The sequence below is a fragment of the Primulina tabacum genome, chromosome 6, assembly GCF_025594145.1.
Source record: "Primulina tabacum isolate GXHZ01 chromosome 6, ASM2559414v2, whole genome shotgun sequence".
Lineage (NCBI taxonomy): Eukaryota > Viridiplantae > Streptophyta > Magnoliopsida > Lamiales > Gesneriaceae > Primulina > Primulina tabacum.
Window position 1 is genome coordinate 1,786,222 of NC_134555.1, and position 117,621 is coordinate 1,903,842.

Sequence of the window (117,621 nt, forward strand, 5' to 3'; positions counted from 1 at the left end):
ATGAACCAGGAGAGTATACTGAAAATGATGATGTTGTAACCAATGAAGATATTGATATTCCCAGTAAGATTTAGAAAAATCATCCATCATCTCAGATCATTGGAGAAGCATTTGGAGGAATGCAAACTAGAAGAAAGAAGAAGGTAGATTATCGGAAAATGATGGGTCTAGTATGCATGACTTCCAGTATACTCTCAAGTAAGCCATTCTTGTTTTGTTTCACTCATTAAACCCAAAAATATAAATGAAGCCTTAAAAGATGAATTTTGGGTTGATGCGATGCATGAGGAACTTGAACAATTTGTTAGGAATGATGTGTGGGATTTGGTTTCCAGACCTGATAATGTGAATGTTATTGGAACCAAATGAATTTTTAAAAACAAAACTGATGAATCTGGGATTGTTGTGAGAAATAAAGCTAGGTTAGTTGCTCAAGGGTATAGTCAAATTGAAGGAATTGATTTTGATGAGACATTTGCCCCTGTTGCCCTGATTGAGTCAGTCCGACTTGCTATCGCTTGTCACATGGACATAAAACTATATCAAATGGATGTGAAAAGTGCCTTTTTGAGCGGCATTTTGAATGAAGAAGCTTATGTAAGCCAATCTAAAGGGTTCGAAGATCCAAACCATCCTAACCATGTCTACAAGTTGAAGAAGGCACTTTATGGACTTAAACAAGCTCCACGAGCATGATATGGTAGGCTTACTGAATATCTGCTTGACTTAGACTTCAAACGAGGTGAGGTTGATAAAACTCTTTTTATTCAAAAATCGAAGCATGATATTCTTGTGTGTCAAATTTATGTGGATGACATCATTTTTTGTGCTTCTTCTCAAAAGCATGTTGATGAATTTGTTAAATGCATGTCTACCACATTTGAAATGAGCATGGTAGGAGAATTAAGTTTCTTTCTTGGATTGCAAATTAAACAAATGCATGATGGTATCTTTCTGTGTCAATCCAAGTATGCCAAGAATTTGGTGAAGAAATTTATTACCGAGAACACTAAACACATGAAAACACCAATGGGGTCGACTGAAAAATTGTCCAAAGACGATGTTGCTGCAGGTGTTGACAACACCCAATATCGCAGCATCATAGGCAGTCTTCTTTACTTAAGTGCAAGTCGTCCCGACATCATGTTTAGTGTATGTTTGTGCACCAGGTATCAGGCTGATCCTAAAGTCACTCATTTAAAAGCTGTCAAAAGAATTTTGAGATATATAGCCGAGACAGTTAACTTAGGTTTGTGGTATACCAAAGAAACAAACACAAATCTAGTGGGGTTTAGTGATGGTGACTGGGCTGTAAATCTAGATGATAGGAAGAGTACCACTGGAGGATGTTTTTATCTAGGTAACAATTTGGTGTCATGGTATAGTAAATAGAAAAATTGTGTATCTCTGTCCACTGCTGAATCTGAATATGTTGCAGCTGCTAGCTGTTGTTCACAACTTTTGTGGATGAATCAAATGATTAAAGACTATGGTTTCAACAGTGACACCTTAATTGTATACTGTGACAATTCAAGTGTAATTGATATTTCAAAAAATCCAGTACAACACTCTCGAACGAAACACATAGACATTAGACATCATTTTATTCGAGATTTGGTTGATAAGGGTACAATTCGAATGTAGTTTGTTAGAACTGAGAACCAACTGGCTGATATTTTTACAAAACCATTGGATTTTGAGAGATTTTCCAATCTTAGGAAGTCTCTCAGCTTGTGTGCACAATGATCACTCACGGATGTTGTCCTCGGTGTTACAACACCTGTGGACAACACTCAGCATGCATGTGCATTTTATTTTTAGGATGCTAGACATATTGCATACATCCTATTTTGTGTGAAGCCTGTACAAGTGAATGATACTAAATGGTGTGCTCTCAGTTGTGATTCAAACTTTCTATCAAAATTTTCTAAAGTATGGAGTGTGCTCAATCTAAGTCATTAAGCTAAGAGGATGTTCGTGTACCACATGATCTTGTCCAATGTAGAAAATGACTTAGAAAATTCTTGAGCAATAAGGTAAAAAAAAAAAAAATTTGTTTAGAAGAAAATAGAAAAAGCTACCTAGAGGAGTCCAATGAAGACCGTTCTTCCAGTGTGGGAGCTACCACTTCTAATTCAAAATACAGATGGAAAAAGCTACCCAGAGGAGTCCTATGAAGACCGTTCTTCTAGAGTGGGAGCTACCATATCTGAATTAAAAATGTTCAAGAAAGTTTGAGTCCAACTTGTGAGTGTTGCCAAGAGGTGTTGCCAACACATAAGTACAGACTGATCACAGTTTGATCACATGCGTGTGCATTTCATTTTTGATCATATTTTAGGCATAAATTTAAGTCATTCATACTGATGTTATGTGAATTCATCATGACCAGTGGACTATCAGTTTTTAATTCATGAAATACGAAGAAAACCCTAACCGACTTAATTTTGAAATTTCTTGATTTCTAACTGTTTGTGGGGTTAATTCGACGTGGTGTTTTATCCTGCCTGATTTCTTGAAATAATGATGGTACTGTTTCAGAAAGTTACCGTTGGGTGAGAGTAAAAATTGAGTTGAAAAAGTGCTGAAGTTGCGGCTCAACAGAATGTTACCGTTGGAGAGTTGTGCTTAAATAATTAGGAATGGACGAAGAATAACTTTACTGTTTAGTATTTTCCCTCACATTCTAAAATTTCTCCTGCCCTCACTATTCATTGTTTTTGCTTAAAATATCTCTGTTTTTCGCGATTTTCTGTGTCCTTCGAACCGATCTACTTCTTTTGTTCTTGATTTCGCAGATGGCTGGCTTCGATCCTCACGACATTAGGAGTGAAATGGCTTCGAGCATGGGTGGAAAATCACCTGACACAACACCCACAGCCGAAACCAATGTTGAGGGGATGGAAATTGTGGGCGTGTCAGAAGAACCAACTCCGCTGGAAATGATCGCTCCTGGTGAACCTGGGAACGAGATCAATGTCGAGAATCCACCGGACTTTGAAGTCTTGAATAAAGCTTTTCCCACTGCTCCTATGCGCCGAAGGTCAAAGAGACAAGCAGGGTTCGATCCTGACTTTGTTTCAACCAAGAAACCACGGGCATCTACCTCCTCAAATCTTCTGGACCCTGATTTCTCATCTGGAGACGACTCCAATGATGATGATTTTGAGTTGGTGGCTCGCCCCAAACCAACTGTTGCTGCAAAGGAACCTGGTTCTACTTCTGGTATTCAAAAACAGAACCCCATCACAGATACTCAAAATGTTGCAGAAAAAAGAGTTCCTGATGAGCATGTAGAAGATGAACAATCTCTGGCCGAGTTTCTTGCTCACCTTAAGGAAGAAAAGGCTGCCAAGAAACAAATTTCTAAGGATGATGAACCTGATTCAGAAATGATGAAGGAGTTTGAGCAAAACCGACCTGGAGCTTCTTCCTCTTCATCGTCTGTATCTGACTTTGAATCTGAGGAACAGGGTGATGCTGAATCTGAGGATATTGGCTCTGAAGCTAGTGAGTCTTCTGATGATGTTGCTGCTACTGCTGCCGGTGTTGAGGTGGATGTTGACAACACCGAGCACCACATTGACTCGGCTGACTATGATTTAAGTAAGTCTTTTTCCCCCAAATTTTATTCTAAGGATGCCTTGGCATTATGGCCGCTGTTTGTTCAGAGAGAGCTGATTGAGGAGAAAAATATTGATGTTAATGCATATGAGAAATACAATTTGATTGAGTTTCTCAAGAACCGAAGGTTGCTATCCACAGTCACTACTGTTATGCCCTACTGTCGTCGTGTAGTGTTAGAATTCTACTGCAATCTCCTGGGCAGTGTTGGAGATGAGGAATCGGTGAAGTATGTGAGAGTGTTTGTTCGTGATCGTATCTACAAGTTCTCACCTTCTGTGATCAATGCATTCTACAACACTCCGGATATTGAGGAAGTTGAAGAGGATCTGGACATAAATGTTGTAACCTCTGTGCTCACTGGAGGCCTGATCAAAGTATTTCCTGATTATCCCAAGAAGTTGAGTGCTTCTAATCTCACTTCTTTTTTCTCCGTGCTGCACAAGACATCAATCTGAAATTGGACACCGTCAACCAATTCTACTACTGTGACTAGATCTCAGGCCCTGGTGTTGTTTGCTATTGGTACTGGAAGGGCCTTTAATTTTGAAAATCTGGTGTTCAGGACAGCATTGCAATATGCTGAAGGAGACTTCAAGAAAACAAAGATGCTCTACCTTTCATTGATTTATGGAATCTTGGAATCTCAAGGTTTCATTAGAGATATTGATGAAGATCATTGCCCTGTCAGAGATCCTCTGAAGATTTCTCCTGCTTATTTCAAAGGCAACAGAAAGATCGATCTACCTTGGCTGCATTCAAATGTTGCTCCTGGATGTTGGCAACACTGATGATACAACATCTGAACATATGCCTGAGACAGCTGAACAGCCACCTACATATGTTCCTCGTACTGGTTATGTCACACTGTCTATCTCCTACATTCAAGCTCAGATTGCCTATGGTCGAAAACTAGATTGAAAATGCCAAGAAAACCATTGAACATTATGAAAATCAAGTGGCTGACTATGAGCTTCTGCTGGGTGAAAGTGTCCATTCTGGACAAAAAGAGGGAGTAGATACAGATATAGCTGGAACCAGTGGAGCAAAAATGGCTGATGATGATGATGGCAGTAAGGAAGGATAATGGGATTTTGAGTTTTTTTTCTCTCTTGATGGTTTTGGTCTCTCTTGATGGTTCTAGTACTTCTTACTTTAGTTGTCCTTTTATTCTCTCTAATCTTTGTCCCTCCTGATTAATGAACTATTTCGGTGTTATGATCTGAATGTTGCAACATCTAACATACAACACCTGTGTGAACTGTATTTTTCATCAGGGGAAGGCTTAACGGTAGAATTCAGGGGGAGTCAACTAAAGTTGGCTGAGTCACTGATTTGCTAACTCAGGGGGAGCTGAGCTGTATAACCATTTTTGGGTTTTTTTGTCCAGAAAGGCAAAAAGGGGGAGATTGAAAGGAATTTTATTCCTTGATATATTTTCCTTTTTTTATCTTTAATATTTTGCCTTTCTAGATATGAGAATAATCTCGAAATTGACAATATGATCTCATGTAAATCTAATATTTGATATGAGACTACATTTGATATGACTCATAATATCCTTAAGATGTGATATCATAATATCTTTGAGATATGATATCACAATATCTTTAAGATACTATCCTTGTTTTAAAGAGAGTTTGTTTTCCTAATGAAATTGCTTTTTGTCTATGTTAAATAGGACTAAAAGGAGAAAGAAAAGATGGACGATATAGAGCATAAAACTTTCGGAGAGACAGAGACGCATTCGTACGAAGAAAAGGTTTTCTGATTGAAGCAATCTCGCGTCGTTGATAAAATGTTGCTGTGAAGTGCTGACAACATCTGAAAACAACACCTAATCACTGTTTTGATTAGTGCGCTGATTTTTGAAGACTTTTTCACTTCTCAGTTGATGCATCCTATGTATTTTGGTTATACGGTTTGTTAGAGGTTTAGGATGCAATTTGTTACTCGCCTTAGTAAGGGAGTTGTTTTATTCTTTCACTAGTATTGGTTTTTGTAAACTTACAAGTTTTTCTAGTGAATTATTTTGCCCTGAGGCACCGCACAAGTATTTTATGCATAGTGTGCATAATTTATCTCTCGTATCTCGTATTGTTATCATTCAAGTTGCGTGTTAGTGTGTTAAACTATAGTTTCCGCTGCATGTTGTCGTGGGTGTTACAACACCTACGCACAACACATACATTCTGATACACACAACACTCACCCTCGTCACATTCACTCTGTGGAAACGGAACTTTCAATTGGTATCAGAGCCTCCACTTGACGCTACTAATATGTAAATGAGTAATGTATGGATTTAAGATTTTATATTTTTATCGGGTAGGTCTCTTGTGAGACGGTCTCACGAATCTTTATCTGTGAGACGGGTCAACCCTACCGATATTCATAATAAAAAGTAATATTCTTAGCATAAAAGTAATATTTTTTCATGGATGACCCAAATAAGATATCTGTCTCACAAAATACGACCTATGAGACCGTCTCACACAATTTTTTGTTATTTTTATATATTGTTTCATTGTTAACGATAGAATTATAACCTAAATTCATGAATTTTAGATTGATGTATCCAGATAGTTTTTTTCGTTTTAGACTTAAACTCGCTGTCATTATCTTTTGATGCGTGCTGAGTAAACTTTCAAACTCATGTAATAGCTTACAAATCACGTTAATCGGTAAATCATAATAGATAAGTCCATGTGACAAGTTTGTTCGAAAAAAACCATTAGTCAAACGTTAATCTAATTCAAACCATTAGCTAATGGTTTGATCGAGCAAAAAAACCATTACTCAAACGTTAATCAAAGAATTATACTTGGTGCCACCAGTAAATTGAAATATATTCCAACTTTTGGTCAAACAGAATAAATTCTTTCGCTCCACGTACAAATCCTGTATGGTCGTTTGGTTTGAAAAGACAAATGCGATTTCCTTAGTGGGTCAAAATGGTGCACTTACGTACCTTTATAGGGAATGGGCATTCAAATAAATTCCTCTCAAATGTCAATTTTTCACTACACAATAGGATACGATTTCATAGTACAGAATAAAGTGTTTGCTTTCTAAAATTCTTGAATTCGTTTGCCAAAGTGTTTTTCTGCCCAATGTCCATTGTTGAGGAACGGTTTCTGATTTTTTTGGGCACACTTTATTAAAAGAAAGAATGATATTATTCCTGAAAGATATGGATGCTATTTTGACGGTTTGTTTTTTATGAGAGTTGATCATGATCAAACTATCTTGTAAGAATGAGAATCCTAAGTTCAAAATACTAATGAAGCAAATAAAATAATAATAATAATAACACAATATAATAGAACATTTTATTAGTGTGACTTGATTATAATGAATATTATGAACATTTTATACTTTTCTAATGAAATCGAGATTTACCCTCGTTCATCTCCACATGGTTCTTTTACCAGAATCTTTTCTTGAAAAAAATAATCGTTACTAGCAAATATTGTAATAATATTAGAGGAAAAAATCTAATGGAAACTAATTTGTCTCTAAAATGCATATTTTCCCCCCAAGAATAGTGTATACTGATATAATAAGTCTTTTGTGAGATGGTACGACGAATCTATATAAGTGAGAATGGTCAATATGATTCATAACTACCATGAGTTGAGTCGGATCGAAAATCAATATCACAAAAAGTTTTTTTTTTTTTTTTTTTTTTTCATTTTGATATGCTCCCACTATTTAAAATTAAAACAAGAAAGGATCACTCGAAAATTAACAGTTTATATAAAAATAAATTATTCATATAACTATAGTTTATATTATATCAATACCTATTTATGTGTAGTAAGTACACATAGATTTAACTAAGGTTACGTCTTCAGGGATGTAAACGATCCAAACCAAACCAAACAGTATCAAGCTTGAGCTTGGCTCGTTTAAGATTGTTTGAGCTCGAGCTCGATTCGAGCTTTTAATATCAGGCTCGAGCTCGGTTTGTCTTGAAATTACCAAGCTCGGGAAAAGCTCGAGCTCGGATCGTTAAAAGCTCGTTTAGCATGTTAATCAAGTCGGGCTCGAGCTTGATTCATTAATAGCTCGTTTAGCATGTTTAACAAGCCTGGCTTGTGCTCGGCTCATTTTCGAGCTCGTAAAGCATAGAATTGAGCTCGAGTTTGAGCTTGATTCGAGCTTGTTAAAAATTAAATATATTTATAAACTAATTTCAAATCAGACATAAATTCATTCATAAATAACCAAAACGACACAAATAAGAGCTAAAAAACATAAATCAATATATTATTAAACATTCCAAAATAATACATCTAGAATATTCATCAGTACACTGATATCACCATATAAATAACAATGAAATAATTTCACATCTTTAATACTTCAACTAAGTCTGGTGAGAAAGTAAGGAGGACGTTAGATAATCCATTAAAATCAGAAATTACAAAATCATCTCCAATAACAACTAGTCAACTACGCTGCAAAGTCCATAATAACATTAATACTAATATTTTTATTTGTCTTGTGTTCAATTCTTTCCATTGACATTAGTACTAATATTTTTATTTGTCAACTCAACAAATGAGTCAAGCTCAAGTTTACAAGCCACATAAACAAGTCGAGCCAGAGCCCGAGCTTACGAGCCACCTAAACAAGCCGAGCTCGAGCTCGCGAGCCTATTATCAAACATGTTTGCGAGCTCACGAGCCGAATATCTTTAGGCTTGAGCTTGGTTTGATTAAATTTTCGAGCTCAAAATTGAGCTTGATCTTAGCTTGATGTGCTTAACAAACGAACTCAAATGAACTTTTTATCGAACCGAGCTTCGAATAGCTCGCAAAGGGTTTGATTCATTTACATCCGTACGTCTTCTCTAGCCTGAAATAGAATATATATACATCATAGCCCAACTAAAACAAAATCACGTAGTCGTCAGTGTCTCTGGGTAGGCTGCAAATCCGTTGCCATTCTTGTGTAACACGACTTTTGGTGTTTAAAGTGCTCCACGGACTTACTCCAAGTTCGGATGCTATTCTCCTTTTGTGAATGTTTTTTTTTAAAAAAAACTTTCTGACCAAACTCTCTCAAATATAAGAATCATCCGTGGCCAATTCAGATTCTCCGTGATTAAACATTATCCATGGATTCCGATGCTGTAACGGCGGTCGATGCGGCGATCCATCTTTAATCTCATGCGATGGTAGATGATATTCACAATCCTTGCCCTCAACTGTGGTGTTTTTTGTTTCACTGCTGTCGTCGGTCTACAAATCAGGTTGCCCATTTGCTAGCTTCTATGGCATTAATCATAGTGGGATCGATTTTGATGCTCAAGTTGTTTGACATTATTCCCTTATAGTCTTTGTACAAAAATGCTCAAGTTAACAGGGATTCCCACTCACCAATCTCCATATATTTCTGTCTTCTATTGTATATATCAAATTTTTTTTTTTTTGTAAAATTGGCCAACTATACACAAAAACCCATATGAAATTGTATCACAGATCAATTTTTTTAAACGGAAATTCAATCTGACCTGATTTCTCAATAAATATTATTTTGTATGTCAGAAATATTAGGCCATCTAAAAGAAACTCTTGATATTATTAATGAAAACGAATCGTAAAATTCGATAATATAAGTGGTCACACACAACAAACATTAAAATCAAAAGAAAAAAGAAAATTACACGGTAAAATGCAAATTTCTTATATGGTAATGACAAACTGTGGGCTAACATATCTTTAACCTTTTGATGCAAACTCTCTTTACCCTAACCAGAGCCAAGTAAAAAAAGCTGCAGGGTACAATACAAACTATATATTATATAATTACTTTAAGATTCACCCGCAAACTTCAATATTTTTCCCGGTAAAAATGAGAAAAATACAAGGCGGGAATATTCAATTTAATATTATATATAATATCATTCCCCTAAAAATATAAACTATAATTTGGATTAATTTTTCCACCTCAAACCCTAAAATTTTTGCCTGTGAAGGTCTGGCCGAACTGCCAATCAGCCGGTGCCACGTTGTAGGAGGTCGACGTTCGGCGGTCGGAAGCCGTGACTTGGAAAGACAAGGCCTGACCCGCTAGAACGACATTGGATTGCCAGTTTTGGCCCCAATTGCGGCTCAAGGGTATCCACTGGGTGTTAGTACCTTTAACGCCGACCCGCACGATGTCCCCTGCACCGGCGACATTGGTCACCAGAACCAGATTGAAGTAGCGGAAGCCGTTTATTGTGAATCTAATTCCTCCTTGCTTTATGCACGGCATCCTGCATTTAATTGAATGAATGGTTAAAATCCTAGGTCCGGTGGCGTCGTTTTAAAAACCCGGATTTATGTACACCAGCACGTGAAGTATGCCCAATTACCTTTTACCCACGATTGTTTACCTAATTCACGGAATCCCTGTAATGCTAGAAGTGGGCCAAATCTACCTTTTTCAACTAACAAATTTTCACTAAATTTAAATAACAATAACGCAGCACAGGTACAACAAGCGCGTGTTATGTATGGGCTTGGATTACCAGTAGTGTTGGGGATAGAATATCTCATTACCGTCGGAAGTTGACGGGGACGATTCCTGCGCGGTACTCGGCGATTTTCAGGAACATTGGCATAGCGAGGTCGAAGTGGGTCCGAGGAGGATTGCACCAGCCGCCGTTATCGTTGGGTAGAGCGAAGTTTGGGGGGCAAAAATTAGTAGCAGTGATTAGAATGGAAGGGCTGCCAGGATGGCACCATTTGGGGTCCTGGGCCGCGTCGCACTTGATCTCGAAGCACGATCCGCAGCTTAGGCCATTGTTGAAGAGTGCTGTGCTTAGTGCTGCTGTGTTCACCCCGTAGCCTTGGCTGTACAGATTCCCATACCCACAAGCACCACCTGAGAACACCGTCAAGTCGTTGGATTTAACACCGAGTATATATATTATGTATGAGTATGACGATATAATATATATTGTTTTTCTGGATTTGAACTCTTTGGTTTTACGTGAAACAGAACGTTACAGCTGGAGGGAGTAGGGTAAAGACAAAGGATGAGTGTAGTGTGTGCGTGAGCGCGACGAAAGGGAAACCCTGTGAGATCCCAAAACCCACACGCACGAGCAACCTGTGAAGAAACAGTTGCAAAAGGCGAGGTGCGTTCGTTGGGAGACGAAAAATCGTCGTTTGGTTTTGAAAGGAAACCTAGATTTCAGAAATCCATTTTTGTAATTCTACAAAAAAACATACAGGATTCAAGCTTAACGAGTTAGGAACGCAAGTAATTAATATAGAGCATGAAAAAGAGGCAACATAAACAGAGCAATATAGTGAGCACAAAAACTATCAACTGTTGGGTAAAACAATAAAAGCGCACGAAAAAGAAAACGAAATGAGTTGGTACCCATTGTGCCGGAAGCGTCGCTACCACCATAAAAGGTGGCGTGAGCCGTCTGCCATGGACCTCCGCCGTAAACGCCTGGGATTCTCCCGCGAGCATTAGTCAGAAAACAGAATAATAAAGTGAAAATGCAGAGCAGCAAACGCATTTTAGCTGCCATTCTTCTATCCATCAACTGTAAATATGCTACTAGAGAGAGAAAGTGTGAATTTCAGAGGGAGAAAGGAAATGGTGCGCTTGGAGGCGAATGGAAAGCGGGAATGAGATGAATGGGCTATTTAAGGAGGGGGGGAGGTTTTCCGCATAGCTCCAAAGGGCAAAAGGCCACAAATTAAAGTTAATGGTATTTCTACCGATAAAGTATTCTCTATATGCGAAATGGGATAATTTGATATATATTTAGACCTAGAAGTAATAATCTTTAACATATAAAATAATAATTTTTTTATTAGTTTCATAGGTACGATATTTATCTCACAAATTTGATTTGTGAGACGGTTTTATAAGAATTTTCGTGCTTTTTTAAAACATTAATGAGATGCTACCATGACAATATTATGTTGTGGTGTTATGGTCGGATATTTATCAATATACGTGAAAATTATTAATTTTTTATTGGATTTATGTTATACATATTGAGTAATGTCGTGACAAAAAAAATTTTATGAGACGATTTTATTAGTCAATTTTTAGACACGCTGATCTCTTATTTGGGTTACATATGAAAAATTATTACTTTTTATTCTAAAAATATTATTTATTATTGTAAATACGAGAAATGTTAATTGATTTCAAACGTTAAACCCCCTCACAAAATATCCAATACTCTGAAATTTCATGTAAAAAAAACATTATGCAACTTATATTTTATTATTATTTATTTAGACATACATACATACATACATAAATATATACATACATACATATATATATATAATAAATTCCTGACATGGTACTATATTGTCACATTTTGGCTGGAGAATTTTCCATATTTGAACAATGCTTTGGTGGAAGAATATAATTTGTGCACAGTAATATTGGATGTTGTAATCAATAAGACTAGACTGTTAACAAGTAATTATCAATTTTTTTTTTTATCAAAAACGATTGAAACATAAAGATCAAACTATAATATGATTAAACTAACTCAAGTTTATAATTAACATGAATAGATCTCTTGTGAGACGGTCTCACGAATCTTAATCAGTGAGACGGATCAACCCTATTGATATTCACAATAAAAAGTAATACTCTTAGCATAAAAAGTAATACTTTTTCATGGATGACCCAAATAAGATATTCGTCTCACACAAATTTTTGGCTAACATTAATTACATATTTTATCACGTAGTCTGAGCTTAAAATGCTACAGTAAATTCATAACAATCATACCGGGTAAAATGGAACTTGAGATTTAATATTTTCGGAAAAATAATTTTAGAAGCCTTTAATTTTTTTAGGAAAAAAAAAAACTCTATAACCATTCCCGAAAAATATTTCAAGTACGTTTTACTAAAAAAAATTATATTCAAAGAGTAAAGCAAATAGAAGGAGTCCATCTCCGACCTAAATCAACCAGTTCGTCAATTGGCCTTTCAACTAAATAATAAAGCTTTTGTCAGGGGAATTAAGTATACACAAATACTTCTGATTAGTAGAATAAAGTGAAAAATTGGTAAATAAAATTATCAATATTACTTAAAATTTCATCTTATTTTTAGGAGATTGCCTCAACAATATAATTAGCGGTTAGTATTTATCAATACATACGTGGTCGACTGAATAATCAATGAACCTCACAATGGTATACGAGTCCACCAAACTTACGTAATTTGAATTATTTTTAGCAGAAAATAATAATGTTGGAATTGGAGGAAAAAATGGTTTGGTAAATAAAAACTCCAACCATTCCACATGTGAACTAACTTAATGATTTCATCTTTATCTTTGGCCCTTGCATGTTTCGTTCCCATAGTGTATTTTCATTAATTAATTGATGTGAGTTGCCTAACAAAAAAAAGTATGTGCATTAAATATTCATTTACGAGAATTACTATATTATTGTGAGAATTTCATTTAGAAACGATAAATTTAATTTTTGTAGATGTGTTTTAAAAAATATTATTCCACTTATATGTATGTATGGCAAAAATTTGTTTGAGACGGTCTCACGGGTCGTATTTTGTGAGACGGATCTCTTATTTGGATGTCCATGAAAAAGTATTATTTTTTATGCTAAGAATATTAGTTTTTATTGTGAATATCGGTAGGTTGACCGGTTTCACAGATAAAGATTCGTGAGACCGTCTCACAAGAGACCTGCTCATATATGTATACATTGATAAAACAACACAACATATTATTCTTATAAGTCAGATTTCTATTTTTATTGTCCATGTGTTAAACACAAAAATTTTTGTGAGACGGTTTCACGAGTAATTTAGTGAGACAGATATGTTATTTAAATCATTCATAAAAAAAATTATTTTTTTAATTTTTGTTGTGAGACAGATCTTCTATTACAATTTTTTCCCCTCGTATCTCATCGATCATATATACCACAACTTTAATCAAGTCGTCCGTTAATTACTTTTACTTTCTGTTAAAAACAGTGTTGTGTCGAAACTTACGATTATAATTATTTTAAAAAATGTATATTTATTTATTTTTCTCTAAAAAAATTCTGAAATGTGAAGTGAAAATCAGCTTTAGATAGACGAAATATTAAATAATTGGAGGATTGTAAACATTGGCACGTTGACATTAACAAGTTGGACTTAGCTACTAGAGCTTAAACTATATATTCTTCGCTTCAACTTTACATGTAAATCAGATTTTTCAAACCATTGTTTAGGGGCTCGATTAAATTTAAAAATTTGGATCCCAAGACAATAAAATGTGTTTTTTTCCCCTTTTGATTAAAGGGATAGAGTTTTTTAACACTAAACTTATATAATGAACAAAGTAGAATGAATTTTAAATGTCTATATCAGTGAGTAAACTTGAAATTCATCATCGTTAACCTGAAACATTATATAAACATGTAAAGAGCGAATTTGGAGTTTATGGTCTTACTTCTCTAAAACTACAAAAAAATACATTTGAAATCTTTAGATTTGAAATCCATAAATCCAAATATTGTATTGTTTATCCGAATATACATATTAATATATATATTATTTAACGAATCTACACTTGCAACAAACTTTAAATGAATATAATGTTAATCACATTAATTATAAATTATTACTATTAATCTCATACATTATGTGAAATGAGGTATTATAAAACTCAATTAAAGCACACTCTACAAACTTGTTTTCGATTGAAACATTACAACATATTGCAATGTCATATATGAAAATCAATGCAAATCAAAACTATGTTATATATGATTTTTTTACCTCAATCCAACCTACTTCTTGAATCTATACAACAAATTTCTAAGTTCTAAAGAAAATGATTATGAAATATATTTTGGTACTAAAGAAAATTAGTAGTTTATTTACATCTAATAATTTATGGATCACCGTCAACCCCTAAACAGATACATGGCGGTTGACTTTTATGAAGCACATTAATCCCAAAATATTTCAAGTTTATATAGCCCAAAAAGGTTGACTTTTATCAAAACGAGAATGAAAGTTCAAAAATATAATTAATTACAAAGATCTTGCTTCCGAATTCCGGATCGTATGGTTAATTTTTTGCAAATTGTACTTTATCTAATGCACGTAACTATATCATATTCCTTAGCCATAACTAATTTTCGTTCTGTCGAGCCAAATTACATGCTCGAAACATTTGATCAACATTTGGATCGATGAATTTCAAATCGAGAAAGTTCATGATCCATATTATTTGCTTATGTATGTTTGGATATTTTCGGATTTACTGAGGTCAAAGTGAAGGATTATGAAACCTCGTAGATTAGAGACATCTGAAATCTGAATCATAATCCCTCTCTTCAAACCCAAACAATTCACTCCAAACACAACCTTATTGTATTAAGATAGAGATATTATCAGATTCATATTCGTTGAAGTAAAGAAGCATAAATTTCCAGTACTAGTGTAGGACTTGCGTACCGAACTGTTGTCATAAGCAAAATCTATCAAAAGATCACACACATAAACTGATGGTTGAGTTACTTAGACCAAAGAATGCAGGATACAACTGCAGCGAAGGTCGATGTTTCGTGAAAACAGAGAAGCACTTGAACACAGTATACGATCACAGTGTTTCTCAAATCTCAAATTTTAAAATTAAGATTACCACAAGTTACGAGACAGAAGACGGCTAGCATTCAATTGATAGGCTCCATATACGCTGAATCAGAAACGAGCAGTGACTTGGGAAAATAGAGCCTTAAAATCCTTCGTCGGTGGGCTCCTTCCCTCAAGTTTTGAAGCCAAGTCAAATGCTTTAAATTTCAGCTCCTCAAAGTTCAGTGCCTGTCCATTCACAAGTTTATGCTATCAAGAAACGGTATGGCGAAGCTGGAAATGCATTGAGAAAACAAACCAATTGTGTTAGCCACCTGAATGCAAACTTCCGCAAGATCAGCTCTTGAAAGTGTCTTTGTTTCAGTTTGAAGAAGCTCATCATCCTTTCCAACGAGTAGCTCTCTTAGTCCACCTTCTTTATCTTGCAAGCCTCCAGCTCTAACCAATAAAAGAGGCATTCAGAAAGCGGCCCAATTTAGGAGCAATGGTCATTATGGATAGTATTCATTCCTCTACATCGTATTTGTGGTATTTGTACAGTTTTTTGGGGGCGAAGAGGAGAGAATTTGGGAATACCTGATAATGGTATACGGAATTCCTGACTCGGACAAATATTGCTCTGCTTTTCTCTTCCAGATCTGTGTTGAAGATACAGGAAGTTACTTCCAGTAATCGTTTTGATGATAAGTAAGTAATCCTACCCAATATAATATCATGTTTTAACTTGACTAGCAGGGTTGAAATGCATTAGGCTCCATCGGATATTCAAAGATGCAAAACGCCAAGTGACTCTCGATATATTTCTAAAACATGTTTAGCAATGATGTCTTTGAAGACACCTTTTTTGTGTGTCTCTAAATGATTTTTCAACTCCTTTATACAACTCTAATAACTGAAAGCACTCCCTTTAGCCCAGTAAAGGAGGTGTCATGGCGAAAAATACAAACCAATATATTCCCATTTGCAATGCTATTCAACTGATGATTTGGATTTGTTCCTCCCATTGAACCAACCAATATGATATACTTCACTCCAGCAGTAATGGCTGTCGAACATGAACATTTTATAGTTCTTTAATATTACATGAAACAAAAAATTAAAAAAACAGAACTCAATGCACACCCATACCAGTATCTATTTGGTTCTTTTGTCCAATCCAGTCCACCTGGAAACAAATAAAAAGATGAAGAAACGCAAGAGCCTCAAATTAAAAGCAGTCTGATAATAGGCCAAAATACTAACCTGTTCAGGGAATTCTCCATCGTCAAAATAAAATTCAGGCATTCCCCCTTTTGGAGGGTCAAACCCTGGTTTCATTTTCGGTACAGCACTTGTTAGTATTATAAGAACATCTACACCTTGAAATACTGGAATAAGGCTCTCGGCATTCCTTATATCTGCAACATAAATATCATCCGCTCCCCCAATTTGTTCCTTCCTCTCCTCGGTTTTTACCAAACCTCTAGTAACATACTCATCAGATTTCTCCTTCAATTTCTGATAAACAATTCGTCCTGCAACGCTCAAGCAAGTAAGCACAAAATTGAAACCAAGAAACTTCATGCAGTCATAAAACTCCTGTGCTAGATCTCAAGCTGCTAAAAGTAACCCATACCAAGATTCTAGTGCTCTTCTTCATTCAGATTCGAATTGAAGAAATTTAACTTGTCGATAGTGGATTTTACATAAGAAATGGAGTAATATGGAGTAAAAAAAGGCAGGAAAGTAAACAAATATGAAAATAACATATACAATTTTCTCTCTTCTCTTTTACTTTTCTTTCTCCAACACTTGAAACACGGTTTTTAAAAGACAAAATGTGCATCTAGACTAAAGATGCAGTGTCCTGTTGAGTATAATAGAGCTTAAGTATAATTGAGCATAGTAGAAAACGTGTTTGCTGTCTTAGAGCTTCTTCCATTTATAGTGCTCTATAAATAGTGGTTGAATAGTAAACCAATGTAACTCTCTTTTCTAATTCAATAAAACGGATCTTCATATTTTGGCTCCAAGCACAGCTTCAACATGGTATCAGAGCTGCGGAATTTAATCTGGGGATTCTGGCAAGCTTTGCGTGACTGGTGATTACCATAGATCGCATTTTTTTTAGCTGTGATTTGAAGATCTAATTCGATTTCTCCACTCCTGCGAACATGGCGAATGCAAACAATTTCAATGATCCGATGACCATTCATGCTTTGGACACTCCAGGTTTGAATCTAATTACTGAGCAGTTAACTGGAGTTGAAAACTACGGGATTTGGAGTAGAGCGATGCTAATTGCGTTGCGTGCAAAGAACAAAGTTGCGTTCCTGGATGGCACATGTAGGCGACCAGCTGCAGGCAATATGATGTTACAACAATGGGAACGGTGCAATGCTTTGGTGTTATCGTGGATTATGAACTCTGTATCGAATGAGATTTTTGGAGGAATAGTGTATTCCACAGACGCTTCGGTTGTGTGGACAGATCTAAAGGAACAATTTGATAAGGTAAACAGTTCCAGAATCTTTTCTCTTCATCGTGATATAGGTCGCTTAGTTCAAGGCAATAACACCATCTCAAGTTATTGCTGTAAATTGAAGCAGTTATGGGATGAGTATTCTTCATTAGTAACACTACCTTCATGTGAGTGTGCTACGGCCAGAAAATACGTGGAACATGATCAACAACAGTGTCTACTTCAGTTCTTAATGGGGTTAAATGAGAGCTACGTGAACATTAGGAGTCAGATCCTCATGATGAATCCTCTGCCCACTGTTGGTCAGGCATTCTCCATGCTCTCACAAGAATAATCGCATCGATCACTTTCTTCGATTGAAGTTCCAACTTCAGTGTTTTACTCTACTCAAAATAAGGATAAGAGTACAGATCAAAAGAGAGAGATGAAGTGTGATCATTGTCACTGGACTGGACATACAATAGATTACTGCTTTCGACTTCATGGTTATCCACCGCGGCATAAAATGTATAAACCATCACAAGGAAAAGCTTACAATAAGAAATTTGGCAAGGAGTTTCAGAAGAACAAAAAGGTTCAGCGAGAAGTCAATTTAGTGGATGATGGGTCTGTTGAACAAACAACCACAGCTCCGATAGTGAATATGGCAGGTAACAATTCACATTGTGCTTCGCGTGCATGGATTGTAGACACCGGGGCGAATGAGCACATGGTTGGAGGACCCATCCTTGCTGAAAAGTTCGAAGTCTATAGCAGATTCCACTAAATCTGTGAGGATGCCGAATGGTAGTAAAACATATATAAGCAAGATAGGGACGGTACCTATAACAAAAGCTATTACACTCGAGAATGTGCTATATATTCCCAATTTTCGATTCAATCTCTTATCCATTTCCAAATTCACCAAGAGTCACCACTGCTTCGTCACTTTTTATCCACTCTTTTGTTTGTTTCAGGACCTCAAGACTGGGAAGATAATGGGGATTGGTAGAGAAGAGGGTGGTCTCTATCACTTTGCTCCAAATGATTTTTCAACATTGCAACCAAATTCCTGTTTTTTTGAAACAAGATGTAATACTTTGACAGTAGACAAACCTTTTGTTTCTCATTCCTCTATCAGCTTTTATGAATGGCATAAACGTTTGGGTCATATGTCTTTTTCGAGAATGAAATTGCTCCCATTTGTGTCCAATATTGATACGTTTCCACATTGTTCTGTTTGCCCTGTGTCAAAACAGCCTAGGTTGAGTCTACCTTTTGAAATTCACACTAGGACTTCTCGGGTGTTTGAGTTAGTACATATGGATATATGGGGTCCATTCAACACTCCTACGTACAATGGAGAAAAGTACTTCTTGACCATTGTAGATGAGTTTTCTCGAGGTACATGGGTGTTCCTTATGCATTCCAAGCTGGATACACTTGGTATGATTCGGATTTTTCTTGCCATGGTTGATTATCAGTTTTCAACCAAAGTCAAAGTAATCAGAACAGACAATGCAACAGATTTCTTCAATTCTGGTTGCAACACTCTCTTTCAATCCATTGGCATAATCCATCAAAGTTCTTGTCCATACACTCCCCAACAAAACGGACTGGTTGAAAGAAAACATAGACACATACTTAATGTACCAACATCATTAAGATTTCAGTCCTCTGTCCCATTAAGATATTGGGGTGATTGTGTGTTGACAACAGCGTATTTGATTAATAGAACTCCTACATCTGTTTTGGGAAATAAGACTCCTTTTGAGGTACTTTTCCATAAAACCCCTGTTTTTTATCATCTTCGAACATTTGGTTGTTTGTGTTATACTTCCATTTTACTAGTTGAGCACAAATTTTCTCCCAGAGCTGCTCGTTGTGCATTCTTGGGATATTCTACAGTCCAAAGGGGTACAAGGTCTTAGACTTGCATTCCAAACAGGTGTTTGTTTCTAAAGATTTAACCTTCATGAGAGCATATTTCCTTTTGTAACTGAACCTTGTCAAGTTTCTGATAACATTCCATGTACCACTCCTTCTATGGAAAATGCTTCTCCATTCATTAACATTGAAGCTGTTGAGTCACCCCCCTTCACTCATTCTGAAGCTTCAGTGAATCCACCGCTGCGAAGATCTTCTAGAACCATTGTTCCTCCTATTTGGTTAAAGGATTTCTCTTGTTCTAATCCATCTAAAACCAATTCGGCCACTTGTTCTTACCCTATATCTAAGTACCTAACATATTCGAGTTTTTCTTCATCATACCAAGACTATCTTGCTGCTATGTCTTCAGTAACAGAGCCAAGTTCTTACCATGAGGCTCTCACATATTCTAGGTGGCAGGATGCTATGAACTTGAAATTGGCAGCATTGGAGAGTAATCATACTTGGGATGTGGTTGAGTTACCACCAGCTGTCAAGCCTATTGGATGTCGAAGGGTTTACAAGATTAAACTTAAATCTGATGGGACAGTGGATCGATTCAAGGCGAGACTCGTGGCTAAGGGTTATACACAGCAGCCAGGAATCGACTTTCATGATACTTTTTCCCCAACGGCGAAGATTGTGACTATTAGGTGTCTATTGAAAGTTGCAGCTGTCAATCGTTGGCCATTGTTGCAAATGGATGTCACTAATGCTTTCTTGCAAGGAGATTTAGATGAGGATATATATATGAGTCTCCCAGAGGGCTATAAGTTACAAGGGGAGCATAAAGTTTGCAAGTTAAGGAAGTCCTTGTACGGTTTGCGTCAAGCTTCACGCCAATGGAACAATAAGTTTGCTGCTTTTATGATTGAGGCAGGCTTTCGTCAATCTCAACATGATTACTCATTGTTTGTCAAGCATGAATCAGATTCTGTTACTCTCCTTGTTGTTTACGTGGATGATATTGTTGTCACAGGAAGTAGTTCGAAATGTATTCAGAAACTTCAGAGTTTTTTGCACTCTAAGTTGCAGATTAAAGACCTTGGGAGTCTAAGATATTTTTTAGGGATTGAAGTTGCGAGATCTAAAGAGGGAATTTACTTGAATCAGCGTAAGTATCTGGAATTGATTGCAGAGACTGGCGTAGCGGGAGCTCGGCCATTTGACACACCAATGGAACAGAATAAGAAGTTCACAACCCATGAACTGGATGTTATCATGCATAAGTCTGATCATAGTGGCTCTGAAGATGATTTGTTGAAAGATGCGAGTGCATATAAACGATTAGTGGGCCGTTTGTTGTATTTGACAATTATACGACCAGACATATGTTATGCGGTGCAACACTTGACCCAATTTATGCATTCACCAAAGCAGTCGCATATGGATGCAGCCATTCGTGTAGTTCGATACCTCAAGGGATCACCTGGTTTGGGTATCATGCTATCTGTGAACAAATGTTCTTCTCTTTCTGCCTATTGTGACTCGGATTGGGCTTTATGCCCAATGACTCGTCGTTCCCTCACAGGATATTGTGTTAAATTAGGAGACTCCCCGTTGTCTTGGAAAACCAAGAAACAACACACTGTTTCCAGGTCCTCCGCAGAAGCCGAGTATCGTGCGATGGCTTCCACAACCTGTGAAATAGTATGGATCTCTGGTTTACTGGCAGACATGGGTCTCAAGTTGACAGCTCCAACGACTTTGTTTTGTGACAACACTACTGCTAAACTTATTGCAGCTAATCCCATGTATCATGAACGCACGAAACATATTGAAATCGATTGTCATTTAGTGCGTGAGCGAGTTAAGGATGGAACTATAACTACTGCGCATATTCCCACCGCTGAACAGTTGGGTGATATCTTTACTAAAGCTTTAGGGAGTTCTAAACATTCTTATCTGCTCTCCAAAGTTGGTGTTCGTGATTTACATCAACCTTGTCGCAACCGTTAATGTGCTTTCTGTGTTTTATTTTCTTCCAAGGTTGCTATGTTGTTTCGGGTTGCAACCTTGAAGGGGGAGTGTTGAGTATAATAAAGCTTAAGTATAATTGAGCATAACAGAAAACGTGTTTGCTGTCTTAGCGCTTCTTCCATTTATAGTGCTCTATAAATAATGGTTGAATAGTAAACCAATGTAACTCTCTTTTCTAATTCAATAAAACGGATCTTCATATTTTGGCTCCAAGCACATGTCCTTCAAAGGCTTAGGACACTTTTTAGGCGTGTGTCAATCAGAGATGGTAAATCCAACGTAAAATGCAAAATATAATAATTCATTTCTCTCATAAAAATTACTATTCTTCTTATAGTCATTTAATGGTTTGAAAAGTTATTCGATCATACATGATGAAATTTCTCAAAATAATTTGGATTTAGCAGATCATCCACGTGTTTAACAAAACCTGCATTTTTCCTTGTGCCTTGCACCTAAGCTTTACGACACCTATGCATCTTAGTGTTGCTTGCACTTCTAATAACTATGTCTTCAAGTCTTACCTTCTACACTGTTCAACATTGATATCTCAAAAGCACAACAATAAACTATAGAAAGAAATATAGAACTAGGGATCTGGTAAAACATGCGGACTTACAATATTTTATATCAAAGGCTCATAGCTCACATCTTTATATTAAAATTAGGCTTTGTTTGGATGGACAGATTCAACTTGGGTGAAAGAATTTTCAAGAACAAGATTTAAAACTTTAATTTCAAAAAACATCAATTTATTTTCATTGGAATCCATGGTGATTACTTAACAAGACTTTAAATTGAGAGTGGTGAAACTTAAATTCCTCTTGGCTGTGTTTGGAGGAACATAATTGGATATGAAAGAAGATTTAAAATCAAGAAAATCCAATCAGTTGAAATGATTAGTAGTTGGTGGTCATTTCAAACCCTTTAGAAATATATACAAATATATATTGGGATTAAATGAGTAATTTAAAACACCTAACTAAATTCTTCACCCAAATAATCAAAATGGATTTGAGTTGAGCATTTTGAATCCACTCATTTCAAATCCAATAGTCGAAATGCAACTGTCAATCATATTCATCCAAACTCGATCCAGATGCACCCTGAAGAATCTGAAACTCATTCAACATTCTCACGGGGGAAAATCATGCAAGGTGTGAAGAAACTATAGTATTATTCCAGACATTACAGCAATGAAAAGTTGGATCTTTTCTTACATACCTACGATTTCTGCATCATGGAGACACTGAATCAACAACTCAATTCACATTTCATCTACAATAATTAGCACCAAAATTCCAAAATAACTCCATCAAACCATTCGACACAAACAATTGGAAGAATCCCAGCAGCAAAAGTTGCCATCCACCAAAAAAAGATCAACCCCACGTGATTTCAAACAGCAGATCAAAATGGATCGAATGCATACACATGCCCGTTATAAATAAAGCAATTTTCCTACCGGGAATATAAAGAACAGACAGGGAAAAAAAATTAAGATGAAAACAAGAGGTGGGCTGCGAGGAATACTTTACCTGTTCTACCAGCAGCACCCGTAACAAGAACAGTCCTTTTGTCAAAATTCGACATCGCAAACACTGAAATTCTTCTAGAATTCCCTTCTTTCGTTAGATTTTATGTAACTGATTGGTGTAAAAATGGGAGAGCTTTCAGTTTCAGCTAAATGGACTTGTGCTGGCGACTAAAATCGATCAATATTTATGGTGTGCAGATGACCAACAAGATTGAATTTATGGCAAATAAATTTCTATACTTCGTTGTTAATGCCCTGCATATGTTTAATGTCAAAATTTGTTTCAGACGATTTTCCCGCTAATTGTATTTTGTGACACGATATCTCTTATTTGGATCATTCTAAGAAAAATATTACTTTTTATGTTAAAATTATTATTTTTTATTGTGAATATCGGTAGGATTTCGTGAGACCGTCTCACAAAAGACCTGCTCTTAATTTAATTTATTATTATCAATAACTTTTATTTAAAATATAACCATGCTAGAGTAATTTTTAACAATAATTTATGTATGATTTTTTTAATTATTTTTTCCTTAAAAATATAATGATGGAATTACTATTTCTTAAAACAAAGCACCCAAAATGTCATAATTTTCTTAAATAAATTAATTTGGGAGATATTAAATGGACAGTTGGGAGAGAAATAATAATATTCATTATGTTTGTACCCGTGACACCTTCATTTCTATTATTTCTAGGTAGGCAGTTGAATAATTGATTGCATTCTTTTATTTATTTCTAATTATAAATTTGGTTGAGTATTTTATTTTATTTTTGAAAACGGTTGAGTACTCTATTTACTTACATTTATTAATTGCATGGTTCATTAAAAGTTCACTACCCCATTCATCAAATATACAATTGATGACAATTGTGTGAGTTATAAATTAGAGTCTTTAAAATAAAAATAATATTTATTTGTAAGGGTGTCAATTCAGGTTAGTTGAGTGGGTTGGGTCGGTTTGAGCAATAATACTATCAAAAAATTGTTCAACCCGAATCTGAGCCAATCCGAAAACTTTCAACATGAACCCGAATCAACAGATTAACTCGATTTTGAATTTTTTTAAAAAAATTAAATAAAATTCAAAAAATAATAAAAATAAAAATTTAATTTAAACACATAATAACAAAATCTCTCTCATATGTATGATTTAAATTTGAAAGTCTAATCGTAGAAAAATAAAATATATTTACTAAATCAAATTAACAATTTTAAAAAAATAAAAAATGTTCAAAATAAATATTAAATTATGAAAATTTATAATATAAATATAGAATAAATATTTTTTCAGGACATACAATATATAAAAATGTAGATAATATTTATTAATTTTATTTTTTTAAAAAAATTTAAAATTTTCAGGTCAAATCGGATCAACCCGTGCCCCAATCCAACCCGATCATTTTTTTCGGGTCAGCTATCGGGTCAACCCGATTTGACTAGAACCCGAAAACATCAAACCCGAATCTGATTTTTTTCATGTTGAACCATGTCGAGTTGGTAGATCATGTCTGATTTTGACACAATTATCAAATATTTTTGTGAAAAAGATTGTGTTGAAATTCAGAATTTTTTTTTTTTACCGGGGATAGTTTTGTATAAAATCAAATTCATTAACACAAAATTTTATTCACTAGATTTTTAAAATGAGAAAGATTTCAATATATTATTTTTTTAATGGAATAATTTAATGCATTTAAATCTGGGAGGAAGACACCTTTGAAATTTACATTATAATATAACCGATTTTACGACTTATGTAGAGGGAAATAATTAAAACATAATGATGTGAAAGGCAAAGATTTTGAGTATCCTGTAAAAAATAAACAAAAGAAAAGTTGGAATGGGTGTTACTGAATTCAACAAGATTCAAATGCCTTGTTGATTAGGTAGTAACATCTATTTCACTTAATTAATTTATTGTATTAGGGACCGACAATACATTCAAAATAATCAAAACGTGACGTTTAGCGAAAATATTTTATTCTTATTGTCATTGGTTTTTATGACTTTTCGTAAAAGTACAAATTCAATTACTATGAATTGCATAAGGTATAATTATTCGAGTGGACTATATAGAGATAACGACAAATGTTCGATCATAAAATGTGATTTACTTATTAAATATTTTCAATTAATATTTAATATTTAGAATACATATAATTCAGAAATTTGTTGGATCAAATTGGTGGCACTTGTCTGTCCGCAGGTGGTTTGATTACAGTCTGGAAGACTTGAAAGAAATGGATGTAACGTACCGTAGCGTGTTAGTAAAACCTGTGGCCATAATCACCAGATTATTGGGAGATTAAACTTTCTATTAATGATAACAGAACATTTACATTACTTAAATTAACTGAAAATTAAAAAAAAATTACATAAATGTAAGAAATATTCCCATGGAACATTGGTTTGATTATCTTACTCGGAAGAAAATGATTGCATAAAATCTAAGCTATAACAGAAGCCTCCAGAGGTACCCCGGAATAGTTAATGGCTTCAGCAAGCTTTTCAGCTTCCCACAGCTCCGGTATTGCTTCCCGAAGATTATGAATACTTTCCAATGCATAATCTGATCCCTTCACTCTCTGGGATTTCCCAACCTGCATCGACAACAAGCCCGAAAATACAGATCACTGCGAGTTGTGATGGAAAGACAGATTTCATGTTGAGTTTAAGCTACATGTACATGTTTTCTAGATATATTTTCTTGAAAATGGAGTTCAAATAAGCGATAAACAAGAACTTGCCAGCACGGTGTCGAGGCCTACTCGTTTCCCGGACTGAATATTGCGAATACTATCCTCAAAAAATAACTGCAATGTGAAAGAATAACGCTTGTAAGCATAACCAAATCCAAGAAAAGGGGGTAAGCTTCAATATTTGGATAAAAATCGGTAAACTCACTGTTCTGTTGGGATCAATGTTAGCAATTTTGAGAGCCCTTTCGATAGCAGATTCTGATGGTTTACAGACAATTGGTGTCTTGGGCAATCCTGATGATACTACTGTATTAGTCTGAGAACAATGTCCAATAATGTCGAAAATTTTTCGAGGGCCATAGGTAAAAGCATCAGAAGATCGATTGGCTCCCAGAAATTCAATCTCGTCCTCATCATCGGACGCCGCGTGTTTGTGCGTAGGATTAAGAGTTTCAAAGCAAATTATCCCTTCAAAACAGTCTTCCACGCCAAGTCTCCTCAGAGCTTTAATAGCATGGACCTTATCAGCATTTGTAAATATCTGTTTATCGAATCAATCGAGTGAATTATACTGTGCTGAATTAGACAAGGCTAACTATGTGAAAGTCACGAAATTTGACAGTCTCTTACAACTTTCCGTTGAGGTAAGCTTAGAAGAAGGCTTCGCAGTACAGGGTCGGGCTTAAGATTTTCGTAAGGTAATCTCCCATGGACAAAACTGCACAATTCAGAGCTTGTGAACTTCTTGAATCTTTGATTAATTACACACAACATACAACATTCTTTACTCAAGAACAAGAAAATAGAGTAATCAAGGCAAGTTTTCCTAAAGTAAATTACCTGTGATATTCATCATAGTCAAAATCATAGCCAATTGCCTGCAAGAAACACTATATCACAAATGGTCTTTCATACAAAATTCATTCTTCAATTTTAAGGAAAATAACCATACCCTAAGACCGGCCATTGTTGTACCATAATTCTTGTAAAGTAGGTTACATAAATCAGGGATTTTGCACTCTTCTATACCCAACTTTTCAATCATATAATCTGAAAAGGGACATAACAAATCACACATCGATGAAAAGATTCAATACTTTACTTGAAAAAGGGACTGCACGTATTTTTTGGGGTGTAAGAAAATTACCTTGAATGTTCTTAAGAACAGCAGTAACAAGACCAGAGCTTAGAGGGTAAAGGGTATCATCAAGATCTAAAGAAGAAAAAAGAATAACAATGTCAATTTTATAAAGCAATTGCAACTTCGAAGCTATTTCTTAATGGTTAAAACTTTTAAAAAAACTCACCAAACAGAAGGCAGTCGTATTTTGGCCTTTGAACCTGTCTATACAGGTCTTCATATTCCATTTTAATCTAACAAGTTGAGTAGAAAAATGAAATTACTAAACATTGACTGCAAGGTTAATGTAAAATTAATCGAATTTGACATGAAAATGCAGTTCATTTCACAAAGCCAGAACAAGCTTAGAGAAGACTAATAACAAAGAGTGGAAATGCAGATATGAAGACACAGACGAAAAAAAAAGGAATTAATAGAGGGGGCAACCTTTTTTAAAATTAATTTTTAATTTTACTTTCTTGACAAGAATCCTTGTTCCTTCCCTGGAAAACCCCTTTTCAATCCCATGAACTAAAAGTCATTTCATCTATAAAAGTTCAAAATTTTCATATTTTAAGCCAAAGTTCCAAAACTTATGATTGTGGGATTCCCTGCCAAAGCCTCGGAAACATGAAAATGAGAAAATGGGAATATCCCAGACAAAAAGCATACCATATTTGAGAAATGAGGATCAAGTTGACAGAATAGAGCTGAGTTTCAGAGGCAGAACCTTTGTTCTAGAGAGAAGGAATGGGAAGGAGAGGGGGGAGGTAATGAGGAGGCATATGCTGGGTTTAAATAGACGAACCGTTGTGCTATTTCATTTTAATTTGGGAAAAAATAATATTGAAAATATATACGTGTGATATTTTTTTCATTAATAATAATAATAATAATATATTTAAATACTTCCGACAGTTGTACTCTGCTGACTCTAGTGGTGTATACCAATTTACGTATATCAATATGATTGCGTATACAATATTATAACATCATATCTATATAGTCATATATATATATATATATATATATATACGAACAGAGTTTTTGTAAAAACAGGAAAGTTATCGTCCAATTACTTACAAAAAAAATAAGACAAAAACTTGTGTGAAACGGTCTTACGGGTCGTATTTTGTGAGAAAGATCTCTATTTGAGATATGCATGAAAAAATATTACTTTTTATGTTAAGAGTATTACTTTTTATTGTGAATATCGGTAGGATTGGCCCGTCTCACAGATAAAGATTCGTGATATCGTCTCATAAGAGACCTGCTCAAAAACAAAAATACAATATTTAATTAGTTTATTTAATTTTTCTTAAGAAAAATTGGTAGAATATTAAAAGTTAAAACTCAAAGAAGGTTTTCCAATGGACATTAAATTATTATTTATTAATCATAAATGTTTAACCTCATATCATTTTGAGATTATCTTAATTTGAAAGAATTAATGCATATTAGTTTTCTTCCAAAACCATACGTATATTGTATCTCTTGGACTATCTTCTTAAAATTCAAATCAGATAACTCAAGAAAATTAAAAGAGATATATTCAAAAAGGTTTCAAATATACATTAAATTATCATCAATAAACATGTCTAATTACTCTCAATAATCAGAAATGTTTGACACCCAAGGCATACAATTCGAGATTTACATAATTTGAAAGAGTTAATGCATGATATAATTTTGTTAAAAGTACCCGCTTTATAATTTTTTTCTCTTGGACTGCCTTATTTGAATTTTAAATTATAAATAATACATTATCGCATATTATATTGGAAACCAATTTTATTCTATTTATCTTACTAAATTTCAGTTTTTTAGGTCGACATTAATACATTAAACACGATAAGAACCATGTCATGCCTTAAACTAATACTATTAATCGACATATATTATATTTAAGAAAATTTTTCAAAATTAGCGAAAAAATAGTTTCTTATTTTTATTTTTTTATTAATATATTATTTTTTTAGAATTTAAATATCTATTATTTTTTATAATAATTAATGTTTAATAAAATCATCCCGCAATATTCTTAAATTTTTATTTAACAATTTTTAATATAATTTGATATTAATACCAACTCTGGATAGCCAAAAGTATAAATTTTAGTACTTAATTCGCCTATAATCTCAAAACAGAATGGAACAGACAATGAGATTCGTCTGCCTCAAAAAAAAGGAGAAAATAGTTTGTGCATAATAAACGATAAAATGGAAATTCGCAAAACCTTCGGAAAAAATCCTTCTATTCAAGATTTAATAGCACAAATTTCCAGGGTGTAATTGACTGCACTGACATCAAAGAATCAAAACCATGCCACTTGCAAGTTCCATTTATCGGTAGAAAAGGTATTTCAACAAAAAATGTGACGGTGGTTTTGTGATTTTGATATGTAATTCACATTTGTGCCCCCTCGTTGGAAAGAGAGTTTGAAACGAAAAATAATTTTTTATTCCATTGTTTCTAAGAACTTTTAATGTCAAAAGACAAAAATCTGTGTAAGACGGTCTTACATGTCGTATTTTGTGAGACATATATCTTATTTTCGAGATTTGTCTTTAATTGTGAATATCAGTAGGGTTGACCCGTCTCAGAGATAAAGATTCGTGAGATCGTTTCACAAGAAACCTACTCATGTCAAAATATATTTGTCTTATTTTCGAGATTTTAAGTATGAGAATCGCTTTCAATATCTCACATTATGCTCTATAAGTTATTTTCATTGCTTAATAGTTAAGTTTATTTGTAAAATCAAATTAAAGATATTTTTATGTTCTGCATTTTAATTATATTCTTCTTATATCCAAATATCGCATTCCATATTTTCATCGTGCGTATTTACATACAACAATAATCTCGAGACCTTCAATCGATTGCATTCATCATTGTGCGGTACCATGGAACACACTTTTGGTGTGTGAAATAAAAAAGTTTCAAAAATCATGTCTGTGAAATATTTCTTAGTCAGACGAGATTGAACTTGTGTCGGCTACAATGACAATACACAGATTTTATCAAAAAGACAGGATTTTTTGGTGTGTGATTTAAGAACAGATAATGGAAATGATTAATGAGATTGCATTTGAAAAGGTTGGTGTCCCCTTTGATTATAATATATACTAATTACTTCGTACACGCGATACGTGTGTATACAATCTTTTTTTATCATTATCGATGAATTAAAGTAAAATTTGATAAATTGTTGAAGAACTAAGTTGATGTTTGAATTGTTGAAATAAAAAAATAAAAATAAAAGTGTGTGTTGAAATTCAAAAAAAACAAAAACAAAAAATAAAAGTGTAATATTAGTATCATATAAGGGTAAAGTTGAAATAAAAATTTGGTGTCCTTCCTAGATGTTTACTATCATGTCATCGACTTTAATAAAATAAAATATATAACATATATGTACACATTCACACACACTTATCGGGTGATATGAATAAAACAACATGCTAAAACTTACTGTTTCAACCTATTCAATCAACTTGGATGAATTAAGTTCCAAATTTTTAAATTTTTAAGAAAAATTACAGCCATCGGATTGTGTAATCTTGTGGTGTAACCTCTTCCGGGATTTTTTTTTTTAAATAAAAAAAATCGTAACATATAAAATAAGTGGGGCGTTTTCGCGAATTATATATACATTTTAAACTACTTGATGATATATTTTCAAACGAGACAAATATCAGAATTCCGTCACGATCAGCAAATAATTGTCATGAGAGATTTCATACCTAAGATATATTGTATCAAAAGCAACATCAAAAATATGAAATCAATCTTGTTGGTCGATTACATATTTTTGTTTAATTATTTCAAATTCATTTCTTAACCTAGTCATTTGGATTTCGAATACTATGTTTTGAAATCTTCTCTTAAACCTAAATACTTCCATCGCACTTGAACGTTTTTCGATTTAATTTTTGATTAAGAAACTGTACAAGCTCAATAATCACAACTGGATAGGCATTGAATATTTATTAAATACATAATGAGTGTACATCATGTGAAGGTCGGGGTCAAAGAGAGCTGGGGTGATCGTGGATACCACGAGATTGTACGGACAACGAGCGGTTCCTGACAGACTTATAGGCGAAGGGAACATGAATGAACAGATCTCACACTGGAAATAGAATGATTCTATAAACTGTTCAGGTACGAAACTGTGCAGTTGATGATTGGTTAAAAGATTTAATATGCACTATTCATATGGTGCATCTTTTTTTTGGTAGCTAATCTCATAATAACTTCAAGGTTAAGCGTACTTGACTTGTGACAATTCTTGGATCGATGATATCTTGGGAAGTTTCTTTGGGTCCGTGTGAACGAAGATATAAGCACGCTTGTAAAGATTTGTCATGATACAGTGATGACAATCGTTGAATCTTAAGGCGTTACACAACATTACCAAAAGTTTGGCTAAATTAGGTTCGATAAACACGGATACGCACAATTGTGTGTCATCTGTTGAATCTTCGTCTTTTCGAAGCGTGATATCCCAACTTTCCAGCTATAAAGTTTTACGGAGTTCCTTAGTTACAAGGTTATCTGTATCATCATTAGATTCAAAAAAAAAAAAAAATTCTCAAATGTTATTAAAAATTATAAGATTTGAGTCTTCACTTTCTTTTTAAATTATAAATTAATTAAAATATTTCATACTGAAACTTAATATAAAATATAATAAGATTATAAATGTAATACAATCAGAAGTAATTCCCAAGAAAATTGTCTCTATATTATATTTCAATTGATACAAACAATTAAAACATCGAAATACATCTAATTTAATTTTAACAAATAAACTATTAATATAGTATCAACGTGCTTAAACAAGTTGTTGGTACCTTTCACCTTTTTCTTTATTTTTTTAAAAAAAGTCAATTTCATTTTACATATGGATTTCTTAAAGTAAAATTTCAATAACTTATTATTTCTATTTTTTGGGTAAAAATCACGCCAAATAAGTACACGTTGGTGACATATAATGCATTGAATCGAGCCACTTCCGTGCCATTTTTTGTTCATGATTTGTCTTCAAGATTTAAAACAAGTAATACGATTGCCTTTTGATGCATGTAATATGAAGTCTTTTTTTAAAAAATTAATAGGTATTTTGTGAGACAGACTCGCGAATCTTTATCTGTGAGACGATTTAACAACGCTCATATTTATAATAATAATTAATATTTTTGACATAAATAATACTATTTTTTCATGGATGACCCAAATAAGATATTTGTCTCACAAAATCGAGTCGTTATTGATTGAATGGAAAATCAAGTGCATCAAAGAAATAATTATTGATTGAATGAACTGATTAGCTGTTATCGAAGAAGAATCGAAATATTATTAAATCCGGCAAGTATACGTACATAGATACATGTATTTATTTACTTAATTTTTCTTTCATCAACATAATTTGATTGATTTTTTATTTTTTATTTTTTGGGTTTAAACGTCGCGAATTCCTTAATAATCACGCCTTTTTATGAATTGGTCCGTCTTATGCTTCAATTATTTTATTTCTAGATTCATTATTTTTTGTCAAATTTCATAAACTTTGGAATTAATTTTGACCCTACTAAGCTATACAAATCGTTACGAAATTGGATAAGATATTATCAACTTATGTATAATTAACATGAAACTGTAATTTTAGTCATATACATATTCATTTATTTGTAATTTTTGTATTTTATATTGTCAATCGATTTTCTTTTGTAATCACACTAACTTTTCATTGGAAGGTCTGATAAGAAAATGTACACACAAGCGTCATATAAGAGCATTGTAGATGTCGCATAGGTGTTAGCATCAATTTTATGTTGGTAAAAGACTAAAATTTCTAAAATAACAATGATAATGGCCGCAAATAAGAACCTTAACGGTGTGCGTTTATTGCACGTTATTATATGTGTGAGCTCTAATAATAGTAACAACGCAACGAATAAAAACATTAACAACGTGTTTTTAATATGAGTCGTTAATGTTATGCTGTAAATATTAATATTTCTTATAGCATGAATATAAAATGTAATAACTAAAATCAGAAAAGGACAAATATCAATGACTAATCTTTACGTTGTGATTTCATTTAATACTTTTTAGTGATTGAAAATATATATGTTTGGGTGCCATTGTCAGAGAGTGAAAACGACAATCGTTGTGAGAGAACCCTATAATTATTTTTTTCAAATCGAGGAAACAATAATTGGACACTTAAGTTAAATTATATGTATAATTAAAGTAGTGAGGACAAAAAAGTAGCCCAAAAATTAGTTTAAAAGTGGAAAGAGAGGGGGGGGGGGGGGGGGGGGGACCTTTAAAACGTTTGTTTAAAAGCCAAAAGAGGAAGAGGATTGCTTAGACTTCGAACTACCCATACTTTATGATAATTAAAACGTTTTTTCCATGAATTTACTGTTAATTAAACTTTTCATTAATTTATTTATTTGGAAAATAATATAAATTAAGATGTTGACCTATTTTCAAAAAACTTAAGAAAAATAAAAAATATATATTATTTTTAATTTTTTTTAATAAAAACAATAATTTCCCACGTTCAAGAATGTAGCCATAAAAGTGTAGGCAAATTCATTCCGTAGAGAACACAATTGTTTTTGCTTCTCAATTATTTGCACTCATGATTGTGACCCACATATATATTATTGTTATATAACAATAATAAATATATATATATATATTATATTTATTATTGTTATATATAAAAATAAATTAATATAATGATAATAAGAAGAATGGTACTAATTTGTAATTATCGAAGTCCTGTGTTTATACATGAAAGCTACGTCTACGGAGATCCTAAACCTTGTTTCAACATCACACCTGCAAAATGGGAATCTAAAATATTGTACAATTGACATTAATTAACGAGTATGTCTCTCGTGAAATGGTTTCACTAATTTTTATCTGTGAGACGGGTCAACCCTACCGATATTCACAATAAAAATTAATACTCATAGCATAAAAAATAATAATTTTTCACGGATTAACCAAATAAGAGATCTGTCTCACAAAATACGACTTGAAGACCGTCTCACACAAGTTTTTTCCTTAATTAATTCATGCCATATCACATATGAGTTGATATTCAATTAGACCATATCAATAATTTTTATATGCGACAGATCGATTTGGTCTATATGTAGAATGAAAATTAATTTTTTTTGAGATAAAAATTAATATTATTTCATTAATCGGATCAAATACGAAGTATATTTTATAAAATTATTCTGCGAGAAAATCTCATAATCCAGAGAGCACTTGCTTCCCTGTGAAAGCAAGATATAAATTTGGAAGGTAACGACCAATAATGAATGCAACTCACAAGATGAACAAAAAATAATATATAATAGTTTGGATTTTTTTAAAAAAAATTATTATTTTAACTTTAGGGTATATATATCTTTACAATTATTTGCAACAAAACACTCTTACTTAGCGAACTCGAATACGAATACCTCCTGGTTGCCTTGGCATTGTAGAATATTACCAATCCACTTGTCGCATACAAAATTAATGCAATCATGAAATACATTTGAGTGAAGATATGATTGCCTACAGTTGACGATTTCATAATTTCTTTAATTAGTAAAATATTATTTGGCAATTAAAAATGTTTAAAATTTTTGAATTACACCCGTTATTACAAGTTAAAAATTTTTTTTTTTTGGGTAAGATGATAATTGTTTATGTCATATTGAATTTGATTTTCAATTATTTGAGAGATGTTTTTTGTAAAGCAATAATCTCGATTAGTAAAAAATCGTAACATAATATTTGAACTGTTATAGGATTTAGGAAGCGGAAGCGGAAAAGTAAATTGAAAGAAATTATATAATGGCGTGCTCCATTCATTTGTTGTATCCTACTTTAAACGAAGGATGAAGACAATAAGGTCTCAGCGTATAGCCTATAGCCCTGTGCTTTTAATGGTTTGGGTAATTGCCTTGCCCTTTCATGACAATTATATATATATATATATATATAGTGTATCGATGTACATGTTACGTATTTGTATAATTTTTTTTATAATTCATTTGATTTATATTTAAATGAGGATCAAAATATAAAAATAAGAAATAGCGAAAAACTACACTGTAATTTTGATATATTCATTACAAAAATAAATAGATAAAAGAAAAAAATAAAAAAATATTCACGTAGGAATTGAACTTACAATTTGATACCTAAGAAACAAACACTCTATCAGCTGAACTACATATAGTTTACGTTAATGTTTTCGTACTTTATCGATATACATAATTATTAAAACAGACCATGACACCAAAAATCAGTTACTTTAAATATCTCAAACTTTGAATTATTAATGCTTTGATTTATTTGTGTGAACTCGAAGGAACGTTATTAAATTCAAAATATTTAGAGGAGAGACAGATGCCCATATTATTAATTTAATCCAACAATTTTTCCAGGAGATTACTTCGACCGGTGGTAAAGCAATTTGTCCTTAAATAATAAAAGAGAGGAGAAAAGGAAGTGTTACTTTTATATTTGAAACTGGTCAATTTTTTGTTAATTCTCGTTGTTATTTAATTTTTAAATTCATGATTTTGAACGTAGGATCGATATTCTTTGATCAGTATAAACAATTAATCGTATAGTATATCCATTAAATATCTCACATTAATTATATTACTGAGATTTATAAGTATAAGCTTAGACAATCATCTTTTAAAATAGTTTTTGAGGTAAATTAGACAAGTCTATAATCTTGACATAGTATCAAAACTCAGACTCATTGTTCGATTGTCTTTATGGACCAAACGTTAATATCTTGTAAACTTCACGCTCAATTTCTCCATTGTTCATTTCTTCACGGCGCGAGAGACGTGCATTAGATGTCTCACGTTGACTGAATTAAGTTATTGAAAGTTGTATGTATAGACTTGGATAATCATTTCTTCTCGAGTTAGCTTTTGAGACGGAGTTTGGCTCCAACCTCGGTCTCAACACGATCACATAATTCTTAAATATTTAGAAAAAATAATGTCATTTTGTCGGAATTAAACACAAAGTAGTGCAAGTCGGTCTTTGTTTTATCTGAACAAATCTCTCGTATTTTCAATTGATGATAACAATATGTTAATTTATTTTAATTCGTTCTTCTTTTCAGATTAGTCATATAAACATTTAATATATAGAACGAAGTTTCCAAGCGATTGAAATAAAAATTAAATAAAGACTTGTATGTTGACATTATGTTGTAATAAAAAAATTGCGAGGAGAGTTACTTCTCTTACCGGATATTTGATGATAAAAAATTTCAAATATAAATATAGCTCTTAAATAAGTAAATTACAGAGCCTTTGATTCGATTAGTTAAACTTTAATTTAGCCCAATGCAATAAGGAAAAGAGACATGCTATGAAATTTTACATAAAAACTTTTGTGCGACGGTCTTACGAGTTAATTTTGTGATATTGATATTCTACTTGAGTCACCCATAAAAAATATTGTTTTTATACCAAAAATATTAGTTATTATTGTCAATATGGTAGGGTTGACACGTCCTACGGATAAAGATCGATGAAACCATCTCACAAGTCTAGAGTGTTTCTTTTATATGATGTAGTAGAATTCTAGTTATCAGATAATCAACATATGATATCAAATTGAGTTAAAGAAAGTTGAGATATTTCATATATTGCGTGGTTGTCATAAGTACTTCTAGCGTAGTCGTGAATAATGTTTGTTTTGTTTCTTCCACGACTCTATGTTTAATCATGTCCTAACCACGATTTTGACTAAGCAAGTTCAAATTCTCCACAACTATACCACGACTTTTAAAATTTTTACGAGGCTTCAAAATTATACAGAGATCAAACTAAATTAATTACTGCGTACTTTTGCGTTAAATGGTGACAAATAATCTTGCTCAATTACGACTTCTCGTGACAAAAATTTGTGTGAGACGGTCTCACGTGTCGTATTTTGTGAAACAAGTATCTTATTTGGGTCATCCATGAAAAAATATTATTTTTTTATGCTAAGATTATTATTTTTTATTGTGAATATCGGTAGAGTTGACCCATCTTACAGATAAAGATTCGTGAGACCGTCTCACAAGAGACCTACTCACTTCTTATTTGTTAAGATACAAGGATCGTCCGAAAATTTCGAATACTTTTGGCATAAAAAGTTACACATTTTAATGAGTCGAGTCAAGTAGAAGATCCGTCTCAAAAAATTAATAAGTAAGACGACCTCATAAATAATTTTTGTGTTTTCAAAATTTATCTGAGTCACTTATTTAAATGTCTCGTATTTTTGTTGTTATGTAGTAAAGTAATAAAACTTAAAGTATACAATAAAAATAAATAAAATCATCACAAAAAAATGTTACATGTCTCGTTGTATAAATCGGAATTTGTATTTAATAGCAAGCTTCATATATATATATATATATATAATTATGAATGTATAAGTTGGTTTTTTTATTATTCAACAAAATTGTATTTTAGTTATGAGATAAATATAAATTACACTTGTCATCATCCCTTACTAATTACACATAAATAATATATTTACCATGAAATTAGGGGCTTAATCTATCTACTTTCTATCTAAATATGTGAATAAATCTATGTATTTCCTTTCATATCTAAATGTGTGAATAAATTACAAGTTTTTCGTTATACTATTCAACATTATTGTCTTTTAATTATGAAAAAATATGTAAATTACAGTTATGATTATGTCCTACTAATTATTCGACAAATAATATAATTATCATTAAAACATGTACTTAATCTATATTTTCTCTCTAAACGTGAATAAATATATTAGTTTAAAATTGTGAATTCTACGTTCTTAGATTAAATTTTTTTAGTGCCTCGTGTAACATTTTTTAAAGTTAAATACTCATTTTTTATTTGATAAAAAATCATACAAAAAAAATATCATTTTAGATCATTATTTCAAGTATATAAACACATAATTTTCTTCTATTCTTCAATATTGATGAGATTTGACGACAGCTGACATAGAATCAAAACTATACACCAAGGAATGAAGCTAATGCAGACAAACATCATTATATTATGTCGAAGCTGTTGCCAACCACATACAATTTGACACAATGGTTGAGGGAATTTTTTTTGGCTAAATTAATGTCTAAATAAACAATAAAATATAGATTATTTTTTTGCTCTTAAAAAAGAAGTCTTTATCTAGAGATGTTACAATAGGCAAAATAATACTTAAAACCAAATAATTTAGTGGCCATTGCCCATGCAAATGTCATCAGCTTTATCCAGGTGAAGTTTCTCGAGGCAGAATCGGCCACTAATTTCTAGTGGCTTCCAATTTGTGTGGCAACTATTCAATTTCAAACGCCATTTTCAAATATATATTGCTTATAAAATATTGTTCATTGTGACACACGATAGATTTATTAATTTACTTATTCAGCCATCCATGAGAGCAACGTCTATATATACAATACTGACGTTTTGTCAAGTAATTGGAAAATTTTTATTTTTTTATTAAATTAAATATTAATTGTTGAAAATGTATTTCAGTTTTCTATGACGCTTTCGATATAAATAGATAAATATTTAAAAAATGGTTTTATACATATATTATATTAGAGTAGGTCTCTTGTGAGACTGGTCAACCCTACCGATATTCACAATAAAAAGTAATACTTTTAGCATAAATGCAATACTTTTTCATGGATGACTCAAATAAGAGATCCATCTCACAAAATACTACCCGTGAGACCGTCTCACACGAGTTTTTGTCATTATATAATATTTTATTCGTTGAAACATGAATTTAACTGATTTGTCACCCAATTTTTGATCATTATACTTATATATCTTTTTTTTAGCAAACCAGGTGTAAAAGCTGGCGACTCGTTCCATGTAGTTTTCGACATTAAATATAGGTTGAATTTCATTATATTTCTGTAGAGAAATTAATGGGCTTGTGAGGAAAAAATACCTGAGAGAAATAGAGTATGGAAATATTGAAAATGGGAAAATATTAGGGAATCGACCTTGAAAGAAGGAAAGTACCATAAAGTCCACTATAGACCCATAAACATATTCACTAAATTTCTCCAAAATTGTATTAAAACCTGAACATTAATCCAAGAAAATTGTTTGAATACAAAGCTTGAAATTAAATTGTTTAGTAAATCAGGGGTATTTATAACAGTAAGATGAAACTTCCTAACAACTCTTCGGCCTCTCTGAAGATCATAAAATGTATGATACTCTTTCGATGTTAAGACTGCAGATATCAACCTAGACATCTCTTTGTCCCAATCCACCATGCCCTCGTTCACAGAAAAAGGAGTAAGCAACAGAACTTAATCTCCGCATCCATTTTTAACTTCTAAACTTTTTTTCTATGTGAACCAAATCGGGCGTAAACGGACCAGACAGGATTCATCAAGGTCAAGTAATGGATAGTTCGCCACAATTAGGAATTTTTTTTTAAAAAAAATAATGGCCGAACTGTTGTTGCAATATATATATATTATTTTCAATTTTACGGAAAAAACCCATTTCAATTTAGTACAAACTGTGATTGGAAATAGTCATCTCGACGCACAAATTCGCCAAAAATAACAGGAGCAATCGTCAGCAACGAGAAAAGAGAGAAAACATATATACAAATTTATTTGCCTATCCTTAAGAGGGAGCGAAGCCATGTTCAAGAGAAGATAATCCTGATCCATCATCCTGCATAGTTTTCTTACCTTCATTGGATTCACTAGTTTCTTTATCTTCTATGAACCCTTTCTTGAATCTGTCATAGTTGGTTGGCTCGGTACTCGTGAATGGACGCTCACCTAATACCTGTACCAAGTCTTCTTGATGTAATACCTCTTTCTCCAGTAATAGTTCAGCTATCTGAGCAACATGCTCTTTGTGTTCCTTTATCAGTTGAATTGTGCGGCCGTAAGCCTTCGCTATCCATTCTCTAACTTCATTGTCAATTATTGCAGCAGTTTTACTGCTGTAGGGTTTGCTCGTTTCAAAGCTATCCTCCCTTTGGGGGAACGAGAGAAGGCCAACTTTTTCACTGAAACCATATACAGCAACTTGGGCATAGGTCATCTTTGTGACCTTCTCCAAATCATTTTGGGCTCCTGTTGAGATCCTCCCCAGCAAAACCTACGGAAGAAGGAAATTAGGTCGTATCTTGGCCAGTAGCAAATATCATAAAAGACATCATAAATCCTTGTCTGACTTTGTGTCATCTTGAATTAAATACAAACATCATAAATCCTTGTCTGATGAGAGTTGTGCAAAATAGAAACCATCTGCAGAAAGGCTAGCGCATCAGAAAATATTATAACATAAAAAAGTCTAATTTATCATCTGAACATACATAATCAGAGAATTGCTTACATGGCAAGCTTAAATTCGACTATATCTACCAACGAATAGCTGGTAACCTAATCGAGGATTCACGCTGATCCAAAAAATGAACATACCTCCTCTGCTGCCCGTCCGCCAAGAGTCATGCATGTCATATCAAGAAGCTGCTCTTTGGTCATCAAAAGATTTTCATTTGGAACGTACTGGGCAAACCCAAGGGCAGCTGTACCACGAGGGACAATTGTGACTTTAAGCAATGGTTCAGCATGTTCAAGGAACCAACCAGCAACAGCATGGCCAGATTCATGGTAAGCAACAGTTCGTCTCTCTATCTTGCTAACAACCTGTAGAATGAATAATGTTATCACTAAATTATATCCGCATTCCAACCACAAATTATTTAACTAACAGAAATAAAACAGTGGAAAAACTTCAAAATCACACATTAGCATTAGGTTAAAAAATATCATATTCTTCCAGTACGCTGTCGTTTACTGTTTCCTTATATTCTATCTGTATGTACAAAACCAGCAAGCGTAACATACCCAGCATGCGGAACATAATCTGCACAGGCACTGGAGAGTGTGGTAACAAGCTGGGTAGCTTCAACTTAAATTACAAAATCACTAAACAACTACATAACCAATTAACTAAAGATAAATAACTAAGTTCTTGTGAGTGAGTGAATTTGAGTTCATGGCATGCTGCAAAAGATCCACGAATTGGCAAACAGCATTAATAAAGAGAAATAATAAGGAGAAAAGGATACCTTGTTCTTCTTCTCAAGACCCCCTATAATACGATCAATAGCAGCTTCAAAATGTTGCATTGTGATTATTATACTATCATTCCTCGCTGCAATTAAAGCAGCTTCATTACACACATTGGCAATGTCAGCACCAGCAAATCCAGGAGTCAGGGCAGCAAGCCTCTCCGAGTAATATGATGGCTCCATATCAAGTTTCAATTTCTTCAGATAGATGCGAAAAATCTGATCACGGCCCTTGATGTCAGGCTTATCAATGGAGATCTGACGATCAAACCTTCCAGGCCTTAGTAAAGCATTGTCCAATATATCAGGCCGATTAGTGCCAGCAAGAACCACAACACCAGAAGTAGTTCCAAATCCATCCATTTCCACAAGCAATTGATTTAATGTACTCTCACGCTCATCATGGCTTCCAGAAAAAGCCCCGCGACCTCTTGCTCGACCTATTGCGTCAATTTCGTCAATGAAGACTATACATGGTGCAGATTGTCTTGCTTCTTGAAATAAGCTTCGGACCCTGGCAGGTCCAACTCCAACAAACATCTCCATGAAATCTGATCCAGATATGGAGAAAAAAGGAACACCTGACTCTCCTGCTGTTGCTTTCGCAAGAAGTGTCTTTCCAGTTCCAGGAGGGCCAACAAGAAGAGCACCTCTTGGAATTTTCGCTCCCAGCTCCTCATATTTTTTGGGATTTTTCAGAAAATGCACAAACTCCATTATTTCTTGTTTTGCCTCATCACATCCAGCCACATCTTTGAAAAAAACCTATTTACAAAGTAAACACATGTTGTTCGGCTACAAATGGAGAAGGAAACAAAATTCGCTACATTGTCTCTACAAAATGGGGTCCTAAGAGGGAGAAAAAATGTAATATCATCCTGACCTTATTTTTGGCATTTTTATCCATTTTTGTGATAGGTGCTTTCCCAATACTGAACAATCCACGGCCACCCTTTCCACCAGGACCTCCAACACTAAATCCACTTCTCTGTCCCATGTAGATAAGGGTTCCAAGAAGCAACAACGTTGGACCAAACTTCATAAACTCTTGGAAAAAATTCATCTCAGAAACATATGTGACAGGAACATAATTGTGATGGTCGATTCCTAATGCTTCCTGAGCTTCCTCCAGCTTCTCCTCAAACGATTCAATGCTTCCAATATTGAAATAATATTTATAGTAACTCGAATTTCTACCATTGATATCACCAGGGACAGGGTTGCCATTGGTATCTTTGTTATCATTTGGCAAACTCTTCACATATACTTTTGCGACTGACTTGTTAGAAACAACAATATGATCCACCAAACCAGGCTCAAGTAGCCTGTTCTGGAACTCTTGGAAACTTATCTGAATTGAAACCAATTAAGGATAAAATGAAACATCTGACCCCATTGTGAATTGAGGCTTAAAGAATAATACGAAGGATTAAGGTTGTGCACGGAATTTTTTTTTTAAAAAAAGTCAATGTTAAATGGGCACCATCATACTATAGAACATAAAAGAAACAAAGGTTCATAGAATACATTCATAAGTAGTCAAAACAGAAAAATATGTTAGAAAGTAAATACAATGCGCTATAAACTGATTCAAAATTAGAAGTCAGAGTCAATGCATGTTAGATATCTACAGGTTATTGAAGGTGCTTGAATAAACACTCAAAACAAAATTAGAAGTCAGAGTCACACGTACAAATCCACTCCAGGATCATATTGAGACTCAATATGCATAGAGGAACCTGGGTAGGCAGCGTGTTGGATGGGAAACACCAGGTGATCCGAAAATCCCAAATGTAGGAATGTGGAGAAAAAAACTCACCTGCTTCTGAGCTTGAGGAGTCGAAAATAGGGACATAAGAACAAATCCTATCATCAGCAATGGTGTAAGAAAGCTTTGAACATGCTTTGGTATATTTGGATTGTTCCCATGTTCACCAGAACTCGAATCCTCTGCATTAAATAATAACCAATAAAAATATGTAAAAGCACATAATCATTAAATGGCAAGGAAAGGAATACACAAGGGATAACAAACTTCAATCAGATACTTTCTCAACAAGCAACAAGCAACAAAAGTTGAAAACCACAACATCAAATTAAATAGTGATCTAAAGCACCAAACTTTGTGTTCACCAGTCACCATAAATTATAGTGAGTTCTCGAATACCTTTTGCCTCAGATTTGTGATTGTTTCCTTCAGGAATTTCTTTCTTGTTCCTCGGATAATAGTTTTCATATTCTACAAGCACCACATTACACGAATCAAACAAATATCAACAAAGAAAAGTGACAGTAAACGAACACGTTAGTCAATGTTCTTACTACTTTTCTTGGGGGCATCACTGCAAAACAGCCTTCGAAGCTTCGGACCGGCAAGAAGCGAGTTTAATTCCTTCAAAATCCCACGGTTCACAGCATGGTTACCAGCTCCAACGGAGGTCAAATAGCTCCTCGTAAACCCTAACACACTCTCCGAGCGTAAGGCACACCCATTTCCGTTCGTCAATTCACTCAAAATCGCCGACCTCACTCCATAAATACCGGAAGTAGCGCCCTGCCCGAAAAATATTTTAGAACAAGGAGTAATAAAAAAAAGTAAAATAAGACACGAATACACATTTCAGCTATCATTGAGAATTTAATTTACGGGCTTACTCGACTGTATGATGATCGATAAATATAGCGTCCGACTCGAGAAAACATTGAATCGAGGCTGATCAGAACCTGAAGATTTGATTGCAGTGCGAAAAAAAAAACCTAACCCGAAAAATCTTCCGTCGACGTTATCATCTGTATACAACACGAAATTGTTAGAAAAAAATCCTCGGAGAGAATTCGTGATACGTCCATCCAATTGTTAAACCATTTGGTTTCCAGGGAACTTTAAGAACCGTAGGAAAAGGAGAAAGTAGTGAAGAAACGCGTTTCATGAAGCAAGTGATAAAAAACGTTCGTTGGTCAGATATCAGCCAAGCATTTGTTGTTTTGTTTATTATATGATAAATTTTATTTAACTAACTAATACAATAAATATTAGTTAATTATTATAAACAATGAAAAACACACACTTATTTTATAAATAATATCTATAATGAAACTTCTTTTTTATATAATCCAAACATAATGATATATATATATATATGATTTATATTATCAAATTAATGTTTGCTGAATCTAAAATATACATTTTAAATTAATAAATTATAAATTTATCAATTACTTAATATATTTCTAGATCAATTTATAATAATTTGATGATATATGATACGTCACTTGTGAACATAAAATAATTTAAAAAAAGTAAGTCTTTTGTGAGACTGTTTCATGAATCTTTATTTGTAAGACGAGTCAACCATATCGATAGTCACAATAAAAAAATAATACTTTTTCATGAATGATCCAAATAAGAGATCCGTCTCACAAAACACGACCGTGAAACTGTTTCATACAAGTTTTTGTCTTTTAAATATTTTTTTAACTTCCCTCTATTTATACCAAAAAAATCATTGTTCAATAGGTTGCCTATCTCTAGCCGTTCAAATCCCACTTGTACGAGTAATAATCATCCACTCACAGTAAATAGTGTACACAACAGATGAAGAAAAGAGAGAGTTTTGAAAGCTTCATATAATTTACAAATGCTGTGGATTCACGCACATTACTACTCACAGCATAAGCTCTGAAAAGTACTGCTCGAACTCCTGGTCTATCGTTAGTTTCTTCGTTCCTTCTTCGATATTATCTGCACCCGAAAGAACATATTTTCAAATAACATACCCTGTGAACCAGTAATATGAAATCTTTTATAAGAAAAAATTAAGTTACCTTGATCAACAGACCACCTTCCAGATGATAGCACATGATTACTAGGAGCAGTCCCGTCTGAATACAACAAATTAAAAAGTTCTTTCTCGGCAATCATGTCATCGTTTTCATATTCGGATAAGCTATATTCAGCATGTCGTTCAATTTCAAGAAGGTCATCATCATAATTCGAACCACTTATGGATAATGATTCTGCATTGCAGGAACTTGATTTGGTTAATGATCTGCTCTCGGGGGAATCAAGACCCACATCGGGATTCGAACCACCCCAACTGGCAGATGAAGTTGAGGGCTCGTTGAATGGGCGTGTTTTTGGGAATATATTACGAGTTTTAGCTTCAATCTGCGTACACGTGATGAAATCCGTACCCCCCTGAAAGCTATTGCTGTCTTTTGAAGATTGGACATCTGAGTCGCCTCCTCTGGAGAATATGTTAATTTCAAACTTTTTTCTATCCATTCTGGAATCATAAGAAGCATCGTATTTGAGAACTTGATCCCCGCGTAGTTGTTTAAGCAGAGGCATTTCTAGAAGTTCGGCTCGAAATTTTCTTTTCTTGTAAGCAGTGCTGGTGTTCATCACACAATTGACAACAAAATGAGTCTCGTTAGCTAAAAAGGCAAGAATTGAGAGGCGTTGCAAATATTGACAAGGTAAGACATTTTCATAAATGAATTTAAGAGGGTGGTAGAGGTAATGTTTGCAACCTTAAAAGGAAAAAGTGATGCGTAAATTTTATTAAAGAAAGCTGAAGAATCACGTTATTTAGAGGTCGCAAACCCTCCCTAAACAGATCGGACTGTTGATAAACTGATGTAAGAGCACATGAAAACCAAGAACTACATCAGCAGCAGAGCTAGTAGTTCCGTAAAGAGAGGTAAACAAAACCCAAGAAGCTCGAAAAATTTCAGAGGAACCATGAGTTTTCGAATCTGTAACACATACAAATGGATATAATACAAAACTTAATAAAGAAGGGCAACCCCTTACCCGCCCCTTCCCCTTCGCCACTGATTATTGTGAGTTTGAATGATCATAAATACGAAATATTTAGCAGTCCCCCTCTCCAGATCACACATCAAGGACACTGGATTATCACAAAATTTATCCTAGAAAACATAACAAGATAACTGAAGAAAAGATCTGTTCCATACAAATAAATTAAATCACGATCATCTCACTATCATCAGCTAACTGATTCCTAATTGAATTAATACCAGCTCACTCACACACCCACAAGACCAAATCAAGAAAGAAATATGCAAAAAGAAACCCATGAATCAAAGCACATATTAATTAACCATAAATCAAGAAACAGAGAGAAAATACACGAAATCTGTAAAGAACCCAGACATCAAACCTGTTTATTTCATTGGGGCTGCTCATATTTTCCTCCATTTGGAAGGTAAATATTTCGTTTTCGTTGATTTTTCTCACTGTCGCAGTGGTATAAAGAGAGAGAACTGGCTGCTAAAAATGTCCATATAGTATATTTGACAAACGAAGGACGCAGAACGGTGGGGGAGGGCCACTGCAATGTGCCATCTGAAATGGGTATAGCACGGTCCCTCTGTTGACCTTATCCCTTAGCCACATATGCTGGTTTTCTTTTTGTTTTTTTTTTAAAATCGTCAGGATTCATCTCAAACCCGAAGCCTTTAGACACGAGTTATTGGTTTATATGTATATATATATATATATATAAAATTCCATTTTTCTAGTTTACAATAATGTATTCTATTAAATTATTGTTAAATTCTTATTTATTATTAGTAATTAAAATTAAGCTGGTGAAAAAAATATGTAACGAGAGCTTATAGGGAGAACCATGCTGCTTACTTGTTATATGTCGAATGAGTTGAAAGATGATCACGGAAGTAAAATCTTAAAAAAGACAAATTCAAATTTTTTTTAAAAAAAGGAAATGGAGGATGAATAGGTCCCTTGTGAGATGGCCTCACGAATCTTTATATGTCAGGTCAACCCTACTGATATTCACAATAAAAAGTAATACTTTTAGTATAAAAATTAATATTTTTTCATGTATGACCCAAATAAGAGATCTGTCTCAAAAAATACGATCCGTGAAACCGTCTCACACAAGTTTTTGCTAAGAGTATTACTTTTTATTTAGAATATTTGTCCCACAGATAAAGATTCGTGAGACCGTCTCACAAGAAACCTACTCTTATTTTTATTGTATTTTAATCATTTTTATATTTGGCACCAATATAGCATTCATATATTATAAATAAGACGCTCACACCCGTTGAAAAAAGACTCATAAGATAAAAAAAAAAAAGAATGATATAAGATTAAAATTAAAATTTGACAATATATAAAACTACAATCTAAAATTGTAAAAAAATAAATATATAAGACAAAAAAAAGCTGGTTTTCAGTATAAAAGTATGCATGTATTAATTAATCATTGGTAAGTGATTCATTGTATTGTTCTACTATAACAATTCAAATTTTAAAGGAAGTAATTCATTTGCTCCACAAGTTTTTACTTAGAATTTTCCGTTTTATAGATTAATCTAAAAGAAATATTATTAAAATGATTTTTTTAACAATTTATAATTAGTAGAAAACTCTGGTAATAATAACAATTTATATATATATGAGAGCTGCTAGTAAGCATACCCACAAAACCTCATAAAGATTTTTTAATTATTAATCGTTACGCCAGATGCGTCGACTACTGCGGAGAAGTTCTGGGCTTATTCTGGAGTGTGCGCTTGGAGGAGTTCATCATACTTTGTCGGAAAACGAAGGCCGGTGCCCATATGTTCGGTCGTGGGGCATATCCAGTCAAGAACAGTTGGTCCCAGAATCTGTGCACCATTCGAACATGATTTCAAATTTAGAGACATTTTAATGATTCATTGACATAGCATGCATGCTTTGGAGAGGAGCAGATTGTGATTTTAATTCTTACCGAGCTCACATTCTTGTGTGCACCGATATCGTAAGGATTTGAATAGACGGGTCCTCCTTTCTTCGCACACAGAGATCTCACGCCTTCAAAATACTGCCAGACGAAGATTAATAATAGAGATTAATCCCCAGGCGATAAATTTAGCCAATGGTCGTAATAATAATAATAATAAAAGAAAGATAAATGGCGACATAAAGAAACCTGGATTTGAGTCTTGTTGTGGGTTTCAAGATATATGTTCCAGCAAAGAAGAGCAATCAGAGCGAAACTTAAAGAGATAAACGATAACCCCGATATGAACTGCACGGTGAATCATTAATTAAGTAAACCGAATAACGCAAGAAAATTTAAACTGCAACGAAGCATGAAATATTACATATGTGATACAGAAAAATAGCTTGCTGGCATCTTCCCCATGGTCTGCAGTTAAACTGCCGAAAAGCAAGACCTGAAACAAACAAGGTCTTTTCTATTAGTATATATTGGCGACAAATTAAGCGGTAAAATCCCCATCTAAAACAGAAGCAATCACGAGCGGCGTTCCACGGAAAATATCTAGCAGAGATGGAAGGGATAAAACGTACCAGGGAGTACAGACATGCAACCTGAGCATAAACAACTAGCACAAAGAAGTATTTATGATTTCCATGGCCCACACAATTATTTATCCAAACGCAGTGGTGATCCTTGCATCAAGAGGCAGCACTTTAAACACATTATCTAAGACATTTAAGGAATTAATCAAGAGGATGAGAATGTGAAACAGGCATTCATACCATGCGTAAAACGCATCTGTTGCATATCCGGCAATGATGGGTTCGGGGAGGCTTATGCTGAGAGCACTTTTGGCAGAATCTCACTTCTCCACCCTTGAGAAAAAATAATCAGAACCAAGAAGTATGATATCCAGAATTTTACTAATTAATAGGCAATCACATTGCAAATGCTATAACATAATATCCAGATAGATCAATCTGTCTATCGACGAACGATATGTCGGTGACACAAACAAAATAACATCCAAGAATAGATTTACTGTACGAAAAGACAAGATCGTGGGATTGAAAAATGATGCCGGTGACTTGTGATGACGATCTTGATCGCGACAAAATTAATTCACGAGCGAATACGACAATAGCGTGTTTCATACAGCATAAAAAGTCATATTAACACAACAAACCGAAACGATGACACCAATTAATAGATTTGTAATGAAGGCATTTGATTGATCCGAATAATTTGCATAATAAAAACAATAACGTTTTCTATCAGATCATGCATGTTTGATCCATGTATGTATGAGTATTATTTTTTCCCAATTTATTATGTTTTATTAACTGGTTCCGTTTGCATGTTTCCTAGAGGAACGAAATACAAGATTCACTGTCATAAAAAAAGTGATTTATGTGAATCAGAACCGAATGTTACCTGCATAGGCCATGAGAAAAATTCTGCAGCAGAACCAATCAACCATACATAGAATCTTCAGCGAAAGCTCGACAAAAGAAATATTATTTTCTCAAAAGTAGATCTTAAAGCCGTCAGTTCAACTATTTATGCAACTGACTAAGTAGATCCACTGAATATAATTCCAACAAAGGTTAAGAAACAAACAAAACAAACTCACACTCTAAATACTAACCTCAAATTTCCACTTAAAAATGAAGAAATTAAATAACATTTTCGAAAAGGGAAAGCAAGAAAATTACATCACAAGCATGAAACATCGATTAAAACTTTTGAAGTATCATAAAAAATAGATAGCTGTCACAGAAAAGTCATCTTCAAAATCAACGAAACCAAGAAATCTATTAACTAAACATTATATATATACATCATGCATGCAAGCAGGAATAAAAACTGTGTCTCGAATATCATAAAAGATATATAGAAGAAAAACCTTTCGCTTGATCTCTCTGATAGCAGCCTCAGAATCCTCAGTATTCGGCAGGAAAGATGCGGGGACCCGACCCGGGTCAGTGAGCATGGCGAGTCGGTAAGAAGCGGCGCACAAAACAGCCAAGGACGTATAAACGACAGCATTGAACATGCCGAGCAATGAAGCCAGCCCGAACCACCTGTCGATGAACACCAGCATCGTCATGAGGTAGACGAAAGTGAACGCAGCCATTACCAAGCCTACGTGAAACGAGAATGCGAACCCACGCTCCATTTCGAGTTTATTTCCCGATTATTTTTCAAATGTTAAGGAAAGAGTGGGGAAGGCGGAGGCAGAGCTCAACGGCGGAGCTTTAGCGGTCGGTAGTGGCGTTTTTTAGTAAAGAGTTCTTGGTAGAGAGTGTAATAGTACATAGAAAGTAAGGTGCTTGGGGGTGGAGGTGTTTAGTTAGTTCAACGGTGATGCATTTGAGGTTGTCTTTACGTATCAAAGGTCTTGACGTTTTCTTACCTTATTTAATTTATTGTCATTTTTCTACCTGCTTTTCTTGCTTTTTATATATTTAAATTAAATTATATCTTCATTTTTGTTAAATGAATTATATATTAACTGTTTTTATTGGTATCTAGCTAGGTTAAATGAACATTTTTCGCCTTCAAACGAGGATTTTTTTTAAAAAATTTTTCCGACTGATTCAAACGACAAAATATAATATTATTGACTGAAATTTTTCGGTAAATATAATATCTTAATACGGTAAATAAATTTTTAAAAAAAACTTTAAAATGTTGGACCTCAAAGGTTACAAGTTAGTTCAGTCTTTTTCTGTACCAACTTATGTAGGAAGAGTATTAATTGAGTTTTGGATTATCTAGTTTCTATACTACCTACCTAGCTGGTGTTATCTACGTGATATAATGGAAAAAATTTGTGTGAACGGTATCACGGATCGTATTTTGTGAGACTGATATCTTATTTAGGTTATCCATGAAAAATATTATTTTTTTATGCTAAGAGTAACTTTTTATTGTGAATATGTATGATTGATCCGTCTCACAGATAAAAATTTGTAAAACCGTCTCACAAGAAACATACTAAAATATACTATATATATAAAAAATTTGGATATTATATATTTAATTAATAATTATAGCATATTGTAATTTGCAAATTTATATTTTTTATACGAGTATTTTTATAATCTAACATAAAATGTATTGATTGATATAATAAGGTATTTAACATCACAAATATAATAGATCAGATTGATATTAATATAATCTATATAGCTAACTAGGTTTTATCATTGCTGCATATTAAGTAAGATCGTCATACAATGATATATTAGGTATTTCCACTTTAGACACTCTTGATAAATAGTAGACACCAACAAGTATATTTCTTAACTATTTTCGCTACACAAAATATGTAATCCTAAAAAATGCTCTCTCTTTTCTAAAACGAACGCTTTACTCATATTATAAATTATTTTAGATTTTTGTGAGAAAGTCTCATACACGAAGTTATATCTTTGATATGGATTGAGTCAATTATAGTAGATTTTTGTGAGAAAGTCTCATACACGAAGTTATATATTTGATATAGATTGAATCAATTCATATCTATAGTGAAAAATAATATTTTTTTAATCTAAAAAGTAATACTTTTGAATGAGTCAGATCGGATCAGAAATCCGTCTCACAAAATTTGTACGTGAGATGTTACGGATTAATGTAATAAAAATCGAGATGTTACAGAATTTTTCTTAAAAAAAATAAATTCAATTTTAGTTTGTCTCTGAATTTATTTTCATAATATTCTTTATTGACTAGAATTTATGATTCTAGCACATGTGATGAATCAAAGTATTTATCTTTGAAGGTCATGTGTTCGAGTGTTGTGGAGACGAAATAAACCATTTTCCACGCGAGTAACAAGTAATTATATTAAATTATATTGCTGGTTTTCGTCGAACACTCTTAATATATAGAAAAAATATTTATTCCATCGTATCATAATCATAAATAATAAATGTGTCAATGCCAAAACCGGGCCGCTTAATTTAGAAGATGCATGTAAGCTAATTAAAGGCAAATTTGAAAATAAATATTAAAATTGACCAAAAGAAATAATTAGCATTTGGGAAGATCGGACGGCGGAGGAAGAAGCTTTTGATTTGGAAGCTTTCCATCCAACACAAGCCATGCCATCTTCAAACCCCAGCTCGTGTGGATTTCCAGGTGGCAATGCATGAACCATACCCCTACGTCAGATATACAACTTTATCAACTTGAAATTTAATTTATTATAAAATGAATTAAAAAAACATAGAGAAAACAACACATTCTAACCTGCATTTTTTTTTAAAAATTTTGGTTTCGTTATTGGTCAATTCATGATTTTAATTTATGAACTTATAATTGTTTTTAATTTTAATATTTTTATATCACAGTGTTTATATGACATTAATCACATCATTATTTTCTTAATATTTTTCGATATCATTTCAACCATGTGATAAAAAAAATTAAAATAATATACTAAGACTGGAAATAAAAAATATGCAAATTAAATTAACAAAAATGTTTTCTCCAAGATATTATATATGTTTGTTTAAATAAAAAAAATATTTATATCAACCTGGATTATCTGCTAAGAACCGAATGGCAACCCATCCACCGGAAGGCACCCCAACAGTATTCCTCTCAACCGGGTCAACAAGATTGAAGCTCTTCGGGTCATTGTTCGGGTCATAATTACCGAACCCTTGACCCACCACAAAGAAATTGAATCCATGGAGATGAAGAGGGTGGCTCTCAGCCCCAAGAATGCTCGTATCCTGCATCACCAACTCCACGCTACTGTTAAAGGGCAAAACCATAACCTTTGTCCCATTGCTCACCATTGTATTATTTGGAGGATTCCCTGTGTAGTTAAACCAGTTTAACGGACTGAAGGGGAAATTCGGGCTGTAAACTCCTCTTGATTGCCCCGTAAAATGAGCCTGGAGAAGCGCAGTTGTGGGCTGAACGAATGATATATTACTAACAGATGCGGCAAATTTTGTTCCATTCGGACCCTGACATGTCTGGTTCTGATCACAGGGAGCCGTCCCTAATCCTACTGTGAATAAGAAACGTTTATCTACTTTTTGCGGTACATTTGCGGGGAACTGAGGGGAGGCTAAGCTGCGGAGTTTTTTCGCGAAATCCACGGTGAAAGAAGTGTCATTTAGAGGAGGTAAGCTTGGTTTGTAAAGTGGGAGTTTCTTCTTTGAGGTAACAGAAGTATCATATTCTAATATCCCGGCAACAGTGGAGTTGTCGAATGTTCCCAGGCCTGTAACGTAGGGTCTTGCGACCATGAAAAAGGCGGCGCCTGGAAATTTTGGTTTTGTTCTGAGAAGTACGTTTGTCGTCTGTCCAGGGGCGATGAGTATCGTGTCTGTCTCAAAGGGCTTAACGTAGACGGCATCTGCATCAACTACTGTGAGGCTGTGGTTTGCGATGCTGAAGAAAAGTTCGTCGTTGAGTGCAGCGTTGATCATACGGAGAAGGTAGGTTTTTCCAGGCTTAACTCTCAATTTGAATGTATCTGTCAACAAAATTTAATCCAGGAGAAGATTCTTTCTATGAAAAATAAAATAAATTAATTGGAGAGTACCCAATGATCAAACTCCACCTCTCTGTAGTTTAACGTACCTTTGGCTGAACAGTTATATAAGGGTCCCGGAAGTCCGTTGATGGTATAGGCATCGGAGACGTTGGGGCCGCCGCCAGTCAGTAGAGCTTGGCTGATTATGGCCTCGGTATCAGCATTGAACCATTCTCCTGCAAATTAATATTCGTGAGGTGAGAATATTAATAAGGTGATGACCCCCAATAATAAATCTCAATATGCAAATTTAAAAAAATTTCTACAGTATGGTCAGTTTTTTTCCTCGGAAAAACATTAATCCCTCTTTCTTTTTTTCCTTCTTTTAAAAGAAATTTAAACCCATAATCGTTACCCTTCAGAGTGCTAGTGATAAACCATCAGCTAATACAGTAGATTGCAAACCAAACTAGCCAGATAAATCGCATTACTACTATTATACCCTATTAGCTTTATTTTGTATTACTTTCAAGATCAATCCAACAAAGTGGGGAGATTGAAATAGTTTAAAATGTTTGATTAACTAATTCTTGATACTCACCTAATATGATAGGGACTGTCTTATAGGGTTTTACGAAAGGGTAAGACTCGTTATGCTTTGGGAGAACAATTATAGGACCGTAAAGAGTTGATCTCAGCCATGAAATATGTGCATGCCAAAAGAAGGTTCCCCTTTGGCCAACAATTGTGAAATTGTACACATAGCTCTGTCCTGTTTGGATGGGGCATTGTGTAACGTATGCAGGCCCATCTGCCCAACCATTCCGCAGCTGTCTAATCCCATGCCTGCAATAAGAAATTGATAATCTTTACAACGTGAGCACATTTGCGTTCAAAATCTTTGGGATTTTAATAAAAATTACATAAACTAAAGCATATGTATACCAATGGATGGTGATATTGTTGGGAACATGGTTAGTGACTTTCACTAGCAGGCGATCGCCTTCCCTAGCTAAAATTCGAGGTCCTGGAAATTTTCCATTCACAGTAACGATTCTTTTCGTGTGGCATAATCGTCTAACATTGTGCATCTTGATCTGTAATAGATTGAGGGAAAATGTGAGGCAAAAGTAGACAAATTTATTTATGGAACAAACTGAAATTTATTGTAGAAACATACATTGAAGTCATAATGCCTAGTGATGGCTTGTGCCTGATGAGGAAATATCGGACATAATAATAATAATAATGTCATTAAAGCAAGTGAAACCAATAACTGAAATGCTGAGGCACCCATTTTTAAATTCTGACTCTTGCCGAAGAATATTAGGAGGAATGATTTGATATTTCAGACCAAAGTCATTGAGATTTTATAGAGGCTTTTTTAGGATCGTTTGGTTGGTTAGATGACACGAAAATGTGATAATTTTTAAATGGGCAAAATCGAAAAATAAAGGGGAATTAGAAAACGTATTTTTCTTGGACCAACTGTGGTTGGAAAACAACATTGGAGTGATGTCAAAGACAATCATGTTCCGTTTTGAACACTGTCAAAATTAATGTTCCCTTACTTGTGATATTATGTTTACTAATGTAGCCCACAATGTTATCCAATTCCAAATAATTTATTGAACACTTTATTATTTTAGGACAAGCATGCAATATGGTTTCGTTATTCAAGATTCTCCAACACCCTAATTAATGATTTATACTGGCATTTATTTGATAATACCATTTTTTTTTTCAAAAACGAGAAAATAAATAATAATAATAATAATAATAATAAGAACATGGAATGGCTGCTTATATATATATATCATTTTCAATTTTCTCATGAACGAATTACACGTTAGGACGTTGAAGAAGCTCAAGTAGGTGACCATAGAGTTGTCACTAAATGTTCTTTATATTTTACAGACGTTTACTATGAACAATTTGATTGTTTGGTGTTTGCCCTCAAGCAAGGAAAACGTTATATATGGTGGTTGTCAAACATAATTTAATTATTGTTTTTTTTTCTTCATGTTGTTGCTTCTAAGATCCATGCATGGTGAACATGCAACTTCGCATATTTTAATATATATATAGCTTGGTTCAAGTTAGTCGGGGAGTTAAGAAATTTTTTCATAAACATCAAGGATAATTGTATCCTCAAATAGGGAGGAAAAGAATTTCTTTGTAGTTGTTAAAAAGTAAACATTATATTTTTGATCCTATATATTTACATATTGCATTTTTTGTCCATATCTATGTTATCAAAATTTCAATTTTAATTCATTATTTTTAATCTTTTTTTTTTGTGTGGCAATTTTATTATTTTTTCGACATGACAACTGTGTAGTATTGACGTAACACTTACATGTGTAATGTCAAATCAGTAGTTGAGATAAAAAAAGATTAAAATTTCCCAAAAAAGTGAGAAACAAAACTAAGAGTGAAATTTAATAACATAGAGAACCAAAATCGCAAAGATGACATTAAGTTTTCAAAGTTTGGTTTTGTATACCGACTTTTAATTTTTCGTTATTTTAGTCAAATTGTAGACATAGCAGCTGGAAAGTCGATAATTTTCAATACCACGTCAGAATTTTTTAGTGTCATATCAGCATTTTCACTAGTCACGTCACCAATTTGACCAAAATAGTCGAAAAATAAAATAAAATATATCAAAATCAAAATTTGAAAACTTAGCGAAACAAACCTATAAATACACAAGTTAGGTAGACAAAAAAAACTATTGTTCATAATTTTTTTAGTATGTATATACATTTGGAGTTCCAAATGATATTTTTTATGATTCGTTCTCGTTGAAAATACAATGACAGATCACTTTTTTTAATGAAAAACTTGCCATGTTTTCTTAAAGATATTATATATCTATTAAATTTCATAAATTAACATGATACTTCTGAGAAAGAATATCAAATGTTTGCATAAAAACATAAAATCATTATATAACCTTCAAAAAAAAATCAGTGCGTACAAGATAATTTTTTTTTTTACAATTTTCTATTTAAACTTCCATAAATATTCTAACATGATATATATCGCGATCGGAATCACCCTTAATACATATCGATATGTAAATGGCAAGAGAAAACTTTATATATATGGTTCTCGTACTTCTTCTCTTATTTTGAAGGGCAGAATGTAATAACATACCGCGAAGCCCTGCACTTATTAAGGCTCGAAGAATCATCGAACGCATAACTATAAGCCCTCGGGCAAATCGCCTTAAACAAATGCGCAAAAAGCGTTGGTTTGCAACTCTTGGGATTCGAAAATTCCCCGGTGCAGCAATACTTGGCCGATTGCATAGCCAAGCACGCACTCTTGCACCCCACCACCTTGCCCCCCACCCTAACCTCCAACGCCGAGGGGCAGCATAAGTTCAAGTCGACCCCACATGATGCCATGCCACAACCGATCCCCCCACCGATGGGCTTCATCGAGACGGGCAAGTTGAAGCCATCAACTAGGCTAACATCGTAGAAATGGAGGGGTGAACTTGACGTGCCCAGTGTCATTTCCACCACCGTTGCTGGTGGGGTGCCGCCAAGACCCTGGCAGTGTATCTTGCCCGAGCAGTCACCTGTGGCGCAAAAGCCTTGCCCATTCGCGGTGAAGTTGCAGTGTTGTCTTCCCCATATTCTGCCTGACCATTTTTGGGGCACGTCGATGACTGCTTCTTGGCCGCTGATGAGATGGAAACCACCATCTTTAGGGGTTAGATGCCCCGCACCGCCTAAGATTCCCGGCCATATACTCTCCTTGCAGTTGTTTACTACTATGAGTTGGTATCCAATGCCATCTGCAAATGACAGAGATCAAACAAGATCTTTTATAATCAAGAATCATTAAAGAAAAAATAAGTTTACTTCAGCCATATCAAAGAAAACGTGTACATATTTTCCTTTTTTTGATCAATTTCCCTGATATTGCTCGCGGATTTTATCCAATATTTACACTTACTTGTGCCACTGAGAAAAAGGAAAATGGCAAGTAGAATGGAAAGCAGAAATGGGAAATCTAACATTTTTCCAACACTAAATTTGTAAAAATGTAAGTGCGAAAGCAGCGGAATTTGAAACGTTAATTAACTTCAGGATTGAATATATGATATTAATTTATAGAGCAACTTCTTAGCGGAAAGGTATATATTTGTACGACAAAAGGTAAAAGTGGTTATATAATTCTCATATATTATATAGACAAAAATTTATGTGAGATCATCTCAGTGGTTTTATTTTGTGAGACATATATTTTATTTGGGTCATCCATGAAAAAATAATAATTCTTATGCTAAGAGTATTACATTTTATTGTGAATTGAATATCGGTAGAGTTAACACTTCTCACAGATAAAGATTCGTGAAACCGTCTCACAAGAGACCTACTCTACTATATATCTTAGAATATATTAAGATGCATTTAATTAAACCATATATAAACGTTACATTTATAAAATAGTAGCTTGATGGGAAATATTGTTCCCAACTAACTAAATCGGATCAATTGGTTAGGACTAACTAGGAGTTATTTATTTTCTCCCTTTTTAACTTTTCCTTTATAAACGGAAAAAGTGTATATATGCATTGCTTCCAAGTGGGGATTAGTACTTTCATGGCATAATATTAGCTAAATGAAGTCCACAGTTACCCAGCGTCAAATTTAGTTTTTAATTTCACATATAAAATTTGATCTTGTTCCGTGTGTCACAAGTATTTCGTACTTATAACGAGCTATTGGTTTAGAGTAGGTCTCTTGTGAGACGGTCTCACGAATCTGGACAACCCAAATAAAATATATGTGTCACAAAATACAACCCATGAGATCGTCTGATACAAATTAATTTTGTCATTGATTTAAGTTATAATTGGTAACTTTGTTAATAAAGAGAAAAATAATTAAAAGTGATGCTAGTTGTACACCTTGGTTTACATTTTTCCTTATCAATTACGAAACTACCATATATTTACTTCTTTTCCCGTTTTAGTATTTGGCCCCACTTTAACATCCTTGCAGTGGAAGATCACCATATATTTCAGATTTTATCTTGATTCGATTACTGTCCTCGTTGTATTAATATAAATTTTTGTGTTAATACGGTCTTTTCAATATATTTATTTTCTTAGTCACATTAAGATCTCCATGCATGTAGGGATTTCAGATTTTATCTTGTAAGGATTCGATCATTGTCCTCTTTGTATTAATATAAATCTTTGTTATAATACGAACATGTTTAACTTTGTTATTTTTAAGTTATGATTCCTGAAAAAAAAAAGATTTATTTTGTTAATATACATGAGTAATATCTGTTAAATATTTTAAACTGTCTTTAACTGTACAGTTTCATACTAGCACAACTCCTCTCATTGTATTGTGAGATATATCATACCATTATTGTTCTCTTTAGCGTTGAAGCTTAGTATGAACCATTCATTGTTTGTGTTACCTCATGTTACTGACAATTACTCCTCGTCTTCTTTGAACTCAGAGCGTCACGTATTAAATCAATATAAATGCTTTAATTTATTAGTAATGTTTAATTAATTGAACATCTTTTATTTATAATTTGGAATTAAAGTATTTAAGCCCACCGACCCAAGACTTGAGATTTGAAAAAGCATAATTATTTTTTCCATTTCTCATTCGATACGATAGAGGAGCTTGCAAATTAATGTTTTACGTACCTCATTTGAACATTTCGATTTTTATTAAATTTTACTAAAAATAAATTTTATTTAGAAGAACAATCGAGTGACTCAAAATTTAATCAGAAAATTAGCTTAATTGAGAAACCAATTAAAAATCGAAAATTAAATAAATGAAAACGAGAAATGTGAAAAATTGTCTTATATATTTGACATCTCTAAATGAGTCAAATGCAATCCGGGGCCAATCATGTACATAGCAGCAGCGCTTCAGTTTCTTAAAGCGGAATATCGAGGCCTTTCCCCACATCCACTCCAATTATCTGAAGCAATCCTTTGTTCAAAATCTGAACAGCAGAAAATTATATAAATATACATCACGATGATTACATAGAAAATAAACGTGAAGAAATTATCGAAAACTGACCAATTCAACTATAAAAACAATAACGATGCCGATCATCCCAGCTCTGGAGTTCCAAATTTCAGCAGTCCTCGTGAAACCCAGAAACGGGGCCTCGAACTTCGGCTCTTCCTTCGGCAGTTCCACCTGAAATTCATGCACATCTTATCCTATTCTGCATAACCATAATAAAATATTAAATACATGCAATAATGGAATCAAAGAATTTATTAAGCCTACCCCGGCGGGAAGCTTGGCGGCTTGAATCTTGAAACAGGCCCCTTTGGCGTTACCCTGTATCGGAGACTGGACGAGTGAGATTTCACGGTGGCCATGAGGATTAATTACCGGTGCTCCGGCGGAGAGGAAATGGGACGATAGTGTGTGTGAAATTGCCATTCGGAAAGTTGTGGCCGCACGTCTTCTCTCCCAACCTTATCTACATACATACATTATATTCGGGTCTCATTTATTTTTTAATTATTTTGAATTTCTTAAATTATAATTTTCATTGATAAAAAATATGAAACTTTACTAACTTTAATAAGGAATAAATCTAGAGTAATAATATTAAAATTACGTAAGGTTAATATTAAAAATAAAAATATTAAAAATAGTAATAAAAAATAAAATGGTATTTTATTATTTATTCAAATTGATATTTTGTTGATGCCGCAAGACAATAGATAGTAAGGCTGCGATCGGTTGTGCTGATTAGATGAGTTTATTTTTTTTAACCCACCTAATCACATGTTTGGTATGTTTTTTATTTAATCAAGTCAATCCCTCCCATGAATGATTATGTTATATTAGGTGTGATAAAATAATCACTCATCACCCCTAGAATTATTTATCTTACTCTAAATCCATCCAATTTCTCCAATTTTACCCTTCTCCTAAATCCAAACTCACCACCACTTCCCTCCACCGGCCGCCGGCCGCCGCCGCCGACCACCAGCCGATAGCCGGACCGCCGCCGCCGTCGTCACTGCTTCCGGCCGGCCGACCGCCGCCACAAAACTAGAAGTGCAATTTTGTCAATTCATCAAAAGATTATTATTTATCACATTCTTAACAATCATATCAAACATAATATTATTTTATCATTATCTACTCCAATCATTTTTTTTATCATTTCTCTCTTAATCATTTCATTATTTTATTCTCCAAACTAAACGTAGCCTAAATGATATTTTACAGTATTTGAACTCCTTCCCCTTAAAACGTTCACAAATTGCTGCAACGTTGATAATCTGAAGAGCGGATATTGCAGTGAAATTTTTTTATATATATTTCTGGATTGGGGCCAATAATAAAAAAATAAAATTAATATGTTCATTATTAAAAATAAATTAAATAATTGGTTTTGGACTTGTGAAACTTTTTCTTTCTATTAAAAATAAAATAAATAATATGTTCATTATTTCCGGCCCAAGCTCAGTTCCTCCGATCCAAAACAAAATTTTCATTATTCGTCGGGGTTGAGTTTGGGCTTAAATATTTTAGTTCTATTGCGATATGATACGATCCGTGAATTGATTTCAAAAGCTTGAGATCCTCCGAAACCCGAACCGTTATATTTTTGTCAGTATAATAAATTAAAATACAATCTATCGACTAAAAACTCAAGTCGAATCAGTTCGTTGGTTAATTTCATCACTATATATATGTGTGTGTGTATATATATATATATATATAATATAATATAATATATAATAATAATAATAATAATAAATACAGCTATTTTTGAAATTAAATATTCATATATGTGTAATATGTAATAAATGAATTTAAAAGCAGAAACCCTACCTGCAAGAGAAGCAGATTCCAACACGTGTCAAACCGCTGTCGTATACAATACAGAGTTTAACGAAATTTGACATTTCCAGAAACTTCGATGGCAAAGATGGCGCGTATTCTGTAAAGTCCTGCAAATCCGCCACGTGTGAGACAGCTGTCCCAATATAAAAGAAAGATAAAAGATAAAAGAGAGATGGATATTCCAGAAACTTCGAAGGAATGGGTGGCGCAAAATCCACGAAATCCTGCAAATCCGGTGGCGATACGTGTCTCTGCTGGGCCACGGCGGATCCGACGTAGCATTGACAGGATGCTCGCAACTGATACGCACTTAAATGTATTCATTTTTTAGTCCCCATATGCGCATTATTTTAATGCACAATATGCATTTATATACAGCCTTCCGAAGTTTCCAGATTCAACGTAAGGAGGCTTCCATTTCACCTTCTACTAGATCCGTGCGGATACCGGGAATTTTTTTTCTGGATTTGGACGCCAGAATTGCGGTGATTGTTGTTGTTGTGTGTGTGTGTGATACTGCATTTCGCACCTGTTTTTGGTTTACTGTTTTCCGAGGAAGCAATGAACGGCGTTGAAGAGAAGGAAGATGGGGAAATCAAGAGGAAGCATGAAAAGAAGCTGGAAGTGTTGATGTGGGGTTATTTCCCGGGAGTTACGATGCAGCAGTCGTCGTTGGCTTCGCCAACTTCTGTACGTTTTCCGGAAGGAGAAGTCGCCGGCGATTCGTGGAAGGATGTTTGTGGCGGCGGATGCGGATTTGGGATGGCTATTTCAGGTTATTGTTTGAAAGTTCTCTCGTACTACTTAGTATGTTTCGAATGTCCACATGCTGTTTTTGTCGTTTCGTGCTTCTGAAGATGGATCTGCAATGATACATTAAAAGAGTTTGGATTTGGAAAATATTATTTTCGAGATTATGAAAGAGTTTATTGTTAGTATTCAAAAGATTCTTCTAGTTTTTTCCAAAGGATATTGGATTTTCTGTGTTGATTGCCGCTGATTACGAAGTACAGGCAGATGCGAAGTAAAATCTGTACAATTTGATAGATCCTGGATTTTTCAACACTACTTGGGTCGCTATATTTATTATATGATGCTTAGTAAAAACTTCACTCTTCTTATCCTGAAGAGAGTAGTGATCAGGCAGCAAAAAATATGACAAGGTGTTTCGTTAAGTAAATCTAAAGAACTGTTTAATTGACTGTGCGCGAATGGAATCTTATGGATTTTGCATCGCAGTTCAATTTATAAATTTTAATCTTCACAACGATGGAAAGATCAGCCGGGTGTCTCCAGAACTTAATGTATCTAATGCCGTGGCACCAACTAACTGTCATAGAAACAATTATGCATTTGCTTTCTTCTTGGCAGCGTCTGGACAAGTCATCACATGGGGTTCAGCTGATGATCAAGGTCAAAGTTATTTGGCCTCAGGAAAGCATGGGGTACTGTGGCTAATATCTTGATTTTTAAATCATTTTTCAAATTGCTGGAATTGGCTAAGCATCTACTTCTTAATATGATTCTATTTTTTTTCGCATATCATAAGACTCCGGAGTCTTATCCACTTCCCACTAATGATCCGATTGTGAAAGCTGCCGCTGGTTGGGCACATTGTGTGTCAGTTACTGGTATTTTGAACAACCTTTTTCTGCTAGTATTAGGTTGTTTAATTATTAAGGCAATTGCATCTAGAATGATAATCTATTTACCAAGCAGGATAAGTGATATGTAAACGGTTTAATTCATTCCTTCAGCTACATATATTGCCCAAGAAGCTTGTTTAGCTCTTCATGTTACATATTTACATTTATAAGCAGATAGAGAAGTATACACTTGGGGTTGGAAGGAGAGTGTTCCTTCTGGTTGGACCAGCATGAAAAGATGTGAAGATGACACATCCACGAAACAAAGTTCAACAGTAACGGAACTAGGTAACTTGGAGACAATAATCTTCTGCGTGAAAGTTTACTCCATAACTATTCTAAAAAATATCTGTAAGTTCGACAGTTAAGGTGTTAACACCTTAGGTGCATGTGACAGGGAGCCACAGCCCTCAAGGTTTGAAAACTGCGGCTGGCTTGGTATCTTTCTCGAATGTGAAAAAAACTGGAGATGAAAGCATGAAGAGAAGAAAACTTGAAGTTCAACCCGACTTTGAAGTATCAATGCCTGCAGATGAAACTTTTTCGATGCCACCTTGTCTTGTAAACCTAGAACCTGGGGTAAAGATCACCTCTGTTGCTGCTGGTGGCCGACATACGTTGGCATTATCAGGTAAATCTACTCATACCATTCTGCAGTCTGCTCAATACAGATTTTTGGTGAGTTTTCTCTTTGAGCCTACACATTACAGCTATGTAGGTGTTTTGAGGTACCAAGCTTTATAATTTCTTTAGTGTCTAACATGTTTAGCAAGAAGAATTTTATTTGTAAGAACATGGAATGATCTCGTGCATCATCTTTTTCACTGGATATAGATGTAGGACTGGTGTGGGGTTGGGGCTATGGAGGTGATGGGCAGCTTGGTTTGGGTTCTCGGATGAAGGTGGTGGCTTTTCCTCATCTTATACCTTGTATAGTTCCATCATCGATTGAAAAAGACACTTCTGCTTTGATTCATCAAGAAAGTGTGACCGAGGGAGGTAAGCCTTTTAAATCCATGGGAAATTATGTAAAAGGCATTGCTTGCGGAGGCAGACACAGTGCCGTAGTAACAGGTGAGCAATGATTTCTATGCTTAAATTGTCTGTTGGAAAAATTCAACACATCATCAATAAATGAAAAGTTTCTGCATTGTATTATCAGATGCGGGTGTGCTTCTTACTTTTGGCTGGGGATCTTATGGCCAGGTGTCCAATCATAATTGTTTTTGCATTTCATATCTTAACATCTTGTACATTTACCTGCTAAAAATTATTTCATGTGTGTGCACAAAATCATTATTTATGAAAGAATTCCTGATGTTTGTGGCTATATCAGAATTATTATGCATGAAGGACTTCTTGATAGTTGGGGTTAAGATAAGATTTTAGAAGGAACAAATAGCAATTAGACAACTCTGATGGAAATTTTAATCATGCAGTGTGGACAGGGGAATACTGACGATTCACTGAGACCAACTTGCGTCTCTTCCCTATTGGGAACTCAGATAGAAGCAGTTGCAGCTGGACTTTGGCATACAGTATGCATTGGTGCAGATGGCCGTGTACACGCTTTTGGTGGGAATCAGTTTGGGCAGTTAGGTTTGGGAACCAGTTCTGAACAGTCTCAGGTATTTTACTGCCTGTTTCTTACGTTGTTTCTGATCCTGGTACGAGTTTTTTCTGTTCTATGTTTTTTAGAAGTTCCTCAGAAACCAAATTATTACCAACTACTCTCGGTGTGAAGTTACATTTGCAAAGAGGATTAGCAGGTATTATTACTGTGACGTAGGAATGCCTCATTAACTACCCTAATTGAAATTGATTAAAGCTATGCCAAAATGCGAAGAAAATGAGAGAATTTATCCGAACTCTATGTGGAACCTCTGTGAGACAGTTTTAGGGTAAATTTGATTTGTGATTTCGAGTTTTCGATGAAACGCAGAATTGGGTTGCAGCACCATACGGTTGAAATTTCTCCAATTTAATCTAGGCACATTACTCCGCCAACAGCAAATTAACGTCAAACGATTTGTGATGTCACAGGTCGTCCCTAAGCTTTTAGATTCGCCAGTCCTGGAGAAAAAGAGAGCCAAAATTGTATCTTCGGGAGCTCGTCACAATGCCATATTAACAGGTAATACAAAAACGAATTACTTAAGTCTAATAGTTGTCCCGATCTTGTGACAATATCATTTATTTGCCAATTCATGTTTTTGCAGACGATGGTGAAATTTTTAGCTGGGGCTGGAATAAATACGGACAGGTGAACTACCTCATGGCAAGTTTTTTGTTTACATTCGTATAATTTTTTCCCATCCAACAACATTTTCCTCGTTTCTACTAACAGCTTGGCCTTGGAGATGTAACTGACAGGAACATACCTTCCCCGGTAGTTACCAAAAACTACATTCCTAAGAAAATTGCATGTGGCTGGTGGCATACTCTCTCATTGTGTGAGCCGACCATGTAAAAAGTTTTCATGATGTTGCCGTAATATCCAAGCCATTTCATTAGGTTGTCGGTTTATCATAACAGTTTGCCGAGTTTTTATGTGCCCTCTACATTTGCAATTTTCTTCTTCTCCTGTATAAGTCAGCATGTGTTTTCGTGAACAAGCTTGTAAGATTTTCTACCTCGTCAACTATACATTTGCTTCCGTTGTGAACATTCATCGCTCAAGAACCAGTGGTTAACATCTACGCAGTGTCGCGACATGCCACCAGAGTGCTAATAAAAAACCGAGTTTATACAGTCGACAAATCTTACATCTCCACACCACATGGTAGGTCTCAATTTCAGATTAGGACAGTCGGTTCTCCTGAATATACAGCACAAACCTAATACGACGGACTACGGAACAACACCTGCAAGAAAAAATGACACAAGTCATTATTTAGAGGGGGAATGGATAAATTTTAAACGTAACGAGTTAGGGTGATGTTGAGGACAGGCGCCATAAAACAAAATTGAAGATATATGTTTTCAAATGTAATAAATTTCAAAGTAATAAACACACTAATTTATACGTTAACTTGGCGATATTTAATGCAACTTTGATTGGATTTAGATTCCATCATTGGCTAACATTCATCATTCAAACCAGATGATTTTGGTGCTAAATTGAGGTTCTAGAAACAATAAATCAGTACCTCGACAATGAAGTGCGCCCACGACTTTTCAGAACATTTCTCCATAACAGCCTTCAGGATGGTCAAGTGTAAACGCTGAATCACACCGGCAATTTCCAGGAACCGGCCGTGGTCAGTACACATCATCTGGTCAAAAAATAAGTATTATATGGCTAATAAATTGCCAAAAAGAAAAAAGAAGAAAGAAACTATAGGCCTTAAGCCTTCATCGGTTGAAGATTAGATGATATGCTTGCCTCAATAAGCATTTGTCCTGGATTGTCGAGATCTTTCACAATTATTGGGCATTGATGGTGTTCATTTCCTAATTCTACAGCCCAACTTGTCCCATTTCGATGAACATGGTTTACTTCGGCTGTTATTGCCGTGTTGTGGTTGGTTTCCTGTGAAAGTAATAGAAAATGATTTGTCTTCCACTGCAGCATAAATTCTAATAGAAATACTTCAACTCGAGCAAAATGAGGAAAAAACTTGAAACATGGCACCACCGATTTATGGTGGTTATAAGTCTGTATTCCTCTTCTTTCTGTTTTCTCTCTTTAGCATAAAGATGCAGCTGTCTTAAATGGTACAAAAGGTGACCGATAAAATTACCTCTTTCAAGACTTGATGTCGCAGTTTATCAGCTTGATTAGTTACATCCCTCAAAAAAAGCACGTGCTTTATGGTCTTATCTAGGAGTCCATCAATGCTACACTGCTTTTATCGTTTTCAATAAAAACCCCAGAAAAATAAGCAATACAAATTTTACATCAGTCGTAGGATAAAAAGCAAGAGAACGAGTAGCACTTACTTTATCACTGTTCGGGACAAGATCTCGCAGCTCCTTGATATGGTCCTGGATTAATTGTCTATCACGTGGCCTAGGCCTCTGATCATTTTCAGTACATGAGTTTCTTTTGTGGGTGCTCGACAACCTAGATCCTTTTCTTTGGTTCACGAAATGGTTTCCTTTTCTCCGCCGCTGTTGCTTATTGATTAAAGCAGTCATTGTGCTTTCACTTGACGATGCCGGGGGAGACAAACCAGACACTGTATTTATTCCAGTATCATTAAATGCGGATGTAAATAAGCTGAAAGGAGATGTATTGCCTTCCCCTGAGGCATTTCGTTTGAGTATGTTACATATTTTAGGAGAGGAAGTAAAAACTTTTCCAGGAGACATCTTTATTGCCATAGCAGGATTGAGTTGATTTGGAGAATTATCATCGGTGCTGCTATAAGCATCAGCAACAACAGTTTCTAAGAGGTGCTGCATCTCGTCATCTTTCTGTGTGGATGCAGCAGATTCCACTCCTGACAAATCCATCCAACAGGTGAAATCTCTATCATTGATTGAGGTCCAAAGTGCATTGTGACCTGAGATAGGGGAGTCATGTCTATGATCGGAGTGACCCGCTACAGCTGATCCAGATTCATTTTGCAGTTCATATTCACCAGGGAGGCTCAAAAGAGTACCCCCGGTTTCACAATCATAAAAAAAGTTATTGCAAATAGCATTTGGTTCTATTGGACCTTACCCCAGCTTATTTACAAATTCACCATGCTTCATCCGTTGGAAGTCATCAGAGAGAGGAAAGGCCATTGCCTTTTCATTGAGACGAGGTTTAAAAAGGACACTTTCTGATACCTCAATGTCATCACCTTTTACACGACCCAATGACTGCAAATTGCCGTCTTTATCAATCAGATTTCCACAAGAATTTACCAAACCAGCTATAAATGGGTTGCACAAATCTTGAACCATGAATGCTGGCACCATTTGATCCGCAATCAATATGTTGCAAGCTTCTGAACTATTGGAATGGATGGTCTTCAGGTCATCATTTCTATTATTCGTAGTAATGATTGACGGCTCCTCGAGATTCTCCAGGTCAGTAGATATGAGAGAAACTTTCTGAATTGGAGATACGGCGTCATATCCATCACATCTTTTGTAGGACTCAAAGTTTTGTCTGACGAAGGAAACCAGCTTGGCATCTTCAGCTACCTGATTCATTCATGAGAATATAGATTTAATACAGATAAATGATATTAGTCACACCACCGTTGTCTTTTGCAGCTTTGTGAAGACAACATAAGATACTAAATTGTTAACACCAATTTTACATTGACTAAAATTGCCAAAATCTCAATATAAGAAAACCGAAAACTAACCATTGTCAAAGATCCTAGCTGCAGAACTCCATGTGGAATAACGGGCAAAAGCAATATCGTCTGCATCAGGAGCATTCATGTGTTGAATGTATGTTGAATGTTCAAAATCAAAAAGAAATGGTTGATTTTGCTTTCACATTTATCTTACCTTTATACCAGCTACAAATTGGAGCGACCATTCATCCTGATACTGTTAAATGGGAAAATATAGTAAACTTGTTTTCACATGCCAATGACGAAATCTATGCCCAGATTACAGATTCTATTAATGAAACTCACCTCAGCAGCAAAAGCAGAATCAAACACATCAGCTGCTATATTGTCAGAGTAAATCCATCGAGGAACTCCAGTAAAAGCTGCTACACCAACAACCCTGCATAATTGCACCACACAAGTATTATCTGTATAATATATATGCCAAACCAACTACAAACACAATTTCAACAGTTGATAATCGTTCGATGCAGAATTTTCAAGATTTTACGTCTCAGATTCTCAAGGTATTATACCGTCAAATCACCTTACATACGCAATTTAAATGGTCAATAATCTTACAATGCGCTACTTTCTAGATTTCATGCACATATATTTCGGTTTTCCAATGCTGATGAGAGATTATCCGCAAGATTGACATCAAAGTAACCATTAAGCACATATATGGAATTTCAGGAATAGTCCAACAAATTGCATACGATAGAGGTCCTAAGCACAATAACTGAAGTGAGATTCCTAACCCAATAGTTCAAATCAAGTAAAAATTATTCCAACAAAATATTAAGAAAATAGTTTGTCCGAAGGATTTCATTTCGGTATAAAAATTGTCTCTCAATAAACTTTATAACACGCTTTTCATACCAAGTGGAATTAAAACAGATCAAATCCACATACAGGCTTGAGATCAAATGATGCTCCCGTTGTATTAAGTCCACAATTGTGGATCAGAAGATATAATAACTAATTTCTTGACGGTTCAGTACAGAAATTACAACCTACTTCTCATACCAACGGTAGTAAACTAAATGGTAAATCAAAATCATACACAAGCTTAATAACAAATGATGCTCCAGATTCATGAGCCCTCACAGGGTTATAGTAAATTATGATGATTATGGCTTCAACAGTTGAAAATAGAAGATTCCGCAAAAATCACCTCACGAAAAAGACAAGCAAAGCTTACCCCTTCCAAAAAACATGAGAAGCACTAGACATTTCAGCCACAGCAAGTCCAATTGGATATTCATCAAGAGATTCATCAAGTAATCTTGAATTAAAATTGGAACTCAATACATCATCCGAGCTGTCAAAGTAGAAATTTTCAAATGGCACAAAGGAATCTCTTTGTTTCGTTATGTCACAGAAGCAATCTTCCCATGTCAGAACCCTGAAATATCATGTCATTTTCCATTTAAAAGATGTCACAAAATTATAAATTAAAACATAACAAAATCATGAAGGACGGAATTTTCTTAAAAGTATCATTGAACCACGTGGTATTGTATATATAATTTTGGCAAAGGAAGAAACAAAGGCATAAAGCTGCAAACTTAGTTTTACAAGATCTAGTAGAGGATCAATGTGATATTTCACACTTTCAAGATAAAATCGCAAATGTATCATTTGACTCCTAGAAACAATAGTGGGTTTGAAGCTGACTCCTAGAAATGATTTGCTTGGACCAAATACCAATTCCCCTGAAAAATCTACCCCTGATATTTTTTGTCATGGCACTGAGCCCCTTTTGACGCTTACTTCTTCCTACTACATGAATATCACTGCAATCTACCAAATAATAATAAATGATTATAAGCAACAAGTTTGAGGCTTTCCACATTACAGTATTAACAAAGACAAAGAAGAAACTACATCTGATTGAGAGTACCACCCGGTTGAATGCAACTTCTTCGAGCACCCACAGAGAAATGGGCGCGATGGTCTCCATGAAACTTGGGTGGAAGAATTCTATAAAAAAAATTCAGAAACAAAAATTTCTATACAAATTTGTCAAGTAAAACTTTTTAGTTTAACTACTGACATATGCAAGCTATTTTCTGCAATATGGAAAATTACATTCACTATGTTCCATCTTGGAAAGTACAGAGTATGGACAATACAATCCGATTTTGTTTGTTGGAAAAAGGAGGTGGGGAAAAGGCCACAAAAGGACGAGTTGATCTTGATAACTGGCCACTTTGTAACAAAGAGAAGACATGAGCTATGGTTTCAATTCGACACACTACAAACATTGGAAGTTCTCATAATAGAAAATAGTAACGTCATCTAGAAAGAAAATAGACATCGATAAGTAATGTGAGACTTTCTACGTTTTTCTAACAGAATAATTGAGACCGATTCCGAGGAAAGCCGACAAGCACAGAAAAAAAAACAATATGATCGAAGTGTCTAAGAGTCGACTTACATTTCAGGTTGGTACTTAAGCTTCCAGAACGCCGCATAATTCCATGGAGAATTGTAGCAAAGTCTTTGGAGAAACAACCTCAAGGAACTAATCCTCATGGATACAAATTTTGAAATATCTTCAATTACAAGTAAAAACCAGCCAGTTAAACTGAAAACACTAGCTGCCCCTATACGATGCTCGTCCTGCCTGTACTATCCGTAGACAGTCTTTTCGTTTCATTGGAGGTTCTATTGGTTTCAATAACAAAGAAATCAACATCTTCAACCTCTCTTCAACTATAAAGGTTCTTGATACACTGGTTACAAAGCTATTTTAAAAGAGAACTGTAAATACTTTCTTTCCACAAGTGTCCATTATTTTTTTGTCAGTAGAGATACTTAGAAACTACTTAACAGGAAGTTAAAACTGGATGGAATGCTGAGGAGAACTATAGCTGAATGCACCACTCAGACGATCAAACCAAATCGAAAACCGTAAATTCCCGACTGTATCGCGCACAAGCCACCGAGATTGAAGGGGTTTACTGATCTTTGTCAAATAAAGTCCTGTTATGTAGGGACATTTAATTTGTTTTGACTTGGTCTATGTTTCTGTTATCTTTTCCTTTATTCTTGTTGAGTTGTTATTTCCGTTGAATTGTATGGCTATATAAGCCAATATCATTAGCAATAAAACTTGAGCCATTGATACTCAGTTTGTTGTATATTTTTTCTCAAAATCTTATAAACAGATTGAGGTTCTCAACAATCTGGTATCAGAGCTTGTAGTGGGCCTAATAAATTCTAGCAGCAGCATAGAAGATGACTACCGACAACTTCATTCAGCCAGCTATTCCCCGCTTTGATGGTCACTATGATCATTGGAGCATGTTGATGGAAAATTTTCTACGTTCCAAGGAATATTGGGAGTTGGTGGAGTCTGGCTATGTTGAACCAGCAAATGACGCATCACAGTCAGAAGCACATCGCAAAAAGAATGAGGAAATGCAGCTCAAAGATCTGAAAGTGAAGAATTATCTCTTCCAGGCCATCGACCGCACAGTTCTTGACACCATTCTCAAAAAGGATACTTCCAAAGACATACGGGATGCCATGAAAAAAAAATATAAAGGAAATGCGAGGGTCAAGAGATCTCATCTTCAAGCTCTCCGCAGAGAGTTTGAAACTCTTGAGATGAGAACTGGTGAAGGAGTGACAAGAGTATTTCTCAAGGGTCATGACAGTAGCAAACAAGATGCGAACTTATGGAGAAGATATGGAAGATGTTAAAGTAGTAGAAAAAATTCTACGCTCTTTAACTGAGAAATTTAACTATGTTGTTTGTTCCATCGAAGAATCAAAAGACACTGATGCTCTCACTATTGATGAGTTACAAAGCTCCTTGATAGTACATGAACAGAAATTTCAGAGGCATCATGGAGAGGAGCAGGCTTTGAAAGTGACATATGATGGAGGAAGAGGTCGTGGTCGTAGTACTTATAGAGGACGAGGAAGAGGCAGAGGGGGAGGCAGAACCAGTTTCAACAAGGCCACCGTGGAATGTTGTAAATGCCATAAACTTGGACATTTTCAATATGAATGTCCTGAGAATAAAGAAGTGCATTATGCAGAAGTTGGCGACGAAGATGAAATGCTTCTCATGGCTTACGAGGAATTGATTGAGACCAGAAATGAAGATGCATGGTTCCTTGATTCAGGTTGTTCTAATCACATGTGTGGCAACCGAGGTATATTCAGTGATATCAATGAAGAATTTCGGCACTCGGTGAAGCTCGGAAATAACACAAAGATGAATGTAATGGGCAAAAGAAGTGTGAAGTTGCTACTAAATGGAGTTAATCATGTTGTTACTGAGGTATACTATATCCCTGAATTAAAAAATAATCTTTTGAGCATAGGGCAATTGCAGGAAAGAGGCTTGGCTATTTTGATCAAAGACGGCATGTGCAAGATTTTCCATCCAGAAAGGGGCTTGATTATTCAGACTAACATGAGTACCAATAGAATGTTTATTTTACAATCTCAATCACAAACGTCCTCTCCAAAGGAAGTTGATCGATGCTCACACACAAAAGCTGACAACTTAATTCATCTCTGGCACAAAAGGTATGGGCATTTAAGCTACAAAGGTTTGCGTACCTTGCTGAATAAAGACACGGTACATGGAATTCCTCAACTCACTACTTCAAGTACTGAGATATGTATTGATTGCATCAATGGGAAACAACATCGTGATCCCATTTCAAAGAAGTGTAATTGGAGAGCAGCTCAGAAACTAGAACTCGTTCATGCAGATATTTGCGGCCCGATCACACCCATATCTAACAGCAATAAGAGGTACATTCTTCTATTCATTGATGATTACAGTAGAAAAGCTTGGGTGTATTTTTTGACAGAAAAATCAGAGGCTTTTAGTCTTTTCCAATGCTTTAAGACTATGGTTGAGAAAGAAACAGGGATGTTCATCAAATGTTTACGCACTGATAGAGGAGGCGAATTTAATTCAAACGAGTTCAATGATTTCTGCAAACAAAGTGGGATAAAGAAGCAATTGACCACTGCCTACATACCACAGCAGAACGGTGTTGCTGAACGGAAGAATAGAACCATCATGAACATGGTCCGATCGATGCTATCTGACAAAAACCTTCCCAAATCCTTTTGGCCAGAAGCAGTAAACTGGACCATCTATGTCCTAAACAGGTGTCCAACTTTGGCAGTTAAAGATGTTACTCCAGAGGAGGCTTGGAGTGGACTGAAGCCATCAGTAGCACACTTTCGAGTTTTCGGTTGTATAGCACATGTCCATGTTCCAAAGGCAGGGAGGACAAAACTTGATGATCGAAGCATTGCTTGTGTACTGTTGGGGGTTAGTGAGGAATCAAAAGGCTACAGGTTATTTGATCCTGTTGCTAAGAGAATCATTGTGAGTAGAGATGTAATTTTTGAAGAAGTGAAACAATGGGATTGGGACGAGAGTCATAGAAAACACACTGAAGTAGCCTTAGAGTGGGGTGAAAATGAAGGAGTAAGTGACACTGAGGATAGTGATACCAATGTTGGGATAGATGAAGAAGTTAGAAGTGAGACAGATAGCTCTAATGAAGGTGACGAGAGGGCGAGGAGACCTCCTAGTTGGATGAGCGACTATGTCAGTGGCGAAGGTTTATCTGAGGATGAGGCTCATATAGTGCAAGTAGTATCAGCTGATCCGTTGTACTTTGAGGAAGCCATGAAAAGTGCAGATTGGAGAAAGACCATGGATAGTGAAATCAATTCCATCGAGAGGAACAAAACATGGACTCTTACTGAGCTACCAGCTGGGGCAAAAAAGATTGGTGTGAAGTGGGTTTATAAAACAAAGTACAACGAACATGGCAAGATTGAGAAACACAAGGCACGTCTGGTTGCGAAAGGGTACTCTCAACAATATGGTGTAGATTACACAGAAGTTTTCGCACCAGTAGCAAAAATGGATACAGTAAGGATGATCATTGCTCTAGCAGCACACAAGGATTGGAAAATTTTTCAACTAGATGTTAAGTCCGCATTCCTCCATGGTGAGCTTAGTGAAGATGTTTATGTGGAACAACCAAGAGGATATGAAAAAAAGGGCAGTGAACATCTTGTCTACAAGTTACACAAAGCCTTGTATGGATTAAAACAAGCTCCACGAGCTTGGTTCAGTCGAATTGAAGCACAATTTATCAAAGAAGGTTTCCAAAAGTGCGATAGCGAGCAGACATTATTCACAAAGAAGAACAGGGAAGGAAAATTTATCATTGTAAGTGTTTATGTTGATGATTTAATTTTTACTGGTGATGATGAAGTTATGATGTCCGAATTTAAAAGCTCTATGTTGAGAGAGTTTGATATGACTGATTTGGGAAAGATGAGATTCTTTCTTGGAATTGAGGTGTTGCAAAAATCTGGTGGTATTTCTATATGCCAAAGAAAATATGCAATGGAAATTCTGAAAAGATTTGGCATGAATGAAAGTAATTCAGTAGAGAGTCCAATTGTTCCAGGCTTCAAAGTAAGCAAAGATAAAGATGGAATCTCTGTTGATGAAACTTACTACAAACAACTAGTTGGGAGTTTAATGTATCTCACTACCACGAGACCTGACATAATGTTTGTCACTTGTCTCATAAGTAGATATATGGCAAAACCAAAAGAGATTCATCTACAAGCAGCTAAAAGAGTGCTCCGATATCTAAAAGGGACTATGGACTATGGAATTCATTATATGAAAAAAGGAGATGGTAAGTTGTTGGCATTCACTGACAGTGACTATGCTGGAGATATGGAGGATAGGAAGAGTACTTCGGGATATGTTTTCTTAATGAATTCAGGTGCTGTTTCGTGGTGTTCAAAGAAGCAGCCAATCGTGACCTTATCTACTACAGAAGCTGAATTTGTAGCGGCTGCCGTCTGTGCTTGTCAAGGAGTTTGGATGAAAAGAATTTTAAAAGAGCTGGGATGCTCTGATGAAGGTTGCATTACTGTGATGTGCGACAACAGTTCTACTATCAAGCTGTCAAAAAATCCCGTTATGCATGGTCGCAGTAAACATATAGATGTGAGATTTCATTTCTTGAGGAATCTTACCAAAGATGGTAAGATTGAATTGATTCATTGTGGCAGTCAAGATCAAGTAGCAGACATAATGACTAAACCATTGAAGCTTGAAGCCTTTCAGAAGCTTCGAAAGATGTTGGGAGTTTGCGAGATCTCGAGCATAATCTAATTGCTAAATAGCATTTAGTTTAAGGGAGGAAATGAAGGGGTTTACTGATCTTTGTTAAATAAAGTCCTGTTATGTAGGGACATTTAATTTGTTTTGACTTGGTCTATGTTTCTGTTATCTTTTCCTTTATTCTTGTTGAGTTGTTGTATGGCTATATAAGCCAATATCATTAGCAATAAAACTTGAGCCATTGATACTCAGTTTGTTGTATATTTGTTCTCAAAATCTTATAAACTGATTGAGGTTCTCAACAGAGATTTGATTTCGTGAGATGGATGGATATAGAAACGCGTGAAAGGACGGCGTTACTGGCGTAATCCAGCTCGAAAACTGCAAAAATAACCGACAGCATTGGCCAAAACAATAGAAAAACCACATATATCCACCAAATCCATCCACAAAAGAAGCAAAGACAAACGAATAGCAATGAAACTAAAGTTCGACAACACAAAACACAGAAAAACTTAAAGTAATGTGAACTATAAAATAAAAGAATGGTGAATAAATTGAAACTCGTTTGCCTCCATTGACGACTGTTGCAAACTCGATCGCAGAATCCGTAATTAGATACGATTTGCTGTGCGAATGATCGAAAGCGGGGAGGATTGCATTGGGGCAAATGGCTTTTGCTTTTGGTGGGAAGACTTTTGGCTTTTATTAATATAATATAATTTGAGAAAAAGTATAGCAGCGCACTGATTTATAGGGCTTCCTGGCCCAATGGGCTCTGCCTATCTTCTTTAGATTTTGAGTTGGAGATGACTTTATTCTGATTTATAAATTTAGACAATTTATATATATATTTCAATGTTGTGGTTGTTTTGAGGTACGAATATATGTTGTCAAAGTATAATATTTTATTCTTAGATTGTCTCGTTATCATCCATGAGGATCGGCGAAAGCCGAAGGTGATACCAATCAGAAGTATTAACAAACCGATTCAATTTGCGAACTTTTCGAGTTAGCTTGAAAAAAAATTGACTCGTATTCGAATTTATCAACTTAAACATGTTCGAACTTTTTTCTTGTCGAATTCGAGATCAGATTATATTATTTGACAGTTCGCAAGAAGCTCGTGAGCTTTGATACTTAATTATTATAATATAAATATATATTATATAAATAGATTTCGAGCCTTTCGAATATATATTTTCGAGTAATAGTTCGAATAACTCGCGAACATGTTCGAATCTTTCGAACTGAACTTGAATTCAATCCCTAATTCAAATAGAACTCGAATAAAAAAAAATTCAACTTTTCAAGTTTCGAATCGAGTTCAAACTTGAATATATTTATTTTAAGCCAAATTCGAGTCTTAATTTTTCAGCATAATCGACTCGATTCGGTTCATTTACACTGTCAATTTGATTTCAACATATTTATTATTATTTTCCGACTTGATTAAGGAACAATGCTACAATTTTATTTCATGAGATTTAATTAATTTATGCAGCACCACTATGACTTGTATTCTTTACTTCAACCTTGCTAAAAACACCTAAAATTTAAAAGAAAAAATGGAGAAAAAAAATTAAGCGACAAGAGGGATGATCAACATCGACGAGGCTGCATTTGAGAATATCAATTTGAAATTTATGAATTTCAATTATAATTTTATTATTCACAATGAAATAACATATTAAATCTTAAAGTAATAGATTATTTAGTTACACAAAATAAAATGAATTTCAAATCACAACAATACTGAGATAAACATAAAATTCATCGTAATTAACATGAAACATGATATAAACATATTACGATGAATTTGAAATTTACGATAAATAACATCAAAAACATCTAAAATTTATTGAGTTGAAGGCTTTATTTAATTCGCTTGCAGAAGTTTTTCTTTTATATGTTTCAAAATAATATCGAGACATTGACGGCCGGCTCAAATATTTTTTGAATTGTGTACTTTTATCAGCATTTTAATATTATATATGTGATTTGTATAACTGGTAAAGTTTACTGCACAACCAGAAAAATTTGAAGGATTTGGATCTTTTAACACAACATCAAGAGGTGTGTATTTCTTACGCAAGATAATTTTATGGATCTTACACGACGATGTCAAATAAATTTAAAATTTAAAAAGAATCGAGGAGAGTATTTTAACGTGACGTAAGCTGTCCCGCAGATTTACGATACGATATTCCGAAGTCGGGAGACACGGCCGCCCAATTTGATAGACAACGTCAATTTCTACCAAAATTTATGCTGCGGTAACTCTCTTCTGTGTTTAAATATTTGGTAGGTTTCACGTAATTTTTTATTTTGAATTTATATATTAAATTTAAAATATTTTATTAAACCATAAATAGATATTTTTTTGAAAAAAAATAATATTTTTGTACATACGTGAGTTGACTTGATATATTTTATAATGTAATTGAGACTTATAAAATCCATTCAACTTATTTATAAGATGAATCATATGCTACATTTGATGTTTAAAATTGTGTTATATTTTGTTCAAAGAAGGTTCATTTACACAAATTATTAAAAATTAAATGTACTAAACATCATAGATGAATAAAATAACATTAATTATTGATAAAATATTTTATTCATCTAATTTTTTAATTTAAAAATAATTATATATTGTTTTAATAATTTATCGTCAATTTTTTTTAAAAAAATATATTAATAGAATATTTTATTAATGATTAATTGTATTTTGTTCATCAGTTATGTTTAATATATTTAATCTTTAACAATTTGTATAAATATGACTTGTTTGAAGAAATTATAACTTGGTTTGAATCATAAATTGTAGACTAAATAATTACCAGCCAGCCACGTTATGATTCATAATTTAGTATCTTTCAACAATCAATCATTGAGGGGAAAAAAAACTTTTCACTCCTTAGAATAAAATAAGCTAACATCATTTCATTCTCACTATTTTTTCAAAAAACAAAATTTATTAATTTATACACTTGCCAACATAATCATTATAGTTCATTCAACTTTTGCTGATTTCCCAATATACCATATGAAAAACATCATTCCATGTAAATATTTATTCGAACACAATTTAAACTAAAAATTATGTCATTGATTAGAAAACAATACAAGATATAGATTTTCAAAACCAATTCTCAAACATTAGATCTCTTGTGAAACTATCGCACAAATCTTGAGCTTGATTTGCTCTTGGGTTGATGGGGAAAAAGAATCAACTAGTTTGCAAACAGCCAAGTAGCTCAAGAACCGTCTAAACTCGAATTAAAAGATATTTTTGTCGATGTACAAGAAAGCTCAAGCTCAAACTTGATTTAAGCTCTATAACATCGAGCTTGTTGACATTGAATTCAAATCTCTAGAAAAATAATCGATTCGAATTCGAGCTTGAAAATCTCAATCCAAATTCATTTAAACTGAAGCCAATATCCAAAACATTACATAAGATGACACTGCAATAAGGAACCATGTGATAAATGCTAGAGCTATGGAGAGCTCGAATGTTTTGCATGGAAGATGTGTCGGACCAGTACAAAACTTCAAGTCTTTTGCATATAAAACTGCAATCCCTGCCGATGAGCACGCAGCAGCAAGTGATAATGTTGCTGTTACCTGCGTTTAAGTATTACAATTAGTCAAAAGGTCGTTAATAAAATATGAAAAACAACTGGAACATATCGAGCAGAGCACTCTGTGATGCAGCAAGTAGAATTTAAAGTGCGTCCTCTAGAAATTACCCAATCACCAACAATGAACAGGCTCACTAGAACTGGACTGTGAAGGTCTCTTCTTATCCGCAAAGCATAAACATCAAGACATGCAAGACCAAAGCTCCATAAAACTTGAAGCCCCATCGAGGCAATAAGGTAGCTGAATCCAATTAAGGCCAAATCAAATCAATACAATAAAACGAGTAGATTCAACAAACCTCATCGAAAAGCAATCAGCAGGCACCAGGTTCCATATTTACAGCATGTTATCACAGTTTGAAAGGAAGTCTCTTGTATATAAGCCAACAATAGGAAGAGATGAAAATCGTGTGTGTTTTCAACTACCAATTCAGCCCCTCTGACTGAAATTGGTATGACCAGAGATCAAACAGATACCAGCCAACAACACGCTTACTTAGTTAACTTTGTATTTTCCAAATCTCCACAAAGGCAGACATACCATGTCTTTTCCATCGACATTACCTAAGCATAATCAATCAAGAGTCCTGTCAGTTATTACCATTTCCAGGCCAGCATTCAAACGTGATCAACAACCTTAAATTCCCAAAGGTGTTTCGAGAAGCTGCAAATTCGTCTATTATCAAAACAATGGTGAAAATTTCATGACATTCCAATGCTTTCCGAGCAAACCAAGCTCGAGAAAGAATTGAACTTTCAACATCATGTAGAAACAGATCTTATGTGTCTGCATAATTACTTCTGATGGGTTTACAGTAAAATCAAAACTGGAAGTTGCCAAAGTATTCAAGACAAAAAATGTACGAACAGAGAATCTTTAATGAGTGTTCGCTAACTTCGCCAAACAGAATCTTTAAGCAATAAATAAGAACATTAAAGAGGCAGAAGAGAAATCAGATTTACCAATAAGCGGTGAAGTTAGAAAACCCAAGAGCGGAAACCATAGCTCCAATGGAGCCAGCTGCAAATAAACACTGCCCAGTTCTTAACAGCAAGCCACTAACTGTCCCTGGACTTCCAAACAAATCCTTCATATTTACTTCAGAAAAATGTCTTTCCTTGCTTCAAATCTGAAGGCCCTTATCCTAAGATATGAAAAGATACGCCTAGATGACTCTAATCACCCCCATTTTCGCAAACCCACTTCAATAAAATATTCTCCGAATGCATACAATTTCAAAATTCGCTTGTGTGGTGCTTACAATGCGTGAATGGAGTAGGTTGGATTGGACACATGATAAAATCGGTTCATCCCACAGCCGTACGACCAAAAAAGAACCGTCGGGGTTCGTTCCAAGAAAATTACGGCAAAAAAAACTTGATGCCCCTCTGTCATATAATACTTACATGTGCATTTTTTGACTTGTTTACGAACGTAAATTTCGATTTTCAGAGCCATTTTCAATATTTTAATGGAGGATGAACACTGTAACAGCTACTGAAATTGCGCGTTAACTATTGAATCCCTTTTTTAAACTCATTATTTAATGGTTTGTCATGCAATCATTCATCGAGTTGGGACAACTAGTCACCACACTCAAAAATTAGTTATAAATAATAAGTGAGGAATAATTTTTCTTTCTTTCGTTCATAGAGCAATTTCAGAGTACATTTAAAAAATTATACTCATTTTTATTCCTGAAAGTGAGAATTATTTGTAGTTAGATCGACGAATTTCAAATATATGTTTGATATTTTATATAAACTTCATATCCGTAATTTTATTTTTATAACGTGTTTCGTGTTAATTATGATAATTTCACACACACAGTTGAACTACGCTGTATAAATAAATAAATTAACGAAACCAAATCTAGTCAAACAACAAAAGCCCCTAAAATTAAAAGCCCAATAAATAAATTAAGCTATAATTAATAAATAAATTTATATTCATATTCACAGAGAATACGTATCGCTTGCTGGTCTTTCCCCGAACGTATATTTGATCGGACTTCACACACCACCGTCGCAACCACAAGCCCCGGTGCTGCTGCTACTGTCTCCGTACCGCCGAGGTTTGCTGCCAAGACAACAGCAGGCCAACCCAATCAACAGCATGAAGCCACAAGCCGTCGCAACAGCTCGAGCCCAATTCAAGTAATATCCCATGATCGATCCCATACCCCTCATCGATCGCTCGGCCTAATATGAGACTTATCGTTTCACAGCTAAAAACACATGATTAATTAGCATCAATAGTTGCCATTAAGTATGAAATTATTGAAAAATGGAAAAGACGAAATGGAAGTACAGTACACATGGAGTTAGCTTGAAAGAGAGGGAGAAAATGGTTGGACAGACTGTGAGATTAAGGAAAGAGCTATGGTACCGTGAATCTTACTTAGTAAATGCATGTCATTTTGCTTTTCTTGGGGACAGCTATTTGGCGATGTATTGCGTATTTTCTTTCCATGAAGTAAATAAGTTATACGCTAGGACGCAATACACTTGATTGTCTTAGATAAGAAGATTTCGAATAAAATAATCGAGACCATCAAATTAAAGATTTGAATAGTTTCCTTTTCCAAAAGATAGGTGGACACTTCACTCAACGATATCAAAATAATGGAAATATATTTGTTATTATTGTATATAAAAATGAGTGAATAGAAATTAAATTTCCAGCCTTCTACGACGTGATAATAACATGTAGTAAACTATTTTCCTAATCTATTTTTAATTTAGATTTCATTCATCTTCTCCGTATTCAATAATAAATTTGATATTTATCAATTTACCTTGATTGTATGTTATACAAGGAAGGAAGGTAAAAATCTCATTTTAAATTAGACACATGATATGCAAAAAGTTGTATCAGCAAATGTCAAGATAGACATGAGTAAATATTAAGGAAAAAAAAAGCATCCATTCACCTACCCTTTTCATTCATCATTTAGTCATTCGTACTATCGACCAGTTGACGAAGCAGACATTTTTTAATTTTTCGAGAAGGTAAGAATTTTTATCGATTTTTGAGGCCATTATTATGAGGATGGAGCATGCTTTAAAAACAAATATTCGTTCATCAAACGCCATAATTTAATCGGACAATATTAAGTTCTACTTGCTAAGTAGACAATGAGCACACCATAATAGGAAATCTTTAAATATAAAATCCAAAAGATTTCCCATAACCAAATCACAACCGTCAAAACCAGTGAAATCTAACAAGGAATTCAAGAAATTTACAACCTTCTACCAATCTGCAGATCTTAGCAGCGCACGTTTCTTCAAGAAACTTGAGTATAGTATACGACATGGAAAAAGTTGAAAATCTAACGGTGCGTAGAGAACATATGTGACGTGACCATGACGGACAGGTACCCTACATAAAGAAGTAAATATCATCAGTCATACCTGAGGTGATATTGAAAAGAGAATTTGATTTTCAAATGGAATAGAGTAACAATATCACACGGTAACTGGAAAGATTAAACAGATCCATTGTACGAAGATGGAGACAAAATTTGTTCTAGGTGAATAACACAACCTCATGCACAAATCGCTTAAATGCTGACCATTAACTTCAAATAAATCACGAGGATAAACAGTGAAACTGAAAGAATATGTTCATTGGCAGCTTATTTTTCAACCGACACCAGGATTTTTGAACCGATAATGAGATTGTATACACTATTTTCCTCATTTTTACAATAACTATTTATACCATGATATCCAGATAGTAACTATTAATACAGTTATATTCATATAGTAAACCTAAAGCGGTGTTCTTTAGTTAAGCACTACCAACCTATCCAGTTCCCCCAACTTCAGGGAAATTGTGTGGTTTGAAATTATGACACCAGCAATGTATTCTTGCAAAGAAAAAATGACATATTTTAGGATAAAGCAATACATGAGGCATCGTATCCACATAACAGTCTTGGAGAACAGAAATATTTTCCACATTTTGAGATTGGAAAGAAAATTATTTCCCCCTGGAAACAATCATGCAACTACACAAACAAGACAGAAGTTATAAGATCACCATGACAAATAAAGATAAAATAGATAACAAAGATTAAGAGGGAAGGAAGACAGAGAGATTAATTAGAGATTGATCAAAGCAAAATAACTTACTTGCTCTTTCCGCAAGCTACAGCTCACTATAATTGCGCCAAACTGCACGGAATTCCTCGCGGAATGTGTTCAGACGAGCTTTGAGATTTGGTGTTCTAAAGCTTGCATGAATGAGGGTGGCTGAGGTGGGGGAGGGGGTTCGTATAATTAGAGGCCATTATAATCACAAATGAAAAAAAAAACCACAAAAAAATTATTACCAAGAAGGCCAATAGCAAGTGCCCACAAGAGAGTAAGAAGGCCACACGAAACAAACCAGAGGATGAAACCAACTGCAAGTAGAATATTATAAAAAAATCATTACAGCTTACTCTTCAAATGACATTCCTTTTATGATGGAAAGAACTTAAAAATTACTTACCCACAGAAGATAACAAGACAAATACCCAACGAGGCTGTCCACATACATGAATTGCTCTTTTTGCAGATGGTCGCCCACGAATTACAGGCCTAAATGAATGACATATATAGGTAAGGGACAGCATTCGGATGCTTAACAATTTCAAAGTTGCAAACAAACTTACGTGAGGGCAGGCCTCATTTTGGCAGCCAAATGTGGAGAAAGCTTCCTGACAGTTCTTGTGACCTTTTCACTGAAAGTACCTGCAAAGCTGTATGGAAATTTATTAACTAATAAGATTCCTAAATGAATCCGTTCTAGCTTCACTTAATCAAAGCAGGTGGAGGGCTACACAGGGCAGGGAAATGACAGAATAATTATGTTGACCCGACCAGCTCAAGTATTTCAGATGACAATAAACAGTTCGCCATAATTTCTTCACAGCCTATAGTACTCGCTATGGAATAGCAGCCATCTTGAGCTCATGATGATGAATGATCCACAACAAACAAAGAAGCAAAATGAGAAATTTAACTTGTAGATAGCACATAACATGAGAGGGATACAATTCGACGCGATGTTCTCAAAAGCACCCTGCAGACATGCTGATTCTGTATTGCAGAGTAATAGGAAAGTGACAGCTATCAGCCATTTTTTCAGCCGAATCAACATTAATTGGCTGTAGACTAACTTAAAGTGGCTACTGTCCACCACATCCCAATCGCGTTTTATTCAATTGATTCTAGAGTAGAATTTTCACATTCAAGATCAAACTTTGCACCTTCAGAAAATTTCATAAAACAAGAAGAACGACATCAGTCCACCCAAATAAGGAAAACAAATTGATGGTGAATTCTTATGGACGACAGATTAAATACCCATAAGAAACTAGGGCTATTTTAGAAATCCGTACCTATCGTTCAGAAACGCAATGCTCAGTGCTGTCATTAATGCTGCTACAATAGCAAGGGGACTCCGAAGAAATCCCATCCCTGAAACCCCAAAGCATGAAGATACTTAAATTAGAAATCAAAGACAAGCATAGATATGTGATTGCATGCCATGTACAGAAAGACAAACATGGACATGAGTGCATAGGATGTATGAAATCAGGTTCCCAATAGGTTCCATACCAAGAATGAAGACGACCAATATGAAATAATTGGTCCGATAGCTGAGAAAGAATAGAAACAACACGAGAAGCAAGTTAGAATTGCAGTGAAAAACACTAAATAAACTTTTCTGATGCACATATAGAAAAAAAATACATACTGCAAAAAACTCAGACCACGTAATTTAAACCTAAATCATTTACACTAGACAAATAAGAAGCTTAAAACCATCACCGAGAAGTAAGATATTTTCAGATAACAAAAGATTAAAAACATCAGACATCAAACCCATATATCTGACAGTTTCTCATTTTTTTTCCTACCAAGTCCCCCCACATCATGAAACTATACTATCGATACACATCATTTAATGGCTAAACAAGCATCGCAAAATCACTGAAACTCGGAAATCATTCTTCTCAAAACTCAAATTTAGGAATCGTATCACAAATCAAGTACCCCTTGTCCCTGGGGAGTCTTCGTCGTAGAGATACATTCTTATAAGAGTAGTTAAAGAGAAGATTCGTACTAATAGAGATTGCACTTGACACGACTGTTCCATTTAGCATAAGAACGCGGGACGGTGAATCGGGAGAAGAATTCTGAAACCGGACGCGGCGGCGACGACCAATCCACCTCTCGCAGAGCATCGATCAGATCCTCCGTCGTGACGTTTCCCCAATCCATTACTGATATTCAATAAACCAGATTTTTTGATCCAGATGATCGAGAGAAACCCTAGGAAGAAACAATCGAAAAAAATAAAGGCAACAACGTAATTTAATTGACGATCGAGGGGAAAGAATTTGGGCTGAAGAAAAGGTACAATTGATGATTACGGGAGAGATTTGGTGGAGAGGAATGTGATCGGTCGGATTGTGAAAATGAAAATGTTTGATTTCTATTTGAGGTTTTTAGGGGAAAATTGGAGAAATGTGCTTCGGAATATTATTAAATAGAAAATGGAAAAAAAAATGATGTCTGAGCCCGGGTTTGAACCGGGGACCTCTAGTGTGTGAGACTAGCGTGATAACCAGCTACACCACCCAGACAACACTGAAAATGGTTGAGATTTCCATGTATATATTCTTTAATCAATATAAAGTAAGTACATATGTGAAGAGAACCAAATCGGGAAAAAATGAAAACCATTGGGAAAAGTAGCAAATGCTTTGGGACAGAACACATAATTTCATTATGAAAGTACCAAAGAATATTGGATAAATTTGCTTTAAATTTGTATTTTGTTTTTGTCAAAAAATTTACATGTTTGCATGTCCGATCTACAACAAAATGTACGCACATTCTCTGAGCCCACGTATATTTTCTAAAATAAAATTGATACAAAAACTTAGAAATATAGTACTAATATATATGATGTTGGAGTATCAGCTCTTTCATATTTGATACTAATATATGATTTTTTATTACCCAAATATATATAACAAATATTATTACTAATTAGACATTTGTCTTTTCGATTGAAAATATTGTATTAATGTTAATATTAGATTAACAACTATTTCAGATATAGTATTAATATATCATGTGTATACCCAAATATGTGCAGTAAATGATGATATTAATAAATATGTTTCAATTTATACTCAAAATCTTATCTTTTGTATTAGATCTAAAACAATTAGTAGTCAAATATCACATATTAGTATCATATTTTCAACGTTGTATCGATTTTCATCCGAAAAGAAAATTATGTCATTATTACCAATATTTGCTAAAAATGTTTGAGTACTCAAATATATTAGTAACAGATCTGAAATAATCGATACTCAAGTATCACGTATTAGTACAATATTTTTAATGTTTTGTACTGATTTTAATCCAAGAAAAAAATGCGGACTCAATGAGTTTAAACATATATTTTTCGCACACGATGGTAGTGAAAGTAAATTTTTGAACAATTTACGAAGAATATTTACTGACAAATACATATTTACATATATGTATATCTATTATATTAAACGAGAAGGGGGAAAAACTGATAAATGAGTAGGTCTCTTGTGAGACGGTCTCACGAATCTTTTTATGTGAGACGGATTAATCCTACCAATATTCACAATAAAAAGCAATACTCTTAGCATAGTATGACCCAAATAAGATGTTCATCTCACGAAATACGACCCGTGAGACCGTCTCACACAAGCTTTTATCCTGATAAATATTGATTGTGTATCATCGATTTTGATGTCTCATGTGGCATTTCAACACGTATTCTAGATTTTCTATCCCAAATTGTATCATGATACTTCACCAATTGTTATAATTATGAAACTCCGACTTTAATATAATGCATAATGACACTGATATTTATTAATTTTCAACTAGTTAGGTTTGTATGTTAAATAAAACGTGTTTGATGCTCACAAAAGATAGAAAAAATATAATGTTTGAATTTTGGTCAAGAGTTAAATTCTCCATGCTAACACTTGATTGGACGAATTTGTTGTACATAATTTGTGTAGTCAACCTCTGGAGATCAAGTAAATAAGTTCTGGCATGTCTTAGTTCTCGAAAGGAGTTCTCAAGGTCGAACAGAGGAATGAGAGGTTTCCAAAGAAAAAAGCAAGTTCATTATTGGAATTTGCAATTAGAGTGATCGATTCTTCGACCGTTTTCGCTTTTTGTGACTATCAACAATACAAAACGATGGTTTACCTGATTAATATAATTTGCAAGCTATTATATTAGTACGAAGATTTATCTGTGCGCGCGTCATGAAAAAATAAAATAAAAACATAATGCATCATAAGTGTGGTGTGTGTTAGCCTCCCGTGGACATGAGCGAGTTGGTAAGACTTAAAGATGACGTATGTTAATATTCCTCGCCATCGTATTATCGATTATCGTATGGAGCATGTTCTTCTCTGAAATATTGTGAAATATGCTTTGAAAGTCGATTTGATGTCTTTCCTTGAGGTTCATACCTATTTATGAAGATCTTTCGATTGATTTTTATGTCCGACTCATATGATAAATTAATATTTTAAAAAAATATTATATTTTTGTGACACGATTTCATTGTTTTTTTATTCAATAAGTCAATTTTATTTATATTTATAATAAAAAATAATATAAATTAAAATATTTATTTCATAAAATTGATAAAAAAAACTAAAAAAAAGTATTAAGAAGAAACCTTGAACTCGCCGACGGTAACGTCTCTCTCGCTTCGCTCCATACCCCCCAGCACTAGTACAGATTTCCTTGAACTCGTCTTTTTATCCTCGTTTCTACCAATTCCCTCACACTTACGACGGAAAAGAGTATTGTTTCGATCCAGTTTCTCGCGAAGGTAATCTCTTTTCATTGAGTGTTTGAGTTTCAGATTTCCCATTAATTTAGTAATAATTTTAATGACGTGATTTGAAGCCTCTTAGTTTGGCAGCTGGTGTTTTCTGCAATTTGTCGAATTTTTGCCGTCTTGTATCTTGGTTGAGCTGTTGAGAAATCAAAATGGCGGGTTGTTCTTCAAGTGCTGGCATTGCCCATTTAAAGAATTTGCAGCGTGAGATATTATTGTGCAGGGGATTTGCGGCTTCAAGTTATATGTTTAAAATGTTCCAAAATTTCAGTGTTAATGGGTTTAAAACAAATGGGATTTTGCTGTGTGGTAACAAAAGGCTGAGACCTGTGATTGCTAATGCATCGAATCCGGGGGCTGAGCCTCGACCTGTTGTTGTAGTGACAACCACAACCGAAGCACGTGATGGTGATTATGTAGGTAAAGATGATAGGATTGAGGGGAAAAATTATGTATCCACACCTGATAGTAAATTAGATGGTGGTGGTGGGAATTTCATAGATGGGAGTGGTGGAAATAGGAACGGGAAATTTTCTGGTGGCGGCGGTGGTGGCGGTGGGGATAATAATGAAGGTGATAACGAAGAATTTGGGCCGATATTGAAGTTTGAGGAGGTGATTCTAGAGGCTGAGGCCCAAGGAATTAGCCTTCCAGCTGATATGTTGGAGGCTGCCAAGACCGTGGGACTCAGGAAAGTCTTTCTTCTCAGATATCTGGACTTGCAGGTATTTCCTACTTGATGTGAAATTAAGCATAGCCGAGAAGAAATCTAGCGCACTCTTTACTTTAATAATTGATGTTTTGTAATGTTGAGATTGTAGGGATCGACTTGGCTCCTCGGATTCCTTACAAGATCATCAGCTTGGCTTAGAAACAGGATGATGGCTGATCCATCATTTCTCTTCAAAATAGGAACAGAGGTTGGTGCCTTGTTACTTGTTCTTTTCCATATGGAGAACACATTTATCAAGTGGAAGCACTTGTGCAAAGAACAAATCTAGATTCGCTCCATGTTGTCTGCTAGCTTAGAGAGAGCCATTGGCTCTCCAATTATGACACGAGCATTGTTTTGAAATATATCATAATTTGAGATTTGCCTCAAGTTACGTTTGTGCACTTGCAGCTCTGAAATAGACCCACGTGTAATCTCAATTTGACTATGATAATTGATACTATTCAAGTTCTCAGTTCCCTTCTATGTTTGGATAATATTTTCTTACCTTCAGCGGCCACACATGACTGTAAAACGTACTGCCTTATCTGTGTTTATTGTCATGGTACATTAGGAACATCATCAACATTTTTCATGACGTTGTTGTGTAAAAAGTATATATTTCTTTATTTTTTCTTCAGATAGTTATCGATTCATGCTGTGCAACATTTGCGGAAGTGAAAAAGAGGGGAAAAGACTTCTGGGCTGAATTTGAGCTTTATACTGCAGATCTTCTAGTCGGGGTGGTTGTTAACGTTGCTCTAGTTGGTATGCTAGCACCATATGCTCGAATTGGATCGCCATCTGTATCTCAAGGATATCTCAGCCGTATGCAGAGAGCTTATGGGGCTCTCCCTAGCAGGTTTCGATCCTTGTTAAATAGAGTGGAGTAAATTATGAAATTGGAGTCATACGGCTTTAGAATACCCTGGGGGATGCTATCCGCCATCCAGCGCGTTATTTTATTCATTGCTTCTGTTTTTTTATTGATGAACTGGTTACTATTTTGTACTAAGTTTTTGTGATGTAGCGTGTTTGAAGCGGAACGGCCTGGATCAACATTTACGACAAATCAGAGAATTGCGACGTATTTTTATAAGGTAATGATGCATCTTCTGTCAATGGTTATGACCCAATTTTCTGAATCAGGAAATTATATGGAAGTGTAACAAAAGTAACTGTGGTTTCTATTTCCCCCTTTGTCACAGCCCTTTTCTTTTTTGATGTACTTCAATGATATACACGTCGTTTTCAGGGAATTATGTATGGATTGGTTGGATTTGGATGTGGTATTATCGGCCAAGGAATTGCTAACATGATTATGACAGCCAAGAGGTATATTTCTGTTTAGAAGGTTTCATTTCCAACTTTTGCATCGAGTTTGAGTTTCATTACTATCTATTCGTCAATTGAGATCAAAATCACACCAATCAGTTTAATGCAAAATATGTTTTCTTCGCCTGTCTTTTTATGTTCAGTTTCTACGACTTCTAACTTTGGTTGGATGGAGTTCGGTTTACCGAAAGTTGATCCTGTTGTTTACCTAACCTATATCAATGCTTATTTTACTTCTTAAGGCATGTTTTTTTATTTTATTTTCGCATCAGGAGCATTAGAAAATCCGATGATGACATTCCAGTCCCACCTCTTTTGAAGAGTGCAGCACTTTGGGGTGAGTTGCTTTACTCCTCCTTGTCCTTCACAACTAAAAGTTCTATTATAATATTTATAAATTAAAAAAATTTACTTTTTTTCGAAGAAAAGTACCTGGAATAATGATGCAGGCGTTAAGATATCTTTCTTGAAATGTAAAAATTATACCAATGATCTATCCTCTTTAAAGTCTGATTTCCCATTACTTTCAAATATCTGTCTGTTTTATGGGATCTTTTGAAACCCTTTTGTCGATGATTGCTTATTCTCCAACGATATCCTCTTCTCCTCTGCGCTAAAGTGTATATATCTTCTCCAGGTGTGTTTCTGGCAGTTTCTTCAAACACTCGTTATCAGATTATCAATGGGCTCGAGCGTATAGTCGAGGCATCTCCTCTGGCAAAGCAGGTTCCACCTGTTGCATTGGCTTTTACGGTTGGCGTAAGATTCGCCAACAATGTGTATGGTGGCATGCAGTTTGTCGATTGGGCGAGGTGGTCTGGTGTGCAATGACCAATAGAGGAATCAATTATCCTTTCATTTTCTTGTTTTCCAGAAAAACCAAGTATGCTAGCAATTTCTCCGGAACTTGTAGAAAACCAAAATCATCTCTGCGAGGAAAAGTGAAACACTACTTTCCATAAATTTAAGTGTTGTGTGGTGGACTTAATGGTATTCACGCGAGCAATTCGAACTCACGCACGCACGCAAATACACGTATAGCGGCCTAAATTAAAAAAAAAATTCGGATGGAACCCTGCAAAATTCAAAATTATATTTCCTCGAATGCTCAACAACTGTAAAGCCCGATTTAGTTGGCAATTACGGGTCCTGTCATAGCCCATGACACGCAAAAACACTATCATCAAACCACAAAAAAGAGAGAAAAAGAGGAACCTATTTTCCAGTTTGAAGATGGCCCATGATACCTCACCCCCCATAATTTTTCCACGTGTTCTATTAAATGAATAAAAAAATATGGTCAACGGTCAAATCCTTAATGTTCCTGTCACTGTGAACCCTGCACACACAACCATAGCTTCGAATATTTCCTAGTTATCCAGCTAATTTTCAGATGTTATTAGAAATTATTATTATTACGGCTATTGCCGTTTCCCTCCATATCTTCAAGCTTGTCCTATATATAGGCAGTACAGTGACTGTTTTTTTCTTCACATAACCCAAATTCTCGATCTTTAAAAATCGAAAAGAAAAAAAAAAAGAATCTTCTCTACTCATTTTCCATTCTTCATTTCATCAAGAAAACAAAAACAAAATTGAAAAAATAATGACAAAAATCGACACCCTCCGTCGATTCCTGCTCCCATGCCTCAACCCGACCCCCACATCCCCCACACCACCACCTACCTCCGCCGTGAAGAAACGCCTGAGCACTTCACTCCGGGACGACCTTGATGAGAAGAAACACTTCGCCAATCAAGAAACCATAGAACAAGAACGAGACGCCCAAGAAGAAAGTGATTCATCCTCCTCCGATCCTACCACTCCCATCCCCAACTCTACAGCTATCTCCCACGCGCCGCCGCGTTGTTCTAGAACAATGGTGATTGGAACCATCTTCGGCAGCCGTAGAGGCGGCCACGTGCGGTTCTGCATACAGCACAGCCGCCTCAATACTCGGCCCTCTCTCCTACTCGAGCTCTCGATCCCCACAACCACTCTTATCCAGGAAATGCAATGTGGGCTAGTGCGAATCGCCCTCGAGTTCAATGCCGCGGAATCAGCCGAATCTGAGCTGAATCGATGCCCCCTTCACTTAATCCCCCTGTGGACTCTCTGCTGCAACGGGCGAAAGATCGGATTTGCCGTCCGCCGTAAGGCCACACAGCAGAACAGGCTTATGCTGAAGACCATGCAGAATATCACAGTCGGGGCAGGCGTAATCCCATGCGGGTCTGGGTCGGGTTCAGAGGAAAGCATGTACATGCGGGCTAACTATGAGTGCGTCGTTGGGAGTGCTGACTCGGAGTCTTTCCATTTGATCAACCCTGATGGCGGCCCGGGTCAAGAACTCAGCATTTTCTTGCTTAGGACTAGGTGACTCTTCATTACCAATCGTGTAAAAGATGGGGATTTTTTTTAAAGATGCGAAAATTTTGGGGTTTTCTTATATCTTTTGCCATTGCTGAGATTAAGTTTATCTTTTGCTTTCTGAAAAAGAATATATGAAAAGATTGTAGGACTAGTAGGAGCGTTCTTGAATTCCTAGCTACAGAGTGTAAGAAGTTACGAGTTAGTTTTTGTTGGCGATTTTTCATTAGAAATAGCTTCAAGAATACGGTCTTTTGTTTACTTCCATTCTTTGCTTACATTGTCTATGTTTAAAACACAACGTTTTGAATTGCCCTTCGAGAACAGATGTTTGGCCCTGTTTAGCTATACTTAAATACTATTACTGTTTCAATAATGTGATCTGCTGTTAATTTGTTAGAGAAGATTCTTGTATTTCATTCTGTGTTACTGTTTGCTTGTTCTGTTACTTCCCTCGAGGAATGCTCTTAATATCTGATAAAATTAGAATATTCCCATGCTTATCTGATGGAAATTAGGCTGGCTGGACAGACTGAAATTTTTAATGATAGTGATATTTCTACTAGGCTGAACCTTCTGCCTCTATTTCAATTATGTGGACAGTGAGGGCACAATACTTTGACTAAGGTGCAGTTATAGTATTGATATTGGGTTGCTCTGAGTTATGCACATTATCATGTATTTACGGTGGAATATATGTGAAAAGTCCGTGTTTCCTACATTAATACACGTGGGATCCATATATAATGAGATATGCTACAAGAAATATTTCTTCCGGTGTAGCATTGTCTAGAAAAACTGGTATTATTTAAACCTGCATGACATTGCACAGAAAAATGTGGATGCTGAGATATTCATAGCATCTACGTTTGGTATTGCAAGCCCTAAAAAGTTTCAAATTTTCAAATGGTTGCACAATCATGGTCGTCATGGTAGTGTGACTTTGGAGCCCAGTGGACACTTTTCTTTATCTGCCATATGTTTATATCCATCATTCAAATATTTCAATACAGCGAAGTCGTAAATATGACAATGTTTACAGGATTTGTTAGTTGGGATTTATATAGAGGAAAGCAATAGGCTATTCATTAAAGTCTTATTTTTAATCCTAAACAGCAGCATTGTTACCTTCACGACCATTGGCCAATGCTGATGTTATTTGTGTATTCTTGTAAGAATATTGACTAGCGAGGGAAGGTATAGGCACAAAGATTCACAGCTGTAATTCCTGCTAACAAACAGTAGAAATAATCTAGCTGGCTGCTATTCAAATTTTTGCCAGACCAACCTTTTACGCCCTTTTCTGTAACATGGTCTACTAGAGTTATCAAAAGAATGCTCAGAAAGTTTGCAACACCAAGCACGCTGAGGTAAAATGCTATGCCTAAGCTTCTCATTGAATCCGGAACTTGATCGTAAAAGTACTCTTGCAATCCTACAAGTGTGAATCCATCTCCTACTCCGATTAAAATAAATTGTGGTAATAGCCAAAATACGCTCATCGAAGATGAACCCTCAATTGATATTTTCTCCACAATGCTCTGTCTTTTCCTCTCCACCAAGGTAGCTACTACCATAGTTGCAACTGAGAAAATCATCCCTATACCAATTCTTTGGAGAATGTTGATTCCTCTCTCGTTGCCGGTTACTTTTCTTAGCAAGGGTACAAGGATTTTATCCTAGAACGTTACAGAAAAATATCATTCCAATGGCTGCCGTAGCATATATTGAGGCTGCTAGGATCATGAAATCTTGAGTAAGTTTACGATTCAGTGTTGCTTCTTGTTTGATGAAGAATGTAGCAGCCTGTGCTACACAAATACCTAACGGTACAGTGGTAAACCAGATTGGCACCATGTTGGCCATAGGCTTCATCTCCTCCAATTTGGTTACAGTTGCTCATCTCCATGGATTTATTTCATTATCTGTCAAGTTTTGTCTGTTATTAATGATTGCCGCTCTGTCGAGAAACCTGATACATGTGGTGAAAAGATGATTAGTTTCTTAAACTCTGAACAAATATTAAATTATAGCATTTAAATCTTATGTTTGCTATCCTAAATCTTCTTTTTGATGCTATCTTAACGCTCTCCTGTATTATTTTATCATCATTTCCTATCAACAGATTCTCGCCTTAGTAATTTATAGTGCTTCACTAGCTCTGAAGTTCATATGGCATTCACAAGCGGAGCATAACTAAAGTCTAACCTATCTCATCTGTACTAAGATTCACAAATTTGGAACTTTTTTAAATTTGCATTTTTTTTTTAAATTTGCATATTTGGCATTTGAATTTGTGAATCTTAGTACAGATGAGATAGGTTAGACTTTAGTTATGCCCCACCAGTGAATGCCATATGAACTTCAGAGAGTATTCCTAGCATTTTCGCACAAATTCGAACACATCATCTTCAAATATATGACATGTGATTGTGTCTGCCCATCAACTCGTAATAAAAGATTGTTGTAACTTATAGATAAGTCAAATATATAAAAAGAAACAAGACAAACAAATAAGGAGAAAGGCCATTTAGAATCAATATGGAAAAATCCTACTAAAATATTATTATTTATTTATTTTCCCAAGAAGCTTCCAGCATGTAGAATCCGTGTAAGGGGCGGGACCGCCTTTTGCTGTCAGCATGTATCTTCTGTTCTAGAACCCCAAGTATAAAAAAGCCAGCTTCTAGTGTGTATTACTCCAAAACAAGTAAAGGGTCAAAGATCCCTAAGAAAAGTAATCTTTTATTTGAGCATAAATACACCTCTGTTTCCGAATTATGAACTATGAAGTTTCAGAAGAAAACCATAATACATTACCGATGAGCTTACTCAGACCCCCTCTCCATTTCTTGATGCTTATTATCATATTTTGTTTCATATTTCAAGATTCAAGATTTCTTGAAGCTAGGCCACTTCCCTCCCTTCCTCAACAGAGTAAGGCCACGTGATGTTCGATATTAGTTACATTTTTAAACGAGAAAAACTTCGAATTTTATATAACACTCGACTAAATTTTTGTGTGTGTCGCTGTGATAAGTATATATAGTATATTTGTTTATTTACTCGATATTATATATACTTGATGTTGTTATTAACATTGTGAGTGATTATGAATAGGTGTGTCTAAAATTATTGCAACTCTTGGAGTGGTTTGCAAGTGTTGTGACGTTGAAGAATGTGCAATTTCATGGGATGGGTCTTGCTCAAACCTAAAGTGCCTGCCATGGAAATTACAGTAACCCTTTTAATATTCATTTGTATAATCTTGAATCGATCACTTTAATCATAGTAATGAGTACAAAATAATTAAATTGCGTTTGGCTTATTAATTATTTTTTGCTGGTCAAATAGGCACCAGTAAATATTAATCATCCACTTTCATACAACTCTGTTATGTATAACTAGAGGATGATAAAAAATTGTATGAGACGGTCTCACGGGTCGTATTTTGTGAGACAGATATTTTATTTGGGTCATCCATAAAAAAATATTACTTTTTATGCTAAGACTATAACTTTTTATTGTGAATATCGGTAGGGTTGACTGGTCTCACAGATAAATATTTGTGAGATCGTCTCATAAGAGATCTACTCCTAGAGGATTGGATAATATTTATTTTGTAGGAAAAATAAGAACACTTCAAAATATTAACAAATCCTTATTTAAATTGTTTTTTTTTTTCCAATTGATGTTAACCGTATTTGAAATGCAATTTTTATAAATGGACTCTAGAAGCACGAGTTTATCTTATAAAATGTAGTTGTCAACTACTTTATTCTAGGTTGAGTTTAGATGGAAAGAATTTAATTTGACGAAGAGAAGAGTATTTGAAATAACTTTCATGTTGTGATGAATTTGAAATTTATCACAATGATTCAAAAAAAAATTTGTCCAAACAAACTAATGAATTTGTATATAGTTTTTGGGAAAGATGGTCGGGTTTAACATTTTACTAAAATTGAAAAGGTTTCAACACTGTTAACCATGTCGAAGGACCTTTAACAGATTCGATGGAATCTGAAAAAAATAGCATAACCATCCTATATCATATAATAATAATAAAATGGAGTCCCATTTTCAAATATTTGGGCTTCATTGATTAGTGGATTATTCATGGTCCCCAACAAGTAGAATCCATTAAATTTCATGGACCTGAGAACGAATCAAACAAGGATCTCATACAAAATATATGAGAATCTATTAAATGAGTTGGGTGGGCAATCTACGGGACATTGATGAGTATTTTCGAAGATTTTTGACCTGATGGGATCAACCACTGGCCTGCATTGTGAGTACTGTTGACCGGGTAGGATGAGCTCGAGTCAGATGATATGCACACACTCAAAAAAGAAAATATTAGTGGGGCGTCGGAAAGTTTTACGGCGTATCCACTCCGATGTTTAAACCAGTCTAGGGCTCACTAAGTAGAGAGAAAATTTAATGAATGCAGTAGAATGAAATATCTCATGTCCTAAATGAATGAGCAAACCTGAATATTTATAAGAGAGAAGATGGCATCGATTGCAGTGCCTGAACACTGTTCTTGATTAGACATCTACCTATGTCACATTAGACATGGTGACGCATAATGTCTTGATCTTGTTATGGGTACTGATTTGTCATGTTAATGATTATGAGGTATGGTGACTCACCCGTTCCCATCTCCTCGTGGTCAGCCTGAGTAGGAAAAAACCGACTTGGATGGTTTCTACTGGTGACCGGATAAGGTGAGCTCGGATCAGATGGCCTAAAAATGTGGAGGGGAACAGACCCCTAATTACCAGTGGAATTGTTCAAGATCACTTAACATAATCTTCTCGGATACCCTGCCTTGCTTGGCCAAGGAAGACTCCAAAATACTGCAAGTTCTTGAGATGCCAAAGGCTTCCCTATCTGGCCAAACATCTTTTCCACCCAGACAATATCATTCAACCCAATCTTGTCATTCCAAAAATATGAACTCAAGCTTGTATGAGTCCATAATGGTTTGATATGTTTCTCTGGTCACAGCATGCTCGAGGCTGTTCAGACAAGTTACTCTGTTTTTACTCGGACTGCCTTCCACCTGGTCTTCTCTTGACTTCTCGGGATCAATTCTGGACTGATCTTACTTCAGACCTGTCTTCCTGCCCGAGTCCAAAGTTTACTTGGTCCTTTCGTCCTTTCCAAGGCATCACAGATATACAACATTGCAAAAAAAAAATGGAGATGGAAAATTAATAGTATTTTTCATGCATGAAATTTGATAGCTATCACGTTGCCTAAAACCAGATGGAAACTTGAAACTGACAAGAGCATAAAGGGGATTACGAAGTACTCGGTTCATGAAAATCTTGATACCAATGTGCTAAAAAACATCAAGGTTCATGGTAATATTTCAGCACTTCGCAACACTCTCTGCATATACAAACGAAGTACTTAACTGAGTTACAGAACTAAACATAAAACAAGTCGATCATGTTCACTCTTCCTCGGATGACTCGTGCACATCTTGAGGACTAACAGCTACGTTTGAAGATTCAACTGATAGAGATGATGATATCTCTCTACTCCTACTCGGAAATGGATCTGATTTCCTGATGCTGCTACTCGGTTCCTTCCCTTTTGCATCCATACTCAGATAATCTGTCAATATTCTTTTTGCACCAAGCCCACGAAGGGAAAGTTTGCAGCTTTCTATATATGGTGATTTTTCTATCTTAACAGGGCTAAGAAGCTGCGAAGGAGAAAAGCTAGGCGTTGCAAAAGCTGTCCTGTATGGGGTGCTAGAGGATGCGAGTGGAATACCGATGCTTTCACAAGTGATTACACCGATCTTGGAGATTGACACAACTTGATCTGAATGCTTAGACATGTCGTCCACGTAAATTAGATCATCGATACGGGCAACAATATTGAATGCCAGGCTTTCCAAAACTCTTGAGTAGCTCTCCAATATGGACTTTCCAACATCCTGTTAGGACAATCACAGATTGCAACACAACAAAAATATGTGAGGTTTTAAGATACGGCTTTACATTCACCTAACATCTAGTTATTAAGTTAGTTGATCCTAATATGAAGTCAAGGGAAGAAAGAAAAAGCTGCATTCTTAAAAGGGATAGTGACACATGAAGTCCAACCTTGTTAAATTGGATTTTGCTCATGTCTAAGGTTGTCTGAGGAAGACCAGGAAACCGCTGCTTCAGGCAAAGGAGCAGACTCTCAGCTCTATCTGCAAGAAGTTCTCTTTTATCTGCATCAATCATCAAATCCTTGACCATTTCCCATGAAGACTTAGAATTTGATCTCTGTGAACTGTGTAGTGAATTTAAGTTAGCTTTCCGGCGCCACACATAAATGGAGGCCTCCACTCTGTTGGCTATCTCTAAAGCATGATAATCAGAAGAAAAATCGAGGCAGTCGAGCAAATATTCGGGCGAAAATTGGTCCGAATTAATATATCGATGAATAAGGTCTCCCAAACTTGCTTTTCCGTTCTGCAACCATCAAGAAAAAAGGGAAAATCAATTAACAGCCAGGTTTTGTATCATGTAAAATTAATTAGATGTTTGGAGTTTCTTTTAAGAATACCTTCGGGAGAGCATCTATAAATGAACCAGGGATATCCATTTCAGCTAAAGAAGCACCGTTTATAGCCATTGCAGCTTTAAGTATTTGGTTTGTACAATCCCGCCGGTGCTGCAACATTTTCCTAGAATCATCAGTAAGCCCGCCCGGGGGGACTCGAGGAACTGGAAGCCACCATTTGTTCTCTTGACGGGGAACAGGTTTTCGAAAAGAAGCTGATCCATCAGCTCCGGGGGCAACAATCCCTTGGTCAACATACCAAAACTCCGAGTTCTTGAAACTGTCCAATATTTCCTATTCAGAGAGGAATGAAAAAGTTAGCGCCACTACAAAACTATACAACAACTAAAAGAAGAAGAATTTAGTGCCTTACTAGTAACATGTTGTCTAATTTGCGTAAAGCGGGGAGATTAATGAATAGATCAGACCGGGGTCTTGAAGTCAAGATCTGTAAATGGCAAAGAGAACATAAGTTATGACACTGATTTTAAATTCTACAGAGGGTCATAGCAATTTCTAATCGTGAGTATCAAATTCCAGCAACTGTGTCTCTACATGAAGTTTTCTTACACTTTCAGAATCACAGTTTTACTCCGTACAGACGAATATCATTAACATCCAAACCAGAGGCGCATGCATACAAAAGTAGCATAGTTCTTTCGCAAATTATACAAACCTCGAGTCTGCTTCCATCGGGGAATGTCTGCCAAGACGGTATCAATTCAACTATATGATCACTAACACAGAGAAGCCATTCCATTTCTCTTCGCCACATTGATTTTTTATCAGTTGCTAGAGGTTCTAATCTCCAAACTTGCCCGAACAGTGTAGCTACCGAAAATATTAGACTGATTAGGTAAATGCAAGATACAAAGAATGACTATAAATTCAACAAACTTTTGTCAACTAACAAACGAAGCAGACATAACGCACCACAAAGATTCGTAATAGCATTTGATATAGCCAGAGCAGTGCAAACCCCATTGCCACAACCAGACATGTCTTCACCAAGGAGCAATTTTGATAATCTTTCATTCATCATATCAAGCTCTACATCAACCAAGAAATCCGTAAAAAATTAACAGAGAGATAATCAGGGAAAATGGGGGCATCGATAAACAATTAGTACCTGAAAGAGAAGACCCTTGTGTCTCCAATTTTCTGCTGTCCAAGTGGGGGTTCTCTACTCCTTCAAAAACTTCAGGCTTGGCAGAATGCGGCAATTCATCACTTTGCATTGGCCAACCCATAGAAACGGCTGAAAAAGAATTCTCGGAACTACTATTTTCATCATTCACATTAACCTCAGAAGACAAAAAATCCGTACTTGAACTACTTTCTCCACTTTCCACCTCCTTCAAACTCAAGAAACTTCCACGATTCTCTTCTCCAACTCCAGAAATCTCGCTCTCATTCACTGAACCCTCCATTTTAGCCTCAACTATATTTGGTGAGGCACGATACAAAGAGTTGTTAACAACCATACCATCGAAATGGAACCTTTTGCTTGAAACCCCACCTTGAAGAACTCCTTTATTTCTCAAGAATTTAACTGATTTTGACACCCAAGAGGGCAATGCAGGAGAGGGTCTCAAGTTTCTTGAATTATCCGAATATGTCGACTGGTTCAGAGATGAAAAACGCTTGATTTTTGTCTTGTTCTGCATAGTGGCCTCACTTTCCTGATCAGCTCTATCCACAAGGCGTCGACTTCAGCTCCAACCATGTCTGGTTCTGCAAACGGTAAAAGTTAAAAAAAAAAACAAAACAAAACAAGAAACCAAATGTGGACACCAGTAATGATGAATGGAAGATGTAATTGTCCAAACACTGAGGGAAGAAATGATGCTCGAATGCGTGAGAGAGAGTCTCAGATAAACGGGTTTTGTGTAGAATGACACGCAGAGTTATCAGAATGGAGAACAAGTATCTGAAGGGGGGCTCCTCGATGCTGTGCTTTTGCTTAAACTAGTCGCTTTCGTTAGGTTGATTTGTTATAATTTTGCTTGCACAAGGGCTCACTCTTAATTATTACACGGGTTGATTATTTGTAATTATTATACGGCTGAGACAACCATAATGTTTTGTGGTGTCTTGGTGTTATTACTAGTCAAATTTTATGGATCACAATTGAAAATACATTTTTCAAAAATAATCTTTTTATTTTGATTATGATGAATAGTCCTGTTGTATAGGTTCAAACAGTTGGCAAAAACTTGTGTGAGACGGTCTCACGGATTGTATTTTGTGAGATATATATCTTATTTGAGTTATAAATGAAAAAATATTATTTTTTATGCTAAGAATATTACTTTTTATTTGAATATCGGTAAGATTGACCCGTCTCACAGATAAAAATTCGTGAGATCATATCACAAAAAACATACTCCAAACAGTTATTATTATATTTTGGGCTCAGACCCACACAAACGTGGTTCTTCAATGAACTGAAATAACAATTATATTTTATTCTCTATTATAATATGTTAAAATTAATACTTAGAATTTAAATCCAACTTAAAAACTAACTTAATGTGACATGTTTGTCGAAATTCATATATACAATTATCAATAATTTAATAAAGTTAATATGTGACGTTTAGCACATCCATCTCGCTCACAGGAATAAATAACTGAAGTATTAAATTTACAAGATAAATAGCGGATGGCACATATGACATTTTAACAAATGACGGTGGAGTTAATCTCTGATACCATGTTAAGAGTAAGGGCTTGAGTCTAACTCCAACTCAAAAACTAGTTCAAGATTAAATGATTGTTAAGTCCACGTATACAATTCTCAAAAATGTAATCTTAACATGATATCAAAACCCAGACTCATTGTCATGTGTTTGACTATCTTTATGAGCTAATCAATTGAATGACTTAAATTCTTAAAAAGTAGTATATATGAATTTGATCTAACTTATGAGATAAGTTAGATTCAAATCATAATCTCAATATTATCGCTTTATGAAAATTACTTATTAGAAGATTCCATAATAACCTTTATAAATCACTCTAAATTTTCGTTTTTAACAAATGTAGGATGTGGCGCCACAATCTTTTATCTTTCGAGAATTTACCAATTCTCTACTTGTCGTTGTAATCAACCACAAACATCACTAATAACGACTTGAAAAATACCTCACATGCAAAACACGAAAATCAGGCCTTAATTATAAAGAAAAAATAAATAAATTTGATGGATATAATTTTTATTTTATATTTAAAAATAAATATGTGTGGAATCCAGCCGAGCTCACATGTGTTACAAAGACAAAATCACAAGATGATGTGAAGCCATTTTTCATGACCACCAAGAGACAAAAATCACGTTTGCGCCAATGTCAATCGAAGAATTCGTCTGTCTCCACAAAAATTTCTCCCTCCTCTAATGGCCATGAGAAGAATCCAACTTCCCAAAAGTTGAAAATGCAACACAAGAACTTCACTTGGTAAAATCATGTCTACGAATTTGGCAAGATCTCTGTCCCAATGGAACTCAACTAGTTTCCCAACATAAAAATGAAATATCGAGTTCGAAACCTCAAGTTACAATCTCCTTCCTCAAAATACAAAAAAACTAGATGTTGAGTGCAATAATTGTCCTTGCTTAGTAGAGCGGTCGAAGCGTAGTGCTTGAGCTGCTGTGCGGTTTTAAAATATTTGAGTTGCACCATTACCACCAGCTATAGCTTTTGGTAAAGCGGTAAGCACTCGATCCTACCATTGGTATCAGAGCCAAGGTCACGGGTTCGATTCTCATTGATTGCAAGGAGTGCAATTATTGGGAGGGAGATTGTTGAGTGTAATAATTGTCCTTGATTGATTGGTAGAGCGATCGAACCGTGGTGCTTGAGCTGTTGTGCGGTTTAAAAGATTTGAGTTGCACCATTACCACCAACAATAGCTTTTGGTAAAGCGGTGAGCACTCGGTCCTACACCAGATGTCTAAATTTTTTCTTTCAAAAAGCTGCAGTAATTTTTTTGTTCTAATTAGTTACAATATTGTTACCTCCCAATAGGATTCTTTCCAAAATATCTTAGAATTAACATTTAATTTTGCCAAAAAAAAATTGTAGCTTTCACCTCTTTGCAAATAAATGACAAAAATATAATCGAAAGATCGAGTCATTTCGTCGCTGTGGTGATGTAAAAAACATCGAGGCATGCTTGAATTACAGATTGACATTCTAACTCCCCGATTGTAATTGTAAATGGAGGCTTACCTTGTAAGGCTATATGTTATCCATGTCTCAATCTTGGTAGTTCTAACCTTAACTAATTGGATATTGATTATTGCCTAACAAGTGATTTTATTTTAGAGAAAACTTCAACTGATTAGACAAATTATTTATTTATTTATTTTTATCAATAAGTTGTTCGCAGCTGACTAAAAAATCATTCTTTCCAAATTCGGCTCACAGAGTGAGAACTAACTTTGTGGGGATCCGGATGCTAATCATCTTTTTTATCATCTTTGGGATTTAATTATCAATTAAACTAAACATGATCCAAAAATTTTTCTTTTAAAACACAAGTGCGGAGCGTAATGGAATGTAACTAATATACATCTCAGTATATAAGTACAATAATGTACAACAATTATTCAAACTAGTCTAAGGTTCAACTACTAAATTTCAAGTATTAAACAAAGTCTACAATAAGTCCGAAATCACCACTCTAAACTCGTCTTCTCTCATCATCTTCTTGACCCCGATCCTGTCCCACCTGTTGTCATGCACACATACAAAACAAGACAAAAGCCGGATACTCCGGTGAGAATAAATCCCAGTATAAAACATGGTAGACATGCATATACACAATATAAATCATAAAGCATATTATCATGCATAAAATCAATAGCAATAGGTTTCGTAGTCTATGAAACTAAATCAAAATAAGCATGCAGTAACAATGGGTTCCATAATCTCTGAAACCAAAATAAAATAAGCACGCAACTCAATTCAATTCATATCTTGACTCAACTCAACTCTAACTCTAGGGATCCCGGTGTGAATAAGATGTAACAGGTCTCCCACCTACTCTTCCAATCGTGGTGGCGTTACATCTTATTCCTAAACTTCGGTCTGGTCTGTATCGAAATCTACAATCGGAGTGAATCTGATCCGAAGCATCGATATCACCGAACGTTTAGAAAATTGGCGTATCTACCAATGATACTCCTATCTCAGTACATATATATAAATCAATATAAAGTACAAACAGAACAAGTATGTGATTTTGTTGGGAAACTCAAATTGAATCTCTTTTGAGTTGTGTCTTCCCAAAACAAAACATGAATTATACATTTGTCTTCCCGGTCTGATGAAGACGAAGTCTTGTATTCCAATCTGTCCATACCTAGTCTGGCAATGACAATCGCATAAATACAATATCAGTATATAATTCGATTCAAAACCTGTTCTGATCAATACTCAAATCAGTATATAATCTGATCCATATCTGAATAAGGTACAATCTAATTCATATCAACGATATCATCGAAATCATTACTGAATCTGATCACTCTAAATCAACTGATGTTTCGACGGCATAACAATACAGTTTCGATATCCCCGTCAATCTCAACATCACAGATATAATATCATAATTCATAATCAGTATCAGTAAAATTCATAATCTCAATGTCTGTACACTTAAGATCAGTAACAACACAACTCTGATATCAATTCCCAATCAATATCTTTAGAAAATCATAACAATTGTATAAACAGTCTATTCTTTAATCTGACTTCAATTATACAATGTCTACTGTAGCAGAAGCACTATATCTGATTCATATTCAATTCTGACAATATCATAAATTCCAATCATGTCTAAACGTAACAAAACTTACTTCCAGTTGTAGCCTGCGTTGATAGGAACTCAGTACTGAAGTCGGATTTAAAATCGGACGGGCGGATTTTGCGTAACACTCAAATTCTCACCCGAAAGGAATTGGAGCTTCTTCCCTCGTTTTTCCTTCTTCCTTTTTGCTTCTTTCTGAATAAGGCTTGTCTTATATATATATATATATATATATATATATATATATATATATATATATATATATATATATACACACGTTGCATTCAAGAGATCAAGTGGCATTTTTACATTCTGCATGCCGCGCGCATATGCGCGCACAAAGCCACACATATGCGCCGGAGGTTCGGCCCGGCACCTTCCGCATTTATCTTCTCGCGCATATGCGCGAGATGTTCTGTCTCGCACATCCCTTCACTCGCGCATATGCGCGCCTTCCGCCGCGCATGTGCGCCGAACTCTCTGGACGTTCCGCGCATGTGCGCGCATGGTTCTGTCTTCCTCGCGCATGTACGCCCATACATGTCGCGCATGTGCGCGCATGGTTCTGTCTTCCTCGCGCATGTACGCCCATACATGTCGCGCATGTGCGCGCATGGTTCTGTCTTCCTCGCGCATGTACGCCCATACATGTCGCGCATGTGCGCGGGGACTCTTCTTGCACCTTATGTCAAATCTTCTCTCGGCTCTCCCGATTTTATCTGTTTCATCTATAATCATCTCAATTAATAAATAAATCATTTCATATTAATCTCAGATTACAGTAATAAAATCTCAGGCCTTACAAACTTAATCGACTTGCATCAATTCCCCAACCAGCAAACCTATGAATTGTGATGCAGAATCAAGAAAACAGAGTTCTAGTGTTTGTTTTGAACCATGGATCGGAATCGGAATCAGGATCGCCCACGGATAAATTAGAAACAGAACCCGTTTCAAAACCGGAACCAGAACCGAAATCTGAAATCATGGTCCGGTTTTTGACTTGGTGACTTTTATTGCCAAATGTGAAATATATGACTGAAATCAGGTATATATTTGTTGGAAGAGCTCTACCTTAGATATATCATGCCTTTTTAATTATTTATTTATTTTCTTAGTTAGTTCATTCCAAGGGTGGAAAAACTTCGTGAGACTCCATGAGTCATGACAAATGCTTCTTTTCAAGTAGTAATAAATTTGAGTTGACTTTTCACAGTTGCGTGATGTTTTAGCTAACGAATCAGCTTCCCTATATAAAAAGGCATTTGCTCAACGCCTGAAAAAACACGCGATAAAATCACGAAAATGGCAGAATTGCAGCTGTTTGGAACTTGGGGGAGCCCGTTTAGCAAGAGGGTTGAAATGGGTCTAAAACTGAAGGGATTAGAGTATGAATTCATCGAAGAGGATATAAAGAACAAGTCCCCGTTGCTTCAAAAGTACAACCCAGTGCACCAAAAAGTGCCTGTTTTGTTGCACAAAGGCAAGCCAATTGCTGAATCTTTGGTCATTCTTGAATACATAGATGACACTTGGGACGTTGGGTCTCCTATCCTCCCCAAAAGTCCGTATGACAGAGCTATGGCTCGGTTTTGGGCTAAGTTTATTGATGAAAAGGTATTACAGTTCTCTAAATGATATTTGTTTCAACTCGAACTTTATATTTAATACTATTTTTGCTGCCAGTGCATACCTACACTTCGAAAAGCTTGTTGGAGTGTAGGGTCCGAGCAAGAGAAGGCGAAAGAGGAGGCAGCAATACTGCTAAAACTTCTTGATTCCCAAGTCGAGGGCAAGAAATTTTTCGGGGGAGACACATTTGGGCTAGTCGATATCGCGGCCAGTTTCATTGCCTATTGGTTTGGGATTCTCGCCGAATGCGGAGAAGTTCAAATTTTGAACAAAGACAAGTTCCCCAACTTATGTGAATGGATCGATGTGTTTACTAATAATAGTTTTGTGAAAGAAATTTTGCCTCCCAAAGATATATTGACCGAGAAATTCAAGGCTCTGTTTCAAGCTGCCAAACAAGCCCGGACTGCTTAACTTATTTATGCTTTGAGGAGTCAACTTTACCTCTACTTTCTTCTCCTTTTTAATAAACGGAGGTGTCCAGTTAGGATTTGGATCTTCTACTGCGTTGAAAACACAGCATGAATTGTTGTGCACTTTTTACACGAGATGATCACATGATCATCTCATTTAATCGGACAACTTTTAAAATTTATCTCATATGATGTGAAGTCTACAAGATGATCACGTGATCATCTCGTGTAAAAAATGCACATCACCAAATATTGTGTTTTCAACACAGCAGATCATCCAAATCCGTATAGTCATGACTTCTCCTTTTTTCGTGAGAATAAATAATATTTTTATTTATTAAGCTATGTAATTTATAGGCCCATACTCTGACAGGCTCCATGTCTGCAATTGCCATGAATTTAATGGGCCTAGCATTCATTATTTGACGGGCTTGAAATTTAAGGCACGCCTCCTTTGAATTACGTCCAAATGGAGTAATCCAGTAGCCCTTCACTATATTTGGGGTTTTAAGAACGAAAAGGCAAAATTACTTGTTTGTCTCTAAAGGGTAATTGAACTTGAGTCACCGAGGAGACAAAGGCTAATAATAATAGCAATGGTCGTCTTCGATTCTTTTGATTATTTTTAATCCACACACACTTACGGATTTATGTTATAGAAGAATAAAAAATATATATTGATAATCCAAATACTGTATCATGCGTGTTACTCGACTAGTGGAGTGGAACGGGTTGGCTCGCCCGATTTAGTCGAATTTGAGTTTCGACAGTCCCGCCGTCCCCACTCTAAATGATTATGTGGAGAAAGTGTTTGTGGACATCTTCTCAGTCGTGCAATGGTTGTGCTATGTCCGAGAAATATGTTTCTTTTTAAAGTGTAATTATATGTATGTTTAGCGCATTTAACACGTTGATCATAGTAGAGATCCAGACCCGTCACCATCGCGGTCGGCGCCGTCGTCGCCGTCGCATGACCATTTATTCCATACATTAACCAATAGTTAACCTTGATATAATTTTGCATCTAAGATCAACAACGGTTGATCTTAAACGCAAGGGCATGTCGAGAATGGTCCCTACGTGATATTTCTAGGTATGACATCCATCACGCCTTAAGAACACATTTAATGATTGTGGGGTTCAACATAATCAAGGATCCAAGAAAATGCTACCAATCGTCCTTTTAACATGTTATTCAAGTTGGTCGAATATTTATATTTGTGACCAATTTGTCATGTATTCTATTTCATACCAACATTTTATTGGACAAATATGCCACCAAAGACTTATCTAATATTGATTTACGTGCTACTGCGCTCAGCTCCAGAGATTATCAAATACATATATAGGTCCACTTTACCCAAAAAAAAAAAAATACAGATCAAGTTGGTGTTATTAAGTTGCTATTTGATTTTATAGTAGGTCTTTTGAGACGGTATCACGAATATTTATCTGTGAGACGGTCAACTCTACCGATATTCACAATAAAAAGTAATACTATTAGCATAAAAGTAATATTTTTTTCATTGATGACTAAATAAGAGATCTGTCTCACAAAATATGACCCGTGAGACCGTCTCACATAAATTTTTGTCTTGATTTTATTAGTTTTATGAATTAAGTTTAGGCTACTTCATAAATTTATCTTCCTTTCGGTTCACAATATCATTCTCCGTAAAGTATGTTTTTAAAAATTATTTTTCTTGAGCTTTGAAATACATTACTTGAATTTTAAAAACTAAAAAATTACTCACACGTTTAAGTAACGAAATATTTCTGATGCACAAATATTGTTGTGTGGGAATATCCAATAGATTTACATTATCCTAATAAAAGATCGAAGGGATACGTATACTTTGATCAGGTGTGATGGTATCGCAGCTTGACTTCGTTTCTCGATTTGATTTTATTTGCATAATTTATACACATATTTGCATAAGTAAATGATGAATATTTAATTGAGTGGGTATTTTATGAGACGATCTCGTGAATCTTTATTTGTGAGACATGTCAACAATACCGATATTCACAATTAAAAAATAATACTTTTAGCATAAAAAGTAATACTTTGATTTTATGGATGCCCCAAATAAGAGATCTGTCTCACACAATACGACCCGTGAGATCGTCTCACACAAGTTTTTGCCTATTTAATTAGTGTAACATAATATAGCTAGCTAGGTTAATATTTTTCTTATTAGTTTCGGTGTAAAATGATTAATTAAACCCTTGTGACGACTAATATTACTTAAATTCAAAAGAAATATAAAGGTCATATAAAAAATTGTGATGGTTAAGCGTGAACGAATAGTGGATTGTTTAATTATATTGTCCTTTTAACTATAGTTATCCGACAACGAAGATAACCTTATCTTCATTCTCTAGGGTGATAAAAGTTAATTGCATCAACATCTCTAGTAAAAAATAAAATAAAAACGTCTTACATACTTATATGTATCTATTTTTTAAAAAAATTAGACAAAAAACCCTACCATAAATAGTAAATATGACTGAGATTTTTATAACATTCGAGTGAAATGTATTGGATTTTTCAAAAATAAATGTATATTAAAAATTTTATATTTTTAAACTTTTTCACTAATGATTGATAAAATGACCTATTTTTTTTAATATAAAATGACAATGAAATTATCGCATTTTTCCAGAGAAAGCTGAGAGTCTGCTCCTTTGCCTGAAGTTTATGGCTCTTGCAGGTATGATATATCATGTTTGGAATGCTAGGAACATGGCAGTGTTTAAAGATGAGAAGCCGGATGTTGTGGTTATAATCAAGAAGACCAAGATTTTAACTTTTGATGTATTCCGACCACGATTTTAATGTAATGGATGGTATGTAGCAGGGTAATGTTCACTTCAGGGGGTTGTATCATGTTGGTTTGTTCTTGGGGATACTCACTACTCAGTGTAGTCGTATATGTAAAATTCCAATTCAACGAGATTGGATTTCATGTCTCACTATCCCTCTTACGAATGCAGCGTTTTCTTCCTTCCTTTGACTTCATATTAGGATCAACTAACTTTAATAACTAGATGTTAGGTGAATGTACAACCGTACCTTAAAACCTCACAGATTTTCGATGTGTTTCAATCTGTGATTGTCCTAACAGGATGTTGGAAAGTCCATATTGGAGAGCTACTCGAGAGTTTTGGAAAGCCTGGCATTCAATATTGTTGCCTGTATCGATTATCTACTTTACGTGGGTGGACGACATCTCTAAGCATCCAGATCAAGTTGTGTCAATCTCCAAAGTCGGTTTATTGGAATATTAGAATGAATTTGATATGAAAAACGATCGGGATTATATTTTGGCAAATGGTAGGTTTTTGTGAGACGGTCTCACGAATCTTTATCTTTGAGACCGGTCAACCCTACCGATATTCACAATAAAAAGTAATACTCTTAGCATAAAAAGTAATATTTTTTTATGGATAACCCAAATAAGATATCCGTCTCACAAAATACGACCTGTGAGACCGTCTCACACAAGTTTTTGACTCTGGCAAAAACAACCGTTTGAAATGACTCAATCAAAATAAAATGCAATTTAGTTTGATTGGTTCTAGTAAATATATTATGCTTGGGTTCTTATATTTCTATCTCAGTGATCCAGATGATCAAAGATATCAATGACATTGTATAAATAACGTGATACAAATGTGGGTCTTAGAAAAGTAATTATATTTTGCGAGAAAGTGTTAGATGTCTCAAATCGGTTGAATTAACTCATTGATAGATGAATATATAGAATCGGATAACCTTCTGCTTGTAGCTAGTTTTCGAAGTTGCCCAACTTTTAACAAAAATGATTAATGAATTTAATTAAGGACACGTGGAATCACGTTTATCAATTGCGAGTGGAAATTCCCTGATGATACTTGCCCAAAAATAATGGAGGGTTTTTTACTTTTTAGATTAATTTAATATTAACTCGAGTGACTCAATTTCAAAAATTAAAGAAAAATTAAATGATTCTATAATTTATCTATTTAACTATGAACATTTATTAATACTTAGTGCTAATAAATAATCAACGAAATTCATATATATTGATAAATGTTTATATTTAGTTACAATCTTGAGATAATGTTCGAAAAAAAATAGCATTCCAGTAACCAAAAATTGATTATAAGTTTCTTATTTTTGTCGATAAAATTGAAAAAATAGATTTGAGAATATATTTTGTTTTTGTTTTTGTTTTTTTAAAAAGTCATTATTCATATAACCCAAATATAAATGGCGGGATAAATTCAATCCACTTTAATAAGGAGATTCGGGTCCACGAGAAAAGGCAGGAAGCGAACGCCGGCAGTGAAAATGACGGGGATGAAAAGGACGGCCGTTAAAACAAACGGACAAATCGTTCAACGAAGATAGACAGACAGTTGAGCTACCGTATCTGCGTTCACATCTCCGTCGCCACGTCGGACTGTACTATCACCTCAAGATTCTCTCTGTTCAATTCTGAAAAAAAAAAATCCGGATCACACTTCCCACACTTGATTTCGATTTCTTGTGCATTTCGCATTATTTTATTATTAAAAGTTTGTTAAAAACTTGTGTTAGAGTGTCTTGTAGGTCATATACTGTGAGACATATATCTTATTTGAGTCATCTATAAAAAAATATTATTTTTTATTGTAAATATCAGTAAAGTTGACCAGTCTCATATATAAAAATTCGTGAGACCGACTCACAAGAGATCAATTAAAAAAGTTTTTGGTTTGCTATCGATTTCATGTGCTTATATAATTGATTTTATTATTTTCATACAAAACTATAAAAATTTATTTTTATAATAGTTATTTATAGTTTGTGTTATTTTCGGGATAATATGTGATTTTCAAAGAAAATAGATTTTTGAGTCAATTAAAATAATGAATTAGATATTAATTATTATCTATTTAAATTTATTATTATTATTTATAAAAATTAAAAATTAAATAAAATTTTTAAATAAAATTGCACCAAAGGGTTGGAGTTGCCCTAAAAGTTATATAAAACTCCACTATTTTTTTTTATAAATTACAATTTGTGTACAGTCTCCATTGTATAGTCATTTACAGATAGATTAATTAGAATAGGAATACAATAGGCTGAAAGGAGTCAGGAGACACTAATAGAGCTGTGAGAGTACTTAAAAGCAATATATTCTATATATAATAATCCGAGTTAAATTTTTAAAAAAATGTTACAAAAGCTATAAAATATGATTAATTATCAGTAGTTCATCTACTTTTTTTATAATTTTATATTCAATAATTACACCCTAAAATATAAATCCCCCACTCTACTGAAATATTATACAAGCATTCATAGTAATATGGACATTTGTTGGTCTACTTGTCTAAATCGTCAATCAAAATTCTCATTCATCAGATATTCTACCAATCAAATATTTATGAGACTTGTTTTTATCGGTCTTCGTTTATTTTTTCATTTAATAAAAAGTTTTATACTTTTTAAGTTTATCTTTAATTAAATTAATTTTATTTAAAATTTTTAATTAATATTGACATATATATTTTAACATTTATTTAGTATAATTAATTTAATATTTAAAATTGAAATAATCAATATAATAAGATACTTGAAAAACAAAAAAAAGATTCAGGCTGTGAAAAAAGAAACAGAAAAAAAAAAAAAACAAAAGATGGGCGTAGACCAAATTTAAAAGGTTGAATTACCATTTCCGTGCTTATCTGCAGAAAAGATATCTTAGTTTTCAGGCCCTTTGGTTTAACTTTACCCCGGTTCATTCGTACACTGCCCTATCACTGTTTCACAGCATCCCGGCGAATGCGACACGCCGACGCCTTCGGTTGGGCGTGGAAGCCACGCGCCACCTCCGCACTTGGCATAGCGTACACCCCTAGGGGTTCGATCCTTCTCACCCCCTAATAATTGCCTCAAATCACACAGAAAGTTACATTATAAAGGCCGCTACAAGCTACCACGGTTATCTTTATCTCTCACACGCTATCGTCTATCGTCTTTTCTGGTCCTGCCACTTGCTGGGTCCCTGGGATTTTTCTCCCGGCTGGGCACCTGCGCAAGCCTTATTCTGCACTGCATCTTTCTCTTTATACTGTTTCTTTGATACCGAGAACCAGGTAATAAACTAGGGCTCGTGTTATTCCCAACTGTAGCGTTTCTCATGGCTCTACATGTGGGCGAAGGGAATTTCTGGCTTCCGTCGGAGTTTCTGACCGACGACTGAACTCTTAATGGGTTTCAAAACTGATAGAAGATTAAATGATTTTCGTCACGGATATGTCAATTCGTTTGGTTTTAGCTCGGATCTAAGTTCACCTTCTGAATCGGTATTCGGCTCAGCAGATACTGTGAGCGATGAAGATGACTATGTCACAGGGTTAACCCATAAACTTGCTTACGCTACTCTTGGAGACTCGAGCCTCTCTGCTGAAAACACCATGGTGGGATTGAGTACTTCGTATCTGTATTTTTTTTGTAACTGTGTTCGATTTTGATTTTTTTATCTTTTGTTTTTGGAAGGGTTGGAAGTTGTCTAGTTCACCTCAATCGACTCTCTGCAGTAACGTGACTGGCTGCGAGTGCATGCCCGGACTGAGCTGCGTTTCGCATGTTTCTGTTCCACCGGATGTCGCAAATGCTGCTGCATGGCATTCGTTGTTGGCGTGTGTAGAGAGGCGTGCGAGGATGAGATTAATCGAAGAAACCGCTACCTTTAATTCTGTAACTCCGACCTTTGCTCGTTCAAGAAAACCTGATACTACTGACCTGAGTCATGGTGCTGGATTTTACCCGAATCAATCCCATGTTCCCTATCAACAATTGCAAGCAGCACAAGTAAGAGATTTCCCTTTCATGAATCAGCCTTTTCACTTGAAGTCGTAATTTTATTTACTGTTTTGTATTGTTTTTCGCGGGCAATAGTTTCAGCAGTTGAAACAGCAGCTACAACCGGGTAGTTATTGGGAGCAAGAGAAAATAGCTCACCAACAGATGGTTCGGAATGTGAAGAAGAATGAAGGTTCAGGAAATCCGAGCATGTCCATGGAGTCTTGGCCGGATATCCAGCTTTGTCAACCACGACGGCAGCGTAGTTCTGGCATGAAGGCCGTTTTTCTTGGAAAAACCGAAACCAAAAGTAAAAGAACTGGAACTGGTGTTTTCTTGCCCCGAAACTTGGGAGCAACCCCGGTCGAAACTCGCAAGAAAACAGGTCTTTATCGTTTCCACCAAATATACCAGCCATTAAATTCCAGATTCATCGTATGCACAGTATTTGCTGAAGTATATTTTGGGTGGCAATTAGTTCTTGGATTAGGCAAAATCCTTATTCTGTTTGTTTATACGTTTAAATATTTCGTACATCCCGTCTTCCGGTCATTTATCGGTTGTTTCTCGATTTCTGTAAAAATATTCTTGTGGTTTGTTCTTTATTTAACTTCGAAATTTTTAATTAGTAGGATGCCCTGTTTTGCTACCAGACAGAGTGGTGCAAGCGTTGAACTTAAATCTAAAATCCATGGATCTACAGAGCCTTGCCACAAGAACTGGTAATGTGAAATGACCCTTCATTAACATTTGAGCAAAAAAGTTTTTCAGCGCAGTGAAATCTTCAACTTACACTGAATCTGAGTTATTTTTACCAGATTTCTTGGCAACAAAAGCAGCTTTAAAGCATGTAAATAGAGTTTCCACGGCTGAACAGAGGAGAACTCTGCGACCAGTACCACCAGCAAAGATGGATCAAGAGTCCGAGCTCCCTCGAGATTGGACCTACTAACCAACCGTAACCCACCAAATATTTTACCATTTTGAATGTCCTTTTACGGAATTTGAAACTTCATTAGAAGGTGTGATACATGAAGTAGAACTTTGATCAGCGACAAGTAGATGATTTGAAAAGAATAGCAATTTTAGCCTTTAGGTGATGAGGGTGTGTTTTGGCAAAGGGTAAATAAGATTTCCAGTTGCGGTTAAAATCCATGGTTAGCTGTATTTACGTTACTTTTCCTGTCTCCGTCCAGTAATGCGGTGTGTTCGTTTATTTAACTATTATTAATTAGTAATTATTATCGCCGAATCCCAAGGAAAGAAGTGATGATTGTTATTGTATTTTGTTGCCATATTACCTGCAAGTTTTATATATAGTATGAAATTCATCTCGTATACATCTTTAAATACACAGGGAAGTGAATTAAATAAACGATATTGACAATAAAAAATAATATTTTTAATATAAAAATTATTTTTTATGGAAGATTTAAATGAGAGATAAGTCTCAGTAAAATTCGATTCAAGAAATCGTTTTACGCAAATTTTTGTCGTTCAATAAATAAAAATGAATAATAATATTTTAAAAATTAAAAGAAATATTTTTTTGAATATGATGACGGTGGAGATTTTTTTTATAAAATTAACTTGTAAATTTTTTTCATGTGCCTTATATTTAAAAAAATTAATATTGTTTCTATATAGAAATTTTTTTTATTAATTAATTAATAGTAGAAAATTTTGGAAAGAGTTGTAATTGAAAATTAATATCTTTGAACTTTCTACAACCAAAAGTTGAGCTTATTTAAATTTATATATAAAAAACCTATATATTAAAACTAATTATTATCTATCGACCAAATAAACAGGGAAGTGAATGTGTATCGATGCATGGGTAAGATCAAAAGCTTGCGCTGGGTAGCTTCTGTGATCATCGGGATTGCACATTGAATGTATTCAAAAAAAAATTGGTGGAAGAGATTGCAGTCTAGTTCGAGCTTTTTTGACCATCGGGATTGCACATTGAATGTCTTATAACTTCTTTACATGTCTTAAATGTACATATTTCTTCTTTTCTTTTTTGTTTTTTTATTTTATAGACGGATTCAAATGCAAAGATGACGAAACACAAGTTTTGATCATTTTATCACGATTGGTGTGCAGTTTTTGGAAAAGATAGAGCTACTGGTGAGCACGCACGAGGATTTTCTGACATGGTGATGATTTAAATAATAATAAAAAAAGCAAAACGAAAATGATGTTGATATTGGTATTGATACATTACTACATGATTCGTATGATGAAACAACCCCCTGGTTAGTGATTGGGCACTCGCTTCCTTTACCTTTACGGAGTAGAATCAGCTTCCTTTAGAGTTTAGATGGAGATGAACAACACAATGCGTGCGTTCCAAATCAACTGAGCTCGGCGACGAAGTTACTAGCTACTAGTTGGAAATGATCGATGTATAGAAGTAGGATGTATAGAAGTAGTGTGGGTCGTAATGAGAATGAGAAAAAGACAGTTTCTAAAAAGCGTAAATCTTTTGATGTCGATCTTGAGATTATTTCTGAGATGATGAATACGTTTACATATAAAGGGTGATGCTAGATTGGAGCAAATTGCACAAATGATTGGTTATGCACATGACGCGTCAAATGCAAGAAAAATGATTTTTGAAGCTTTGAAGAACATTCCGGGATTCACTTTAGAGGAAATAGTAGATGTAGCAAAGATGTTGATGAACAATACAAACGAATTGAAGCTTTTCTTTATCTTGCAATGATGAGGCACGGGTTGTATTTTTGAAGAAACTGTCGAGTTGATTTCATATTTTGAAAAAACCATTGTGGCATATTTCAGGTTTTAGTTTAATTTTATTTCAAATTTTGAAAAAATCATTAAAATTTTCTTTAGCTTACATAATGATGTACGATATTGTTCTTAATATTTTATTTTGGTACAGAATAAAAGATTACTATAATTGTACACATTATAGTTCTTTAATCCACAAATAAGTACAAGGAGATTAAAGCTTAACATAAATAATATAAAATGTTACGATTATTAAACAATTGTTCTTTTGGGTAAAGTTACTGTTAACATTTTATATGATAAATAAAATTTAAAATAGTGGTCCTTCGAGTTTAATGAAATAACCCTGCTTCCTCTCTTTTATTCTTTACTTATTTTTTTGAAAAAGATGTGAACTTTTGGATGTTGGTCATAATTAAAGATAGAGACACCATTACAATTACTTTTAATTGTGAAATAAATATTATATTTAGATTATTCATTAAAAAATATTAATTTTATTTTAAAAATATTGTTTTTTTATTTTAAATATTGTTAGAATTGACTAAAAAACACACATATTTTTTTATTAATTTTTTAATAATTTCTAATTCGTATAATAATAATTGCTACCATGATAATTTACCATCTGGCCAAGTGGTTTTCGATTTTTTTAAAGTGATGTATATTTACGTCAAACCCTATTTTTTAAAAGGAAAAAAGTAGGACTGTGAAGGTTGCTCAACGACCATAGGAAATTATTAACTATTCTTTAAGGTGGTTACGCCAATAAAATTGAAATTTTAAAACTGTCATAATTTTCCATCATTTATGACTTGATCAAGTCATTATTTGTTTCATTTGAATTAAATTATGAGAATGTCTATTGTGAAACGGTCTCACGAATCTTTATCTGTGAGACGAGTCAAACCTACCGATATTCACAATAAAAATAATACTTTAAGCATAAAAAGTAATATATTTTCATGGATGACCCAAATAAGAGATATGTCTCACAAAATACGTCCCGTGAGACCGTCTCACACAAATTTTTGCCTTAAATTATTTAGTTTTTTTTTGTTCTCTTTCACTTATCACCATACCCCATGGATAAGCCGATAGCCCATGGATGAGCCTATTAAGGTCAAGCCCAAACTCTCTGGCCCATCCCAACCAAGGTAGAAGGCCCATCACAGCCCCATATATTCTCCTATAAATTCGATGTTTGGGTGTTTAATTCATTCACTCACTATATTGTTTTTCAGCAGCACCCTTAGCTGCTCTCTATTCATATCCTTAGTTTCTGACCTGAGCGTCGG

General features: G+C 34.8%; 17 protein-coding genes, 1 non-coding gene and 1 pseudogene across 29 annotated transcripts; 5 read left to right on the forward strand and 14 right to left on the reverse strand.

The window, feature by feature from the left end:
- Window positions 1-9,227: 9,227 nt before the first annotated feature.
- LOC142548567 (expansin-A6-like) lies at window positions 9,228-11,266 on the reverse strand. Its single transcript, XM_075656954.1, has 3 exons — window positions 11,008-11,266; window positions 10,179-10,503; window positions 9,228-9,892 (listed from the first exon to the last, which is right to left on the reverse strand). Exons 1-3 carry the CDS (start codon window positions 11,174-11,176, stop codon window positions 9,583-9,585), a joined length of 804 nt encoding a protein of 267 aa, XP_075513069.1. The 5' UTR covers window positions 11,177-11,266; the 3' UTR covers window positions 9,228-9,582.
- Window positions 11,267-14,985: 3,719 nt separating this feature from the next.
- On the reverse strand, window positions 14,986-23,345 carry LOC142548568 (uncharacterized protein At5g02240). Its single transcript, XM_075656955.1, has 7 exons — window positions 23,118-23,345; window positions 16,473-16,744; window positions 16,359-16,395; window positions 16,178-16,275; window positions 15,807-15,868; window positions 15,545-15,668; window positions 14,986-15,458 (listed from the first exon to the last, which is right to left on the reverse strand). Exons 1-7 carry the CDS (start codon window positions 23,170-23,172, stop codon window positions 15,339-15,341), a joined length of 768 nt encoding a protein of 255 aa, XP_075513070.1. The 5' UTR covers window positions 23,173-23,345; the 3' UTR covers window positions 14,986-15,338.
- Window positions 23,346-25,396: 2,051 nt separating this feature from the next.
- LOC142548569 (suppressor of disruption of TFIIS-like) lies at window positions 25,397-27,748 on the reverse strand. The gene is made up of 9 exons (XM_075656956.1): window positions 27,618-27,748; window positions 27,133-27,199; window positions 26,973-27,038; window positions 26,778-26,875; window positions 26,666-26,703; window positions 26,456-26,543; window positions 26,031-26,366; window positions 25,874-25,939; window positions 25,397-25,726 (listed from the first exon to the last, which is right to left on the reverse strand). The coding sequence occupies exons 1-9, from the start codon at window positions 27,618-27,620 to the stop codon at window positions 25,574-25,576; spliced, it is 915 nt and encodes a 304-aa protein (XP_075513071.1). The 5' UTR covers window positions 27,621-27,748; the 3' UTR covers window positions 25,397-25,573.
- Window positions 27,749-39,469: 11,721 nt separating this feature from the next.
- On the reverse strand, window positions 39,470-44,053 carry LOC142548570 (ATP-dependent zinc metalloprotease FTSH 8, mitochondrial-like). Of its 2 annotated transcripts, none has more exons than XM_075656958.1 (8): window positions 43,764-44,053; window positions 43,434-43,662; window positions 43,276-43,347; window positions 42,928-43,058; window positions 41,992-42,459; window positions 41,106-41,873; window positions 40,453-40,680; window positions 39,470-40,129 (listed from the first exon to the last, which is right to left on the reverse strand). In XM_075656958.1, exons 1-8 carry the CDS (start codon window positions 43,809-43,811, stop codon window positions 39,644-39,646), a joined length of 2,430 nt encoding a protein of 809 aa, XP_075513073.1. In that variant the 5' UTR covers window positions 43,812-44,053; the 3' UTR covers window positions 39,470-39,643. The 2 variants fall into 2 exon arrangements, with proteins under 2 accessions (XP_075513073.1, XP_075513072.1); XM_075656957.1 differs by having other exon boundaries at window positions 43,431-43,662; window positions 43,764-44,052.
- Window positions 44,054-44,641: 588 nt separating this feature from the next.
- LOC142548572 (uncharacterized) lies at window positions 44,642-46,475 on the reverse strand. Of its 2 annotated transcripts, none has more exons than XM_075656961.1 (3): window positions 46,295-46,475; window positions 44,934-45,502; window positions 44,642-44,850 (listed from the first exon to the last, which is right to left on the reverse strand). In XM_075656961.1, exons 1-3 carry the CDS (start codon window positions 46,330-46,332, stop codon window positions 44,774-44,776), a joined length of 684 nt encoding a protein of 227 aa, XP_075513076.1. In that variant the 5' UTR covers window positions 46,333-46,475; the 3' UTR covers window positions 44,642-44,773. The 2 variants fall into 2 exon arrangements, with proteins under 2 accessions (XP_075513076.1, XP_075513075.1); XM_075656960.1 differs by lacking the exon at window positions 46,295-46,475 and adding an exon at window positions 45,925-46,288.
- A 1,147-nt stretch (window positions 46,476-47,622) lies between these two features.
- On the reverse strand, window positions 47,623-50,146 carry LOC142547977 (putative protein S-acyltransferase 16). Its single transcript, XM_075656350.1, has 7 exons — window positions 49,776-50,146; window positions 48,652-48,744; window positions 48,460-48,561; window positions 48,252-48,323; window positions 48,077-48,175; window positions 47,876-47,968; window positions 47,623-47,771 (listed from the first exon to the last, which is right to left on the reverse strand). The coding sequence occupies exons 1-7, from the start codon at window positions 50,046-50,048 to the stop codon at window positions 47,658-47,660; spliced, it is 846 nt and encodes a 281-aa protein (XP_075512465.1). The 5' UTR covers window positions 50,049-50,146; the 3' UTR covers window positions 47,623-47,657.
- Window positions 50,147-51,780: 1,634 nt separating this feature from the next.
- LOC142547978 (laccase-17-like) lies at window positions 51,781-54,693 on the reverse strand. Its single transcript, XM_075656352.1, has 6 exons — window positions 54,550-54,693; window positions 54,315-54,466; window positions 53,971-54,215; window positions 53,477-53,605; window positions 52,416-53,369; window positions 51,781-52,038 (listed from the first exon to the last, which is right to left on the reverse strand). Exons 1-6 carry the CDS (start codon window positions 54,664-54,666, stop codon window positions 51,908-51,910), a joined length of 1,728 nt encoding a protein of 575 aa, XP_075512467.1. The 5' UTR covers window positions 54,667-54,693; the 3' UTR covers window positions 51,781-51,907.
- Window positions 54,694-56,349: 1,656 nt separating this feature from the next.
- On the reverse strand, window positions 56,350-57,477 carry LOC142547979 (thaumatin-like protein). The gene is made up of 2 exons (XM_075656353.1): window positions 57,342-57,477; window positions 56,350-57,180 (listed from the first exon to the last, which is right to left on the reverse strand). The coding sequence occupies exons 1-2, from the start codon at window positions 57,403-57,405 to the stop codon at window positions 56,501-56,503; spliced, it is 744 nt and encodes a 247-aa protein (XP_075512468.1). The 5' UTR covers window positions 57,406-57,477; the 3' UTR covers window positions 56,350-56,500.
- Window positions 57,478-59,212: 1,735 nt separating this feature from the next.
- On the reverse strand, window positions 59,213-59,876 carry LOC142548574 (light-harvesting complex-like protein OHP1, chloroplastic). Its single transcript, XM_075656965.1, has 3 exons — window positions 59,666-59,876; window positions 59,450-59,572; window positions 59,213-59,369 (listed from the first exon to the last, which is right to left on the reverse strand). Exons 1-3 carry the CDS (start codon window positions 59,822-59,824, stop codon window positions 59,301-59,303), a joined length of 351 nt encoding a protein of 116 aa, XP_075513080.1. The 5' UTR covers window positions 59,825-59,876; the 3' UTR covers window positions 59,213-59,300.
- A 1,604-nt stretch (window positions 59,877-61,480) lies between these two features.
- On the forward strand, window positions 61,481-65,469 carry LOC142548573 (ultraviolet-B receptor UVR8-like). Of its 4 annotated transcripts, XR_012820977.1 has the most exons (12): window positions 61,482-62,021; window positions 62,618-62,691; window positions 62,796-62,877; window positions 63,064-63,180; window positions 63,290-63,523; window positions 63,727-63,966; window positions 64,055-64,098; window positions 64,332-64,520; window positions 64,591-64,661; window positions 64,936-65,026; window positions 65,112-65,155; window positions 65,240-65,434. XR_012820977.1 is itself a non-coding variant. In XM_075656962.1 (11 exons), the coding sequence occupies exons 1-11, from the start codon at window positions 61,808-61,810 to the stop codon at window positions 65,360-65,362; spliced, it is 1,452 nt and encodes a 483-aa protein (XP_075513077.1). In that variant the 5' UTR covers window positions 61,487-61,807; the 3' UTR covers window positions 65,363-65,469. The 4 variants fall into 4 exon arrangements, 2 of the variants coding, with proteins under 2 accessions (XP_075513077.1, XP_075513078.1); XR_012820976.1 differs by having other exon boundaries at window positions 61,481-62,021; window positions 64,332-64,661; window positions 65,240-65,256; XM_075656962.1 differs by lacking the exon at window positions 64,591-64,661 and having other exon boundaries at window positions 61,487-62,021; window positions 65,240-65,469.
- A 112-nt stretch (window positions 65,470-65,581) lies between these two features.
- On the reverse strand, window positions 65,582-71,143 carry LOC142548575 (transcription factor EMB1444-like; annotated as a pseudogene).
- A 7,441-nt stretch (window positions 71,144-78,584) lies between these two features.
- Window positions 78,585-80,772, reverse strand: LOC142548576 (CASP-like protein 5B2). The gene is made up of 3 exons (XM_075656966.1): window positions 79,926-80,772; window positions 79,071-79,203; window positions 78,585-78,945 (listed from the first exon to the last, which is right to left on the reverse strand). Exons 1-3 carry the CDS (start codon window positions 80,054-80,056, stop codon window positions 78,745-78,747), a joined length of 465 nt encoding a protein of 154 aa, XP_075513081.1. The 5' UTR covers window positions 80,057-80,772; the 3' UTR covers window positions 78,585-78,744.
- Window positions 80,773-82,100: 1,328 nt separating this feature from the next.
- LOC142548577 (PRA1 family protein A1) lies at window positions 82,101-85,485 on the reverse strand. Of its 2 annotated transcripts, none has more exons than XM_075656967.1 (8): window positions 85,084-85,484; window positions 84,576-84,616; window positions 84,356-84,434; window positions 83,627-83,713; window positions 83,464-83,552; window positions 83,303-83,374; window positions 83,103-83,222; window positions 82,101-82,347 (listed from the first exon to the last, which is right to left on the reverse strand). In XM_075656967.1, the coding sequence occupies exons 1-7, from the start codon at window positions 85,239-85,241 to the stop codon at window positions 83,119-83,121; spliced, it is 630 nt and encodes a 209-aa protein (XP_075513082.1). In that variant the 5' UTR covers window positions 85,242-85,484; the 3' UTR covers window positions 82,101-82,347; window positions 83,103-83,118. The 2 variants fall into 2 exon arrangements, with proteins under 2 accessions (XP_075513082.1, XP_075513083.1); XM_075656968.1 differs by lacking the exon at window positions 82,101-82,347 and adding an exon at window positions 82,390-82,978 and having other exon boundaries at window positions 85,084-85,485.
- Window positions 85,486-85,532: 47 nt separating this feature from the next.
- On the reverse strand, window positions 85,533-85,606 carry TRNAV-CAC (transfer RNA valine (anticodon CAC)). Its single transcript has one exon. It is a non-coding gene; the product is annotated as a tRNA-Val (tRNA).
- Window positions 85,607-87,717: 2,111 nt separating this feature from the next.
- LOC142548578 (protein RETICULATA, chloroplastic-like) lies at window positions 87,718-90,941 on the forward strand. Of its 3 annotated transcripts, none has more exons than XM_075656970.1 (8): window positions 87,718-87,867; window positions 87,945-88,601; window positions 88,698-88,796; window positions 89,230-89,450; window positions 89,619-89,688; window positions 89,844-89,923; window positions 90,196-90,260; window positions 90,561-90,941. In XM_075656970.1, exons 2-8 carry the CDS (start codon window positions 88,029-88,031, stop codon window positions 90,752-90,754), a joined length of 1,302 nt encoding a protein of 433 aa, XP_075513085.1. In that variant the 5' UTR covers window positions 87,718-87,867; window positions 87,945-88,028; the 3' UTR covers window positions 90,755-90,941. The 3 variants fall into 3 exon arrangements, with proteins under 3 accessions (XP_075513085.1, XP_075513084.1, XP_075513086.1); XM_075656969.1 differs by having other exon boundaries at window positions 87,953-88,601; XM_075656971.1 differs by having other exon boundaries at window positions 87,961-88,601.
- Window positions 90,942-91,059: 118 nt separating this feature from the next.
- LOC142548580 (protein MIZU-KUSSEI 1-like) lies at window positions 91,060-95,589 on the forward strand. Of its 2 annotated transcripts, none has more exons than XM_075656972.1 (2): window positions 91,060-92,299; window positions 95,414-95,589. In XM_075656972.1, exons 1-2 carry the CDS (start codon window positions 91,530-91,532, stop codon window positions 95,421-95,423), a joined length of 780 nt encoding a protein of 259 aa, XP_075513087.1. In that variant the 5' UTR covers window positions 91,060-91,529; the 3' UTR covers window positions 95,424-95,589. The 2 variants fall into 2 exon arrangements, 1 of the variants encoding a protein (XP_075513087.1); XR_012820978.1 differs by lacking the exon at window positions 91,060-92,299 and adding an exon at window positions 94,756-95,230.
- A 2,038-nt stretch (window positions 95,590-97,627) lies between these two features.
- LOC142548581 (rop guanine nucleotide exchange factor 7-like) lies at window positions 97,628-100,863 on the reverse strand. Its single transcript, XM_075656973.1, has 7 exons — window positions 99,996-100,863; window positions 99,800-99,916; window positions 99,543-99,697; window positions 99,240-99,314; window positions 98,870-99,160; window positions 98,419-98,775; window positions 97,628-98,249 (listed from the first exon to the last, which is right to left on the reverse strand). Exons 1-7 carry the CDS (start codon window positions 100,531-100,533, stop codon window positions 97,758-97,760), a joined length of 2,025 nt encoding a protein of 674 aa, XP_075513088.1. The 5' UTR covers window positions 100,534-100,863; the 3' UTR covers window positions 97,628-97,757.
- Window positions 100,864-105,912: 5,049 nt separating this feature from the next.
- Window positions 105,913-107,178, forward strand: LOC142547980 (glutathione S-transferase U8-like). Of its 2 annotated transcripts, XR_012820832.1 has the most exons (3): window positions 105,913-106,297; window positions 106,367-106,795; window positions 107,017-107,178. XR_012820832.1 is itself a non-coding variant. In XM_075656354.1 (2 exons), the coding sequence occupies exons 1-2, from the start codon at window positions 105,986-105,988 to the stop codon at window positions 106,724-106,726; spliced, it is 672 nt and encodes a 223-aa protein (XP_075512469.1). In that variant the 5' UTR covers window positions 105,913-105,985; the 3' UTR covers window positions 106,727-106,799. The 2 variants fall into 2 exon arrangements, 1 of the variants encoding a protein (XP_075512469.1); XM_075656354.1 differs by lacking the exon at window positions 107,017-107,178 and having other exon boundaries at window positions 106,367-106,799.
- A 5,266-nt stretch (window positions 107,179-112,444) lies between these two features.
- LOC142548582 (uncharacterized) lies at window positions 112,445-114,816 on the forward strand. 2 transcript variants are annotated; one of them, XM_075656975.1, is made up of 5 exons: window positions 112,445-113,181; window positions 113,261-113,575; window positions 113,663-113,951; window positions 114,196-114,288; window positions 114,385-114,816. In XM_075656975.1, the coding sequence occupies exons 1-5, from the start codon at window positions 112,972-112,974 to the stop codon at window positions 114,516-114,518; spliced, it is 1,041 nt and encodes a 346-aa protein (XP_075513090.1). In that variant the 5' UTR covers window positions 112,445-112,971; the 3' UTR covers window positions 114,519-114,816. The 2 variants fall into 2 exon arrangements, with proteins under 2 accessions (XP_075513090.1, XP_075513091.1); XM_075656976.1 differs by having other exon boundaries at window positions 112,446-113,181; window positions 114,199-114,288; window positions 114,385-114,813.
- Window positions 114,817-117,621: the final 2,805 nt, after the last annotated feature.

Coding starts and splice junctions, on each gene's coding strand:
- LOC142548567 (XM_075656954.1), bottom strand. CDS start 11,176: ATGGATAGAAGAATGGCAGCTAAAATGCGTTTGCTGCTCTGCATTTTC. Junction 10,504..11,007: donor CGACGCTTCCGGCACAATGG/GTACCAACTCAT, acceptor CGGTGTTCTCAG/GTGGTGCTTGTGGGTATGGG. Junction 9,893..10,178: donor GTCCCCGTCAACTTCCGACG/GTAATGAGATAT, acceptor AATTAAATGCAG/GATGCCGTGCATAAAGCAAG.
- LOC142548568 (XM_075656955.1), bottom strand. CDS start 23,172: ATGTCGAATTTTGACAAAAGGACTGTTCTTGTTACGGGTGCTGCTGGT. Junction 16,276..16,358: donor AAAGAACCAAATAGATACTG/GTATGGGTGTGC, acceptor CATGTTCGACAG/CCATTACTGCTGGAGTGAAG. Junction 15,869..16,177: donor TTGCAAATGGGAATATATTG/GTTTGTATTTTT, acceptor TCTTCAACACAG/ATCTGGAAGAGAAAAGCAGA.
- LOC142548569 (XM_075656956.1), bottom strand. Junction 26,367..26,455: donor GCTTACCTCAACGGAAAGTT/GTAAGAGACTGT, acceptor TTCGATAAACAG/ATATTTACAAATGCTGATAA. Junction 25,727..25,873: donor TAGGCCTCGACACCGTGCTG/GCAAGTTCTTGT, acceptor TTGTCGATGCAG/GTTGGGAAATCCCAGAGAGT.
- LOC142548570 (XM_075656957.1), bottom strand. CDS start 43,811: ATGTTTTCTCGAGTCGGACGCTATATTTATCGATCATCATACAGTCGA. Junction 43,663..43,763: donor ATCGATCATCATACAGTCGA/GTAAGCCCGTAA, acceptor TTTTTCGGGCAG/GGCGCTACTTCCGGTATTTA. Junction 41,874..41,991: donor ATAAAAATGCCAAAAATAAG/GTCAGGATGATA, acceptor CTTTGTAAATAG/GTTTTTTTCAAAGATGTGGC.
- LOC142548572 (XM_075656960.1), bottom strand. CDS start 46,013: ATGTGTGATCTGGAGAGGGGGACTGCTAAATATTTCGTATTTATGATC. Junction 45,503..45,924: donor TGGCGAAGGGGAAGGGGCGG/GTAAGGGGTTGC, acceptor GATGAACACCAG/CACTGCTTACAAGAAAAGAA. Junction 44,851..44,933: donor AAGGTGGTCTGTTGATCAAG/GTAACTTAATTT, acceptor TTTCGGGTGCAG/ATAATATCGAAGAAGGAACG.
- LOC142547977 (XM_075656350.1), bottom strand. CDS start 50,048: ATGGAGCGTGGGTTCGCATTCTCGTTTCACGTAGGCTTGGTAATGGCT. Junction 48,745..49,775: donor TCAGAGAGATCAAGCGAAAG/GTTTTTCTTCTA, acceptor TTTTTTCTCAAG/GGTGGAGAAGTGAGATTCTG. Junction 48,324..48,459: donor TTGCATGTCTGTACTCCCTG/GTACGTTTTATC, acceptor TGTTTGTTTCAG/GTCTTGCTTTTCGGCAGTTT.
- LOC142547978 (XM_075656352.1), bottom strand. CDS start 54,666: ATGGGTGCCTCAGCATTTCAGTTATTGGTTTCACTTGCTTTAATGACA. Junction 54,467..54,549: donor CTAGGCATTATGACTTCAAT/GTATGTTTCTAC, acceptor AATCTATTACAG/ATCAAGATGCACAATGTTAG. Junction 54,216..54,314: donor AACAATATCACCATCCATTG/GTATACATATGC, acceptor TTCTTATTGCAG/GCATGGGATTAGACAGCTGC.
- LOC142547979 (XM_075656353.1), bottom strand. CDS start 57,405: ATGTTAGATTTCCCATTTCTGCTTTCCATTCTACTTGCCATTTTCCTT. Junction 57,181..57,341: donor CCTTTTTCTCAGTGGCACAA/GTAAGTGTAAAT, acceptor TGTCATTTGCAG/ATGGCATTGGATACCAACTC.
- LOC142548574 (XM_075656965.1), bottom strand. CDS start 59,824: ATGGCAATTTCACACACACTATCGTCCCATTTCCTCTCCGCCGGAGCA. Junction 59,573..59,665: donor CCGCCAAGCTTCCCGCCGGG/GTAGGCTTAATA, acceptor CATGAATTTCAG/GTGGAACTGCCGAAGGAAGA. Junction 59,370..59,449: donor TTGTTTTTATAGTTGAATTG/GTCAGTTTTCGA, acceptor TCTGCTGTTCAG/ATTTTGAACAAAGGATTGCT.
- LOC142548573 (XM_075656962.1), top strand. CDS start 61,808: ATGAACGGCGTTGAAGAGAAGGAAGATGGGGAAATCAAGAGGAAGCAT. Junction 63,967..64,054: donor ACACAGTGCCGTAGTAACAG/GTGAGCAATGAT, acceptor TTGTATTATCAG/ATGCGGGTGTGCTTCTTACT. Junction 65,156..65,239: donor GCTGGAATAAATACGGACAG/GTGAACTACCTC, acceptor TTCTACTAACAG/CTTGGCCTTGGAGATGTAAC.
- LOC142548576 (XM_075656966.1), bottom strand. CDS start 80,056: ATGAAGGATTTGTTTGGAAGTCCAGGGACAGTTAGTGGCTTGCTGTTA. Junction 79,204..79,925: donor TCTAACTTCACCGCTTATTG/GTAAATCTGATT, acceptor AATTGGATTCAG/CTACCTTATTGCCTCGATGG. Junction 78,946..79,070: donor TGTTCATTGTTGGTGATTGG/GTAATTTCTAGA, acceptor ACTTAAACGCAG/GTAACAGCAACATTATCACT.
- LOC142548577 (XM_075656967.1), bottom strand. CDS start 85,241: ATGGATTGGGGAAACGTCACGACGGAGGATCTGATCGATGCTCTGCGA. Junction 83,714..84,355: donor ATTGCGTTTCTGAACGATAG/GTACGGATTTCT, acceptor ATTTCCATACAG/CTTTGCAGGTACTTTCAGTG. Junction 83,375..83,463: donor TGTCTTGTTATCTTCTGTGG/GTAAGTAATTTT, acceptor TTCTACTTGCAG/TTGGTTTCATCCTCTGGTTT.
- LOC142548578 (XM_075656970.1), top strand. CDS start 88,029: ATGGCGGGTTGTTCTTCAAGTGCTGGCATTGCCCATTTAAAGAATTTG. Junction 89,451..89,618: donor TATGGGGCTCTCCCTAGCAG/GTTTCGATCCTT, acceptor TTTGTGATGTAG/CGTGTTTGAAGCGGAACGGC. Junction 89,924..90,195: donor ATGATTATGACAGCCAAGAG/GTATATTTCTGT, acceptor TTTTCGCATCAG/GAGCATTAGAAAATCCGATG.
- LOC142548580 (XM_075656972.1), top strand. CDS start 91,530: ATGACAAAAATCGACACCCTCCGTCGATTCCTGCTCCCATGCCTCAAC.
- LOC142548581 (XM_075656973.1), bottom strand. CDS start 100,533: ATGCAGAACAAGACAAAAATCAAGCGTTTTTCATCTCTGAACCAGTCG. Junction 99,698..99,799: donor TGCTATTACGAATCTTTGTG/GTGCGTTATGTC, acceptor TATTTTCGGTAG/CTACACTGTTCGGGCAAGTT. Junction 98,776..98,869: donor TTATAGATGCTCTCCCGAAG/GTATTCTTAAAA, acceptor TGATGGTTGCAG/AACGGAAAAGCAAGTTTGGG.
- LOC142547980 (XM_075656354.1), top strand. CDS start 105,986: ATGGCAGAATTGCAGCTGTTTGGAACTTGGGGGAGCCCGTTTAGCAAG. Junction 106,298..106,366: donor CTAAGTTTATTGATGAAAAG/GTATTACAGTTC, acceptor TTTTGCTGCCAG/TGCATACCTACACTTCGAAA.
- LOC142548582 (XM_075656975.1), top strand. CDS start 112,972: ATGGGTTTCAAAACTGATAGAAGATTAAATGATTTTCGTCACGGATAT. Junction 113,576..113,662: donor AACAATTGCAAGCAGCACAA/GTAAGAGATTTC, acceptor CGCGGGCAATAG/TTTCAGCAGTTGAAACAGCA. Junction 114,289..114,384: donor GAGCCTTGCCACAAGAACTG/GTAATGTGAAAT, acceptor TATTTTTACCAG/ATTTCTTGGCAACAAAAGCA.